The 121969-nt window shown below is 40.9% G+C and overlaps 3 protein-coding genes and 2 pseudogenes across 4 annotated transcripts; 2 read left to right on the forward strand and 3 right to left on the reverse strand.

Annotated features, from left to right (window-relative positions):
- Positions 1-13761: 13761 nt before the first annotated feature.
- Exosc9 (exosome component 9) lies at positions 13762-27676 on the forward strand. The gene is made up of 12 exons (XM_012950806.2): positions 13762-13891; positions 14361-14455; positions 15818-15937; positions 16019-16121; positions 16438-16575; positions 18617-18699; positions 21150-21282; positions 22826-22914; positions 23672-23818; positions 24353-24537; positions 27261-27339; positions 27541-27676. The coding sequence occupies exons 1-12, from the start codon at positions 13826-13828 to the stop codon at positions 27623-27625; spliced, it is 1323 nt and encodes a 440-aa protein (XP_012806260.2). The 5' UTR covers positions 13762-13825; the 3' UTR covers positions 27626-27676.
- Positions 26562-35209, reverse strand: Ccna2 (cyclin A2). Its single transcript, XM_045131031.1, has 8 exons — positions 34844-35209; positions 33862-34108; positions 31766-31878; positions 31393-31616; positions 30184-30391; positions 29064-29177; positions 28640-28773; positions 26562-28378 (listed from the first exon to the last, which is right to left on the reverse strand). The coding sequence occupies exons 1-8, from the start codon at positions 35024-35026 to the stop codon at positions 28330-28332; spliced, it is 1272 nt and encodes a 423-aa protein (XP_044986966.1). The 5' UTR covers positions 35027-35209; the 3' UTR covers positions 26562-28329.
- Positions 35210-36559: 1350 nt separating this feature from the next.
- On the reverse strand, positions 36560-112188 carry Bbs7 (Bardet-Biedl syndrome 7). Of its 2 annotated transcripts, none has more exons than XM_045131284.1 (20): positions 112017-112188; positions 99951-100016; positions 95865-95927; positions 95309-95484; positions 88511-88697; positions 81888-81960; positions 81459-81575; positions 79794-79924; positions 73478-73562; positions 72231-72333; positions 64614-64806; positions 58588-58662; positions 55882-55947; positions 49610-49749; positions 44755-44919; positions 41230-41339; positions 41016-41119; positions 40761-40884; positions 37920-38080; positions 36560-36953 (listed from the first exon to the last, which is right to left on the reverse strand). In XM_045131284.1, the coding sequence occupies exons 1-19, from the start codon at positions 112050-112052 to the stop codon at positions 37947-37949; spliced, it is 2148 nt and encodes a 715-aa protein (XP_044987219.1). In that variant the 5' UTR covers positions 112053-112188; the 3' UTR covers positions 36560-36953; positions 37920-37946. The 2 variants fall into 2 exon arrangements, with proteins under 2 accessions (XP_044987219.1, XP_044987218.1); XM_045131283.1 differs by having other exon boundaries at positions 36561-36953; positions 37935-38080.
- On the reverse strand, positions 98238-98833 carry LOC123453673 (annotated as a pseudogene).
- A 1249-nt stretch (positions 112189-113437) lies between the features above and the next one.
- On the forward strand, positions 113438-115076 carry LOC101598319 (annotated as a pseudogene).
- Positions 115077-121969: the final 6893 nt, after the last annotated feature.

The raw sequence follows: 121969 nt of genomic DNA on the forward strand, positions 1-121969 counted from the left end.
CCTGGTCTTGCAATTCCTAACCTTTCTCTGTCATGGGTAACATTGCCTCCCACCAAAATATATATATAGATATATATCTCAGATCCATGGAATAAGAGCTCTTCTGAAAGTTAAGGGAATTAGCTCTCCCAGAGGAAGGCAGGCTCCTTTTGGGTAGAAATCCTCCAGGTCATTTCTGGGCATCCACGTGGACCTGCATAGCTCATCTGGCTAGGAAATGAAAAGCTCCGGAAGGAAATTTGCCCTCGCTCCCTTTAAGCAGCAAAATTACAAACCAGCTTTGCAAGCACTCCAAAGCGGCTTGGGTCAGAGTCAGGTGGCAGACAAACAATGGAACCTCTGTCCATGCAGGTGCCATGTCTCTGCCTCCTATCCCAGTGGCCTCTGAGCGGGCCCACTCCTTCTTCAGTGGCCTCCCAGTGGGCTGCCTTCTTCAGAGGCCTCCTGCCAGTCCTGGACCCCCCACCACCACCCTTTTCCTCTTCAGGTAGTCAGAATCCTTGGCCTCCTAGCAGTTTTCTTGGCCATTTCCTCCACATGTACTAGACCGGACCCCTGGAGAGTGCTGGGAGTAGGGCAGGGCTGATCTAAGGTGTATGCAAGCACCGCCCAGCCACCACAGCACACCAAAAAGCAGCAAGAAAGAAAGAAAGAAAAAAAGTCATGTTTAACTACAACCTATAAAGAACTAAAGTTTTATGTAAAACAAAATGTGTCAACTTTGTTACATGACATCATAAATATAATTACTGAATTTATATTCTAGGTCAACTTCAACTTTCTTAGAGGATTATTAAAAGCAACAGAATTCTCTCTAAAGTGGTAACTTATAATTTGTCAGGTATTAAAAAAAATTGTAAAGTACTTAAAAGGAGGAGGCAACTGACCTGACTTCTAGGCCAGCCTGCCTCAAGATAGCAATAATATTTGCCTTAGTTTAGTGTCTTATTGGCATTAATGACATAAAATTGTCTTTAGACTACTCACTTGTTAGTGAGTAATAGGATGAATTAATTTGGAGTAGTTATCTAATAGCCTTAAAACAAAGGTGGTTAATAATGGGATGAGATGAATTGAGTGAAGGAACTGGGAAGGAATTTTTCAATGTTGGGACATAGAATGCTCGTTAAAAATGCCTTTTGAGTGGTACTTAGATGAAATGTTAAAGTATGTGGACAAAGATGTGTGTATGTAGGAAAGAATTTTCAGGCTAAACCTAAATGCCATCCAGGCCTAAAGTTAGAGATTTTTCAACTGTTTACAGACTCTTAAGGATACTCTAAAAGTTTTATATAGGGACACAGTCTTAATCTAAATTCATCTTACATTAGACACAGGTGATGCCTATGTTAGGTGGGTCACAAAGTCATAAGTACGATGTAATTGGAGGTTTAACCAGGTTAAACATAGACAAGAGTCTATCATCTTGGGTTTTACAAATGGGTAAATTTGCTATGTAAAAACAAACAACTTCGGAATAGGAAAGGAATGTCAGGATGTTTATCTCTCTGTTCTGTAATTTCATTTTGCTCTTGCTTTCCAACATATTCTGCTTAAATTCATGGAAAGCTGGGCTCTGAAAAAAATAGATAGAACCCCCTTTATCTCAGACCCCATGCAAATTTAAGCCATGTGTCCCCCAGACTCTGACTAGAGACAAAATGGCCAATTGTCTCTGACAAGGAAAAAGGAGTACAGCATATAACTGTGGTTCTCTTTAGTTCTTCTCTTTTGAACACCTAAAGTCACATCTGTTAGATAAAATGTTAAATGGGTCAACTGAGTCAAGGTATTTGATCAGGTTACAAACTCCTTACATAAGATAAGCATCAGGCTTACATAATGTGTATATCAGGGGAAGGGCCCCTTCATTGAAACATTTAATTGGATTAAATCTAATGTTTACTTGATGCCAAAGTTTTAATCAGTGGAGAAACTGAGTCTTATGATAAGGCCTCACTCATTAACAGGTCATCGATGCTAATTTGTTATGATTTAAGGGTTATAAAACTGGCTTTAAGACTCTCTCAGTAAAGTAAATTAGGTTCCTCTTTTCATCAAGGTTTTAACTATTTTTAAGATAAAGGCTCACATAGAAATGGTTAATTTCCAAAGGTAAAGTACTCATACCTAAAGACATTGTGACTTTAAATGTAGCTTCTGTCTTATGCTAATTCTATTGAATTGTCATAACTAGGCTTAATCACTTAGGTTTAAGTGACTTAATTTCAGTAATGATAACTTTCATCTTCTTGGGATTTGTTGGGATAGCTTGCTTAAGCTTTATCAAATTTAAGTCATGGGTAAAACATAAAATTGTTTGATGTTAATAAAAATTTCTGTGGAACATAACATCAATAGCTATCAAGTTTAAGCCAAAATCATTGGTTGTCAAATAATGGTTTTTTTTTTTTCTTTCAAAAAGATTTATAAGGGTTGGTTATATTTGAATTTAGCTAGCTGTTTAGGTTTTTAAAAAAATTCAAGCTCTGTGGTTCTGTTTTCAATGTTTTCTGGGTAGTTTGTACCCACAAAGGTATCTGAACTAATCAAAGATGTTTTCAAACACAGATGCTAAGACTTTATACTGCCTTACTTGTCCTTTTCTGACAATTTCTAGGTTAAATTAGTTAGTTTTTAAATCAATTGGTACTGTTTTCAAGACTCGTAACAGGTTCTGCCTATATTTATAAATGTTAGATATTTAAAATATGAGATGTGTGTACTTCCTATACTTTGTATATAAGGCTTATGCTGCCACAGTACAACTAAAATTTTAAAGATAGGACAAAATGATTTTAGAATCCTTGTGCCATTCTTTAACTAAGTCTATTTCAGTAATCAAATGTACTCTATATGTACATACATCCAGGCTGGTGTAACTTCCTTTCTAAGTGTATTAATTACCTATGTAGAAGCCAAAGCCAATTGGAATCATCAGAGCAAGAGGTGCCAATATTTTGGCCTATGCTCCCAGGTCATGAGGCCACTGGAGATGATGGGACACTTCTACACTGGCCCCCTGGTAAGTCACCTGTCTTCCTGAGCAGAGAGCATATGGAGACCCAAACAAAATTGGTGTACAGTATGAAACAGGAGAGTCACAATTGAGGAGCAATCAGTCCTCCTGACTTCCCAAAGAAGGGAAAACTACTTGGCCAGCATGGCCCTGGCTCATTCTAACAGATAATAGACACCAGCAAGCTATGGGGCTACTTCTGTGTCCCTAAAGTCTCTTTGGAGAGCCATTAGTGACCTCCAAAACTAATCCTTAATCAAATGTGGCTATCTGCATGATCTTAAACACTCAGAGAGAAATGTATAACCAAAGATTAAAAATACCTTACACATATGAATGGCCTATAAAGTAACAAGAGCTTTCCAAGAGGGGAAACAAACATTAAGACATCTTTTCCCCATAGTTTTAACTCTATAATAAAGAAAAACAAGTGTTGGGCTGGAGAGATGGCTTAGAGGTTAAGCGCTTGCCTGTGAAGCCTAAGGACCCCGGTTCGAGGCTCGGTTCCCCAGGTCCCACGTTAGCCAGATGCACAAGGGGGCACACGCGTCTGGAGTTCGTTTGCAGAGGCTGGAAGCCCTGGCGCGCCCATTCTCTCTCTCTCCCTCTATCTGTCTTTCTCTCTGTGTCTGTCGCTCTCAAATAAATAAATAAATAATTTAAAAAATAAATAAAATAAAATAAACTATTAAAAAAAAAAAGAAAAACAAGTGTAGATGTTCAAAGGGTTATTTTCAAATCTAAAATATGTAAATAATCTGGGAGACTGAGTGTTGCCATCACTGCAAGACACTGGAACCCTGCTGGAAGGGACCCTACGTCTTCATCCTGATCACACCTACTGCTGTGAAGATAGATGGAATTGCCACTTGGATTCATCACAACCACCCACATCTGACCGTCAGATCCACTGGCTGAACCTGAGGACTATTGGTCACAATGGAAATGCAGCACCCCACTCAAGCTTCAATTCAAATGCTCCTGATCCTGACTGTGCTCCTAACTGTATGTATTGTGGCAGCTACTCCTCACCAAGTTTATAATCTGACCTGGATAATAATCAACACTGTCATGGGGAAATTCTTGCCCCACAGGGAATCTGGTTTCCTGATTTGATCTTCGACCTCCATCAACTTGTGGGTGACTCATGGGACTCTGTGGTGAATCAGGAAATTTCTTATTTCTATGGATGCCCTGGGCACTTAGGGAAAGCAAGAATCAAAGGAGGCTGTGGGGGATCTGAAGCCTTCTACTGTGCTGGCTGGCAATGTGTGTCTACTGGAAGGTATATTGGACCCCACCTACTAAAGGGGACCTTATCACCATGACACTGAACCAGACCAGGGACCAAAATGGACCATGTTACCTCCCTCCCTTGAAAGGAAATGAGACCTGTAATTTCTTTCCTCTCAAGTTTACAGAATAAGGGAGACATGTGTCCTGGGATAATGGAAAGACCTGGGAAATAAGACTGTATGTTAGTGGGTATGATCCTGGTGCCTTATTTGCTGTCCAGTTGGTGACAACATTTCCCAATGCAGGCCTGGTAGGGGTAAGAACAGGCATTGCAGCACTCACCCTTCAAGGAAAACATCAAGTATAGACTTAGTCATTCAGAGGCTGAAAACGTCCATTATTCACTTAGAGAAAAATGTAGAATCCTTAGCTGAGGTTGTATTATGGAATAGACAGGGTTTATTACTCCAGCAAGGGGGACTATGTGTGGCCTTAAGGGAAGAATGTTGTTTTTATATCAACCATTCAGGTATAATTAGAGACTCAATGGTGAAGGTAGGAGAGAATTTGGAAAAGAAGGAAAAGCTGATAGAGGATGGTTTGAGTCATGGCTCAATCATTCCCCATGGTTAACTCTGCTGTCTGCTTTAGCAGGACTATTACTTTTATTTTTGTTGCTAATCACAATAAGACCTTCCATTATTAATAGATAGTTGCTTTTGTTAGGGAACACATTAATACAGTACAGCTTATGGTTTTAAGATCACAGTATAATTCAACTGGGAGCCAAGATTGGCTCCTCATGGTACAAAGAGAAGGGGGAATGAAGGACTCAGGAAAACCAGATGGATGCCATGACAGGCTTCAGAGTCCTCAGTAGGCCTAAGTTTCTGTTTCCAGGCAAGAGCTAAGTTTTTTTATCTTCTGGTGAGGGTGGGTTTAACAGTTACTGGAAACTGATTATGCCATACATTCCTGTAGTCATAGATAAGTTCAATTCCCCTAGACCCAGCCCACCAACTTTGGCCGCCAAAATCCTAAGCCAACCAGAAGAGTATAAGTGCAGTTACTGTTTAAATCAACCAATCACATACTCATCCCCTCTTCGATGTTCAAATCCCTATAAAGACTCTACTCTCCCACTACTCGGGGCTCTTGTATGGATCCACTGAGTTGGTGAAGTCAAGAGACCAAGCTTAAGCCCGAAATAAAGCTCCTTGCCCTTGCAAAAAAAATAAAAATAAATAAATAAAAAGAACTCATACAGGATGACACTGTCCCATTATAAAATCAAAGAGGGAGTTGTTGGGTACTGCTAGGCACAGGCTGGAGCCTTCAGGAGAGGGGCCTGAGCTGCCAGGCATGGCTAAGGACCCCCAAGCTACAGGAGGTCACTCCCTCTCCAAGCCAGGCACACCTGAACTTATACTTTGCCCATGGCCCTGTGACCTTTGGCCAGTTGCCTAGGAAACTCCTTATCAGCCAGCACCTTGTACATTCAATCCCCTTAGGACCCTCTTCCCACCCTCAGATGCGTATAAATCCATTTCCCTGACAATAAACTGACAACTGTTCACCAAAACTATCTCCCAAAAGTCTTTACTTTCATGTGCTCAGCACCATGGTTGCCTGGGATGCCTTGGGGGACCACAGCTGACCTACAGACCCAGGAACCCACATCGGGATAACCCACACATCTCAAAATCTTGCTTTTAATTACAGCTACAAGAGACTTGCCACGCAAGGTAATACAGTCACAATTTCTAGAGATTAGCATCTGAGCTTTGGGAAAAAATCATTTTGCCTACTTTTTAACTCTCTAACATTGGAATAAGTTAAACTATAACAAAATTTTAATATATGATTATATTAGTAAACTATAACAGACACAGATATTAAAATTTAATAATAGGATGGGTCTGGACTTATACTAAGTGAGGTAACCCAAGCCCAGAAAGTTAAATTATACATGTTTTTTCTCACATGTGGATCCTAGCTACAAATGTTTAGATTTGTATGTGAGTTGAAGTAAAAGTTACAGAGGTCAACAAGCTAGAAAGGGGCTATAAGGAAGGGAATACAGGGGAAGACTTAAGAAGAGGGTATTGTATATATGTAAGTAGATAAACAGATTACTGGGGGTACAATGACCTAAGTGAGGTCAGGGAAAGGGACTGAATAAAGGAAGTGTGGGAGAAGGGTTAACCAAAATTTAAGATATTATGAATAAGTCATATGGAAACCTACTTCTTTGAATACTGGCACACACAGAAACCATAGGTTATTACTAGGAAATTTTCAGTGCCAGGGATGGGATACCTTCCAATGAATTGTTGGCCAGGAAGGTCCCTGAGAGTCCCAAAATGTTACAGGCCATTGCCAAGGCTCTAGATGGTAAGACCCTATTGCTGAAGACGCAACATGCTTGGGCTGCAGGTCACTGAGAAACCAAGCTGGATCTGAGCTGAGAAAGCTTCTCTGTGTGGAACAGCTGACAGAAAGCTGGAAAAGTTATGTTACATATCACCCTAAGGGAAAAAGAAGTCATCAATAGTGGTAAACAATAGTGAACATTGCAATCCTTAAAATTGGCTAGCCAGGGAAAATGTGCCAACTGGTACAATAGGGGCATATCTGTTATGGAGGTGTGGTGGTTTGATTCAGGTATCCTCCATAAATTTAGGTGTTCTGAATACCAGTTTCCTAGCTGATGGAGATTTGGGAATTAACACCTCCTGGAGGCAGTGTATTGTTGGGGCCAGGCTCAGGGGTATGATAGCCAGTCTATTTTTGCCATTGTTTGGTACAGTCTCCTATTGTCCATCTGACATTGGCCAGGAGGTGATGTCTACCTTCTGTTCATGCTGCTGTTTTCCCTGACTTCATGGAGCTTCCCCTCATGCCTGTAAGCCAAAATAAACCTTTGTTTCCCCACAAGCTGCTCTTGGTTGGGTGTTTCCTGCCAGCAACACAAACATGACTTCAACAGAATTGGTGCCAGGAGTGGGGTTGCTTCTAGACACCTGACTGTGTGGCTTTGGCCTTTTGGAGCTGGTTTGTCAAGAGGAATGCAGAAGGATTTGAAATCTTGACCTAGGAGACACTTTGCAGTGCTGTAAGTACAGCTTGATGGACTATTCTGGTCAGAGTTGAAAGACCTGAATGAAGTAAGAACTATGGACTGTGAGGTTTGGCTTGTAAGGGTGAGAAAGAGCTTTGCCTATACTGGGCTTGAAGCAGTTTGTGTGAGAGGCTTGCTGGTATACTCGTGTCCTGAGAATTTGTGCAGGGTTGCTTTGCATAGAAACAGACTGATGTGAGCAGAGGGATATGGCACACACAAAAAGTGAAATCTTTGGGCTAAATCTGTTGCCTGTTCAGGTGCAGTTGTATGAGAGATTACTACCCTTGAGATTGGACCAGCGGACCTGCATTGGGACAACAGAAAGAATGCAGTCTTTTGAAGGGGCTAGAATGCCGAAGGAGTGTCCTGTTCTTCAAAGTCTGCTTCCCCTGCCCTCGGATTAACAAATTGACACCCCACCTGGTATTATGGAGTATAGAAATGCAGGAAAGAGGGTAACTGAATTTCCAACATACTCTTGTGTTTTGGAAACAGCCATGGGCAGAGTGAAGCAGGTTTGTTGGATGCCTTCATGGAAACCCAGTGGAGTTATGAGGATGGACCGAGGGTTGCAGTGGAGACCCAGTGGAGATGCCAGGACCACAAGATGGCTGCTAAGGACAGCTGCTGGCCCCAGATGAAGTTTTCCAGGACTGTGAATAGCTTAGCTGGAGGGGCAAAATTAGAACTCCAGAGACTTGTTGCTGTTTAGAATTATTGGACTTAGAGACTTGTCACTGGCTAAAGTTGTTGGACTAGGAGTTAGAGTTTGATTTTTGCTCTGGTTGTTTTAAATCTTGTATTGGTTAAATATGTCTTTGCTATACCCAATGCTATCTTTTGCAGTGTGAAAGTTTATTCTGTGTCATTATTATTATTTTGTTGTTGTTTTGGTATTACAGCTCAGTTAAAAGACTTTGGACTATGGAGATGTTTGAGCATCATTGAGATTGATAAAATTGCAGGTACTTTTAATGTTGGACTGAGTGCATTGCATTTTAAATCATGTATGGTTATCAGCTTATGGGGGCCAGGGGCAGAATGTGGTGGTTTGATTCAGGTGTCCCTCATAAAGTTAGATGATCTGAATGCTAGGTTCCCAGATGATGGAGATTTGGGAATTAACACCTCCTGGAAACAGTCTGCTGTTGGGGGTAGGCTTATGGGTATTATAGCCAGTTTCCCCTTGCCAGTATTTGGTATACTCTCCTGTTGCTGCTGTTCACCTGATGTTGGTGAGCATGTGATGTCCGCCTTCTGCTCATGCCATCGGTTACCCCTGACATCATGGAGCTTCCCTTTCAGTTTATAAGCCAAAATAAACTGGTTTTCCCCACAAGCTGCTCTTGGTCAGGTGTTTCCTGCTAGCAATATGAACCTGACTGCAACAGGGGAAAATCAACAGCTCTCTAACTGGTCTGGAGGCCCGTTCCACAGGAAAGAATGCAGGCCTGGTATTGAAAACTTAGTCAAAAGCCTATGGCAGGATGGAAGAGGGGGTCATGAGCCCTAGCTGGAATAATGCTTGCTTCTGTCTGGCTAAATGCATTTACTATACTCACCAAACTGCCCTGTAAGCACTTTTCTTAATATTCATACCCATATATAAATGCTACTCTCTCTTTGCAGATAGCAGTGACCTCTGGGATGACCCCCAAGGCACCACAGTGCTGAGAAGAAGTGACAGAGGAGTGTTCAGTTCTTAAATATCTTTATCATACCTTCCAAGGTCCAGAGTCTATTGCAGAAGAGGGAGTAGAAAGAAAGTAAGAGCCAAAGGAAGAGTAGAACTGCTTATAATGCAATCTTCCAGACACAAAATAGCCTGGATATCCATGACCTTGTAGTGACTGACACTACCTACACAAGATTTTCATAATAGGAGGAAAAGAGTATGACATCAAAATAAAAGAGACTAATTTTGGGGGGGTAGATTTGTGAGGGGGTGGGGATGGAGTTATCATGATTTATTGTCTATAGTTATGAAAGCTGTCAATAAAGTTTAAAAGAAAGAAATAATAGTTAACACTTTATAAAAGTTCTTTCTCTTAGATGGGTATTACAGGCTCATGACTGTAATCCCAGCACCTGGAAGGCGAAGGCAGGACTGCCATAAATTGAGGCCATCTTCCAGGCCAGCTGGAGACACAATGTGATATTCTATACCTTAGGGAAAAAAACATCCTTCCAGACGTGGTGACATGCACTTTTAATCCCAACACTTGAGAGGCAGAGGTAGGAGGATTTCTGTGAGTTCAAGGCTACCCTGAGAGCACATAGTGAATTCCAGGTTAGCCTGGGCTAGAGCAAGATCCTACCTCAAAAAAAAAAAAAAAATCCAGGGGTTGAAGAGATATATTAATGGTTAATGTGCTTAGCTATGCAGCATAATGACCCATGTTTGATTCCCCAGGAACCACATAAGCCAAATGCACAAGGTGCATGGATCTAAAGTTCATTTGCAGGGCTAGAGATCCTGGCACACCTGTTCTCTTTTCTATCCCACTCAAATACATAATTCTTGAAAATACATTCTACTCCACTACCAAGTTGCTTTGCAAGAAAGAATTGACTATCCAATATTGGCAAAAGTTTAACCAGGAGTTCTATATAGTACTGTAAATATGAACTTATGTCACAAAGAATTTGAATGGCATGGTCCCTGTAATCTGGCATTTTAAAAGTTAATGAAGTGTATTCCTGAGTATGTGGACAAAATTTCTGTCCAAGACACACATAAGAAACAGCTTAACAACCAAGAACACTATTTGGCTTGAATGGTAGACACACCCCCACCTCTTTCCTAACAATGCACCTAGCACCTTGGGACCCCCCACGTGCATCAAGCTGCATGTACACCCCATTTCAGTCAATGGAATAAGTGTCTCCTCCCCTAGAAACCTTTAGTAGGACTCTTTTGTGGCAAATTTCTATTCAAATATGCTCCAGAATATACCCAGAATTGAGAGACATGGGACCATCTGGGTGTGTTACAATAAGGCAAACTGTGTCCTCTATGTGAGCTTTCAGGGAGAAGCCCATTATTTAACTATCTTATGCCAATACATAATTGGGCATACATGTGACTAAAATCAGGTGCATCATGGGAAGGAACATGAAGAGTAAATAACCGAAACTTGTCAATCAAACCAGAGAACCACCTGAACTATACCACAACCAGCTTTTCTTGCCCATAAGGCCCCATAAAGAAAAGCCCCAAGCAACAGCTACTTGGGACCTTTGAATACTTTTTCCACTCAGGTGGCCAACAACCTGAATACACCCAAAGACCACCAATAAAATGCCCACTTTCTTCCTTTCTTATAATTCCTTTCCCCTGGCTATATGATCTCATTCTGCCTCAGCATGTGCATGCTCTCCAGGTGAAACACTTTAAGTCATATTTTCCTACTAGTCCTACTAAATGAATGTCCTGTTCCCAGATGGCATGATGGTAGGTTAAAATTATTTATTTTAAACATTTTATATATTTACAAGGGGAGAAAGAGAGAGAGTGGGAGGGCGCAAACAGGTATTCCAGGGCCCCTAGCCATTGCAGATGAACTCCAGATGCATGTGCCACTTTGTGCATCTGGCTTTATGTGGGCACTGGGAATTGAACATGGGTCATTAGGCTTTGCAGCCAAGTGCCTTTACTCTTGAGCCATCTCTCCAGTCCTAAATTTAAATTTATTTATCTAGGTTTTTCTTGTCTGTTGCAAAGAGAATATAAGTTCTTTGAGAGGAAGGGTTTTGTCTACCAGGCTCCCAGAAATAGCAGTGTTCTCGGGACACAGTAGCAATTATTTAAATATTTATTGAGTACAGGAATTGGAGGAGGTACAGACTAAAATATATCACTGGTACTTAAAAAAAAAAAAAAAAACAGGTGAGAAGAGACTAAGAAACCCATAGGAGTCGATAGCCATGCCTATCTATTCTAAAGCAAAAGGAGGCATGACCAGCAAGCATCTTGATGCTTTCTCACCACCAGGGTCTGTTCTCAGTATTCTGTGTGCATTAGCCTATCCCTATTCCTAATAGAAGGTTATCACCCCCATTATGCTGGCAAGAGGTGTGAAACACACAGGCTAAGTAACTTACCCAGAATCAGAAGCAATCAATGTTGGAGTCTGAGATTTGAACCCAGGCAATTCCTACTTGTAACTACTACTTCACATATCCTCTCCAAAAAAGTTGACCCTTAGGCATCATAATGTCACTAAAACAGATGAGGTGACTCATCTCTGCCTAGCACTGGACAGGTTTTGAACTCATGTGAACGATGAGTTCTTACAGTGTGTTCATTTTAAGGTTGACTTCCCTGTAAATAAGCACAGACAGTGGAGATGGGCAATGTGACTTCCTGAGCAGAAGCTGGACCAGCCTTCTTGAACACTCTGCCCATACTTTGAGAAAACTACACAATGATCATAACTGCTTCCCTTAGCTCCTTAAGATAGCCATAGCCAGCGCTGACTGAAGTAGTTTATGAGAGATATTTGATATCACAAGCTCAGTGAACTCTAGGTCAAAGATTTTTTTAAAGTTTTTTTTTTATTTTTAAATTTTTATTAACATTTTCCATGATTATAAAAAAATATCCCATGGTAATTCCCTCCCTCCCCACCCCCACACTTTCCCCTTTGAAATTCCATTCTCCATCATTACCTCCCCATTACAATCATTGTAATTACATATATACAATATCAACCTATTAAGTATCCTCCTCCCTTCCTTTCTCTTGTCTCCTTTTTAACTTACTGGCCTCTGCTACCAAGTATTTTCCTTCTCATGCAGAAGCCCGATCATCTGTAGCTAGGATCCACATATGAGAGAGAACATGTGGCGCTTGGCTTTCTGGGCCTGGGTTACCTCACTTAGTATAATCCTTTCCAGGTCCATCCATTTTTCTGCAAATTTCATAACTTCACTTTTCTTTTCTCTTTTCTTTTTAATTTTTTTTGTCTATTTTTTATTTATTTATTTGAGATCGACAGACACAGAGAGAAAGACAGATAGAGGGAGAGAGAATGGGCACGCCAGGGCTCCCAGCCACTGCAAACAAACTCCAGATGCGTGCGCCCCCTTGTGCATCTGGCTAACGTGGGACCTGGGGAACCGAGCCTCTAACCGGGGTCCTTAGGCTTCACACGCAAGCGCTTAACCGCTAAGCCATCTTTCCAGCCCAACTTCAATTTTCTTTACCGCTGAATAGAACTCCATTGTATAAATGTGCCACATCTTCATTATCCACTCATCAGTTGAGGGACATCTAGGCTGGTTCCATTTCCCAGCTATTATAAATTGAGCAGCAATAAACATGGTTGAGCATGTACTTCTAAGGAAATGAGATGAGTCCTTTGGATATATGCCTAGGAGTGCTATAGCTGGGTCATATGGTAGATGAATCTTTAGCTGTTTTAGGAACCTCCACACTGATTTCCACAATGGCTGGACCAGATTGCATTCCCACCAGCAGTTTATAGGTCAAAGATTTTTAATGTTGTTCCCCCATGACCCACTGTCACCTGAAAACTTTTTATGCAAACTTTTTATGTGCAAGTAATAAGCATACAAATTAAGCATTTACTGATAAAAATCATAAACTTCTCTTAAAATAATTATTGATACTGCAGGCCCAGGTCACTGGAAAGTTGCAAAGCTGTCAAGTCTTTGGAACTAAGGGACTCAGACCCTTTATCAGTTGCTGTGAAAGGCTCAGGAATCCCAAAACACAAGACTGCCTAGAAGGTGCTATGCTGGTCCTGATACCAGGAGGCCTGTTATACTGGTGCGCCACCTAGTGACACTGCTCCCATTTGCCAAAACTTGGTTCCTAGCTGCTACACCAAAAGAAACTAAAACTACCGAATACATGAACTTGAACAATTTCTTTGGGCCAGCAGATTGGCAACATCTTTCCGCCTGAGAAAATAAGCCCACCAACATAAAACAAGTAGAAATTTTAAAAAATAACTCAAATTTCAGTTCAGGGTAGTAACCTCCTGTTACGTCGTCTTAATTCTTCAAAATCCTCAGCCAGCAACCATATCCCAGCGTACGGGCCACCGACCCTTCCAGCGTTTCACTATGAACCTGCCCCGACCTCTCTTCAAGGGGATCAACTTGCTCCCCTGGCAGAAACACCTGTGTAGCCCCAACCCAACCAGGACTGCGGAAAGGCGAGACGTGAAAGTGGCCTTCGGCCGCACTACAGCGGTGCCCAGGCGGGTCCAGCCCGCTTCTCCGCGTGCAACGTGACAAACGCCCCCACCGCTTCCCACCTCACCGCCCGGCCGCCTCAGGGCCTGCGCACCAGCGGCCGCCCGGCGCCCCGCCCTCCGCCCGCCGCGGCGCCTGATGACGTGATTCTCCGCGCCCTGAGCGAGCCCGCGGCGGCCGTTCTTCCGGCGGATTCCTGTGCGGCCCGGGGCCCCTTCACCATGAAGGAAACGCCTCTGTCCAACTGCGAGCGCCGCTTCCTGCTTCGCGCCATCGAGGAGAAGAAGGTGAGAGGCCCGTGGACTCGGGTGGCCCGCGGTGTGGACAGCGCGAGCACATGGGTAGCCTGCGGTGTAGACTCGGGCGGCCCGCGATTTGGACGTGGCGTGGACCGAGTGTGGGCGCGGATGACCTGTGGGGTAGGGGCCGTGTGCGCTCGGGTGCCCGAGAGTGTCTGTGCGTAGCCTACGGTGTAGACTCAGTGTAGACTCGGGGAGCCTGCGCTGTGGACCCGGGGAGCTCACGGGGAGGACAAGACGTGCCCATGGTTAGTCCTTGGTGTGCACGCATTGTGGCCTCAGGTGGACCGCGGTGAGGAAGCAGCGTGGACTGTGGGGGCTCACCCTGTGGACTCGTGATCCTTCTTAGCCGCGGGCACCCAGGACTGTGGTGATGGCTGGCCAGTTCCTTTCGAGCCTCAAGCAGGTATTGCCCTGTAAAAGTTGAAGGAATAAGTGAACGAATGTTTGCTTTCAGAGGCTGGATGGCAGACAAACGTATGATTATAGGAGTATCAAGATCTCATTTGGAACAGATTATGGATGCTGCATTGTGGAACTTGGGAAAACAAGGTAATGTAATGTATGCATCAGAGACGAGTGTGAGAATAATCTATTGACTATTGTTTAAAGCATCCCAGAAGTCTAGACAATACTTTGTTTAACTGCTAAAAAATAAGTGTATTTGCTTTAACACAAAACTTGTTCTTGGTTATACTTTCAAATTAGTGTTTTGGGTCTGGAGAGATGGCTCTGGTTAGACGCTTGCCTGAAAAACCTACCGGACTGGGTTTGATTCCCCAGTACCCACGCCAGATGCACAAAGTGGTGCATGCATTTAGAGTTCGTTGCAGTGGCTGGAGACCCTGGTGTGCCCATTCTTTCTTCTCACAAATAAATACAAATATATATTTTTTAAAATAAGGTTATTTTCTGGGGCTGGAGAAGATGGCTTAGCCATTAAGGCTCTCCCTGCAAAATCAAAGGACCCTGGTTCGATTCCCCAGGACAAGGAGGTGCATACATTTGGAGTTTGTTTATAGTGACGGGAGGCCCTGGCACATTAATATTCTCTCTCTCCCTCCCCCCTCTCTCCCCCTCCCTCCCTCCCTCTTCTCCCCTCCCTCCCTCTGTCTCTCAAATAAATCAATAAAATATTTTTTTAAAAAATTAGTGTTTTCTACTGTAAATCATATAAACAACAATTGATTACACTGAACTTATTGCTTGTAAATCTTACATTCTCATCTTGGACATCTTATCATTAATGAATCCTAGTTTCCTGTTTTTCTTGAATCATACAAGAATTAGGTTTTTAATATTCATCTGAAATTTTTGAATAGTTGGTCAGATAATATTGGCAAACTGTACCCTAAGGGGGGCTGGAGAGATGGCTTAGCAATTAAGGCACTTGCCTGTGAAGCCAAAGGACCCATGTTCAACTCCCCAGGTCCCATGTAAGATGAACTGGGTGACACATGGACAAGGTAGCACAGTGTCTGGAGTTCCAATTATAGTAGTTAGAGGCCCTGGTGCGCCAATGACCACCCCACACTTTAAAAAAAGGGCCAGTTTGTTGGGCTCACCTCAAAAAAACTTATGAAAGTTCAAGCTTTCTGGAATTTCTATCTGTATTTCTTTAGAAAGGACTTTCTGTTAAATCTGTGAAATTAGTAAGAGGTTTTCTTCTGTCATCTTTTTAGGAGTATCAATATATTTATTCCTGCATATAGTCTATTAATCTGTATGTAATTTCTGCTTGTCACATTGTGTTAATACTGTGTAATATTTAAGAGTTTTGTCTGTTTTAGGTGTCTTTACTTTTTTTTAATTGGAAAGGAAATAGATACAAAAGTCTCACACTCTAGCATCTGAGCTAGCCAGGCATCCTATGGGAATATATTTAGTTAACTGTGTGCACCTTTTCCTTTGCAGAGTTCTTGGACAAGTCTCCTGTGAACTTGTTTCACCTAAACTCAATAGGGCAACAGAAGGCATTCTGTTTTTTAACCTAGAACTCTCTCAGATGGCTGCTCCAGCTTTTGAACCGGGCAGGTATTTGAATCTTTAGACAAACCTAACAAAATGAACTGTTTTAATGCCCAGTGTTATATTAATTCACTCTGATTTTCATAGGCAATCAGATCTCTTGGTGAAGTTAAATAGACTCTTGGAAAGATGCCTGAGAAATTCAAAGTGTATAGACACTGAATCTCTCTGTGTTGTTGCTGGTGAAAAGGTGAGGAATATGCCCCAGATTCTTAATGATAATATGATTGTAGTTATGTTGTGCTAGCTGGAATAATAAAAATGTAAAAATTAGGTTCAGGTTAGGACAGTGTTGGAATGGTTCCATTAATTTATATATCTTACTTTTGTCAAGTGACTGACATAACTGAACTATTTCAGGTGTTTGTTTTTCTGCATTTTTGTTGGTAAACTAGAATTAATGGAATCTTTTATGGCAAGAAAAAGTTGTACACAGTGTTACTCTTCCTAATGAGTACACTGATTATGATAGGTTGGGATTTATTTTTATCTTAAATTCACTTTAGGTTTGGCAAATACGTGTAGATTTACACTTACTAAATCATGATGGCAACATCATTGATGCCGCCAGCATTGCTGCAGTTGTGGCCTTGTGTCACTTCCGAAGACCTGATGTCTCTGTTCAAGGAGATGAAGTAACACTGGTAAGCTCCAAGAGTTTGAACCACTTTGTTCCTGTGAATGAATGGGCATTTGAGATGTACAGATAGCTAGTCATTAGTGAAGTCATGTCATGTTGCTAGTGGCAGCTAGCTAGGTTCTTAAGGCAAAAATTATAAGTGGCCAGAATTGCCCTAGAAACCTCTTTAATTTACTTATAGAAATGTCTGTCAATAAGAACATAGCCCAGTTTGGTTTTCCAAACTAGAATGATGACTTTTTCTTTGGATTGAACATTAGAATTGGCAAGTTGGTTCCTGTTTAGGAGTTTTGTGTGAAATATGTGATCTTAGTGTGAGAATCTCCATCTTGAGAGGCCCACAGTAACTGAAAGGGACTTAGATTCATTAGATTTAGATGTTTCACCAAGACTTCGGTTTGTTAAGCAAAGTAGATGACAGAAGTCCATCAGAAATTCCTGGAGGGCTTGTTATAACTTATGAAGTTGTCCTTCCAGAGAACAAAGCTAGGCTCTAAGAATTTATACTTACAAGTCCCCACACTCAGAGTTCCCAAACAATCTTACTGCTGCTGGCCCAGGAACCACATTTTGAGAACCAGTGGTCTGTGTTATCTTTCTCTTTGCTGCCAGGTCTTGCTTTATATGAATTACATGTGAAAGTAATACAAGTACCCTGTAGTTTAAGCCCTGAAGTTACAAAAGAAAACATTAAATGCCCAAGTTGTCCAAGCAGTCAGTCATATGCTGCTTTGAGACATATATTCTGCAGCAGACTCTAATGACACATAGCTCAGCAGTTTTCATTAAAGGAAGGAATACAAAATATGGAGAATGTGGCTGGAGAGATGGCTTAGTGGTTAAGGCACTTGGCCTGCAAAGCCAAAGGACCCTGGTTCAATTCTCCAGGACCCACGCAAGCCAGAGAGATACACAGGGTGGTGCATGTACCTAAAGTTCAATTGCAGTGGCTGAAAGCCCTGGTGTGCCTATACTCTCTCTTTCTCTCTCAAATAAACATTAAAAAAAAAAAATTTAGCCAGGCATGGTGGTGCATGCCTTTAATTCCAGCACTTGAGAGGCAGAGGTAGGAGGATTGCCTTGAATTCAAGGCCACCATGAGACTACATAGTGAATTCCAGGTTAGCCTGAGCTAGAGTAAGATGCTTCCTTGAAAAACCAAAAAAAAAAAAAAAAGGAGAATGGTTCAAAAAGACTTCAAAAAGAGGGTGTGGTGGCCCTTTAATTTCAGCACTGAGGCTGATTCAGGAGTTCAAATAATCCTGGAAGGAGTGCCAGACTCAGTTAAATTGAGACCATCTCAAAAACCCTGGCTGGTGGCAATGGTTACAAACCTATAGTGGTACTAAAAATTAACAAGTATTTATGATGAATGGATTTTATAGGATGTAACTTCAGGAAAGGTTTTTGAAAAATGCATATGGTTTTAAGGAACAGACTGCTAAAGCAAACAGGTAATTCTAAGAGATGTTCATGTACTCACTGATGATTAAAGGTACTTAATTAAAATAAAGTGTTTGATTCTCAAGACTACTTTTTCTAAAAATATATTTGTATTTGTTTTGCAAGGAGAGAGAAGGGGACCAGGAGAGAATGGGCACTCCAGGGCCTCTAGCCACTGCAAAAGAACTCCAGGGCTGGAGAGGGATAGCTTAGTGGTTAAGACGTTTGTCTATGAAGCCAAAGGACCCAGGCTCAATTCCCCAAGACCCACAGAAGCCAGATGCACAAGGGGCACATGCATCTGGAATTTGTTTGCAGTGGCTACAGGCCCTGGTATGGCCATTCTTTTTCTGTCTGTCTCTTCTCTCTCTCTACTTGAATAAAAACAACAACAAAAAACTCCAGATGCATGCATAACCTTGTGCATCTGGCTTTACATGGTTACTGGGGACTCAAACCTAAGCTTTGCAGGCAAGCACCTTAACCACTTAGCTGTCTCCCCAGCTCAAGACTAGGTTTTTGAGTTTTTTGGTCTTTTTGTTTTGTTTTTTTGTATTTTCCCAGCTTACTAACTGTATAGATTTGGCTTTCTTCTCAAACAGTACACACCTGAAGAACGAGATCCTGTGCCATTGAGCATCCACCACATGCCTATCTGTGTCAGTTTTGCCTTTTTCCAGCAAGGGTAAGTGTCACTTTATATGGGTTGAAATTGTAAATACATGTAGGAGCTTCTTTTTTTGAAACAGTAGCTCTTGCATCTCAGGATGGCCTCAGATTATGTATGTAGCAAAGACTGAACTTTTTTTTTTTGAGGTAGGGCTCACTCTAGTCCAGACTGACCTGGATTACTGTGTAGTCTCAGGGTGGCCTCAAACTCATGGTGATCCTCCTACCTTCGCCTTCTAAGCGCTGGGATTAAAGGCACATAAAGGCATGTGCCACCACACCCAGCAAGACTGAGCTTTTTTATCTTCCTCCACTTCTCTAGTGCTGTATGTGTGCCAGAACACCACATTTGGTTTACACAATGCTTGGTGAACCCAGTGTCTTGCTAGACAGACACTACCAAATGAACTGTAACCCCAGCCCACCGCTAAGAGCTTAATTGCTCAACTTGAGTATGCCGTAGGTGTCAGTTTTAAGATCTGACCTCCTTACTGTTCTTTCCTGTCTTTATAAAGGTTTTGTTAGGGGAGGTGGCAAAATGTGACTATGAATAGTCAGATCTCCCCACAAAATTTCGAATTTGTGGTGGGATAGCAGTACATACACCACATACATTTTCTGCTTGCCTTTCTTGCACATAGACAGGATATTCTAAGAATTATATGCTGAGTTCTCATTAGGAAAGTAAGGTAAGAGTTACTATGGATTAATGGAAGATAGGGCATTGTGAGGCTTGTTAGATGGAGTAGTTCTGTGGCCCCATTATAAGGGAAAGTAATTCACAAACTGGAAAAATAAGTCTTCCTTCAGCTGCCCAGTATTTTCTTGATAACTCCTTGCTAAATTCACCACCACAGAAACTGGTAGTCTTCTAGGGCCATGTGATGGTGCTTTTAAGCAAAAACATGATCCTTAAGTCTTTAGAGACAAGAAGAAATATAAAGATATTTTAATAGTTTAATGTACAAGAACTAGAAAAAAAATTCAACCTTTAGTCATTGTAGTGTAAATATTATTCCAAGAAATCAAGCTAGTATTTTCCAATAGAAATAGAGTGTATAAGCCATATATGTAACTTAAAGTTTTCTAGTAAAACACAAGGCATGGTGGCTCACTGAGCATCTTGAAACCCAGCACTCAAGAGGCAGACATAAGCAGTCCTTTCCTGATGTGCCACCAGCAGAGTGTATAACTTGGTGTATGTAACCTTGGGGTAACTTTAAAATTAACCAAATTGTTACTATAAGCTTTTTTTTTTTTTTTTTTTTTTTTTTTTTTTTTTTTTTGAGGTAGGGTCTCACTCTAGTCCAGGCTGACCTGGAATTCACTGTGTTGTCCCAAGCCTGAACTCATGACAATCTTCCAACCCCTACCTTCCCAATGCTGGGATTAAAGGTGTGTGCCACTAGGCCTGGCTATCTAAGCTTTTATTAATAAGCCAGAAGTCATTTAGTCAGAGACATTGTATATTGCTTTAAAAATACCAGGCTTGGTCTGGAGAGATGGCTTAGCGATTAACGTGCTTGCCTGCGAAGCCAAAGGTCCCAAGTTAAATTCCTTAATACCTACGTAAGCCAGATACACAGGGGGTACATGTATCTGGAGTTTATTTGCAGTGGCTAGAGGCCCATCCTCTGTCTCTTCTCTCTCTCTCCAAATAAGTAAATAATAATAATAATAAATACCAGGCTGAACTTAATGTGATTTCATTTACTAGTTATTTCAGCACGTATTTGTGTTCTAAAATCAATTTTCTTGACTGTGTTTGTTAAAGTGACTGAGATCCCTTGGGTTATTCCTTCATTGTGATAACTTTACTAACACTAGCTTATGATGATGATGATGATGATGATGATGATGATGATGATGATGATGATTAGAGACAGAGAAAAAGATGGAAAGAGAGAATGGGCACGCCAGGGCCTCCGGCCACCGCAAACAAACTTCAGATGCATGCGCCACCATGTGCATCTGGCTTATATGGGACCTGGAGAATTGAATCTGGGTCCTTAGACTTCTCAGGCATGTGTCTTAACCGCTACGCTGTATCTCCAGCCCTCTAATTTATTTTTATTTATTTATTAGAGACTGAGGGGGGAGAGAGGCAGAATGGGTGTGCCATGGCCTCTAGCTGTTGCAAAGAACTCCAAACACATGCACCACCATGTGCCTCTGGCTTACATGGGACCGGGAGAATCAAACCTGGGTCCTTAGGCTTCTCAGGCATGCATCTTAGCTGCTAAGCCATATCTTCAGCTCTCTGATTTATTTTTATTTATTTAGTAGAGACAGAGAGGGGGAAAGACAGAATGGGTGTACCAGGGTCTCTAGCCACTGTAAAGAACTCCAGACGCATGTGCCCCATGCCATCTCTCCAGCCCAACACTATTTAAAAAGATCCATCCCCATAAAAATAAGAAGCATTTGGCTTCTGATTTGTTCAGGACCATTTCACATCCATTTCAGAACATACTTACTAGTGGATCCCAATGAACGAGAAGAACGTGTGATGGATGGCTTGCTGGTGATTGCCATGAATAAGCATCGAGAGATTTGTACCATTCAGTCCAGTGGTGGGATAATGTTGCTAAAAGACCAAGTGAGTACTTTAACATAAGTCCCTAAGTCCCTATAAGAACAGGGTTTTGTTTGTTGTTGTTTTGTTTTATTATTATTCGACAAATAAATTTCAGGTAGAGTCTCCTTCTAGCCCAGGTTGAGGGACTCACTCTGTAGTCCCAGGCTAGCCTTGAACTCAAAGTGATCCTCCTACTTCAGCATCCTAAAGGCTGAGATTATAAAGGCGTGTACCACCATGCCTGACAGATCTCTTCTTTTTGGAGACTTACTATTTTTTTTAATTAATTAATTAATTTGAGAGAGAAAGAGTCAGAGAGAGGGTGGGGGGAAAGAATGGGCATGCCAGAGCCTCTAGCCACTACAAACATACTCCAGATGTATGTGCCCCCTTGTGCATCTAGCTTATGTGGGTCCTGGAGAATTGAACGTGGGTTCTTTGGCTTTGTAGGCAAACACCTTACCTGTTGAGCCATCTCTCTAGCCCCAGAAACTTACTATATTTTGGATGATCAAGTCTAGGCTTGCTGGAATTTGGTTTTAGTCCATTCATTCCATACTTCTGACAGGTGTCCACGAGGTGTCCTTTCCTCCCCTGCTCTGTTGGGCACTCCAGGGTCTGACCCTTCCAAGTAGGGGAATACTTGATTTTCCAGTGAAGAGTCATATCTCTATTTTTTTAAGGCATCAAATTAGGGGAAAATAATTTTGCTTTTAGAATTTGGGTACAACCAACAGCGAGTAGTACTCAGTTTAATATAGCTAAGTTTTGAAAATTGATTGGACTCTTAATTGGATTTTGTTTCAATTTAAATATAACCTATATGGAAAAGCCACATAAAGTTTTTCTTTGAATGTTAACATTTTCTTAGGAAGAAAAGAATCTAGAAACTCAAATTAATGGAAGAACAAGGTGTTTAGAAAGGAGAGTGCCACATACAGTGTAAGCAGTTAAGAGCAAGGTAGCTGTAGTTGCAGTTCTAGCTGGACTTTAAATTGACTGCCTTTGGACAAATGATTTCCTATTGCTTTAAAGTAGAGAAGGATGTCACTGATACCTTATTAGGTGTGTTTATAAAGACAAATGTATATGTAGATGTATGGAATCTGGGTTACATATGTTCAGTGAATGACCACAGCCACTCTCCAGGTTCCTGTTCCTGTGCATAATATGTGCATTCCTGACCATATCTAAGAAAGTTGTTTTTCCTTTTTTTTTTTTTTTTTTTTAAGTGGGGTGGAGGGGTTCGAGGTCTCACTCTAGCTCAGGCTGACCTGGAATTCACTGTGTAGTCTCAGGGTGGCCTCGAACTCATGGGCATTAAAGGCATGCACCATCATGCCCAGCTTAAGAAATTTTTAAGTATGTTCCCGTAATGTGGTAGTCCTTCAGAAATTTTTAAATGACTTATATTTTGTCATAATTTGTGTTTACAGTATATTATTTTTATATTTGGGAAACAGGCTTACATTATAAAGGTAAAAAAAAATTAAGCTCATGGTTGTTTCATTAGAAAAAGACACTGGTTTGTTGTCTGTAAATAACAGTTCACATTTGTGGATAGGTTTTGAGATGCAGCAAAATAGCTGGCGTGAAAGTAGCCGAAATCACAGAGTTAATACAGAAAGCTTTGGACAATGACCAGAAAGTTAGGTAAGCTAATTCTTTTAGAACTCAATAGTCTTTAAAGCCATCTTTTCTAAGGGTCTTTCTTACACAGGGCAACCATGTAATTTCCACACTAATTCTTTTTATTTTTTTAAAGTATTTTTTAATACTTTTATTTACTTGCTTATTTGGCAGAGAAAGAGGGAGGGAAGGAAAGAATGGGCCTCCAGCCACTGCAAACGAACTCCAAACGCTAGGGAATCAAACCTTTGGCTTTGCAGGCAAACACCTTAACCGTTAAGCCATCCTCCAGCCCTAATTCTTTTCTCTTTTAATCATAGTTGAATATACTAGTGTGGTTTTTTTGAAAGTTGATTAGATTTTCTTTGATTTTATTTCCATAGCCTGCATTGAAAAGTAACATAAGACTTGTCTTTAAAAGTTAACATTTTTGTAAGGAAAAGAGAATTTAATTACTCGAATGATTGAAAAGAGCAAGCAGGTTGACTCACATCTCTACTTGTCTGAAACACTTTAGTGTCCTTTCCTGTCTGGTGGGAGGCTACTGCCTACCTGTCACAGCTGACTTGAGGATTAGAAAATACTTGAAGCACCTTTCACAGTTGTAGCATACATTTAGCAAATAATTATGGTGACTTTTACTCTTGATAGCCACAGGGCAAAGTTAAGTCAAATAAATAAGCTTTTACTCCATCACCAAAGGACAAAATAGTAATGTATCCTTCTTGTCCTTTCTTTCATTGGCCATCATCTTCCCATCACCACCAAAATCCATTTACAGGAAAGAAGGTGGGAAATTTGGTTTTGCAGAATCTATAGCAAATCAGAGGATTACAGCATTTAAGATGGAGAAGGCCTGTATTGATACCTCCGATGTTGAGGAGAGAGCAGAGGAAATCATTGCTGAAGCTGACCCTCCTTCAGAAGTGTATCCTTTTTGAAGTGGTTTTTGCAAGAACAAGTTTCAGATTATCTTGGGCTTTATTAAAACTGTCTGTATATACTGAATTTGCTTCTTGACATATGATACCATGTTAGAGTACTTAAAAGAATGTTGATAGTATCACATCCAACTTCTCAGTTATCTCTAAAATCCAGAAAATTGTCTTTTTAAGGACCAGCTTAGGGCTGGGGATGTAGCTCGGTAGTAAACGCGCTTTGCCCAGCAGGCATAAAGCCATGAGTTCTATCCCCAGCACTACAGAAGAAGCAAGCAAAAATAAAAAAACCACCAGCCTTGCATTTCTATTTGAAAAATTGAACTTTTAAAATTTGATGGAGTGACCAAATTCTTTATGAGCCTATCTCTGGATTTTTCTTGCCATTGATGGTGTTATAGCCACATTAAAATATCTTCCTAAAAATCTATGGAACTCTTGAAGCAGTCTCATAAGAAAATTTGACTTATGTCAAGTGTCATCAAATGGCAGTTTTTTCTGTTCAGTTTTCTTAACTTGCTGAGTGTTTCCAAACCTGTGCTGTGGACTCTTGGAACTGCCCAAATTGGAGAGGGAATAGAAAACTCTTGGGGAGACCTGGAGGATTCTGAGAAGGAAGATGAGAATAACTATGGCAATAATGAAGCTGTCATTCTTGATGAAACACAGGTGGATATGAGAGTAGATACTTCTGATACTGGAAGCCAAGGTAGGTGATTCTCTGGTTTCTAATTTTATATATAGGTAGACACAGATGAGAAGCATATTGGTTATAGATGCAACATACAGAGGCTGTATACATGTGGAGGTGCTAAACATTTTGTTTCAACTAATGATTGAGGCTAATGCTTATATGTGACATTGTGATACCCTTGGGCATGTAATGGAGGCAACTTTTAAAATTCTTTATTTCCTGGGTCTTTTAAGATTTTTCCTGAAAAATCTCACTCTTACTGTCTTTCTTGACTCAAACAAAAGAGCTTGTATAAGGGCTGGAGAGATGGCTTAGTGGTTAAGGAGCTTGCCATTCTCTCTATCTGCCTCTTACTGTTCTCAAATATTTTTTTAAAGCCTGTATGAATACACTAGTGTTAAATGTCCAATAGAATAGTCTGTGGTAAGATATGTTCTCTGGTATTGTACTGGCCAGAACAGCAGCCATTAGCTCCATGTAGCTATTGAGCATTTAAAATATGGCTTGTCTGGGGAACCAAATTTTATCTTAGTAACATAAAATAGCAACAGGGGACTGGAGATTGCTGTCAGGAAAGTGCTTGCTGCAGGTGTGAAGACCTGAGTTCAGATCTGTAGCACCCACATAGGTATCAGGTAGGCATGTTGTAATCCCAGCATGGGTGAGGTGGAGACAGAATCCCTCAGACAAGATGGCTAGCTAGACTAACTGAAATGTTGAGCTCTAGGCTGGTTGAGACCCTGCTTCAGTAAAATAAAGAGAACATAAAGGAAGACACCCAGTGTCAGCCATGGGCTTCCCCATGTATACTCATATGCATATGTACTCATATATATAAGCACACATGCACACCATAAATATGCAAAAATACTAAATGGTAACAAATTTCTAGAAGTGTCAAGAAAGGTCGTAATTGTTCCATGTATTCTAAAAGCTATAGAAAGTTTGATTTTTACCTATGTGTGGTGTCTATAATCTTGCACTAAGAGGCTGAGGCAAGAGGACTACTCAAGTTCAAGGTTAACCTAGGTAGAGGAGCTCTGGGCCAGTATGAGCTAGTGAGAGACTCCCCCTGAGGCAAGGGTTTCACTCTAGCCCAGGCTGTCCTGGGACTGTGTAGCTCCAAGCTGGCTTCAAACTCACAGCAGTCCTCTTACCTCTGCCTCCCAAGTGCGGTGACTAAAGGCATACACCACTATACCAGTATAAATTGCTTTTTATTTTATTTTGTTTTTTATTTATGTATTACAGAGTGACAGAGAGAGAAAGAGGCAGAAAGATAGATAGAGAATGGGCACACCAGGGTCTCTAGCCACTGCAAAGGAACTCCAGAAGCGTGTGCCCCTTGTGCATCTGGCTAACATGGGTCCTGGGGAATCGAGCCTGGAACTGGGGTCCTTAGGCTTGACAGGCAAGCACTTAACTGCCAAGCCATCTCTCCACCCCCAAATTGTTTTTTGTTTGTTTTTTTTTTTTTTGTTTTTTGAGGTAGGGTCTCACTCTAGCCTAGGCTGACCTGGAATTCACTATGTAGTCTCAGGGTGGCCTCGAACTCACGGCAATCCTCCTACCTCTGCCTCCCGAGTGCTGGGATTAAAGGCGTGTGCCACCATGCCCGGCTTCCAAATTGCTTTTTTTTCAGATCTAGTTTGTAGTGCATACACTATTTGTCCTCAGAGGAGAGTTCTTGTTTAGGAATGATACTGAAATCCTGCTGGGCTTTTGGGGTTTTAGTTTAGTTACGTAAAGAAAAAAGAAAACCCTCACTAACTGTGACTATGAAATGCTGTGTAGAAATCTTTGCTATTTGCTATTGAATGTACCTAGTTGATGTCACCATTCCTTTACCAATGGATAGGTTTTCAATTCTTCAGTTACTTTGCTAATGTCTTCATATGCTCTTTGTCCAAGATTAGCATGAGCTTCACATTTTAATTGTGATTTAAAACATAATATTTTTAGTTGAGTAATGAAGTTGCTGAGATGATGAGGTTGGAGAAGGTACAGCCCTTAAAATACAGGAACACAAAAAACACTGATTAATTCACATCTTTTATTTACACATATAATTAATGTTTGGGAAAAGCAGTTTACAAAGAAAGTACAAATGGCTTAACTTTTTTTTTCAGTCAAGTCTGATAGTAATAAAAGAAACAGAAAAATGATAGAGCACCTTTTGGCTACTGCCCTGGGCAGTATTAAAAACACCAGCATTTTCAAGGCTATATGGAGCATAGTGTAAGTTGAAATAGTATTTGCCTACAATTGTCTTCTCTGTCTTTCCAGTCCAATTAGCTTGCTTCTTGGAGAATTTTAGTATTGTATACCTTAGTAGCACAAATGAGTGGTGTATTTATTTTAAATCATTTACTAATTAGTTCTGTAAACTTTTACACCTCAGTTTTCTTTTATGACACATATACATAATTAAGAAACTTTTAAGGTATTGTTTACAGACACTGGGCACATTAACACATGCCTGTAATCCCAGCACTTGGGTAAGGAGGCACGGAAATCAGAAGTTCAAGGTCATTGTGGGTTACAAAGCAAGTTTCAGGCCAGCTGGGCTACATGAAACCCTGTCTCAAAAAACAAGTTTACAGAAACAAAAGAATTTTTATTGAAAGGAGTTACTTTAAAGAGTGAAAAATATCTATATACATATGGGGGAGGGTTTCTAGGGGTCATGTATAAATCTCAAGAAGTGACTCTCACTACTTTCTTGACATTTTTCAAAGGTGCCCCTATAGTGCTCTCAGACAGTGAAGAAGAAGAAATGATCATTTTGGAACCAGATAAGAACCCAAAGAAAACAAGGTAACAGGTTTCTGGTTTCTTTTAAACATATACATGTATTTACATACATATACTTAGGCGTTTGGAAATCTGCCCTTTGGTTTTGCTCTGATCTTAATCCTGTTATTATCACATTAGCTATCTATTCTGTCTTTACCCTGTCCTCAGTGATCCAAAGTTTAGCAAGCATGTAGTGAGCTACTAACTTCACTTTATCCACAGAACTCAGACTACCAATGCAAAACCAGAAAAAGCACCAAGTAAAAGTCTAGTGAAAAAGAAGAAAAAGAAGAGGACTATTAATTAAGGCCAAAAGTTGTATGTTCATATATAACTATTAAAGTATATTTATTCAGTATTAACAACTCTGGGTATTTTTTATTCAAAAGTCAGTTATAATAATGGTTGAGTTTTTGAATAAGCTGCCTGGTTTTTTTTTTTTTTTTTTTAGATTTGTTGCTTTCCATTTGCTCTGTAATCTGTTAAATTTGTAAAGGTTGATGAGGAATGAAAGATTTCCATAAAAATTACTTCCATAAGCTACTGCCACATGTGTAAAAGGCTAATCGTCCCAGCAGCTTGCTCCACTGCACTAAAAACTAGCATGTTTCAGTCTTTGCTTACTTTATGACCAAGTCAACAAGTTGGTCTAGTTGTTTCCCTGAACTATTTTAACGTTAGAGGAAGGTTTCCTACTCCCCACTGAATAATACACTGAAGTCACAATTTTATCTCAAATTAACTTTGACTTAAAGATTTCCAATCAGTTTATTCTTAATTATTCTGACAGCTGGTATCATTAATACCTTAACAAAGACACTTAAAATTAGCCAATATCTAAGATACAGGTACAAAAGATACACAAATTTAAAACCACTAAAAGTAAGAGATTACCATAATTTGAGTGTGGCTGTAACATTGACATTCAGAAATAATTGTGAAATCAAAACCCAAGATAAGAACTATACAACATTGGCTTTGGATAATTTTCATTTTAGCAGTCTTTCACTCTTACACATTTAGTGTCTCTGGTGGGTTGAGGAGAGAAACACCATGATACCTATAAGTAGAAAAAGAACATATTTTTAGTAAGCATTCTATAAATTATAGAATATTAAATGTATAAGGAACTCAAATACTATTCTTATTAGATTGATGATTTTAAGATACATTGATCCTCAAGACATGTTTATCAGCTCCTCTACCCCTCTTCACCCAGATATAAAGGCAAAAAATTGCATTATTTTGTGACACATGACTTAAGTAGGCTGGCAGATGGCATCCTTTAATGAAAACTGAGTCAGCATCCATTAGTTCTTACTTTGAGTTCTTGTACTTTTCTCTTATTGACTGTTGGGCATGCTGTGGTGCTTTGAGGTAGGTCTGGTGAAGGTCCATAAGGCAAGGCTTAAGACTTTCCAGGGTATATCCAGTCTTTTGTACTAGTGATTCAGGCTACAGGGATGGGAGCAGAGATCCACTGTTAGTAACAGTGCAGGGTACTAAACATCAGGAGTTCATAGTTGGCAGAAGTTCAACATTTCTATCTTTCAGGACCTCCTTTATGGCACACCTTTAAAATACAGATTTATCACTAAGTTTTCTGCCTAACAGATAACTGTATCTGAATAGTTTTTCCAAGAACATCCAGACACCTGTCAGTTCTGTAGAACAAGCATTTAAAGTTATCAGACACCAAGATTTCAGGCAGAAAGTAGACAGGTGAAAGCAACTGGAATACATACCCAGCTTTGTCCTGTGACTGTGTAGAGTGCTAGGTGAAAGGCAGCTCCAGCAATAAGTGATGGCAAATACTTCAGGTATGGGTCAGCATCTATCAAACTTAATTCTCCCAAAAACTGGAATGAAAGAAGGTACTTTATAGTCACAAGAGCTCTAGAATTTTGAATTCAAACATTAAACACCTGACCTGATTTTTCCCCCCTGTCTTTGATACTGGCTGTTTCATTAATATTTCATCTTAATGTTTTGCTGTCTTCTTGTATCTCCTCTCCAGTAATGTTTCCAGCAACTCTCCTGACCACCATGTCCTACAATGCCATGTCCAAAATACTACTTATACTTAGTGCTTTCCTTGCAGTCACCCAAAGGTATCCATGGGGAAATGGTTGGGTACTTTACATACAGATGATGTACTATTTGCAATAATCACAGATAATTTAGACATATGAGGTGTGGTAACACCTAAGAAATATAGATGTCAAGTATAAAGCTACATTATTAGAATAAATAGTCAACATATTCAGTACATAAGCGGTTATTTTTTCTGAATATTTTATTTGTAAGCAGAGAGAGAGAGAGAAGCACACACTGGGGATCTATTTTGTTTTTTTGAGATACAGTTTAATTCTAGCCCAGACTGACCTGGAATTCATAATGATCCTCCTACCACCTTAGCATCCCAAGTAATGGGATTAAAGGCTTGTGCCACCATGGCCGGCCTCTGAATTAATGTTCTAGAATCCACAAATATAGATCAATTGTATTATCTTTACATCTTCATATTTTTGCTAGCAGTAGGCAACATTAATCTGACCTTAAAATACTAAACTAAATCAGGGCTGCAGAGATGGGTTAGCAGTTAAGATGCTAGCCTGCAAAGCTGAAGGACCCAGGTTAGATTTCTCAGAACCCATGTAAGCCAGATGAACAAGGTGGCACATGCATCTGGAATTCATTTGCAGGGCTAGAGGCCCTGGCGTACCCTTTTTCTCTCTGTCTGTCTGCTTCCCTGTCTCTCAAATAAATAATAAAATATTTTTTTAAATACTAAATCAAATTGTACAATGAAACTAAGGCTTATTCATGAATAATACAGCCCATGAAATCTACAAAAAAACTTACCAATGCTAAACTTTCAACTTTGCAGTTTGCAGGCTGCTGATGCAGAAAATATTGGGTAAGAAACTGATTTACTGTTGGTGCAGCTAAGTCAAAAGCAAGGACTTTCAAAACTAGGTGCTCCATTCTCAGCACTTGTTTCTTGGTATAGGTATCATCTGTAATGTACACGAACTCTGCTACTTCTGGGGGGTATATTTCTTCAAACTTTCTACAATGGAAAGTATTTTAAGTAAGTTCTTTGTAAACAGAAGTATGTTACTTTATCCAAATTCTGAAATCCCCTTTAGTTCATATGGACTTTCAAAACATATACTTTCTGTCAGCTACATATCCACTGATATTTGACCATCACCTCCTCTTAAGAGATTAAAAGGCCTAACTCAGTACCAGGCTCCTGAGGTACTTTCATTAGAGACAAGAGATTTAAGGATTTCCTGAGGTGAGAACAATGTATATTTTCACTTTAAAACATAATTTTCATGTCTCCATGGAGAGAATACAGTGCTCTATGCAAAAAAGCACTACTGTGGGGGCTGGAGAGATGGCTTAGCGGTTAAGCCCTTGCCTGTGAAGCCTAAGGACCCCGGTTCAAGGCTCGGTTCCCCAGGTCCCACGTTAGCTAGATGCACAAGGGGGTGCACGCGTCTGGAGTTCGCTTGCAGAGGCTGGAAGCCCTGGCACGCCCATTCTCTCTCTCTCCATCTGTCTTTCTCTCTCTGTCTGTCGCTCTCAAATAAATTAAAAATTTAAAAAAAAAAAGCACTACTCTGGAAGCTTAAAGCCTAAATTTTATAATCTTGTGGACTCAAATGTAGCTCACTAAGATACCTGGACTTCATATTTAGGAAAACCTATGTTCTATATCAGAGAACAGTGTCATCTTCCATTCCTCCACCTTCAACACACACAGACATTCCTAAAGTAGTCACTGCCATCCTTGTGTGCTAAAATGGTAGGGAGGGTTGAGGGCTGGAGAGATGGCTTAGTGGTTAAGGCATTTGCCTGCAAAGCTAAAGGATCTGGGTTCGAGTCTCTAGGACCCAGGTACGCCAGATGCACCTGGAGTTCGTCTGCAGTGGCTGGATGCCCTGGCATGCCCATTCTCTCTCCTCCCCCTTCCTCTTTCTCTCTCCCAAATAAATAAATAAAATTTTAAATGTTAGGGTTGACAATCACAAAATGTAACTAAAGGAGCCAGGTTGGACTTACGAAGCCAGCAGCATAGCAGCAGTGCCTACAAGCTGAAGCTTGCCTCTCAACACAGACATGGATGAGAGGAATCGATCAATGTAGTTCACAGCCAAATGCAGGGTCTCATTCTGGAGTTTATATTCTTCTCCCACTTCAACTAGCCAGTCCACAAGTATGGCCCGCATACTGTTAGTGATGTCTGGCTGCTTCTTCATATATCCAACTTTAGGTTTACATTTGAGCTGTGGGAGAAAATTTCCTAGTGTTAAAACCAGTTATACCATGTTACCATTAGCAGGGATGCCACATGCTATAAGCTTTAGTATTACAGTAAAAGTATTAAGCATGATTCTATTTCATTTAGCCACATTTAATGAACAGAGAGCTTTACCTCCATTTCTCTAAGGTATGTGTGAATATCCTCATGGTAGTCTGGTACTTCATTAACACTCACTGGCTTTTCATCTTCTAATACAATTGACATGTCCATAGTGTGTGGTGATTCTGTGTATATTAAAACCAAAGTATTTACTTCTTCCAAGTAAACAGCTTTTATGGCAAGATACATAGAATATTATATTCTGCCTTTAATATTTCTATTCACATAGAATAATTTAGAATAATTTAATGACCAAAAAAAAAAAGCAATACCAATAAGGCTACTAATGATATTCAGTGTTATCTTAAGTATCATTTATCTTCCATGCATGGGAGGAATAGATGGTGCAGTAAGTTTGCTACTGGAATACAGTAAAGCCCAAGTTTTGGAGTAATATTTAAAGTTTGCATTAACAGAAGATAGACCACACAGTCTGATAACATTCATAACAGGCAATAGGCATGATCAGGTAAATGGTTGCTATCAGCAAATGTTACAGAAAAGAAATCAGGGTTATTTTATTATGCACAGTTCAAATAGATAACTGTAAGTGATGCACTTTCTGTTTTGTTAAGACATGGTCTCATTCTGTAGCCCACCTGGCTTTGACCTCACAGCACTCTTAGTACCTTTGCCTCCTGAGTGTTTAATCATGTGTCTGAGCCAGTATGCTCAGCTAGTTTGTTATCTCTTGAGGCAAAACAGTCTTTCTATGTATGCCCCTCCAATCAATAGAACTAAAAGCTAAAATGGGGTCCTGGGAAACATGTAGTGACTCAGTCACCTCAGGATCAAGAAACAGAACTATCCAGAGCAGAGCACTCTGCTTTCCATTTGCATTAGAGCAAGTCATGGCACAGCTACTGACCTGCAGCACAGTGTCCTGGTGTGTCCATTCTCTCCCTCACTCAAATTTTTTTAAAAAGCCAGTGACATTCAAGCTCTTATTTAAACTGGATGTGGTGGCTCACACCTATAATCCCTGCCTTGGGGAAGCTGAGTTTGAATAATCTCTGAGTTACTTACTGTCTAGCCTGGGGCTGAGTGACACCCTATTTTGAAACAAAGGAAAAAAAAAAAGATTTAATTTAAAAAAAGTGCTGGGCTGGGGAGATAGTTCAGTGGTTGAAGGCACTTGCTTTCTGGCCTGGGTTTGATTCCCCAGAACCCACATAGAGATAAAATACGGTGCATTCAACCGGGCGTGGCAGCACACACCTAATCCCAGCACTCGGGGGGGGGGCAGAGGTAGGATCGCCATGAGTTTGAGGCCACCCTGAGAAGAATAAGTGAATTCCAGGTCAGCCTGTGCTAAAGTAAGACTTTCAGTTTTTCAAAGAAAAAAAATTGAAAAATAAAAAATGGTGCGTGCATCTGTAGTTCATTTGCAGTGGCAAGAGCCTCTGACATGCCCATTCTTTCTCCCCTTGCAATACAAATAGATAAATGAAACTTTCTTTTTTTAAAGGAGTGCCAGAGATGGATTTGGGACCTTTTGTAGGTTAGTAGATAAATTGTCAGCCATGAGATCTAAGGTATATTACATCCTTTTTTTTTTTTTTGAAGCAGTCTCACTTTAGCCCAGGCTAGCCTCAAACATGGGATTCCTATCTCATCCTCCCTCCCAAGTGCTGGGATTAAAGAAGCACCTCCACACCCAACATATCATACTCTTTCTAAGCCCACTGCTGTAAACTCATTGTGTTTTGATCAGGTAAGAGCATCTCAAAATGCAAAATATCTCTAACCCAATCAAATAACTATAATTACTTTAGTTTGACAAAAAAAATCTTTAAAATTTAATGAGCTGGGCACAGGTCTGTAATCTTGGCATTTAGAAGGCAAAGTGACAAGATTGCTTTGAGCTAGCTCCAGGATAGCCTGGGCTACAGAGTGAGACTGTTTTGCTTTAAAAAAAAAAAAGGACAAAAAGATGTGGTATGGTAGAATACACCTTTAATCCCAGCATTTAGGAGGCTAAGGTAGATTTCACTGTAAGTTGAGGCCAGCCTGGGGCTACAGAGTGAGTTCCAAGTCAGCCTGGGCTACAGTGAGACCCTGCCTGGAAAAACAAAAGCAAAAGAAAACGAAACCAAAAAAAAACTTACCAAAACTACCATCCATTGGATAATCAAGCGGTACCAATGGTTTTCTGGTTCCAGGTAAAGCGACGGCAGTATTAAAGGCCAGGACATCTTCACACTCTGTTTTTTTAGACTCTGTTGGTCTCTTTTGAGGTTCCTCTTCTGCTTCATCCACATGAATGGTAAATCTAGGCTGTCTATCGCTTGTTTTTAAAGGAGGAGCCCTAGTGACATGCTCATCATTTATGGGAAGGTCCTTAAGTGGTGCAACCTAGAGAGAAATGAATAGTGGGTTTAGCGATTATCAAATAGAATTTTTGTCTTCCTCCACGTACAGGTCTCAACCTTTTATTACCAAATATTCTTATCAAGAAAATTAAGCTTTCTGGCAAAACCCAGGCAAACAATATGACTAATACAAGATGAAAGGTTTTGTTTTTTTTTAAAAAAAATGGGTGTGAGAGTATAATTTGTCACTGCCATTCCTACAAAGATAATAGAATAAGGTTTCCAAAGTAATCAAGGCTAGAAGCAAAGTGGAATGTCAAGCCAATAGACAAGTTGAGGTGAAAGTATTGGTTCACCACTTTCGCCCCGGGGTGGAGCAAAAGAGCAAATCCATCTAAAATGGCGGAATTTACTTAAGTAATTTTTAAAAATACAATTTCCTAAAATAGAGGTGAAGGAAAGGAAACTGGGTCTTCAAATGGATTCAAAAGTAACAGGGAAAGGCAAGAAACTGGGCCAAGTTGGTCCTCTGGGCTATCGGACTTGATTTGATCCCGCTTTCCTATATAAGACCCCTCCACCGAGTGCTGATGGGCAGGTAGACAGGGTGGTAAGACTGAGAATGGAGGAGGCGATCCGCAGCATTCTGATGCCAGAGAATCAGGGACCAAGCAGAATGCAAATACGAATCCCAAAAGTGCCTTCTGAACCTTTTTGCTGCTATGCCCAAGGCAAATCCCGCCAGCCCGCGCTCGAAGGACCCCTGGCGCCCCTTTACCCGCCGCGTCTTGGGCCTCTGCTGCAGCGCGGGATACAGCGCATTCCCAGCCTTCAGCGCCCGCGGCTGCTGGGCAGACGCCACCTTCTTAGGGTTGACATTTTCCTGGTCTTCCGGCGGCAGAGAGGGCAGGGCCGAGCCCGCATCGCGCGCCGCAGGCCTGGGCGCCGAGTTGCCTAACATAGCTGCTCCCGAGGGCTGAAGGTGGGATCCGTCAGTGGCGCCAAGAGCGTGCACGAACCCGGACGAGCGCAGCCGCCGCGCCCGAACCTGCCCGCTTCCCCGGCTCGGCTGCGCGGTCCGCAGGCAGCAGAGACGCGTGGAAGCAGACGCAGCGGGGCGGGAGGAAAGAAGACCCCAGATGCCGCGAGCAGCCCGCCGGGTGGCGGCTGTTCATGCAGTTCAAGTATCCCGCGACTATTGAAATGGACCAATGAGAGTGTCTGCTGTCCATGACGTCACCCGGAGCGACAGAACGAAAGCAAGCGAAGGCCCCGACGGAAACTGGGCGAGGCGGGAAGCGCCTGCGCGGGGTTGGGCCCCGGCGGACGCCAGCTCCCGCGGTGTTAACCGAGCTGGGCAGGGGGGGTGGCGGCGAGACAGGGACGTCCTTAACCTTACTACAGTGCCCGCTCGATCCGTCCGAGAGGCCGCGCGACCTCGGGCCTCGAACCACTTAACTGGCCGCGCCCAAGTATTTCATTGTCTCCAATTCTCAGTGACTATTAGCTGTAGTAAAATTACCTACACGCCACCGAGTAAGCTACGTGACTTGGATGACACGCTGCGTAGTTAGCAGGTAACATCCTTCGATCCACGTCCAGCTTCTCCAAGTATCCGATTATTCACAGAGGGCACAACACTATGGTTTTTTTGTTGTGTTCTGACGTTTTTGGTGTTGCTGCTGATTGAATACAGGGCCTCAGAAATTTTCCTGCAGAGCTACCTCCAGCCCCGTCTTATGCTTTTTCCCTAATAAAGATGCGAAACTATTGCCAATGTGTAACCAAGTAACATATTACAAGAAATTCAAAGAGTCGTTTTTATTATTCCTGGAGGTGGTAGGCAAAAGAAAAGCACACCAGATACCCTACTGACCCAGAGAGAAGCTGCTTATCAAAAAAGGCTAGCGCCGGGCGTGGTGGTGCACGCCTTTAATCCCAGCACTAGGGAGGCAGAGAGGACCGCTGTAAATTCGAGGCCACCCTAAGACTCCATAGTGAGTTCCAGGTCAGCCTGGGCTAGAGTGAGACCTTATCTCTAAAAACAAACAAACAAACAAAACAGGCTAGGATGTAGCTCAGCAAGCAAGCACATTCTTAGCATGTGCAGAGCCCTGGATTCAATCCCCAACACCCTCCTATAAATAAATACAGTAAAAATAATATGGCCTTGAAAAATAAAACTCACCATATACCTTTAACAAATTTTTACATTTAATGTTTAAAAATTGCACATAAAAATATAATGTAATACAACTAACAGTCATTGTTTTATGAAAAAAATGAATCTACCTTTTTTAAAAACAAAGGACGGGATGGCTTAGCAGTTAAGTGTTTGCCTGTGAAGCCTAAGGACCCTGGTTGGAGGCTAGACAGGATCCACGCTAGCCAGATGCATAAGGGGACTCACACTTCTGATTCGTCTGCAGTGGCTGGAGGCCTTGGAGTGCCCATTCTTTCTATCTCCCTCTTTGTCTGTCGCTCTCAAATAAATAAGTAAGCAAAATTTAAAAAAAAAAAAACTTCTATTATCTTTAAAATGTTTTTAAACTGTCCATACTCCCCTGAAATGAGTGAGGTTGATTAATAAGCAAAAGTTCTACTATAGCTTCAAAGTCTTGTTTTCTTTCATACACAAATATAAAGGAATTTAGTGGATAGTTCAGCAAGAATGTAGGAATAGTAACTCTTCAATTGTAAACTTGTGTGGCCTGGCAGGGTGCAGCACCAGCATATCAAGTTAAGATTCCTCCAGTGAGAGCAAGTTCTGCTTATTTCCCTGACCACAATCTACAGCACTAAGCCAAGTCAATAATTTCACAGACTGAAGCAGGATCATACAATATCACCAAGCAAGGAAGAAGTCAGCTGCAATTCAATTCCAACTCCTAGAAAAAAATTAATTGGTAGGTTATTTCCACTACTGATGACATAAGAAACAAGGACACAAATATCATAACTTGAGCTCTGGTCTAAGCTTTATAAAATACTAACTACAAACTTACAGAACAGTTATGAAGATCAGATAAGCTAATATATTAAAAAGTACATTTTGAGGGCCTGGGGAAATGGCTTAGTGGTTAAAGACACTTGCTGGCCATGTCTGTAGGCCTGAGGTTCAATTCCCTAGCCACCCACATAAAGCCTGACAGGGATTTGATTACAATGGTAAGAGATGATGACTCAATCTCTCTCTCTCACACACACACATGCAAATAAATAAAAAATAAATAGTATACTTTTAAAACACAGTTTATACATGTACCTTATAAAATTTTATTTTCTTGTACAAATATTTTATTTATTTAAATATTTTATTTACGACAGAGAAAGACAGAGAGGCAGATAGAATGGGTGCACCAGGACCTCCAGCCACTATAAACGAACTCCAGATGTATGTGCGACCTTGTGCATATGGCTTAGTGGGTACTAGGGAAGTGAACCTGGGTCCTTAGCCTTCATAGGCAAGTACCATAACCCCTAAGCCATCTCTCTGGCCCTATTTTTATTTTCTAATTTTTAATTTATAAATTAAAATATCACTTGCCAAAAATTCATTAATAATCTTTTATAACCATTCCACTTATTTATTTTGGATATTTGAGACAGGGTCTCACTCTGTAGCCTACGCTCAACTGTTCTTGAACATTCAGCAGTTCTGTCTCAACCTCCGGAGTGTTGAAATTATAGGCATGAGCTACCACATCTAACTGTACTTAGATTTTAAAAATAAAATTAAAATGTAGAGTTTTAAACAGTTTCAAGAAATAAGGTCATCATACTGCAAACATTTTTATCTATGAAAAGTGACTTGTGTTCTGCTTTAACATTCTTCTGTTAAACAGACCACTCACCTGCTTGGCTCTTACCTTGCTTGTCTTTCATGCTGCATCAAAGAAAGCAATCAGTGCATTTTGATCATAGCTGTCAAGAATCTCTAGTAGAAGAGGTACTTTGGTTTTTACATTGGTGCCTTTGAACTTAAATTTATCTATGAAAAGATCAGTGATCATGCCTATAAAGAAAAATGTTACTTCCTCTCATTGATTATTTCTTTAATGTGTCATATTCTATTTATAAGTACCACAAATTCAATTATTTAACTTATAAGCCCAAAAGGGTTGCTGCTTTAAAAAATGTTGATTTGGGTCTGGGTGTGGTGGCACACACCTTTAATCCCAGCACTAGGGAGGCAGAGGTAGGAGAATCACCCTGAGTTCAAGGCCACCCTGAGATACATAGTTAGTTCCAGGACAGCCTGAGCTACAGTGAAACCTACCTTGATAAACAAAACAACAACAAAAAAAGTTGATTTGGGGAGGATTTTAAGGCAAATTTCAAGATAGAAATATTTAACAACTTTTAGTAACTTATTATAAGCCATTAATTCAGACAGTCAATGGATGGCCATTTTTAATTTATATTGGAACATATATCATCACAAGTGATTATTATTTTTGTTTGTTTTTTGGTTTTCTGAGGTAGGGTCTCACGCTAGTTCAGGCTGACCTGGAATTCACTATGTAGTTTCAGGGTGGCCTTGAACTCTCAGCGATCCTCCTACCTCTGCCTACTGAGTGCTAGGATTAAAGGCGTGTGCCACCATGCGTGGCCACAAGTGATAATTCTTATATTGAGCTGTTTTATCTAAAGCATTCTGCCAGGCATGGGTGGCACATGACTTTTTTAATCCCAGTACTCGGGAGGCAGAGGTAGGAGGATCATCATGAGTCCAAGGCCAGCCTGGGACTAAAAAGAGGTTAGCCTAGGCTAGAGTGAGACCCTAGCTTGAAAAAAAAAAAAAAAATCACACACAAAAAACCCATTCCACCCAAATATACCATTCTTAGGATGTGACTTGAAAGTCAAAAGACTTGTGGATCTGAGCACATTATTTTGCCTTTGAGTTTTAAGAATGGCAAGGTATGCCAGTGTTTGACACACTCTCCTGCTGTTGTTATCCACCTGATGTTTGCTAGGAGGTGATGTCCACCCTCTGTTCATGCCATCATTTTCCCCTGCCATTATGGAGCTTCCTCAAGACTGTAAGCCAAAATAAACTCTTTTCTCCCACAAAAAAAAAAAAAAAAAAAAGAATGGCAAGGCATATTTCAGATTTTTCCATAGTTTGGGAATAGGATATAAAAGGGATATACCCAGAGAGACTGAGTTGCAACATCAAATTTAAAAACTAGTATTTTTTTTAGATATACATTTTAAAAATATTTTCCATATTTATTTATTTAAGGGGGGGCAGATAGAAAGAAAGAGAGAATGGCTGTGCCAGAGCCTTTAGCCACTGCAAATGAACTCCAGACGCATGCACCCCCTTGTGCATCTGGCTTACGTGGGTCCTGGGGAATCGAACGAAGATCCTTAGGCTTCGCAGGCAAATGCCTTAACTGCTAAGCCATTTCATTAGCCCTCGTATTTTTTGTAGTAAAATACATGGGTGAACATTGTCTGGACTAAAAAGATTAAAAATACCCTCATGTCAGTTTACATCGGGCATTATCATCAATTCAGATTTCACTGTCAAATGATCTACAGAAAGAGCTTTGGTTCCAGGGGCTGGAGATTGCTCAGCAGTTAAGGCATTTACCTGCAAAGCCTGGGTTCGATTCTCCGATATCAACCTAACACCAGATGCTCTGTAGTGCATTTGCAGTAGCTGCGTGTCCTGGCACACTCATTCTCTCTCTCTTTCTCTCTCTCTCTCTCTGCTTACAAATAGATAAATAAAATTTTTAAAAATTTAAAAATTTAAAGAAGAATGTTGGTGTTAGAGTTACCAATAAGAGATAGTGGATCTGTCCCACCAATCCTAAGTTACTATAGGATCAATATCCTATAATTTTCATAGACTAAACACTAAGGCACTGTTATCATTGTATTTTGTGAGAAAGTTTTGGATATATAAGAAATTCAGCAGGTTAGTTCAAGGACCAGTGTGGACAGATACCAATTAACTATGGAACAGTGCAGAAAGCATACATGTCAAAGTAAGAAGGCTTTGCCACTAACTACGTATGTGACAATAAACTCTTCAGTGTTATATTTCAGTTAAAGAACATGAAAAATAAAATAAAAGCATCTATCTTACTAAGCTATTACAAAGGCTACATATCTCACCTGATCAAGAAGATGGTAGAGAGTGATGTAGACAATAGGTCTGACTGCTAATAAAACTTTCTTAAAGTATTCCTTCCTCCCTCCCTACTTCTCTCCCCTCATTTCCATTGTTCTTTCTTTTTCTTTCAAAAACACTCAACTTCTTACCACCAATGCAAAACAAATTTTAAACTATAAGTTGGTACATTTTATCACTATCCTTTATTAAATCTTGCCTAAAAATATGCTACATTACAATAGCAATTGAACCTGAAAATTATTTGTGTCAAGTACAGTGCAGACTCCTATGGTGCAGTTTTCCATGTTTCCTCGGATGTACCTATGCATATTCAAGCATAATTTCATTTTTACATTTTGCTTATATTTGATCAAGTAAAAAAATTCAACTTTAAAACTTAGCATGGCAAAATAAAGAACTATTTTGTGTTGGCTATTTAAGTTGGCTGCCATGATAGCTATAATCTTTGTCTTGTTTCTGTGCCTAGCTACTCTCACATGCTCCTCTGCAAACAGAGCACCACTGAAAAAGAATGTAGCAAGATATTCTACAATGGTCCACTCACCATAGAGTCTTTCAAGATGTGCAGGTTGCTTTTTGTATTCTTCTTGTAAGTGGTCTGCCTCTTCTAGAATACAGCGATATTCTGGAATCAGAAAGTTCGTATTTCCTTCATGAACCTGCAATTCCTTATTTAAAATTAAAAAAATAAAAGTACTTTAATGATCAAAAATCAACCCAGTGTAACATTTAAGTATTTATAATTTAGAAATCCTTGTATATGAAAGAATGATTACTAGTCCATGACACATGTACTTACTTTTAAAGCATCAATTAACTGCACCTTCTTAGCCAGAAGCAACTGGAACTCCAGCTTCGGATGAATAAGCTTTAAAGTATGTTTGACTGATATTTCATTTATCTCTGGAAGAAGTTGACCAGGCACAATTAGGTAAGTCACTTTCATTAGAAACATTACTATTTCAACAATTGCAAAAAATCAGAACGAATGATTTTCCTTTTTTTCTTTTTACCATATGATATGTTGAGGTTAATTTTCCTTTTGGTCGCTTCTTTAGAAAGCACGTCTTTTAGGATGGATATTGTAGAAATGTTGTCAGATTTAAAAATTCCTTCTCCTTTTCTATAAAAATCAACATATTTTTAAGGAAAAGCTGTAGAAGGAAGTGGCCCCATAAATACATTTCATGTGTCTATGTTATAACATAAAGCATACTTAAGGTTTTACTAGTCATTAATTCAGCTACTGAACTCATAAAACCAAAGATCCTACTAGAAATATGTATCTTTAAGACATAAATTACATGTACTTCATTTAAAATACTTGCTTATTCATTATCAATATTTCCAACAGCTAATATCATATACAAAATATGTAGAATTGCTTGGTTACTTATATAGGTGATGTATAATTTGATGTAATCACACAAAACTATAACTACAAGCTTTATTTTTAAAGGAAATCTGGTATCACACTTGAAAGAAGTACATATGTTTTTCCAGAACTGCACTCACTGCCATTACTTGTGGCAATACAACCCTCATTTTCCTTCAAGAAACATGGCTTTGGGGCTGGGCAGGTGGCTCCATGATTAAAGGCGCTTGCTTATAAAGGTGGATAGCCTGGGTTTGATTGCCCAATACCCATGTAAAGCCAGATGCACAAAGTGGCTCATGAATCTGGAGGTCATCTGCAGCGACAAGAGACCCTAGCGTACCCTTTTCCTTCTCTTCCCTCCCTTTTTTTCGAGGTAGGATCTTATTCTAGCCCAGGCTGACCTGGAATTCACTATGTAGTCTGAGGCTGGCCTGGAACTCAAGGTGATCCCCCTACTTCTGCCTCCCAAGTGCTGGGATTTGGTTTTCAAACACATACACACACACACACACACACACACACACAATTTATATTGAGTAGCTGTGGACAAATGCTGTTTTTGCTAGAAACATGAACAATACAACTTTACTATTTTGATCCCAACTGTATTTTTGAAATCATGACATTTCTATTTCTTTTTTTTTTCTTTTCCTTCCTTCTTCTCCCTTCCCTCCTTTCTTCCACCAGCCCTATTTTTAACTTCTCATTTTGAAACAAGGACACAGGCTAGATTACAGAACTGTGCCAGCAAGCCTGGATTACTCTCTAATCATAACAAATGATATTTAATAAACACGGTGGAATGACTTACATGTTTTTTGTCCCCAACATAATAATTCAATGAAACAAATGCTGCTATTTCCATTCTTCAGAAAGCTAAAGTACAGAGAGTTAAGTAACCGGCTAAGGTTCCAGAGCCAAGATTCAAACCTAACTGTGGCTAGATACAAACACATGCATCTGAACTACTGCCAAGTATACCATATTTCATTCAAGACCCTGAAAACACCAACCATGGGCAAAGCCACATGTTAAGGTATTTAAACACACACATACACACACACATACATACATACATACATACATACATACATACATACATACATACATACATATAACTAAAAACAGACTGAGCTAGCCATGGTGGGCACGTGCTTTAATCCCAGCACTTAGCAAAGGCTGAGGAAGGGAGACAGTGAGTTCTATGCTGCCTACACTACAAAGTCAGACTCTGTCTCACAAACACACACAAAAAAGGTATGGATATAGAGGAATTCTAGTAAGAAAGGTAGCTATTAATGGCTAAGGAGATAGCTCATTTAATAAAATACAATGCACATGTGCAAGCATGAGAAACTGAGTATAGATCCCCAACACCCATGTAAATGATGGTATGCACCTGTAATCCTAACACTGGGAGGCAGACGCTTGTTAGCCCAGTTGACAAGCTCCAGGTTCAGTGAAGAAAATTTCTCAAAATACAAGGTGAGGGGCTGGTGAGATGGCCTAGTGGTTAAGTGCTTGCCTGTGAAGCCTAAGAACTCTAGCTCAAGGCTTGATTCCCCAGGACCCTCGTAAGCCAGATGCACAAGGTGATGCATGCATCTGGAGTTTGTTTGCAGTGGCTGGAGGCCCTGGCATGCCCATTCTCTCTCTCTCTCTGCACCTTTCTCTATCTGTCGCTCTCAAACAAATAAATAAAAATAAACAAAAAAATTAAAAAATATGTAAGGCGAACTGGGCATGGTGGAACACACCTTTAATCCTAGTACTTGGGAGGCACAGGTAGTAGGATCACTGTGAGTTTAAGTACAGCCTGAGACTACATAGTGAATTCCAGGTCAGCCTGGACTAGAGTGAGACCCTACCTCAAAAATCAAAAACAAAAACAAAATATATATATATATATATATATATATATATATATATATATATATATATATACACATACATACACACACACACACACACATATGGTGAATAGTTACTGAGGAAGATATTCAAGGTTAACCCCTGCCCTCCACACACACACATATACACATGTACATGCATACTACTCACATTTAATTAAAAAGAAAAAAAAGGGGTGAACAGTTAAGGTGCTTGCCTACAAAGCCAAAGAATCTAGGTTTGATTCCCCAGTATCCATGTGAAGCCATATGCACAAGGTGGTACATGTGTCTGGAGTTCATTTGCAGTGGCTAGAGGCTCTGGCGTGCCCATTCTTTCTCTATCTGCTCCCCTCCACCAAATAAATACATAAAAAGAAAAAAAATGTCAGCTATTAAATTGAGCCTTGAAGGACAGAGTTTTGACTGCTAAGGAAAGAATATTTAAAGACAGAATGGCAAAGAAAAAAGTTATGTCATTAGAATTAAGATAAATATCAAAATCAGTTTGGGAAGTACTGCCACCTGTCTTCATATCAATGACTATAGACTATATTACTCCATTTAATCATTTTTAGAACATATAATACCATTATCATGAAAATCTTATATATTTCTTTTGTTAAATTCTGTTTTAAATATTTATATTGAAAGAGAGTAAGAGAATGAGCACACCAGGGCCTCCTGCTGCTGCAGATGAACTCCAGACACATACACCACTTTGTGTGTCTGGGTGCTGGGGAACTGAACCTGGGTCATAAGGCTTTGAAAGTAAGGCTTTTAACTGCTGAGCCATCTTTCCAGCCAATTTCACCTATTTCTTTTTTGTTGTTTTTGAGGTAGGGTCTTGCTAGCCCAGGCAGATCTGAAATTCACTATATAGGTTCAGGCTGGTCTTGAACTCACAGTAATTCTTCTACCTCCCAAGTGCAGGGATTAAAGGTGTTTGCTACCATGCCCAGCCAATTCCACATATTTTTTAATTAAAATATTATAAATTTTATAAATATTGTCACTCTGACATGGTATTTTAAAGTATTGTCTAACTAGTTAATATAACACATAACATGTTGGTAATTTAGGAAGGAAACTCATCTTTGCATATTTGTCTTTACTCATCACTTTCCTAATTCTATTTTTTAATAACTTCTCTTGAGCAGTATATGTTTTTAATCATTTGGAAATTATTCCTGCATTATTTGGTGTGAGATATATATATATATATATATGAGAGACAGAGTATTTATTAACCAGCATTAAGTTAGATTTACCTATAGGTACTTTCAAGCTGTGTATCCAGAAAGGTGTTCTGAAAGTAAAATGTCACACATTCTCCTGCTGGAGGCTTTTCAGGAACTTCAGGCAGACAAAACACTACCCAGGAGTGAACTTCAGCAAAACTGAACTGGCCTGTTAGAGTCAGTGTATTCATGGGTCTGTAATTCATAGACAGATGCATTTGTGTATGAATCCATGAAAGCATTACATGTACACATTTATAAGAAGAATTTTGCAATACCAACTAAATGAATACTTTATTTTAAAAAATTAATTAGAAATAGAGTCTCACTATATAGGCTAGGCTGACCTTGAACACATGGTAATTCTTCTGCCTTAGCCTCTAAGTTCTGAGATTATAGGTGTGAGCCACTATGCATAGTTTGAACACACATCTTAAAAATTAAGTTTTCTATGGGCTTGAGGTATGGCTTATCAGTTAAGCGCTTGCCTGTGAAGCCTAAGGACCCTGGTTCAAGGCTCGAGTCCCCAGGACCCATGTTAGCCAGATGCACAAGTGGGTGCACGTGTCTGGAGTCCATTTGCAGTGGCTGGAGGCCCTGGCGCACCCATTCTCTCTCTCTCTATCTGCCTCTTTCTCTCTATGTCTGTTGCTCTCAAATATAAATAAATAAACAACACCAAACAAATTTAAAAAATAAAATAAAGAAAATTAAGTTTTCTACAAAAAACTAAGTTTTCTGCTCGGCGTGGTGGCACACACTTTTAATCCCAGCACTTGGGAGGCAGAGGTAGGAGGATTACCGTGAGTTCAAGGCCACCCTGAGACTACACAGTGAATTCCAGGTCAGCCTGGGCTAAAGAAAAACCCTACCTCAAAAAAAAGAAAAAAGAGGGCTGGAGATATGGCTTAGCGGTTAAGCGCTTGCCTGTGAAGCCTAAGGACCCCAGTTCGAGGCTCGGTTCCCCAGGTCCCACGTTAGCCAGATGCACAAGGGGGTGCACGCGTCTGGAGTTCGTTTACAGTGGCTGGAAGCCCTGGCGCGCCCATTCTCTCTCTCTCCCTCTATCTGTCTTTCTCCCGATGTCTGTCGCTCTCAAATAAATAAATAAAAAATGAACAACAAAAAAATTTAAAAAAAGAAAGAAAAAAGTTCTCTTTGCTTTACCTTAAAACATAGGCTGTTGCTGGTAAATCCCAGTATCAGAACTGGGTTACCGCCCCATAGCGAGCTGTTGGTCAGAGGCCTATGAAACGATCCCCTCACCCCCACCCAAAAATGCAGGCCATTGCCAAAGCACCTGGTCACCCACCAGACCTAAATGGTAAGACCCTCTTGCTGAAGACAACACAGGCTGTAGTCAAAGGACATTGAGAGATCATGTTGCAACTGAGATGGAAACAAGCTCACTTATGACTAGCTGTCATAATGCTGGAAAGTGCTATGTGAGCTGCTAGGTAATAAAATTCCTAAACAGCACGAATAAGCAGGGAATCCTGCAAGCTATAAATCAACCAGCCTGTGAAATAGTGGTTCACAGAGTATGGGGATAATCAACTTCTCTTTGCTTGAATATGAGACCCACTCACTGGGATGGAATTCATACCAAGTCAGAAGCCTCTGGCTTGGAAGGTCATAGTCCCTAGAGGGAAGTTTTCACCATTCTTTGGCTAAATGGAGAGGTTATCCCTATTAAGTCTTCTAGCCAGATGCAGTGGCACACGCCTTTAAGGACTGCAGTAAGTTTGAGGCCACTCTGAGACTACATAGTGAATTTCAGGTCAGCATGGGCTAGAGTGACACCCTATCTCACCCTCCCCCCAAAAAAGTCTTTTAAATGTGTGTGTTCATCACCTTTTGCCCATGCTGATCTCATTCTTGGCTATAGAATCTGTTTTTTACAGATGGCAACAAATACTGGGAAGACCCAAGACCTATCAGTTTGACAAGCAAAAAAGCCTACTGCCTAGCACAATATAAGTCATCTCTATCACATCTGCCAGAGCCAAGGAAACATTACAAAAGAAGTGGTGGATTAAATATGAGTGCTGCTCTCACTGCTAACCTGAGAGCCTCCACCAGGAAGATGGCAGTAGACAGTGAAGAACCTCAAAACTCTTCAAAGCAGAAAATCAAAGGCTGCTGATAGTTTAACACTGAAGGAGGCTTATAACATGCCCTCCAAGGCTCAGGAAACATTGTGAAGAGCAGGCAGAAAGAATCTAAGAACCACAGGGTGGGAAGGTGTATTCTGAAGCACTAGCCTACCCGAAGAATGGTGTACTTATGACCCCACAGTGATTACCAATAACCCCACTAAGGAGGGCCCTCCGTAGAATGGGGGCAGAGGAATAGGGACAATAGGAATATTGACAATTTGCAATATGCTCACATATTAAAGTTATCAATAATACATTTTCTTATGATTATGATGAATTATCTTATATATCAAATAAGTGAACATTTTAATTTATGAAAAAAATGTAATGTGTGCCTAGACCTGCACTTGTACTGGGTATCTTATAACATAATTTCATTGTTTAAAAGTTCTAGGCCAGGTGTGGTGATACACGCTTTTAATCCCAGGATTTGGGAGGCCGAGGTAGGAGGATTGCTGTGAGTTCAAGACCAGTCTGAGACTACATAGTGAATTCCAGGACATCCTGGGATAGAGCAACACCCTACCTCAAAAAGCAAACAACAAAAAAAGAAAAAATAAAGTTCTAGTATTTAAAAGTATCTAGTTCCCAAATGTCACTTCTAGCACACTAAACTGCTTCTATTAATGCTAACTTTGACCTTTTCTTTCTGCATATATATGTGGTTTGTGGATATATGCATGCATATTCATATGTATGTGGGTACACAAGTGTGTACAGGTGTGCATGTGTGAGGAGAACAGAGGCTGATGTCAGGTGGCTTCCTGAGTTGTTTTCAACCATAATATTTGAGACAGGGTCTCACACTGCACCTACAGATCACAGATTTGGCTCAATTACTTAGCCCTAGGGATTCTCTTGTCTACTTCCCTACTGGTGTGATTATAGGTACATGCCAATGTGCCCACTTTTACTTGGATGGTGGAAATTCAAAATTCATGCTTACACGGTCATCTCCCCAGTCCCTTAGCCATGACTTTAATCAGGAAAATAGACCAAAAAGAATTTATTTCTCAGCCAAACCTGGTCGTCATCCCTATATCCCAGGTATTTGGGAGGCTGAAACAAAAAGATGCAAGTTTGAGGACAGCCTATATAATTTAGTAAGACCCTTTCTCAAAATAAAAAAGGGGCTGTGTATGTAGCTCAGTGATATAGAGCTTGCTTAGTATGAATGAAGTCCTGGTCCTGGGATGAATCCCCAGTGCCACAAGAAATTAAAACAAGTGATTAAACAACAAAGCCAGGAATTGATTCTCTTCAATGTTATCCAGAAATCTTCCTGGGGAGTTCTCTTCCTTATATCATGGTCAAATTCTATACAGTTATTTTATATTTATTTATTTGCAAACTGCTTTAGAAAGAATGCAAACTTTGGCTCTGGTTCTATCAGGAAATGACTTGGGTTTCTAAGCCTCCATTTCTTATTTGCAAAATTGAGACATGACCAGTCTTACTTTGAGAATTAAGTAAGAATAGGACTGGGAACATTGCTCTATCAGTAGAATACCTGCATAACATATGAATGATCTGGATTTGATCCAGAATTACATAAACTGAGTGTAATGGTATATGCCTGTCATCCCTCTATGAGATAGTGAGTTCAAGGCCCTGCCTCAAAGAGGGGTTGGGGGGGGTAGGGGGAAAGAGCAAGCACTGGGCATTATGGAGCATGTCTAAAATAATTACATTATATACATAAGTACCTGCCACAATACATACGACAAAGCACTCCATCATTATCCATCTCTTTCCTTTCCCTTTCACCCAAGCCTATGTTTTCTTGTCCAAAAAACAGGAGGATGCTTAAGTTGGAATGGAAGTTATAAATAATGGGAACTATCATAATCAACTGCTCTATCAGCATTCCTCATGGTACAACAAAAAGGAAATATTAAATGAAGGCTAATGCCATGAAGCATGTTCACAGGGAGCCACTATGTCATCTCAATGATAAACACCATCTATTCATCAAAGGTATTTGAGGAAACTTCTACTCCAATGATCTCAGAATGGAAAACAAGATGGCAGAAAAGTTCAATTCAATAAAGCTTCCAAGATAAGAATCTTGTATTAATTAGAAATATGTATTGATTAGAAATATTAAATTCATAGCTAGCTGTTATACCTGCAAGTTAAAATAATTAATTTTTAAAGTTAGAAACAACTCCCAGAATTTATACTATAAATATAAAAAGCAGAGGGCTGGGCTGGAGGGATGGATTAGCAGTTAAGATGCTTGCCTGTGAAGCCCAAGGACCAAGGTTTGATTCCCCAGTACCCATAAAAACCAGATGCATAAGGTGGTGAATATATCTGAAGCAGGTTTGCAGTGACTAGAGACCCTGGGGCTCCAATTCTCTCTTTATATATCTGCCTCTTTCTCTCTGTTTCTCAAATAAATAAGTAAACAAATTTAAAAGCAGCAACAGCAGGCTGGAGAGATAGATTAATGTTTGAGGCACTTCCCTGCAAAACCTAAGGACCCAGGTTTGAGTACCCAGGACCCATGTAAGCTAGATGTAAGGGGGTGCATGTGTCTGGAGTTTGTTTAGAGTGGCTAGAGGCCCTTGCATGCCTATTCTCTCTCTCTCCCTTCCTCCCTCCCTCCCTATCTGCCTCTGTCTCTCTCTTTCAGATAAATAACTAAAAAATAAAAAATAAAAAGCAGGCTTGAATGAACAGAATAGTAACTTTAAAATAACCCAATTGTTCTTCCATCCTACCTATCATGATCAATATAGTGAGTTCTTTGATGGAGTGAAAGAGGTTTGATGTGGTATTGGTGAACCTGGCAGGTTTTGGGTTGAATTCTTGGAGTCACATATGCTTGAAGTGTGCCATACTGGCCTTCAATTGAGCGAATCTGATACAACATAAAACAGAAAACAAAGAAAAGATTAGTAGCATAAATGTATTTTCTACATATTCAACTAGCTGTCCTAATTGCTAACATCTACTAAACACCTCATCATTAGAATTCAGGAAAATTAAAAGCGATTTTATCATAATATAGCAAAATTAATCAGCCTCTACATGATTTCTACCAGATATTCTTAGTTAACTTGTTTACATTTGCCAATCCTATGCCATTCTAAGGTAAGATACATGTTCTTAAATACTATCCTGTACATCTTAAAAGATAGGTGTAAAAGGGCTGGAGAGATGGCTTAGCAGTTAAGTGCTTGCCTGTGAAGCCTAAGGACCCCGGTTCGAGGCTCGGTTCCCCAGGTCCCACATTAGCCAGATGCACAAGGGGGCGCACGCATCTGGAGGTCGTTTGCAGTGGCTGGAGGCCCTGGTGTGCCCATTCTCTCTCTCTCTCTCTCTCTCTCTGTCTGCCTCTTTCTCTCTGTGTCTGTCGCTCTCAAAGAAATAAATAAAAATAAACCAAAAAAAAAAAAAATTAAAAAAAAAAAAAAAAAAGATAGGTGTAAAAGATTCACAAGAAAAATGGTTAAAATCTAAACATTTTTGTTAAATAGGTGAGTTTTAGACATGCCTAACACTCAAGTGGAATATTTCAGTTTCTTAGAAATGAGGATTATATCAGTGATGTTACAAAAATCTATTCCCAAAAAGAAATGTTTCCAAGAACTTAATTCCCAAATTTCTATGAAAATAGAGAAGTACACCATAAGCTAATTATGGTTTGTTAGGATTAGAAAATTCCTCAGGATTTTTTTTTAAATTTTTTATTTATTTATTTGAGAGCGACAGACACAGAGAGAAAGACAGATAGAGGGAGAGAGAGAGAGAATGGGCGTGCCAGGGCCTCCAGCCTCTGCAAACGAACTCCAGACGGTGAGCCCCCTTGTGCATCTGGCTAACGTGGGACCTGGGGAACCAAGCCTTGAACCGGGGTCCTTAGGCTTCACAGGCAAGCGCTTAACTGCTAAGCCATCTCTCCAGCCCCCTCAGGAATATTTTGAATGATTGGTTGGATCTGCTGAGAATTCAAAACACTAACAATGGTTTATTAAACTGTGATGACTTAATTTTAGAGCAATATTCAAGTTGTCAAGCTTCTCCTGCCTGCCTCTCTTCCAACTCATAAGGCAAATAATAGTACCTCTTATACTACAAAGCTAACCTCTCTAATATGAAACTTTAATTCACATCTTCTTTAGCACAAAAGGAAGACTACATATTTTACCTAAGTGGCAAATATAAATAAATGTCTAAAGCAAAAGTTTTTACAAATAGAAAGAGGAGAAAGATAATAGGATATAAAAAGATGATGAATAAAAATATAGAAAGAGACTAGGGAAATGGCTCACTTGCTTGCAGGACCTTATGGCCTGGGTTCAGTTCCCCACCACTCACCTAAAGCCAAATGCACAAAGAGGTACATGTGTCTATAGAGTTTATCTGCAGTAGTAGGAAGCCCTGGCCTATTCATGTTTTCCCTTTCTCTCATAAATAGGATGACATTGGTTGCAGAATTTTTCCATAATAAAAGCATCTTTCAAATAAGTCTAACAAGGCTGGAGAGATGGCTTAGCAGTTAAGGCATTTGCCTACAAAGCCAAAGGACCCCGGTTCAATTCCTCAGGACCTACATAGGCCAGATACTCAAGAGGGTGCATGTGTCTAAAGTTCGTTTGCAATGGATTGAGACCCTGGTGTGCCCATTTTCTCTCTCTCTCAAATAAATATTTTTTTAAAAAGAAAAAGGATTGCATTTAAAAAATAATAAGTCTAACAAACTAGAATTTGTCCAGATGCCCACCAACAGATGACTTGTTAATGAAGATGTGGTACACATATACATAGAATTCTACTCAGTGGTAAGAAAAAATGATGTAATTAAAATTTGTAGGAAAATGGAGACCTTGGGGACAAATCATACTGAATGAACTCCCTCATATGTGGTCCCTAAACTGTAACAGCTTGAGTTGCAGGTATACTTGACAGGCAACTAGAAGAACAGCTACTAGGGGGTGGAAGAATCTTGGGGGAAGGTGAAAGTAAGAGTGGGGGATTATTTACACAAAACTAAAGCAGCATGAATTAATACCATAGAAACTTTTCTCTTGGATAGAAAACTAAAAGATATAACTCTCAATAGAGGAGAGAATATCTCAGCAGAAGGGCCCCAGAGAGGGACAGAAGGAAGCTCTGGCTTGTAATTCCAAGTGCCAGAAATGGGTTATACACGACAGTGAGCTATTGGCCAGAGAGACCTAAGAGGTCTCCAAAATAAGGCTGGCTTTAGTCAAAGCACTTGATCACTCACTGCTAAAGACACCACAAGCTGCTGACACAGAACATTAAGAGATCATACCAGCTAGGGTCCAGGTGACACCATTGTCCTCACTCGTAGTCCTAGAAAGTACTACATGAGCTTCTGGGGAAACATGATACAAAATCAACCAGCTGGAGAAGATGTACACAGCTGTGCAATGGTGGCACTCAGTGTATGTGAGTAATCAATACCTCTCTGGTTAAAAGGCCTGTTCATTGTGAAGGAACTCAAAGATGGTACTAGAAACAAAGTCAGAATCCTATGGAGATGGGGGTCATGGACTCCAGTGAGAAGCTTTCCCTAGTCTTTGGCCAAAATACAGGCTACACCCATCAAAACCTCTATTAACTATGCTTATCCCCTTTAACCCATGATGCTTTCACTCCCCATTGGAGCTTTTTTATAGAAGGCAGTGAAAATTGGAGAGTACCAAAATCCATCAACACGACAAAAAAAGATAGCTGACACTCTATCATGAGATAAGCCACCACACTGTACCTCAGCCAGGGTCCAGGTGACACAACAGAGGAAATGGCAAGTTAACTATGAGTGCTGCTCTCACAGTGAGACTGACAACCTGCACTGGAGAGATGGTGATAGACACTGAGGACTTCAAAACGTATCAAAGCAGAAATCCAGAAGTTGCTGAGAACTCAACACTAAAGTAGACTTAAAACACATCTGCCAAGGTCCAGGAAACATTATTGAAGAGGGGGCAGAAAGATTTTAAGAGCCACAGGGTGGGAATATCCAGACACACTGCTCCCTCCCACTATGACTCACTGCTGCATTTGTAAACCATAATCCCATGGTTAAAACCAGTAACCCTACCAGGCTTGGTGGCCCATGACTTTAATCCCAGTACTGGGGAGGCAGAGGTAGGAGTATCACCATGAATTCAAGGCCACTCTGAGACTACATAGTGAATACAAGGTCAGCCTGAGATAGAGTGAGACCCTAACTCAAAACAAAGCAAAACAAAACCAATAACCCCACTGAGAAGGGTCCTCAGTGGAATGGGGTGGGGAGGAGGGCAATGGGACTAACACGTGATTTGCCCATACAACAAAATTTCTAATTAATAAAACAATAAAGCTGGGCATGCTGGTGCATGCCTTTAATTCCAGCACTCAGGAGGCAGAGGTAGGAGGATTACCATGAGTTTGAGGCCACCCTGAGACTACATTGTGAATTCCAGGTCAGCCCAGACTAGAGTGAAATCCTACCTTGAACCCCCCCAAAAATAAAATAAAATAATTTTATATGAAAATTATTTTGATAATGAATATAACAATTCATATTCATTAAATTCAAATTCAAGTAAAAAGGAAAAATTAAAACAAACTACAAGTTTCCTGAAATTTTGCCTTTTTTAAATGCTTTATTTTTTTCAACTTATTTATTTGAGAGAAAAAAAAACAAAAAACAAAGAGAAGGAGATAGAGAGAGAGAATGGGTATGCCAAGGCATCCAGCCACTGTAAACAAATTCCAGATGCAGGTACCACCTTGGGCATCTGGCTTACATGGATCCTGGGGAACTGAACCTGGGACCTTTGGCTTTGCAGGCAAGCACCTTAACCACTAAGCTATCTCTCCAGCCCAAATCTTTATCTTTCTTTCTCTTTCATGTGTACAGGTACACATGTGTGTTCATGTTGAGGCCAGAGGACAACCTCAGATGTGGATCTCAAGCACTATCTACTGTTTTTTTAAAGATTTATTTTTATTTATTTATTTGAGACATGGGGGGGGGGAGACAAAGAGAGAGAATGGGCACACCAGGGTCTCTTGCCACTGTAAACGAACTCCAGACGCATGAGCCACCATGTGCATCTGGCTTACTTGGGACCTGGAGAATCAAACCTGGGTCCTTAGGCTTCGCAGGCATGTGCCTTAACCACTAAGCCATCTCTCCAGCCCCTATCTACCTTTTTTGAGACAGTCTCTCACTGGTCTGTAACTCACCAACTAGGCCAGCACACCCAGGGATCTGCTTATTTCCATCTACAAGTTCTGAGATTACTAGTGAGCACCAACACAAAGGCATGAATTTTGGGGATCAAAATAAGGTCTTCATGCTTGCAAGGCAAGCACTTTACCATACCAACTGAGGTATCTCTCCAGCCCTGTCCCAGATAATCAAGATCATCTTAATTACTGCGTTAGTAGTTATCCTTTTATATGATTATGTATAAATGCACAAAAATTAAATCATATATAATTTCACATGAATGAGTTCCAATAATGTTGCAGATGCGTTTGTCATTTCCAACATTCATTTTCCCCAATCCCACTCCTATTACTATTATCTCCTTCCCACTCCTATTTCACTTATGCTTTTCCTCTGTTATGTAACATATAGTAGCCCATGAATGTTTCTTTTCGTACTTTTCTTGGGGAACTTGCCCACATAACTTCAATCTTTAGTTGTATTCAGACCATGACTGGGTCAATAAACAAACACAAAAATTAGTGGAAATTGAATGCTAAGTGTTTGATAATATTAAGAAATTATTGTTTTGTCAGGTTTAATAATAGCATTGCAGTTACATTTTTTAAAAGAGTATTCATCTTTTAGGCACATGCTAAAATATTTAAAAATGAAATCATAAATATCCTGTATTTGCTTCAACATGATTTTGGTGTTGAATGACATATAAACAAATTTGTCATCAGTTGACATTGTCAAAGCTAGTGATAAATACATGGAAACTCATCACTTTCATACATATTTGAAACTTTTCATAATAGAAAATTAGAACTAGACAGGGTGGCACACATCTGTAATCCTGGCACTTGCAAGACTAAGACAAGTTCAGAACAAGTTCTAAGCCATCCTAAATGAAACTCTGCATCATGTTCTCCTTACCCAACCCTACCAACACCTGCCCCTCCAAAAAAGCAAATTATAAAAAATTTCAGCTAGAGGAAACTTTAAGAGCAGTAATTTTAAATATTTTATTCATTTATTTGCAAGCAGAGAGAGTAAATTAAAGTATTTTATTTATCTATTAGAGAGATTAAAGAGGAAGGAAGGAAGGAAGGAAGGGAGGGAGGGAGGGAGGGAGGGAGGGAGGGAGGGAGGAAGGAAGGAAAGCAGATAGACAGATAGACAGATAGACAGATAGACAGACAGACAGACAGACAGACAGACAGACAGACAGATAGATAGATAGATAGATAGATAGATAGACAGATGAAAGAAAAGAAAGACTGAGAGGGAGGGAGGAAGGGAGGACCAGGGCCTCTAGCCACTACAAACGAACTCCAGATGCATATGCTACTTTGTGCATCTGGCTATACATGGGTACTGGAGAATCGAACCTGGGTTGTTAGGCTTTGCAGGCAAATGCCTTAACCACTGATCCATCTCTCCAGCCCCAAGAGCAATTTTTTTAATTTTTTTTATTTTTCGAGGTAGGGTCTCACTCTAGCCCTGGCTGACCTGGAATTCACTGTGTAGTCTCAGGGTGGCCTTGAACTCATAGTGATCCTCCTACCTCTGTCTCCCAAGTGCTGGGATTAAATAAAGGTGTGCGCCACCATGCCTGGCTAAGAGCAATAATTTTTAAAAAGGTAACTGAGTGCTAACAGAAGATGTAGTAGTTGGGATAAATTAAAACCCAACAAGTCAATCTGAAAACATTATTCCAAAATGATACATTTCAGAGAGAAATTCAATGCAAAGAATTGAAAAAAGGAAGTCCAAACATTCAGGAGTAAAAGCAATCTCTAACAGTTTCTTTACCTTGAGTTCCAGCCTGGTGGTATTTGCTTGGCACCGATAAGTAGCAAGAAGAAAGTTGTCATTTGACTGGAAAAAATTAAAAGTTGAGGAAAAGGATGAGTTCATATTTCAACAACAAAATCATCATCAATAATATTAATGCCTGCCCCTTACTTAAATACCTGTCATCTGTGTTAAGTGATTTCTCAAAACAGAAAAAAAAAAAAAAGTAGGAGCAGGAGAAGGTGAAGAGAGCCAACTGTTGAAAATCAGTGATAAGTGCACAGAAATGATTACAATTATTCTTCTACATTTGTAATCTCCATAATGTTTTCTGTTTTAAGCCATTTTCCTAGGAAACAAGTTTTAAAAGTAGCATAAAATAATCACTTCAAAGAATTCTGTACTGCTGTAAATAAAACAGGTTAAACTTTTATTTATTCACTGTATTATGTATGGATGGATGTATGGGAATAACAAGATCTATATCCCAAATTGACCTTGAACCCACTGCATAGCCAAGGATGATCTTTTGGTCTTCTTGTCTCCACATCCCAAGTGCTGGGATTACAGGTGTGTACCTGCCTTATATTAGGCTCATTTGGTGCTGGGGATGGAACTCGGGGCTTCCCGCATCCTAGACAAGCACTCTACCAACTGAGCTATATCCCTATCCCCCAGATAGGTTAATTTTTCATAGTAACTTGGGATTCAAAAATTTTAAGTTTCAGCCAGGCATGGTAGCACACACCTTTAATCCCAGCACTTAGGAGGCAGGGTAAGAGGACCATCATGAGTTTGAGGCCACCCTGAGACTACATAATGAATTCCAGGTCAGCATGGACCAGGGTGAGACCCTACTTTGAAAAACCAAAGGAAAAAAAAAGTTCATGCTAATTAGGTTTGTGTGTATATGTGTGTTTAAAAGGTCACATGTAACCCAGGCTAGCCTTGAATTCACTATATAGCCAAGGATGCTGTGGTGGTTTGATTTGGGTGTCCCCCATAAATTTAGGTGTTCTGAATGCTAGATTCCCAGCTGATGGAGATTTGGGAATTAATGCCTCCTGGAGGCAATGTACTGTTGGGGGTGGGCTTATGGGTATTATAGCCAGTATCCCCTTGCCAGTGTTTGGCACACTCTCCTGCTGCTATTGTCCACCTTATGTTGGCCAGGGGTGATGTCCACCCTCTTCTGCTCATTCCATCATTTTCCCCTGTCATCATAGAGCTTTCCCCTCAAGGCTATAAGCCAAAATAAACCTCTTTTTTACCCCCACAAACTGCTCTTGGTTGGATAATTTCTACCAGCAATGCAAACCTGACTGCAACAGATATCCTAGAACTCCTGTGCTGGGATTATGAACATGGGCCATAATGCCCAAATAATTTGATGTTTTTTAACTCATCGTATAAACATAGGTTCTTTATGTTCACTCTCAAACAGGGATGATAAACCATATATTAATGATACAAATTAACATGATTATAAACTTTTAACAAAACATTTACTATGAAATTATAAGCTCCTTATAATTCATGGCATGCTCGCTCTCTCTTTCTCTCATGGTATTGGGACTGAACATAGAACTTTGTACATGTTAGTCAAATACTCTATCACTGAGCTACAACCCTCAGCTACAACCCTATCCCTCCCCCTTTAAAAAATTCCAAGAACTACCTGGAAAATCCAGTCACTACCTCTTCTGCTCTGGTTTGCCCTCTCCCAGTACATCTAATCTGGGCTTTGTTTTTTCCCTACTGTCTCTTTAGGAGTCACATCTTGCTCTGAGTCTGCTGTCTGCTAGTACTAAGCAGAAAGAGGTGATAGAACAGGTATGCCCCAAAGCAATGGCATGATTTCATAACAAGTACTTTGCACATGTTAAGTGTTCAACCAGTGTTTGCTGACTGAAGGTTAAAAGAAGCTCAGAGAAAGTAGGATATCAGAGACAGGGAAAGAGTAAATGGTATTTAAATGTAGGAAAATGTAAAAGTATAGAATTATCAGGAAATTTTAAGAATTTCACTTTGGTAGACATGTATGTGTGGGAGAGGAGATAGCAGCTGTTTAGAGGTAATTAACAGCTAAAGCATGGAAAGTTTTCTGTGTCACTGTGAAGAATCTGAACTTATGTCTAGCAAGAAAAAGAGTATTGAAAAGACTATGGGAGACCGGGCATGGTGGTGCACGCCTTTAATCCCAGCACTTGGGAGGCACAGGTAGGAGGATAGCTATGAGCTCAAGGTCACCCTGAGACTACATAGTGAATTCCAGGTCAGCCTGAGCTAGAATGAGACCCTACCTTAAAAAAATGAAACCAAAAAAGAAGAAGAAGAAAGAAAAGGCTATGGGAGATGGTAGTGATATTGTAGGAAGGAAGACCTCTTTGGTGGCATACTACAGTGGCCTGGAGATAAGTAGGAGGAGTAGAGGTGAGAAGGTGATACATAGGTTTGCATATATATGGCCACGGTAAGGACCTATACTGAGTCAGCTAAAGCAGGGGCAGGGGAAGCTGAGTACAGGGATGAGACTCACACAGCAATCTGGAAAATGTAGCCCAGGACCTGAGGTCAGGATTGTCTGAGGATAGGAAAAGACAGGAGATTTTGATGGAAAGGTTAGGAAAGCAATAATGGAAAGCACTACCAAACTGCATAGCATTTACACTCATGAAAACACACAACAGGAATGGGTATGAAGAACTTTTTATATTAACTCACCTCAGAATCACAGCTGCTAAAGCTGACAACAGCAGAATTCTTATCCACATCAAGTAAATCTATTGGAACATCACTCTACAGGCAATATTTAAAAACATAAAGGAAAAATTTAGATGGAAAAACCTAAAAATGACATAAAATGCTCTAAGATTCCCCTTAGTTCTAGTCCATCTTCATCTCTAAATCCACAAGTGTGAATGCTTTCAGCTTATATTTGATAGTTTGTGCTTCTTTCCTGTTTTTTTTCTGTTGTTTTTTTGTAATATTTTATTTTTATTTATTTGACAGATAAAGAGGGAGAGAGAAAGAATGGGTGTGCCATCAGCCACTGCAAACAGTGTGTGCATCCCCTTGTGCATCTGCCTAACGTGGGTCCTGGGGAATTGAACCTAGGTCCTTTGGCTTTGCAGGCAAATGCCTTAACTGCTAAGCCATCCCTCCAGCCCTCTTGTTCTGTTTTGAAAGAGCATGCAATACATGCTGGCATTGAATTAGATCTTTCTCCTTCAGCCTCTTGAGTATTGAGATTGTAGACATGTGCTACCACATCTAGTTAATAGTTCATGCTTTCAGAAAGTAAGTTTAGTGAAGAATAAACTTTATTTCATAACCATCTAATTTTCAAATTTTTGATCATCAGACTTTAGAACATCATCATCTCTTCTTTAGTGAATAATCTTTTCTGGCTTAATGAGTGCAAAAAAGGTGACCAAGGGCTTTAAATAATCACAGGGCCATTCTGATTGCATTAGTTCATTTTTATCAAGTTGAATTTTATCTGTAACAGAGAAGACCATTCTGCGAGAGATCTGGGCACAAGCAGTTTCTAGAGGAAAGCCACTATCCTGTGGTCTACTGTGAATGGGACTATTGGATATATTCAGTGTGGTAGCCTGGGAAGTAATGTGACTGAAGACAGTATTCTACCACTTAAAGTTAATAATCTCATCTCTCTTTTGTATCTTTCTAAGCCTTGTCTTCTTCCTCCAATTTATTATTTTCTTATGAGTTTATCATCTAATTATTTTCACCCATATGAATATCTTCCAGATAAAATAAATACGATTGATAGATGGAATTACCCCTTATTGTTTTTAAATTCACCCTTTGAGATTATATACTTTACCTGTTGACCCACCTAAAAATTACTGGGGGGCTGAAGATATGGCTCAGCAGTTAAGGTGCTTGACTGCAAAGTCTAATGACCCAGGTTCAATTCCTCAGTATCCACATAAAACCAGATGCATGGAGTGGCACATTCATCTGGAGTTTGTTTGCAGTGGCAGGAGGCCCTGGCATGGGCATTCTCTCTCCCCCCTCCCTCACTCTCTGTATGTCTATCTGTCTTTTCTCATCTCTCTCCTCTGCTTGCAAATAAGTAAATAAAAATATTTTTTAAAAAACTACTGGGTTACAGCAGCAACAGCTTCAGCAGCAGTGGTGGCTCCAGCAGTGGCAGCTCCAGCAGCAGCAGCAGAGGCAGCAGCAGCAGTGGGTCCAGCAGCAGCACCTTCAGCAGCTGTGGCTACAGACCCAGCAGCAGCAGCTTGAGCAGCAGCAGGGGTGCTGATCTGCAGGGCCACACTTGCCAGGCTCAGTTTGCCCCGCAGGAAAAGCCAGTGCCCAGCTCCAGAAATCAGAACAGCAGCCCGACAACCCAGGCAGCAACTTGACTGACACCAAAATTATCCAAGGTAACTGGGATTGCACCAGGGAAAGGTCTCACTTGGTCACAAGCTGACTTGGATCCCTCAACAGACCAGAAATCTTAACCTTTATGTTGATAGAGGATCTGGTTGTTATAATAATTACTCTTGCATACACACCTGGGGCTGTTTTTCATTGAATGTGTACAGTGTTTAGTTAAATTTTAGAATCTACCTGTATTTTGTTCCACTCAGCCTACTTGAATACTCCCATAGCAGGGAAACTCAACCCCTAGGAATACCTTTGAAGATACTCTGAGTCTTAAGAGCCACACTTAACACCTTAAGCTCCTACCCTGAAAATATATAACATCAAATCAATTGATACAGCTAAGAATACCCAGCTAGCTAGAAAATCCAAGCTTTAACTTAATCCAAGATACAAAAATATATACATTATAACACAAGAAACACTAAAAAGCAAGACGATATAAATCCACCTAAAAGTTTTAATGCATCAGAAATGTCCTCCAGTGAGAACGAGTTAGAGGAAATGCCTGAGAAAGAGTTCAAAAGAATGATTATAAATATGTTCAAAGAGGTCAAAGAACAAATCAAAGGAATCAAAGAGGAAATCAAAGGAATCAAAGAAGACGCAGGACACCAATTTAATGAAATAAAGAAGGCAATACAAGACATAAATAAGGAAATAGAAATAATAAAGAAAAACCAGTCAGAATTACTAGCAATGAAGAACACAGTTAATGAAATGAAAAACTCTGTAGAAAATCTCACCAGTAGAATGGATGAAGGAGAGGACAGAATATCTAAGCTAGAAGACAAGGTGGCAGATCTAATACAGTCCAACAAAGAGAAAGACAAACTTATAGAAAAGTATGAGTGGGAATTTCAAGATATTCGGGACACTATGCAAAGATCAAACATAAGAATTCAGGGCATAGTAGAAGGAAAAGAATTCCACTCCAAAGGCATAGTAGGCATCTTCAACAAAATCATAGAAGAAAATTTCCACCAAATTGGGAAAGAGGTGCCAATGCAGATACAGGAAGCCTTTAGAACCCCAGCCAGACAAAACCTGGAAAGAACCTCTCCTTGCCATATTATAATCAAACTTCCAAACACACACACCAAAGAAAAACTACTGAGTTAGGCCAGTCATGGTGGTGCATGCCTTTAACCCCAGCACTCAGAGGCAGAGGTAGGAGGATTTCTGAGAGTTTGAGGCTACCCCGAGACTACATAGTGAATTCCAGGTCAGACTGAGCTAGAGTAAGGCCCTACCTTGGAAAACAACCTCCTCCCGCCCCCCCAAAAAAAACACTGCTGGGTTAGGGCAGGAGAGATGGCTTAGCAGTTAAGGGACTTGCTTGCAAAGCCAAAGGACCCAGGCTTGATTCCCCAGGACCCATGTAAGCCAGATGCACAAGGTAGTGAATGGTGTACCCATTCTCTCTCTTCCTCGCTCTGACTCTTTCTCTCTCTCAAATAAATGAATAAAAATAAAAATATTTTTTATAAAAACTAATGAGCAACTAAGCTGCATTGTAAACTACCATTTTAGTATTTATATATTCAAAGTATGTTCTAGGACTGGAGAGGTAACTTAGCGGTTAAAAGTGCTTGCTTGCAAAGCCTAATGGCCTGAATTTGATTCCTCAGTACCCACATAAAGCCAAATGCACAAAATTGTGTATACATCTGGAGTCTGCATGCAGTGATAAAAGGCCCTGGCATGCCCATTTTCTTTCTCTCTGCTTGCAAATAAATTTTAAAAAAAACGTTTTTTTTTTTTTTTTGCTTTTCAAGGTAGGGTCTTGTTCTAGCCCAGGCTGACCTGGAATTAACTATTTAGTCTCAGGGTGGCCTCAAATTCATAGTTATCCTCCTACCTCTGCCTCCCAAGTGCTGGGATTAAAGGTGTGTGCCCACCACACCCAGCAATAAAAATATTTTTTCTTGGAGACTTCCGCTCAAGATGGCCACCGCCTAACTGTGCTGCAGATACGGGGGAAAGAAAGATAGATGCAGAATCTAAGGAGAAGGCTGTCCCAACATACCTCAAAAGGGGCCTGACTGAAACTAAGGACAATTGGCGAAACAAGCATGGGTGATGTTTTCCTGTGAACCAGATACCAGCACAAAGGGGAAGGAGACCAACACAGAGAAAAATCAACTCCTACCAAATCAGAGAGCCAGAGCCTCACAGGCCCCCAATACCTCAGCACTGAAGCAGAGACCAAAAATGAACCCAACATGGCTCAGGGAAATTTTGTGGAAGAGGGGGCGGAAAGAATGTCAGAGTCACATGTTGGGTCATGATTTGCAGAGACATTTATCATACCAATAACTGTGGGCTAACTCCACAATGCACGACCCATTTACATCAACAAGGAGGGTCCAATGGGAAGGGGTAGATCATAGATGAGCCTAAACAATGGTACTAAACTGCCTGTATTTGCTGAAAAGAAAACTAATAAATTAAATTTTAAAAAAATATTTTTTCTCAATTTTTATTAACAATTTCCATGATTATAAAAAGTATCCCATGGTATACCCCTCCCTTCCCCCCCTTTCCCCTTTGAAATTCCATTCTCCATCATATCCCCTCCCCATCTCAATCAGTCTCTCTTTTATTTTGATGTCACGGTCTTTTCCTCCTAAAAAAAAATATATATTTTTAAAGTTCTACAAAGGGTATTAAGTAATGATTTTTTTCTTTTCCATTCCCCCCCTCTGTTCTTTCATTTTTTGAGATAGACTCTCATTCTGTAGCCCAGGCTGGCCTGGAACTCACTATGTAGCCCAAGCTAGCTTCAAGCTATCAATCCTCCAGAGTGCTCTAATGACAGGCAAGAATCACACTCACATAAGCCAACAAATACTTTTCTAAGTTTTCTAATGTGAGACCAAATATAACCATTTTAAGTAAATAAAAAAAAAAAAAAAAAAAAAAGGCCCAGGCCTGACTTAGATAGAAAACTAGCCTGCCTATGTGCTGACCTTTTGCTTCTGTAAACTTTGCTTGCTTAATTGCTGCCTTTCCCCCTAAGGTTTCTGAGGAATCTCCACTTCAAGGTCATTACAGAAACACTGGGGGGGGGGGTGTGCAGGGCAGGGGACCTCCCACCACCTGCTTAGATAAGAAACTGAGGAATCTCCACTTCAAGGACAATGGAGATGACTTCATCTGCCTGGAGTGCCCCTACCTCCTGCCCCCAACTTTGCCTGCTGAAACCCCAAGCCAATCAGAACTGTTTAAATCAACCAATCATGTATCTATCCCCTACTTCTTTGTTCAAATTCCTATATGAACCCCTTCCCCCAAAAGAAAGGGGCTCTCTCCCTCACTACCTGGACTATGGGGACAGAGCCCAGGCCTAGGCTTGCAATCAAGAAACCTGTTGCTTTTACATTCGAGTGTCTCGGCTTCTGTGGCGGTTCTCTGGGTGACTCCTGGGTGACTGGGGGACTTGGCTCCTGGTCAGGGGTCTTGGCACAACACTAAATCATATTATGGAAAAGATTCTCCCAAAGCATGGCCAGAGGAAATTGTTACTGTCCTCTTACTCTTTTCCTAAAACTAGAGCTAATAAATCTTTTGTATGATTATCAAATATAGGAGAAATAGAAAGTAAAGATATAACATAAGTAACCTATGAGTACACTAGCAAGCTTGTAAGCTAGCAGATGATTAAGAAGCCCCAAACTTTTTAAATTACTGTCTAAAATTAAAAGGCTTTCAATCATGATAAATGTATCTGACCGAGATTCAGGAAACCGGACATGGTGGCACATGCCTTTAATCCCAGCACTTGGGAGGCAGAGGTAGAAGGATCGCTGTGAGTTCAAGGCCACCCTGAGACTACAGAGTGAATTTCAGGTCAGCCTGGGCTAGAGTGAAACCCTACCTTGAAAAACCAAAAAAAAAAAAAAAAAAAAAAAAATTTAGCCATTGTGGTAGTTTGAATAGAATAGAGGGCCCCAATATATTCAGTTGTTTATTTGTTTGTAGTTTGCATCTGCTGGCTACCTGGCTGGAGGCAATGTCACTGGGTAGATCTTTAGGTGTGGTGGTGGGTTTCAGATTTCAATCTGAAATGCAAAGTGCACCTAGCAGGAGTTCCTGAAGTGTGCTGTGGCTTTTGACCTTTTGGCTTGTGCTTCTCCTCCCCCCCCCCCTCCCCCCGATCCTGTGAAGGCAGACCAGCTTCTTCTGCCATTGATGGAACTTCCCCTGGATCTGTAGGCTTCAATAAATATCCCTTCCTTCGTAACTGTGTCTGGTCTGAAAGTTCATCTCAGTGAACCTGAAGCTGTCTGCTACAGCCATAAACCTAAGAACTTAGGCATTCTGCTTACCTGTATTAAGATATTATCTATTGCAGTCTGCACCTCTAAGATAAGGCTGTAGCTGGCATCATCTTTGTTCAGTGTGAACTTGTCATTTATACTAAATGAAGGAACAGATGATTTTGCTTTGCTGGACTGGGAAGACTGTTGATGGTTCTCTCTTTCCTGCAGCACCTTATACTGCAGATGCTCCAGCTCACTCCTATAGGAAACACACAACCTTGTCACCCATAAGCAAACATCCTTCCATTGTGCACAAAATTTTGAGACAGTTCCTTCTATAAAATGGGTTTTCATTAGTTGAGCTAGAACATCTACAACTGATCAAATGATTCCACCTCATTTATCACTGATAAATTATAACATCTACTCAGCTCCACAGCAGCAGTATTAGTATAGTGGTGTCAAGGCAAGTTTAAAATCAACTCCAATAACACTGACATGGTAACAGCTATATACAGCATTAATCACAAGAGAAATTAATACTGAAAACACAATATATTCAATGAGAAGAACTAAATGTATGAAGCCAATAAGCATATACCTTTCCATAAGACAATAGGGCAGACACACAAAATAAGGTATTAGCATTTTGGGAACTACAAAGATGATCATGAATCTGTGGCCCAGTTTATGTTCTAGCAAATGTTCTGATTCTGTATGAACATTGTGGTTCCCGCAAAGGCTACATGCAAATGAAGTAAACAGTAATTGGGATAGAAAAACATGAAGTATAGTTAGCTGAATTTAGAGGAAGCCTGGGAAGAAGCCTAGATAGGATGTATACAATAAAAAAAGGAAAACATGGGCTGGAGAGATGGCTTAGCGGTTAAGCGCTCGCCTATGGACCCCGGTTCGAGGCTAGGTTCCTCAGGTCCCACGTTAGCCAGATGCACAAGGGGGCGCACGCATCTGAAGTTCGTTTGCAGTGGCTGGAAGCCCTGGCGCACCCATTCTCTCTCTCTGTCTTTCTCTCTGTGTCTGTTGCTCTCAAATAAATAAATAAAAAATGAACAAAAAAATATTTAAAAAAAAGGAAAACATTCATTCACCCATGAAACAATTACTAATACAATACTACATATTTTACCCAGTATTGCATGTGCAGAATGAACAAAACAATGTAAACTTCCAACAGAGCTTATAAACTCAAGAAGGGGAAGACTTTGTTATAAATAAAAGGTACTGTATGGAGGACTAGAGAGTATTCATTAACTCTACTTGGTATACTTCTTTTCCAAAATTTATTATTTTGTTGGGGGAGGCATATATGGGCACTGGCATGCCAGGGTCTCTTGCTGCTGCAAATGAATGCATATGGGGCTTTCTGCAGATAGTTGAGGAACTGAATCCAGGATGATAGGCTTTGCAATCAAGAGCCTTTAACCACTGAGCCAGACCTTCTACTTAATGTTTTTTTGTTTTGGTTTTGGTTTTTTGAGGTAGGGTCTCACTCTAACCCAAGCTGACCTGGAATTTACTATGAAGTCTTAAGGTGGCCTTGAACTCACAGTGATCCTCCCACCTCTGCCTCTTGAGTGCTGGGATTAAAGGTATATGCCATCACACCTGGTTATTCAGTATTCTTATTGCATGAACTAAGGTGTCCAGAATGAATATGGCTTACAAGTGTGTGTAATCACTGCAGCTTGCACTTTTAGTGGCCTTTACAGTGAGGCCCATGCAATTAGTAATTATGGCATTTGCTACCTTAAAAGTTTTTTAGTTTTCAACTACCACCAAAAAGGACAATCCTCACTACACTCATCAAGTTAACACACATGAAGTTAACAGGAGGCTGGGAAGATGGCTCAGCTGTTAAAGTTGCTTAGTTGGCAAGCCACGCACATAAGCTGGATGCAAAGAGTGGTGCCTCTGGTGTTCTTTGCAGCAAGTGGGAAGAGGCCTTGGTGTGCACACAAGTAAATAAAATTTTTAAAAAGGGATGCAGGGCACAAGTGGTTAAGGCACTTGCCTGAGAAGCCAAAGGACCCAGGTTCGATTCCCCAGTACCAATGTAACTCAGATGCTCAGGGAAGCACATGCATTTGGAGTTTGTTTGCAGTGGCTGAAGGCCCTGGAGTGCCCATTCTCTCTCTTTGGGGAAAAAAAAAATGTTTCAGCAACCCCTGCATCTTCATTGTATAAGAAACCTTATATAAGTCTGGAATCCCTTTTCCCAGGACATGTAAATTGAGCATGCTGTGAAAGCAATCCCAGCATCTAAGGAACTTGACATTTTTCAGGACTAGTAAGAAAACAGCAGCGAAAGTTACAGATCAATAAGGATCACAGTGAACAACAGAGTCAATGAGAAATCTAGCTACTGATGTCATCTTCCTTCTTATGTCTGTGAAAAACAAAACTAAAATATTACAACTATCTACAACTAAGTAAATTATACTTTTGATCTAACAAAAAAAAAAAAGTCATCATGAATAAGGCATAGGATGGGCTAAGGAAATGACTTTCCTGAAAAGCCTGCTAGCCCAGGTTCAATTCCAGAGTACCCACATAAAGCCAGATATACAAAGTGGCACATGCATCTAGAGTTTATTTGCAAATTCATTTATTTGTAAGCAGAGAGTGATAAAAGAGAAGCAAAGATGGTGTTGCAGTCCGGTTCGCATTGCTGGTAGAAATCACCCAACCAAGAGCAGCTTGTGGGAAAAAGAGATTTATTTTGGCTTACAGGCTCGAGGGGAAGCTCCACGATGGCAAGGGAAAACCATGGCATGAGCAGAAGGTGGACATCACCCCCTGGCCAACATAAGATGGACCACAGCAACAGGAGGGTGTGCCAAACACTGGCAAGGGGAAACTGGCTATAAAGCCCATAAGCCCGCCCCCAACAATACACTCCCTCCAGGAGGCATTAATTCCCAAATCTCCATCAGCTGGGGAGCTAGCATTCAGAACACCTAAGTTTATGGGGGACAACTGAATCAAACCACCACAGATGGAGAGAAAGAATGAATGGTTACACCAGAATATTTAGCCACGGCAAATGAAGTCCAGATGCATGTGCCACTACACATCTGGCTTTATGTGGGTACTGGGGAAATGAACCAGGTGGTTAGGTTTTGCAGGCAAGAACCTTAACAGCTGAGCCATCTCTCCAGTCCTAATTTTATTTTTTTTAAGCCGGGTGTGGTGGCACACGCCTTTAATCCCAGCACTCGGGAGGCAGAGGTAGGAGGATCACCGTGAGTTCAATCAAGGCCACCCTGAGACTACAGAGTTAATTCCAGGTCAGCCTGGACCAGAGTGAGACCCTACCTCGAAAAAAAAGAAAAAAAAAACAAAACAAAACAATAAAGCTGGTAGAGAATAAAGATGTGGTACATCTACACAATGGAGTTCTATTCAGTGGTAAAGAAAGGAAATGGATGGATCTGGACAGTATTATACTAAGTGAGATGACCCAGGCCCAGAAAGCCAAATGTTGCATGTTCTCTCTCATATGTGGATTCTAGCTACAAATGTATAGACTTATGTGTGATCTGGAACCAAAAATCAGTAGCAGAGGCCCGTAAGTTAGAAAAAGGCTATAAGGAAGGAAGGAGAAGGAAGGTCTTAGGGGATGATATTGTATAAGTATAAGTAGAAGAACAGATTACAGGGAGGGCAAAGACCTAAGCAAGGTCAGGGGAAGAAACTGGATAAAATAAAGGTGGGAGGAGGGTCAATCAAGATTCAAGACATTCTACGTAAGACATATGAAAATCTACTTTCTTAAATAATAGCACATCCAGAAGCTATAGATTGTTACTAGAAAATTTTCAGTGCCAGGGATGGGATACCTTCCAGTGAGTTGTTGGCCAAGGAGATCCCTGTTGCCTCCAAAACATTATAAGCTATTGCCAAGGCCCTTGGTTTCCCATGAGAAAGAGATGGTAAGACCCTCTTGCTGAAGACTTCACATGCCTGACTGTCAAAGTCACTGAGAAATCAAGCTGGTGCTGAGCAGAAAACCTTCGCCCTGTAGCCCAGCCAACTGAAAACTGGAAAAAGGTGCACTGTATGCAGCCTTATGGGAGACAGAAGTAATCAGCAATGAAAACAGTGGACACTGGAAACCTCAAGTTTGACCAGACAGGCCGAATGACTGAACGAGTGCAATAGTGGCATGTCTGCTCTGGGGGAAACCAACTGCTCTCTAACTGGACTGAAGACCCACTCTATGGGAGGGGATACATACCTGGTACTGAAAACCTGACTGAAAGCCTATGGCAGGGGAGGTCATGAACCTTAGGGGTATAAAGCCTGCTCTTGTCTGGATAAATGCATATATTACTCTCACCAACCTTCCCTGAAAGCACTACACTTAATGTTCATACTCATATGTTAATGCTAATCTCACTTTTGGTTAGAGAAGCTTCTCTTGTCAGATGGCGATGACCACTGGGATGACCAAAAAGGAAACATAGTGTTGAGAAAAAGGGATGGAGGGGTATCCATCACTGAAACATCTCACACCCTCCAAGGCTCAGGGTCCACTGCAGAAGAGGTGGCGGAAAGAATGTAAGAGCCAAAGGAAGAGTACCACTCCTTATATACAACTGTCCCGACAGAATTTGGCCCCAATATCCAAGACCTTGCAGTGCCTAGAAATACCCACACAAGACCCTCATAATAGGAGAAAAAGATGACATCAAATTAAAAGAGAGAGTAATGGAGAGAGGGAGGGGATATGATGAAGAGCAGAGTTATGTAGGGGAAAGTGGGGGAAGGGAGGAGAGGGAAATACCATGGTTTGTTGTCTGTAAGTATAGAACTTGTCAATAAATATATCTATTTTTTAAAAAAGAATAAAGCTGGGCTTGATGACACACGCCTTTAATCCCAGGAAGGCAGAGGTAGGAGGGTTGCTGTGAGTTCAAAGCCACCTTGTGACTAATACTGAATTCCAGAGTCAGCCTGGGCTAGAGTGAAACCCTACCTCAAAAAACAAAAAAATAGATAAATAAACAAATAAAAACAATAATAATGCTTAGGCTGGACATGGAAGAACACACCTATAATCACAGCAATCTGGAAGTGAAGGCAAGATCAGGAGTTCAAGTAGTTCACACTTAACTATAGAGTGAGTTTGAAGCCAGCTTTGGCTACCTGAGACCTCACCTTATGTGGTGGTTTGATTCAGGTGTCCCCCATAAACTTAGGTGTTCTGAATGCTAGGTTCCCAGCTGATGGAGATTTGGGAATTAATGCCTCCTGCAGGGAGTGTATTGTTGGGGGCAGGCTTAAGGGCTTTATAGCCAGTTTCCCCTTGCCAGTGTTTGGCACACCCTCCTGTTGCTGTGGTCCATCTTATGTTGGCCAGGGGGTGATGTCCACCTTCTGCTCATGCCATCGTTTTCCCCTGCCATCGTGAAGCTACCCCTCGAGCCTGTAAACCAAAATAAATCTCTTTTTCCCAGAAGCTACTCTTGGTTGGGTGATTTCTACCAGCAATGTGAACCGGACTGCAACAGTAAAGTGGTACCGAGGAGTGGGATTGCTGCTAGACACCTGACTATGTGGCTTTGGCCTTTTGGAGCTGATTTTCAAGAGGAATGTGGAAGGAGTTGAAATCTTGGCTTAAGAGATGCCGTGCAGTGCTGTAAGTACAGCTTGATGGACTATTCTGGTCTGAGCTGCAAGACCTGAATGCAATAAGAACTATGGACTGTGAGGTTTGGCTTATGAGGGTGAGAAAGAGCTTTGCTTGGACTGGGCTAGCAGTTTGTGTGAGAAGCTTGCTCTTGTGCCCATGTCCTGAGAAGTTGTGCAGGGTTGCTTTGCATAGAAATGAACTGGTATGTACAGAGGGATATGGCACAGAAAGAAAAATCTTTGGGTGAACTGCTGCCCGTTCAGCTGCAACTGGGAGATTACAACCTTTGAGACTGGGCTAGCTGACCTGTGTTGGGGAACAGGAAGAATGTAGACTCTTTTGAAGGGGTATGAGTGCTCAAGGAGTCCTGTTCTTCAAAGTCTGCTTTATTCCCCACTGGATTAACAAATTGGCACCCTACCTGGTATTGTGGAGTATAAGAAATGCTGGAAAGAGGGTCATTGAGTTTGCAACACGGTCTTGTGTTTTGGAAATGGCCATGGGCAGTGTGAAGCAGGTTTGCTGGTTGCCTGCACAGAGATCCCATGGGGCCATGAGATGAACCGTGGCTTGCAGTGGAGACCCAGTGGAGATGCCGGGACCATGAGATGGCTGCCAAGGAGCTGCCGGCCCCGATGAAGTTTCCCAGGACCGTGAGTAGCCTAGCTGGAGGGGTAGAATTGGAATGCCAGAGACTTGTTGCTGGTTAGAATTATCAGATTTGGAGACTTGTCACTGGCTAGAGTTGCTGGACTTGAAGCTACATTTTGATATTTGCCCTGGTTGTTTTAAAACTTGTATTGGTTGAATGTTTCTTTGCTATGCCCAATGCCATCTTTTGCAGTGTGAATATTTATTCTGTGTCATTATGGGTTTTTTGAGGTTATACTTTGGTATTATGGCTCAGTTAAAAGATCTTGGACTATGGGGATGTATAAACATCATTAGGATTGATAAAAACTATGGGGACTTTTAAAGTGAGATGAATGCATTGCATTTTACATAATGTATGATTATCATTTTATGGGGGCCTGGGGCGGAATATGGTGGTTTGATTCAGGTGTCCCCCATAAACTTAGGTGTTCTGAATGCTAGCTCATGATGATGGAGATTTGGGAATTAATGCCTCCTGCAGGGAGTGTATTGTTGGGGGCAGGCTTAAGGGCTTTATAGCCAGTTTTCCCATGCCAGTGTTTGGCACACCCTCCTGTTGCTGTGGTCCATCTCATTTTGGCCAGGGGGTGATGTCCACCTTCTGCTCATGCCATCGTTTTCCCCTGCCATCATGAAGCTACCACTCGAGCCTGTACGCCAAAATAAATCTCTTTTTCCCAGAAGCTACTCTTGGTTGGGTGATTTCTACCAGCAATGCGAACTGGACTGCAACACCTTAAAAAACCAAAAACAGGGCTGGAGAGATGGCTTAGCGGTTAAGCGCTTGGCCTGTGAAGCCTAAGGACCCCGGTTCGAGGCTCTGTTTCCCAGGACCCACGTTAGCCAGATGCACAAGGGGGCGCACGCATCTGGAGATCGTTTGCAGTGGCTGGAAGCCCTGGTGCCCATTCTCTCTCTCCTTCTCTCTGCCTCTCTCTAATAAATAAATAAATAAATAATTTAAAAAAAAAAAAAAACAGGTGCTTTGATATATCACAGGTGGTACAGTACTTGCCTAGTATGCACAAAGCCCTACGTTCAATTCCTAGCAATACATAAAACTAGAAATGGTGGTGGGTGCATGCCTGTAATCACAAAGGCAAGAGGACCAGAGGTCAAAGGCCATCCTCATTTCCACACCAAGTTCAAGGCCAGCCAGGGATATATGAGCCTCTGTTTCAAAAATAAATAAATAAATAGAAGAATGCAGATGTGCTTCAAACTCCAAAATATGACTAAACTTTATTTTTGAAAGGTGACAAAAGTATGACTCCTGAAAAATGAATATAGCAAGTGTTTCTATGAGTAATAAAACAGACAACCAAATACTTTCATGAGATGAATAAAGTAAAGAAAAAAAAATCAGATGTTACCGTAAAGAAGCAATTTTATTCTGCATTTCCTGGCTAATTTTTAGTCCTTCTCCTGGCCCACTTTCCTTATACGTAGGCTCCGTTGTCAGACCTGTAACCCAGCCTGTAGAGAGGAATCACAATCAATCATGACTTAGTGGTTTATGTCAAAGTGTATAGCAGAAACCCCAATTATACTTCCCTTTGCCCACCAATCTCAACCTAATATCTGTCCCAGAACTTCTCTGAAAACAAAATTCAAGCTAGAAAATAATCAATACTTAAGCATTTTATGACACAATTTCTGCTTGATGTGCTGTAATGGTATGATGAAAGGTCTTTTTCAATTCTTAAAAACTTTAGTTTTCAAGTGTGGGACTAAGTCAGCACATTCTAGCAAATTCAAATGTAGCTGAAGGAGCCTGCTTCCAGATGGCTTGGGTTTGGTTCCCCAGTACCCACATAAAGCTGGAGCACAAAATGGTGCATGTATCTATGTCTTGTTAGCCATGGCAAGAAGCCTATGTATTTTCTCTCTCACACAAATAAATTAATAAAAGTAATCTTGAAAAACAGCTGAAAAATAAAAATTGCCTATAATAAATTACTTTCATGGAATTTAACTTGACTATTTTGAGAATATAAAAACCAACTGTTGGCTGGAGAGATGGCTTAGCGGTCAAGCACTTGCCTGTGAAGCCTAAGGACCCCAGTTCGAGGCTTGATTCCCCAGAACCCATGTTAGCCAGATGCACAAGGGGGCGCATGCATCTGGAGTTCGTTTGCAGTGGCTGGAAGCCCTGGTACGCCCATTCTCTCTCCCTGTCTCTCTCTCTCTCCCTTTCTCTTTCTCTTTCAAATAAATAAACATAAAACAAAATTTTAAAAATAAATAAGTAATTTATAAAAACCACCTCTTCAAAAGAAAAGTTTTCATAAAAAGTACATGTAGGCCATAATACCCTTTAAATTTCAGTAAGTACTAAACCAAAGAATGTTATTTTATGTACACAGGTACTAGAAACATCCAAAGTACTATTCAATAAGTCTTCTCCTCACACTTGCTTTCAGTATTGAGATCCAACCCAGGGCCCCACACATGTGCAAGGCAAATTTTCTACCACTGAGCTAAATCCTTATTTCTAAACCAATATACTTTATAATGATGAGGGGAAGAGTGGCTAATAATAATATTTAAAAATTAATCAACAAAATAAATTTATTAAATTTAGAGTGTTGTTATTCTTCAGCTATTGATTATCATTTACCTGAATATGTAGATAGCACAATTTCATCATAACCATCTTTCCCTACACAACCACCTTGGATTGATGTGATACTTTCAGATAACATCTAAAATAAAGACCAACCATGTCATTAGTATCTAAAAATTTTAAAGGTCTGTTAAAATAAACCATAAAACTTAACTTCCTGTCTCCAGACATTGAACACATATTTACTGAATGTTTATTCTGTGCAGACAATAAGATTAGAATAACAAAATCCAGAAAATTCCAGTATTTTTAAATACACACACACACACACACATATTTTTTGCAAGCAAAGAGAAACAGAGAGAGAATGGGCACACCAGGACATAGTGCCACTGCAAACAAACTCCAGATGTATGTACCACTTTGTACATAGGGTTTGGGTGGGTACTGGGGAATCACATCTAGGTCCTTAAGCTTTGCAGGTAAGTGCTTTAACCACTGAGATACCTCCCCAGACCAAATTCCAGTATTTTTAAATTTTGGAAAGATCTGAAGTGACTGTACAACTCAGCAGTAAAACCACATGTTAAACAAAAATAAGTTATTAATAAAAAATATCTTGCATAAGACAAAACAGCAAGTTTAGTCTGGTATATGAATTTGAAGTTTTCCCCAGAGATTTTGTTGTTGTTGTTTTGTTTTGTTTTCAGGCAAAGTGACTGGGAGCTTACTCGGAAGCCCAGACACCCTTCTATCTCTGTCTACCAATTAATGGTACTATTGGTGTGAGCCATCATAAGTAGTTTTTCAGATCAACAAACTATGCAGCTCCCTATACATTTTAACATTAACTTCTAGATTTTCACTATAACTTTAAATAGTTACAAAGAATGCATTTTCAAGTTGTAAATATTACTTTAAAATAAAATTTTTTGTTACAACTTTTAATCATACCCAATGAATCTAAATATCAGAACAAATTTAAATATATGCCACTAATTTTTAAAATGGAGAAATAGAACTGGAGAGATAGCTAAGCAGTTAAGGTACCTGCCTGCAACGCCTAAGAACCCAGATTTGACTCTCCAGAATGCACATAAGCCAGATGCACATGGTGGCACATGCATCTGGAGTTCATTTGCTATAGCTGGAGGCCCTGGAGCACCCATTCATTCTCTCCCCCCTCCCTCCCTCCCTCCCTCTCTCTCTTGCTGGAGGCCCTGGCATACCCATTTTCTCTCTCTTTCTAATAAATAAACAAATAGTTTTTTTTAATGGAGAAATAAATCCCTTTTTAATACTTGAAATATGATACTTTGTGGTGGTTTGAATTTTATGTCCCCCATAAACTCATATGTGTTGAATGCTTGGTACCCAGCTGATGGCACTTGAGGAGGTGGAGCCTTGTTGGAGGAAGTGAATTGTTGGGTGTAGGTTTAGGGGTCCTATAGCCAGCTCTCCTTTGCTAGAGCCCAGCTCACTCTCCTGCTGCTGTTGTTCATCTGCTGTGGCAGGAAGTGATATCCAGCCTCTACTCTACCATCTTTCCCCTGCCATCATGATACTGCCCCTTGAGTCTGCTAGCCAAAATAAACAACTTTCCTCCCATCAGCTATTTTTGGTTGGGTGCTTTATCCCAGCAATGAGAAGGTAACTACAACACTGTTACTTTTTCTCTTTGAACTTAAAAAAAGATTATTTATTTATTTATTTATTTGCAAGCAGAGACAGAATGAGAGGGAATGGGCATGCCAGGGACTCTTGTCATTGCAAATAAATTTCCGACACATGTGCCACTTTGTGCATCTGGCTTTATGTGGGTACTGGGAATTGAACCCTGGACATAAGGCTTTGCAAGCAAGCACCTTAACCACTGAGCCATTTTTATGTTTATTCCACTCCCCTACATGCTTTTATCCTAATGTAATGTACTTAATATGTATCTTAACAAAATGTAATATACTCATATGGAATTTGTTTATATCTCTCTATAACCAAAAACAAAAATAAATAAACTGAAATTATCTTCCATGACACAAAGTGGCCATGTCACTCATGACCTCATAGTGGCTGATGCCACCTACACATGACCTGTGCAATAGGACAAGAAAATAGAACAGGAACTAGCTTAAAAAAGATTCAATGGAGGGGGAAGAAAGGAGAGGATAAAGGAGGGTGGTGGGAGAGGCTTATTATCATGGTATAATGTATATATGTATGGAGGTTGTCAAATTCTGTCATTATAATTAAAAGAACATTCTATTATTACAATTATTAGTATTATTTCTCTTATCAAGACAAATATAAAAGTAAAATTCTTTATGGAAGCTGTCAATAAAAAGTTTTTTTAAGTAAAATTCTGTAGGATATGTGTATTGTGAGATGAATGATACTTTATTTGTTACTGAATTATTAATGAATGTACTACAAACTAATATTGATAGAATGAGATTGACTTCAACATGAGTTCTACTGATTTTCATTTTCTCAGATTTAAGCCAGAAAAGCAGTTCCTATGTTATTAGAAAACAGAAGACATATCTGTGGATATAGGATGTCTTGGGCCAGATGTGGGTAAGCATAAAAATGCTATGTTATTACTGAGGTTTAGGGTAGAAGTTGAAGAAAAGACTTGAGGAAAGATTCTCAAGGGCTAGTAAGAAAAAGCAGATCATCAACAAAGTATAATTATATACTTTGTCTGAACTAGTACTTGAATCATCAGCAAGATAGCTTTTATACTAAGATGAATAAATTTGGATTAAATCTATATCAAATAAACTCAAATGTATAACAGTTTAACTTCAATATTGTCTCTTTAGCATATTTTGTGGAGTTTTATTATTTTTTTCAAAAGTTTATTTATTTCCATGTGAATATGTGTGTGTGGTGTGCACATGGATATATAGGCCTGCCAGGGCCTCTTGCCACTGAAGATGAATGCCAGATGTTTTCTCCACTTTCTGCATTTGGCTTATGTGGAGTGGCTGGGAACTTGAACCCAGACAGCAGACTTTGCAAGCAAATACCTTTAACCACTTAGCCATCTTCCCAGCCCAACTTTCTTCTTAAAACAGCCTCACAGTATACTCTCTGAGCTAGCATGGAGAAACTCTGGAACCGAACACAGCCAGTGCCAACTTAAGTGTCCAACCCCAATACATACTTACTCACAGGAGTAGCTTATCTCCAAGGCTGTATGTTAGTGATATAAAGGGGGTGGAAACTTACTCAAACTACACTGTTTAGAGGAAAGGAACTTTGAAAAATAATAAAGTCATTAAGGTAGAGCCCCATGATTAGATCCTGGGGTCTTCATAAGAAAGTACAAACACACGCATGACATATATCTGGCCATGTGACACTCTGTAATGAGAGGACTCTGTAAGCAAGAAAACCATCACCAAATTAAGCCCATAGTTCTTCCACCTTCAGAACCATAAGCCAAACATTTCTTTATAGGTATCCTATTCTCAGTGCTCTTATGATAGTAACCCAAAATAGACTAACATACCACTTTATGAAGAAGACTCTAAGTATACAAGGGAATAGCAATACACTATTCAGTCATAACAAGAATGAGCTCCTGTCTTTTATACATGAAACTAGAAACCACTTTGTTAAATGAAATAAATCAGGCACAGAAAGACAAGTACCAATGCTCTCACTTGTACATGGAATGTACAGTGTTGATCTCATAAAAGAGTAGAATGGTAGTTACTACAGCTGGGAAGAGTAGGAAAGAATAGAGAATGGAGAAAGGCTGGTCCATGAGTATTAAGTTAAGGTTAAAGTAAGAAGTTCTGGGATTTTAATTATAACAAGAGAAAAAAGCTCTTGCAATTGAATAGTAGACTATAGGTAGCAGTTATGTACCACGTAGCTCAAAAGGCTAGATGAAAGTAGTTGGAATGTTTTTACTATAAAGAATGATAAATGAGGGCTGGAGATGGCTTAGTGGTTAAGGCATTTCCCTGCAAAGCCAAAGGATTCCAGTTCTACTCTCCAGAACCATGTAAGCCAGATGCACAAAGGGGCACATACATCTGGAGTTCATTTGCAGTGACTGGAGGCCCTGGCATGCCCATTCTCTCTCTCTGTCTCTTTCTCTCTCTCAAATAAATAAATGATAAATGAAGGCTGGTGATATGGCTCAGCAGTTAAAGGCGCTTGCTTGCATAGTCTGGTGGCTCAAATTCTATACCCCAGTACCCATGTAAAGCCAGATGCACAAAGTTGCACATGCAGCTGGAGTTCATCTGCAGCAGCAAGAGTTACTGATATACCCATCCTTTCTCTCTCTCTCTCCTCACAAATAAAAATGAAAAAAAAAAATAAAAAGTCACACACTTTTAGTCCCAGTACTGGGAGGTTCAGGTAGGAGGATTGTTATGAATTTGAGGCTAGCCTGGGCTACAGATTGAGATCCTGCCTCAAAAAACAAAAAAATGAGTGAAATATGTTTAACCTCATTTGAACATTGTATACTGTATACATGTATCAAACATCACATAGCTCATTCACATGTACAATTTTCTTTTTCTTTTTGCTGATTTTTTCCTTTTCTTTCTTTCCTTCCTTCTTTTTCTCTTCTTCCTTTCTTTTTTTTTTTTTTGGCTTTTTCTCACCTAGGCTGCTTTGGTGTGGTTCCTATGCTGCCATCTTTTTTTTTTTTTTTTTTTTTTTGGTTTTTTCGAGGCAGGGTCTCACTCTGGCTCAGGCTGACCTGGAATTCACTATGTAGTCTCAGGGTGGCCTCGAACTCACGGCGATCCTCCTACCTCTGCCTCCCGAGTGCTGGGATTAAAGGCGTGCGCCACCACGCCCGGCTTCTATGCTGCCATCTTAACCAAAGTCTCCATATGTACAATTTTCTGTAAGTTTTGTGTGTGTGTGTGAATGGGTGTGCCAGAGGCTCTTTCTGCTGCAAATGAATGCCAGTCTGGCCTTATGTGAGTGGCTGGAGAATTGAACCCAGGCTGGCAGGCTTCCCAAATGTCTTTAAAGCTAAGCCATTATTCCAGGCCCCTCATATGTAGTCTTCCATATATCAGAAAAATAACTTAATAACATAAAAACACAGGGCTAAAGAAATGGCTTAGTGGTTAAGGTGCTTGCCTGCAAAGCCTAAGGACCCAGTTTCGAGTCCCCAGGACCCACATAAGCCTGATGCACAAGGTAGTACATGCATCTAGAGTTCGTTTGCCCTGGCTAGAAGCCCTGGTTCATTCACTCTCTATCTGCCTTTCTCTCTCTCAAAATAAATAAAAATATTAAAAAAAAAATAAAAGACTCAATTTATGCCAGAATGCATGTTTATTGTGATGCTTTACCTTGGTTTAGAGGCTTCATTGTGTTTCTAAAGTAAAATTATTACCTAGTATGTTTTCTTTCATAGCTGGTCCTTTACTGTCTGAAACTGTTATTTATGTCTCTTGCTTAGAGGTATTTCTTATAGTGTCCTAACAATATCAAGTTTATGCATACACTCTCACTACCTTAAAATAATGATCTCACTTATAATACCCAAATGTGTAAATGCTACTTCTATAAGGTACTGTTATGCATTATAAAAACTAAGGCAAGCTGGGCATGGTGGCACACGCCTTTAAGCCTTTAATCTCAGTACTTGGGAGACAGAAGTAGGAGGATCGCTTTGAGTTCAAGGCTACCCTGAGACTACACAATGAATTCCACATTAATCTGAGCTACAGTAAGACCCTACCTCAGAAAACAAAACAAAACAAAAAAACCTAAGGCAAAATATTTAATATTTTTAAAATTTAAGAGCTATACTGCAAAAGTAATTTATTATCCACCTTATGGGCAGCCTAGATAGGATTTTGAGAACACCAGAAGAGCAATATTTAATCTATCTATCTATCTACCTGGCTAACTAACTGTTGATACTGGGGGAGGGAGAGGGTGAACCTAGGGCTTAATGCCATACTATAGAAAAGCACTCTATACCCCAGTCCTCAGTCCTCTTTTGCTTTTAGTTTTGATATAGGGTTCTACTAAATTACCCAGGCTGCCCTAGAACTGTATCATAAGCAAACCTTGGATTTGTGATCCCTTTGCCTCAGCCACTTGAGTGGAACCTGGAGGCCTCACCACCAGGTCTGGATACAATTGCAATATTTAAAAAGCACAAAGACTTTTACTATATTTTCATTTACTAAAATTCAAACCATCAGCCATCTCTATAATAACTTGACAAACATTAGGTCTTGTGTTTTGTTTTTTTGGTTTTTGTTTTCTTTGTTTGTTGTGCTGGGGATGGAACCTAGTGCCTTATACATGCTTGGCAAATGAACCACCACGGAGCTGCCATCCTGAGCCCAAACAAAGTTTTTCTAAATTAACTTACCTGATCAAATCGTATGACAGGCTCATTTGCATTATCAAAACTATATACCTCCACCATTCCATCATCTCTTCCAACAAGGAAATCTTTAACCCCATCACCCACAATATCAAAGCTGTCCATGCACAGGATACCTGGGCCGGGTGGGGAGAAGTAATAAGTGAGAAAACTGATAGCTGCAGTTAAGTACATATTATATACAAAAGAAAACGTTACACAGTAGCTTAGAATCAGGAGGAAAAAAGAGCAACTTTGTATGCAAGCAGATGCTTTTCTCTTTTCCATCCACATTCATCTCTATCCACCACTTGGTTTTGCCTTCTACGTGACAATGACCCCACATTTAAAACTCTTCAGCTTTGGTTGAACATAGAGCTCCAGACTCGTATGTTCAATTTGGTGTCTTCCTGTATACATCAGAACCTCAAACTTCTCATAACCCAAACAAAATTCCTTATTATCTTTATACCATACTCCATCAATACCACTCCATTGCATTATCCTCTATTGTAAGTTTATACCAACAACTTGCACAGGTGAAAAAGTCTAGATTTCATCTTTGATTCCTTTCTTCTCACTACCCATATCAAATTTACTAGTAAAATGTATCTGTCCTGCCTCCACAATATATACTGAATTGCTTTCCAGCTAGAACTAGGCTGGAATAGGATAGTTTGGACTATGACAAATCTTATTAACTATGACTACAGATTCTAAGTGGGCTCCATGTTTCCAATTTTGACTTCCTTGATCCAAAATCCATTTACCAAACAACATATTTTGCTCTTTTTAGTGAATTAGAGCATGTCCCCTGATACAATTCTCCAAAGACTTCCCATTGCACTTTAGTTAAAATTAAAGCTCTTCTAAGGACCTACACAGCTTGGCTCTACCACACTTCTCTGACTTCACCTCACTCAATCACATTGGTCCTCCTACCATTCCTCAATGTATCAAGTTACTCAAATCCTCAAATCCTGCATTCTTTTCTACTCCTGGAACACTGTTTTTCCCTAAATTTTCATATCTCTTTTTTCTTGCCAGGCCTCAGCTACCCAGTGAATCCCAGGTCAGCTTAAAATAGAGAGAAAGACTCTACCTTAAAAAAAAAAAAAAAAAACTTGTTCAGGAAATAAATGACTATATGAATAAATATTCTATATATATAAATAGCTATCTCACTACCTACTAAGTAGGGTATAAATTCTAAACAATGGAATGTTCAACTATAAAATTCTATCCCAAATTAGTAGTAACATTTCTTCAAGTAATGTCTACAGTATAATACACCTTATAAATAAGTAGTTGATAAATCAGAAGTGGTTCTATGAATTGTTAAGTCTGATATACAACATAAGTGAAAAACGAGGGGCTGGATAAATGGCTCAGTGGTTAAAGGCACTTGCTTTCAAAGCCTGATAGCCTCAGTTTGATTCCCCACTATTCACATAAAATCAGATGCACAAAGTATCATGTGTGATTGCAGGTCGTTTGCAGTAGTAGGAGGCCCTGGCACAACCATACTTACTTTCTCTGTGTCTCATTCTGTTTCTCTCATATATTTATATGATAAAAATATTGAGAAAAAGGACTATCTTTTAAAAATGTATTACATAATCTATGTTACTAAATACTGAAATTTTAGAATGTTAGCTGCATCAAGCATACCTCCCCTTTTTCTGTCATTTCGAATTTCCCATTTATGTACTGGTTTAGATGTTGTAATCTGAATAAGCCCAAGCTTCCCATCTGATGTTCCAAACAAAAGGTCTTCTCCCGAGTCACCTAGTTAAAATTAAAGTGAACATATGAACAGTATCTGTTTAAAATATTTTCATGTAAAAATCTCACTTGCTGTTACACAAATATAAAAAATTCAATTTTGGGAAATTGTTACATAGTCACAAATTTGTACAGCCATCAGAGGAAAGCCTATGTCTCCCCACCACTTAAGTCTCAAGATGAAGAAGTTCAGTAGCTCATAACTGTGAGCATGCAAGCATCTCAATTTGAGTATGTTCTGTTGACAAGCTCCTTTTTATCACTTAATATTTTTTGTAGATACACAGTTGACAGTGAAAACTGAAGTCTGATTACCACCATCTCCATTGTGTAGGGCCAAGATAGTAGGTGGACCAGGGACTTCAATTTCATACATCACATCAGATCCCTAAAGGAGAATAAGAATTTAAGAGCTGAAACAAAACAAAAAATTTAAGATGACATTCACAGATAACATCAATATTAAAATATAGCACTCTTAGCATTTAGAATAATACTGCTGAAACAATAGGTCAGAAATATCAACTTGTACTTGTTAATAATTTTGAACATATTAACACATTTAAAAACAAATATGTAAGAATATAAAAATGTAAATGTCGCCGGGTTTAGTGGCACACACCTTTAATCTCAGCACTCAGGAGGCAGAGGTAGGAGGATCACCATAAATTCAAGGCCATCCTAAGACTACATAGTGAATTCCAGGTCAGCCTAGGCTACAGTGAGACCCTACCATGAAAAACTAAACTATATACAAATGTCAAGGAGTTTTAATTTCTTTATATGTTTATTTGAGAGAGAGAGAAAGAGAAAATGGATGGGCACACCAGGGCTTCTTACCACTACAAATGAACTCCAAACACATGTGCCATTTTGTGTATTTGGCTTCACATGGGTACTGGGGAATTGAACCTAGGCCAACAGGTTTTGCAAGCAAGCACCTTTAACCACTGAGCCATCTTTCCAGCCTGAGTTCTAATTTTTATTAAAATTAAAATTTTATTAAAATTTAAGATGTTGTTTGCTTAAAAACTTGGCATTGGTAAATTCCTTTCAAAATGCCCCAGGAACAAGTTGTTCTGTTCTCTAGTGCTAACTAGAGGGTTTCATTTAGAATACATTCAAAAATTTGAGTAAATTCGAAGTTACTTCCTAATGAAAATTCTAGCTTTTCTTTTTGGCAATCCCCAAACACACTCCAGTTAGAAGCAGAATCACCTATTTACACAGGAAAACAAAGGTTGGGGGGATGGCTCAATGGTCACAGAAAGTTGCTTGCAAAGACTGTCTGCCAGGGTTCAATTCCTCAGTGCCCAGAGAAAACCAGATGCACAAAGTGGCAAATGTGTCTGGAGTACACAGGGGCAAGAAGCCCTGGTGTACTCATCTTTCCCCTACCCCCACTCTCTCTCTCAAATAAATTTAAATTTTTTTTTAAAAAGTCAAGATCTTTTACTTGTTATTTTTTATCCATTTTGCTACTTATAGCACAACTTAAAATAGTCATAGCAGGGTTGAAGATATAGCTCAGCGGTTAAAGGTACTGTTTACAAAACCTTCCAGCCTGGATTCAATACCCCAGTATCTCACATAGCCAGATGCACAAAGGGGCAAATGCATCTAGAGGTTGTTTGCAGTGGCAAGAGACCCTGGCAATCCCACTCCTCCCACCCCACCTCTCCTCACAAATAAATATATTTTAGAAAATCACTAGAAAGTATATCACATCAATTTTGTTTAAAAAAATTTAACATATTTTTACCTCTTATTGGTCATTTTACAGGTATCATATTAAAAAAAAAAAACAACTAAATTGTCCAAGAGGCATGCCCATGGAAATGGACTGCCCTTAAAGGCAGATGGGAATAAAGGACCAGTGACAATGGAAGGAGAGTTCATCAGCTCCTTACTCTCCACAAATCCCTTGTGATACTTTATAAAATTTTTATTTATTTGTTTATTTGAGAGAGAGTGAGAGAGAGAATGGGTGCACCAGGGCCTCCAGCCACTGCAAAAGAAATCCAGATGTGTGCACCCCCTTATGCATCTGGTAATGTGGGTCCTGGGGAATCAAGCCTGGGTCCTTTGGCTTTGCAGGCAAACACCCTAACCACTAGGCCATCCCTCCAGCCCTAATACATTTAAAAAAAATTTTACTTTAGTTATTTGAGAGAGGCAAGGGGGCTAGAGAGAATGGGCACACCAGGGCCTCAAGCCACTGCAAATGAACTCTAGATGCAAAGCGCCTCCTTGTGCATCTGGCTTTACATGGATACTGGGGAATTGAACCTGAGTCCTTTGGCTTTGCAGGCAAGTGCCTTAACCACTCATCCATCTCCAGCCCCTTTGTGATACTTTTTAACCGTAAGATAATGGATCTTGGGGGGAGATGAATCAGAGGTTAAAGGCACTTGTCTGCAAAGCCACATGGCCTGGGTTCAATTCTCCAGTACCCATCTAGAGCCAGGTATACAAAGTTGTGTATGCATCTGAAGTTCTTTTGCAGGGACAAAGATGCCCTGGTACACCCATTCTCTCTCATTCTCCCTGTGCAAATAAAATTTTAAAAAATTAATAAAGATTACAGGGCTGGAGAGATGGTTTAGTAGTTAAGATACTTGCCTTCAAAGCCCAAGGACCCAGGTTTGACTCCCCAGAACCCATGTAAGCCAGATGTACCAGGTGAGACACAACAATGCAAGGCTGCACATGTGCACAAGGTGACACATGTGTCTGGAGTACATCTGCAGTGGCTATGTCTCTGGTGCACCAATTCTCTCTCTCTCACACACTCTCACTTTCTTTTATAAATTTTTTTTTAAAAAGATTATGGATCTTTTCTTATAAAACAGAGAATCATAGCATTCAAGTGGCTCAATGTCTAGTTGCCTAGCCTACCACTGGTAAAGTTTATTTCCTAGAACATTCAATACTAGAAAATACAGGCTAAGAGAAAAATTAATCAATCATAACTCTAAAATAAACTGTAGGGTAATGAGAAGGAAGGAGCCACCAAATTAGTGGGTTTTTCCTGCAGTAGAGGAGCTAACATCAAGAATGGCTATCTGGCTATGGAATTCCAGGGTGAGATTACCTGTGGAAGCAGGGAATTCATAGCTCAACCTCATCAACTGAACCACATATTATCAGTCTAACTTCCCAATCCCATTAATCTACCAGTTACTTGCTATTTAACCTTCAAGGGTCCTAGAGTGTGCGTGAGAGAGACAGTTTTACTAAAAGCCATTCTCAAGAAGACATTGTGGTAACTATGGTCATTAATAATAGTGATCTGAACTAGCTGTTCTTGCCAGCCATGTGTTTTTTTTAACTTGAAATATAAGGATAACAAGATGGTTTTACCCTCTATTGCTCATTTATTTAACCAACAAATATTTACTGAGGTACTTTATGTCATAAATACTAAACACTAACCACTTTAGCCTATCTAATTTCTTCCCTTAGTTTGAATTGTTAAACCAGGCATGGTGGTGCATGTCATTAATCCCAGCACTGGGGTGGTGGGGGGGGAGCCAGAGATAAGAGAATCCCTTGAGTTAGAGGCCACCCTGAGGCTACATGGTGAATTCCAGGTCAGCCTGGACTAGAGTGAGACCCTACCTTATAAAAAACAAAAACAAGCAAACAAAAAAAGTTTAATTTGAATTGTTGGGGAAGAGAAGAGTGAGAAGAGGAAAAAAAAAACAAAACAGGAGGAAATGCTGGCAATAGTCTTCTGTAGTAAAATACTCTCATTTCACTAGAGGCAGAAGACATCCTTTCTCCTTTATATATATATCTCTAAAAATTTTTGATCCCATGAGCATGGATAATGAATGGTGCAGAGAGAAGCCATATATTGTTATTAGAAAAATTTCACACAATAGCTAGGAAATGGAATCAGCATAGATGTCCATCAACTGATAAGCAAATAATGAAGATGTGGCACATTTACACAATGGAGTTCTACTCAGCAATAAAGAAAAATGAGGTTATGAAACTTGTAAGAAAATGGATGGATCTGGAAAGCCAAACATCACACGTTCTCTGTCATATGTGGACCCTAGCTACAAATGATTGGACTTCTTTGTGAGTAGGAATAAAATTCAGTAGCAGAGGCCAGTAAGCTAGAAAGGGGATATAAAGGGAATAGAAAGGAAGGGAGGGAGGACTTAATAGTATGGTATTATATATATGTAAGTAGAAGAACAGATTAATGGGGTTGAAAATGCCTAAATGAGGTCAGGGAAAAGATTCAGTAAAGGAAAGATAGAGGGAAGGCTAATCAAAATCTAAGGTAGCTGGGTGTGGTGGTGCACACCTTTAATCCTAGCACTTGGGAGATAGAGGTAAGAGGACTGCGGTGAGTTCGAGGCCACCCTGAGACTCCATAGTGAATTCCAGGCCATCCTGGGCTAGAGTGAAACCCTACCTTGAAAAACCAAACCAAACCAAAACAAAACAAAAACCCAAAAAACAAACAAAAAAATCTAAGAGGATATAAATAAGTCATACGGATACCTACGTTTTTGAACAAGGGAACAATCAGAAAACATAGACTGTTACTAGAAAATTGTCTGTGCCAGAGATGTGATGCCTTCCAGTGAGTTGTTGGCCAGAGAGGTCCCTCATACCCACAAAACATTACAGGCCATTGCTGAAGCCCCCAGTTTCCTACCAGGAATAGATGGTAAGACCCTATTGGTAAAGACTACATACTTGGGCTGCATGGTCACTGAGAAATCCTGCTGGAGCTAAGCTGAAAACCTCCTTCATATAGACCAGCTGACAGAAAGCTGGAAGAAGCCATTCTGCATGCAGTTCAATGGGAGAAAGAGAAATCATCAGTGAAGGTACTCAACAGTGGACACTGCAAGCCTTATATTTGACCAGCCAGGCCAAATGAGCCAACGGTTCCAATAGTGGCATGTCTGTTATGGGGAAACTAACCACTCTCTAATTGGACTACAGATCTGCTCCATGGGAGGGAATACATCCCTGATTCTGAAAACCTACAACAGGGGTAGTCATGAGCCCTAGGGGTGTAATGTCTGCTGCTGTCTGGCTAAATGTATATAGTATGCTCACCAAACTGCCCAGTAAGTACTTCTCTTAATGTTCACACTCTTATGTTAATGCTACTCTCACTTTTTGTTAGAGAACCTTCTCTTTTCAGATGGTAATGACCTTGGGATGACTCAAAAGGCACCATGGTGCTGAGATGTGACAGAGGAGTGCTCAGCACTGAAATATCTCTATGACACCTTCCAAGGCTCAGGGTCCACTGCGGAAGAGGTGGCAAGAAGAATGTAAGAGCCAAAGGAAAGGTAAAACTCCTTACAATGTGCTCCTCCATAAACAAAATGGCCTGGATATCCATGACCTCACAGGGCCTGACACAATCTACACAAGACCATCATAACAGGAGGAAAAGATCATGACATCAAAATAAAAGAGAGTCTGGTGCCAGGCGTGGTGGCGCACGCCTTTAATCCCAGCACTCAGGAGGCAGAGGTAGGAGGATCGCCGTGAGTTCAAGGCCACCCTGAGACTACAGAGTTAATTCCAGGTCAGCCTGGACCATAGTGAGACCCTACCTCGAAAAACCAAAAAAAAAAAAAAAAAAGTCTGATTGGGGGGGTATAATGAAGAATGGGGTTTCAAAGGGGAAAGTGGGGGAGGGAGGGAAAAACCATGGGAAATTATAGAAGCTGTCAGTAAAAAATAAATAAATAAACAAATGTGATTTAAAAAAATAAAAGAAAAACGAAAAATTTCAATGATGGGGTGGGATACCTTCCAGTGAATTAGTTATTGGCAAGGGAGGCTCCTGATGCTCCCAAAACCTTACAGGTTTGTCAAGGCTGTGGGTTGTCCATAAGAACTAGATGAGAGACCTTACTGCTGAAGACTCAACATGCTTGGGTTGCAGGTCACTGAGAATCAAGGCAGAGCTTAGCTAGAACTCTTGTCCATGCTGACTACTTACCAGTATGCTAGAAAGAGCTATGAGAAAAGTCATCAACAGCTTTAACCTGCAGTGGACCCTACAAGTCTTATGGCTGGCCAGCTAGGCCAAAATGTGCCAACTAGTACCATAGTCTGTTACAAAGGAAACCAACTGCTTTCTGATTTTCTGCAGGCTCACTCCATGGGAAGGAATTCATGCTTGGGACTGAAAACCTAGTGAAAAACCTACGGCTGGGTAAGTTAGAAACCCTAGTGGGGAAACTACAACTGCTGTCTGACTAAATGCATACAGTATGCATACCAAACTACCCTCTAAACATTTATGCCCACATATTAATACTACTCTCACTTTTGGCTAGAGAAGCTTTTCTTCTCAGATGGCAGTGACCACTGGAGTGACTCAAAGGTCACCACAGTGCTAAGAAATGACAGTGGAGTGTTCAGCACTGAGACATTTCTATCACACCCTCTAAGACTCAGGGTCCATTGCAGAAGAAAGGGTGGAAAGAATATAAAAGCTAAAGGAAGGGTAGTACTTCTTACAATGCTGCCTTCCAGGCACAAAATGGCCTTGATATTTATGACCTCAGTGTCTGACAATACCTACACATGACCTTCATAATAAGAGGAAACAATGATGACACCACAATAGAAGAGAGACTAATTGGAAAGAGGAATGGATTCAGTGGAGGGTGGATTTGAGAGGGGAAAAATGGAAATGACGTGTGGGAACTATCATGGTTTCTTATCTATACTTATGGAAACTGTCAACAAAAAGTTTAAAAAACCTTTCGAAAGATCTCAAGGCATTTGCTACAAGTAAAAATACTTTATCAATAAAATGTAATTTTCAGTTAAAATAGACAATTAATATAGTAATCACTATAGCAGCATTATCTCAAGTAAACAACATTTATTATTTATTTACCTAAGTTATGAAAAGTTATAAAAATGCAAAGAATAGTAACCTGCAAAACTCTGAGCACCCTGTCCTGGCAGGCCAGCACTGGTGTAATGCAAGGTATTCTTTCCACTGGAAGGCAAATAACATCATTGATTTTGTCCCCAGAAAGGTAATAATGTTGGTCTTTGCAGTCACAGTAATGATTATAGATGTAATTTGCACTGAGAAAGAGGTCAGAGCCAGATATGTGCCTGAGAACAAAAGAAAGTAATTTAAGACATCCATATTTAAAAAAAAAATAAGTATAAGTAATCTTGAATTTTTTTTCAGGGATGAAAACAAAAGTTTATTTACAGTTTATTATCACTTAATCATAGACACAGAAAACATAATTCTTTTTCGTTTCCCCTACTTTATTTCTAGCTTTAAAAAAAATGTTTTTCTTTTTTTGTTTTTTGTTTATGAGGCAGGATCTTGCTGTAGCCAGGCTGACCTGGAATTCACTGTGTAGTCTCAGGCTGGCCTCAAACTCACAGCAATCCTTCCTACCTTTGTCTCCTGAGTGCTGGGACTAAAGGCATGTGCCACAATACCTACCATAAAAAATTTATTTTTACTTACTAGGGGAGTGGTGTGCACACATGACACTGCAAACAAATGCCAGGCACTTGTGTCCCTTTTATTATCTGGCTTTATGTGGATGCCAGTGAATGAAATACAGGTTGACAGGCTTCATAAGAAAGCACCTTTAACCTTTTTAATGGCTGAGTCATCTCCCCAGCTTACCTATTTTTTTTTTTTTTGAGACTGACTCATGTAACCCAGAATGACCTTGAATTTACTATGTAGTCAAGAGATGCCCTTGAGCTTCAGATCCTCCTGTCTCCACCTCCAAGTGCAGAGATTACAGGTGTAGGCCACCATCTTTAATTTCTATTCTTCTGATAAAACACTTTTTGATTATGAAAGCAAAAATTGAAAGCAAATAAAAACTAAGCTTAGAAAAACTAAAAACAATGATGTCAATTGTGTCTATCTGAAAATATTAAACTGACCTACAATTCACTATGTAGCTCAGACTGGCCTCAAACTCAGTGATCCTCCTACCTCAGCCCCACACAAAGAAACTTTAAACGTGTACCATGTGCCAAGAACTGTCCTAAGTAACTGACATGTATGGTGCAACAAATCCTCATAGGGACTGTTATCCCTAAGAGTAGATTGCAATTCAGCTAGTTTTCAGTGCCAGAGTTAGCACCCTTATTACCATACTAAATTGCCAGGAAAAGTATCTGAAGGGAACTTAAAGTAAATGAAATAAAGAAAGATGTTTTCATTAGAAATTAATCTTGAAAGCCAGGCATGGTGGTGCACACCCTTAATCCCAGCACTCGGATGGCAGAGGTAGGAGGATCACCAAGAGTTTGAGGCCACCCTGAGACTAGATAGTGAATTCCAGGTCAGCCGGAGCTAGAATGAGACCCTACCTCAGAAAAAAAAAAAAAAAGTCTTGAAAATAAGTTCATTTCAAATTGTGATTAATAAAGTTTAGTTAATAATCTCAACAATGTTGTCATTCTTAGTTTGGATCCAGGTTGTTTTTCTTGATAGAAACTCACCTTTTTTTTTTTCAAGGTAGGGTCTCATTCTAGCCCAGCTCAGGCTGGCTCCAAACTCACAGCAATCCTCCTACTTCTGCCTCCCGAGTGCTGGAATTAAAGGCATGTGTCACCACACCTGGCGAAACTCAACTTTTTTGGTTAAAAAAAAAAAAATACAAGCCGGGCGTGGTGGCGCACGCCTTTAATCCCAGCACTCGGGAGGCAGAGGTAGGAGGATTGCCATGAGTTCAAGGCCACCCTGAGATGACAGAGTTAATTCCAGGTCAGCCTGGACCAGAGTGAGACCCTACCTCGAAAAACCAAAAAAAAACAAAAAAATACATATATTAAAAATACTGGGGCTGGAGAGATGGCTTAGCGGTGAAGCGCTTGCCTGTGAAGCCTAAGAACCCCGGTTCGAGGCTCGGTTCCCCAGGTCCCACGTTAGCCAGATGCACAAGGGGACGCACGCGTCTGGAGTTCGTTTGCAGAGGCTGGAAGCCCTGGCATGCCCATTCTCTCTCTCCTTCTATCTGTCTTTCTCTCTGTGTCTGTCACTCTCAAATAAATAAATAAATAAAAATTTTTAAAAAATGCCTTAAAAAATACTGATGGGCATGGTGGCACACGCCTTTAATCCCAGCACTTGGGAGGCAGAGGTAGGAGGATCACCGTGAGTTCGAGGCCACCCTGAGACTATATAGTGAATTACAGGTCAGCCTGAGCTAGAGTGAGACCTTACCTCAGAAAACCAAAAAAAAAAAAAAAAAACTAGTGTAGGGCTAGAAAGATGTCTTAGCAGTTAAGGTGCTTGCCTATGAAGCCTAAGGACCCAGATTTGATTTCCTAGTACCCACGTAAGCCACATGCACATGGTGGCACATGCATCTGGAGTCGTTTGCAGTGGCTAGAGGCCCTGGCACGTTTTCTGTCTGCCTCTCTCTCTCTCTCTCTCTCTCTCTCTCTCTCTCTCTCTCTCTCTCAAGTAAATTTAAAAAAAATACAATTAATTTAAAAAAAACACTAGTGTAATACAGGTTGAGCTATCTCAATATGAAAATTCAAAATGGCCAAAGACTGCAACTTCTTGAGTGCTAGCTAACATGATACTTCAAAGGCTTTCAGATTTGGGACGTCTTCAGATTCTGGGATTAAGGATACTCAACTGATAAAGCCTTTGCAAATATTCCAAAATTTTAAAAAACTCCAAACTCCAAAATATGGAACACTTCTGACCCTAAGCACTAAGAAAAAGAAATGGCTTTCCCTTCTAGATTGCTCTCTCCATATGATAAAGACAAGAATAATTTAAGGTTTCATCTATTTCTCCAACTCTAAGGTTGATTTAAATACTTTGATACTAAAAGTATTCTCTAAAGAACTTATCTTATGATGATCCTAACTTCTTTAATTATTAAGTGGTCTTGTTTTTGTGGCTCTAATTAGACAGAAAATATTTTTATCAGCTTCATGAAATTCTGTGTATTTTTCTAGATTTACAATTCCATTTTTAAAATAAATTTGCAATATATTGGCCATAGCATATATAGCAATCACTTGTTTAGAATGGAGACAGTCTGAAGCACTAAGCAGGGAAGGATACTTGAAGGCCAATGAGTTTTATAGGTAGTCTGTTAACCAAATATTTTCCTGTTATAATCTTTCACTATAAAGCCATATAAACATGGGATTTAGATAATAAACTTATAAAAACTAATGAACCTTCCCATCCCATCTCTGCCAATACAGTAAAAGAATTTAAGAAACTGCTCAGAAAAATGAGGAAACTTGCCAGGCTCACATGCCTTTAATTCCAGCACTCAGGAACTGAGGTAGGAAGATCGCTGTAAGTTCAAGACCAGCCTGCAACTACAGGCCAGCCTGGGCAGAATGAAACCTTACCTCAAAAACAAACAAACAAACAAAAAAAAAAAACAACCTGGGTGTGGTAGCACTGGGGAGGCAGAGGTAGGAGGATCACCCTGGGTTTGAGGCCACCCTGAGGCTACATAGAAAGTCAGGTCAGACTGGGCTAGAGTGAGACCCTACCTTGATAAACCAAAATATATAGGAGGAAACTCCTTATCTTCCTCATACCCTATCCAAACACTTCTCTGAATGAAGGAGTATTTAATAATAAACTATTCTGATTTAGCATTCCAGTTTTCACTGGCTGTTATCTACGATAGCACTTAAATATGCTCCATTCTTAAACCACATGAAATATTTTCTGTCTCTACAGTTCGACTCTTATTTCACCAAGCCCAACTTTTAAGGCCCACATGTCAGGAGAAATGCTATACATGACAGAGGATGACAGGTGTCATCTGTGCATTGTTTAGAAGAGGCTCCCAAACCAAGGCTGTGGCTACTTTTATAACAGCTGCACCTGTTTCAAAGGAAAAGCTTTGAAGAAAAAAAAAAAGCACTCCTGGTTACTCTGTTTCAGTGAAGTGTTAATTGGGGCATCAATTGTTTAAGCTTCCTAGGAGGTCTTCCTAAGTATCAAGTTTAAGAAACTGGATTATAGAGACCTAATTCTTCATTAGTTAATTACAAGATGTAACTTTCTTAAGTAGAGCGGGAAAGAGAGACAGTTTGGGTGGAAATACTCTGATGGGGTGGAGAAAGCTTTACCCTAAAATCATAGGCGGTTGCTGGTAAATCCCAGTACCAGAATTGGGTCTCCCCGCCACAGTGAGATGTTGGTCAAAGCCTCCCCAGAAATGCAGGCCACTGCCAACAAGTTATAGTCACAGGATATTGGGAAATCAAGCTGGAACTGAGATGGAACCCATTGCCTTGCTGGCTAGCTGTCATAATGCTAGAAAGCACTTTGTGAGGTGCTATGGCATAAGTCATCAGCAATGTGAACAAACAGTAGATACTGCAAGCTAGATAATAAACTAGCCAGGTAAAATGTACCTACCAATGCAATAGTGGCACATCAGTTATAGGGGTAATCAAGTGCACTCTGATTGGACATGAGACCCATTCAGTGGAAAGGAATTCATGCCTGGTACTGACAACCAAGTCAAAAACCTATGGCTTGGAAGGTAATCGTCCTTAGAGGGAAACTTCCACTGTTCTTTGGCCAAAAAAAAGAGGTTATACCCATCAAAAAGTTTTCTAAATATGTATGTTTATCCCCTTTGATCCATGCTACTCTCACTCTTGATTAGAGAGTCTCCTTTGTACAGGTGGTGGTGAATACCAAGGGAGACTCAGGACCCATCAAAATGACAAGAGAAATCTGAGTGCCTAGCACTGGACAAGTCATCTCTATCATATTCGCAGGGCCCAGGAAACATTACTGAGGAAGTGGCTGAGTTATAAATAAGAGTACTGCTCTGATAGCTAGAGAACCTTCTCCATGGAGATGGCAGTACACAATGAGGAGGCTCAAAATTCACCAAAGCAGATGAGAGGCTGCTGAGAACTCAAGACTAAAGGAAAGAGGTCCCTATATATCTGGAGAGTGTTTTTTTTTTTTTTTTTTAACTCCACAAACTTCTAATACACCCTCCAAGGTTCAGGCAATCTTGTGGAAAAGGAGGCAGAAATAATTTAAGACTTATAGGGTGGGAGGGAACTTCCAACTCATGACAATCATCCTGTCTCAACCCCACAAGTGCTAGGATTATAGGCTAACCATGAACTACCACACTCTGCTGATGGCCAGACTTTTTTTTTTTTCTTCCAAATTTTTATTAACAACTTCAATGATTATAAAAAATACTCCATGGTAATAACCTCCCTCCCCACCCCACTTTTCCCTTTGAAACTCCATTCTCCATCATAGCCCCTCCCCATCTCAATCAGTCTCTTTTAATTTTGATGTCATGGTCTTTTCCTCCTCTTATGATGGTCTTGTGCAAGTAGTGTCAGGCACTGTGAGGCGATGGATATCCAGGCCAGATCAGACTTTTAACATAGTGTTGCTACCTCAAAATCACAACTGCCAAAGACAGCTAAGGAAGGAACAGGAACCTATGTATATGGAGTTTTTCTTTTTTTTTTTTTTTTTTTTTTTTTGGTTTTTCGAGGTAAGGTCTCACTGTAGCCCAGGCTGCCCTGGAATTCATTATGGAGTCTCAGGGTGGCCTCAAACTCACAGCAATCCTCCTACCTCTGCCTCCCGAGTGCTGGGATTAAAGGCATGCGCCACCACGCCCAGCTGAGTTTTTCACTTTTAAAAAGCTATATTGATTTATTAATTTGAGAGAGAGAGAAAAAGAGGTAGAGAGAGAGAATGGGTATGCCAGGGTCTCTAGCCATTGCAAACAAACTCCAGACACATGTGTCACCTTGTGCATCTGGCTTATATGGGTAATGGGAACTTGAATCTGGGTCCTTAGGCTTTGTAGGCAAGCACCTTAATCACTAAGCGATCTCTCCAGCCCAGTTTTTCACATTTTTTTCTTACTATACATTGACCATGGATCATGAATCACAACTAAACCAGGCAGTCAAAACTGAATGTATACTACAACTGTATACTTCAAAATAGCTAATAGGACTTAGACTGTTCACAGCATAAAGAAATGATTAGTCTGAGGTGACAGATATGCTAATTAATTACTCTCATCTGGTCACTATACATGTATTGAAATGTCACTCTTGTATACTCAAATAAAATACTGTGCTAATGGGCTGGAGAGATGGCTTAGTAGTTAAGGTACTTGCCCATGAACCCTAAGGACCCACATTCAACTCTCTAGGTCCCACATAAGCCAGTTGCACAAGGTGATGAGAGCGCACAAGGTCACACATGCGGACAAGGTGGCACATGCATCTAGAATTTGACTGCAGTGGTTGGAGACCCTGGCATGCCAATTCTCTTTGTCTCTCATAAAAAGCAAAAACCAATGTGTGTATGTGTGCATGCATACCTATATATGTGTATATCCGCTATACAAAATGTGTCCTTTTTTTTTTTTAAGGTTTAGAAAGACTTTAGTAGATTAAGAAAAGGAAAGAGAAGAAAGTACACAGAATTCCTGTCATGAGGGAGGCGAGGGGGTTAAAGCATACCTGTGACCCAAATTGGGGTTATTTATACATTCTACATGCGATATTTTAAAAAAACATTTTAACAGCCAATCAATTTTGTATTGATTCTATGTTAAATTTAGTTTATGACTAATAAAATAGCTTTAGCTAATTTTATTTTCCAGAAATGTAGGATTTAATCAGATGTTCTATACAGGCCCAAAACATTTTATTTGTAATATTTATTAAAAAAAGAACAATTAACATACATAGCTTTAATGCTTTCCGTGAGGTTTGTTTCAAAAGAAAGAAACTGCTTTCCTCTCTTTGTGAAGCCTCTAATCTCAGATCCTGCAGCAATAAAAATTTTCTCCTGAGGTGTGTTAAGAACCCCTCCTAGCTCCAACCTCGCAATCTTTTGCCCTGGTAAAGTCTTGAACACAGCCTGGAAAACCAATCAGGGAGAAAGTGTACAAGTTATTTTATTGCAAGCATTTTCCCTTTACCACAAACATTCAAAATATTAACAATTTAGTTTCTATTGTCTGTATTTTAGGAAAACTTTAATTAGGAATATTCAATAAGCAGTTCATCTGTCTTTCAGAAAACTTCTCTTTCTTAAAAAACAAACTCTTAATAGGTTGATATTGTATATATGTAATTACAATGATTGTAATGGGGAGGTAATATGATGGAGAGTGGAATTTCAAATGGGAAAGTGTGGGGGTGGGGAGGGAGGGAATTACCATGGGATATATTTTATAATCATGGAAAATGTTAATAAAAACTTTAAAAAAAAAAAAAAAGCAAACAAACTGCACTCACCACTGCTTCTCCTTTCTTCATGGCAAAACATGTAACAACCCCATCTTGATCTCCAACAACCACCTATAATAAATGGATGAGTCTAAGTTTACTATTTCTGAAAAAAAGTTTATCACTATGGCTTTAGATTCCACAACGCACTGATCTCTAAGAGGCTATATCAAGTTTAAGGGTAGTATTGAATAGGAAGAAAAGAATTGTAATTATTTGAAAAAGCGACCTAAACATCTTTCCCTATTTTCAACTACAGATCTGTGTAAGGTGGATTTTTTTTCCCACATATTTCAAGCAAACCAACAGATCACAACAGACTGAATTCAAAAAACAGATACAAGAATTCATTTCCCTTTGCTTATGCCAGACATTAAGTAATTTGTAAAAATGTAACAATATCAGCATTATTTAATTTTTTTTCTCCTTTGGGGGCTGAAGAGATAAATGACAATCAGAAATCTGTTGATCTCTTGGAATTCTTAAGATGTCAGACTTCCCTCATATACTTAAATACCCTATTTGTAAGAATTGCCTTTCTTGGGCTGGAAAGATTGCACAGTGGTTAAGGCACTTGCCTGTAAAGCCTAAGGACCCAGGTTGAATTCCCTAGTACCCACGCAAAGCCAGATACACAAAGTGACTCATGTGTCTAGAATTTATTTGTAGGTGCTGGATGCCCTGGCATGCCCATTCTCTCTCTCTTTCTCTCTCTTTCTCTCTTCTCTCTCTTTCTCTTTCTCTCTCTCTCTCTCTCTCTCTCTCTCTCTCGCTTGCTCGCTTACTTTCTCATTCTGTATCTCTCTGCTTACAAATAAATAAAAGTAAATAAATGAATAAAAATATTTTTTTTGATAATGACATATTTAATACATCTTGCTTTTAACAGCAATTTTCAAAGTAAACACATCATAGACCTTATAACTTATTAAAGATTTTATAGTGCTTACAAATTTGATTCTAAAAATATACCTTATTTGTTCTAAATGAGCAACATCTGGACGATGGGGTAATAAATTACAGCAGGATGCTTGCCACCATTCTAGTTAGGCTTGCATACACATACTCAACATGAAATCCTCTTAGCGTGTTCACACTTTCAGCAGGAAAACATAAAAGCACATGGAAGTCTGACATACAAGATCCAGTCTGATAGCAACATCTTTCAAAACCAAACTTTAGAAACATCTGCTTAGCATTCTAGAAAAACATGAGCACATGCACACACAGACATATGAACATTTCACACACACGTACAATCAGCAAAAACTTCAGAAGATCTTGCCCAAATTTCAGGTAATTTTCAATGTCAGAAAAGAAAATTGGTTGGGGGTGGGAGGATCCTACTAACATACTTAACCAGACTTAAATAGCTGAAGTTAATAAAAGATATGACTACAACTGATTCCAAGTTCTTTAGTATGCACAGAATGTATTTTCAATGCCTTCTTCAAGACTGGACTATTCACCCTCACACACAAGTCCAGAGGAGGTTACAGACCCATCCATATCCCAGGCTGTACTTGACAAGACTGCAAATTCGGACATTTCACGGACAGTCAGTCACATGGCCAAACCCAGCTGTATGGGTAGCTCCATGAAACCCAACAGAATCAGAAACTTCATGATGCCTGATCTGATGTTTCTTCGTGTCCCATGTGCAAAAAAGAATGAGAGTCTGTATAGCAAATGACAGCTACTATCACTTTGGACTCTGTGGCACTACAGAAGGTCACACTGTATTCTCCAAACATATTTAATCTAAACAAGTTCTCTAATTTTTAATTATCTGTACTTCTCCAAATTTGGACTCAAAACAATTAAACAGTGATAATCTCCCCTCCTTATCACATGTACCTCCAGTAACATCTGTCAAAACAGAAAATTATTCTTTGGGCTTCTTCCAGTAAGGAAGGTTTAAAATCATTCCATGGAAGTTCATTTCAGCATATATTAAAATACTCAATCTTTCTGAAATAACAGAATAGACACATACCACATGCTGGGGCCCTCATGACTCACTGCTGTGATTAGACAAAGAAAAGACACAACAGTGAGCAAGAGAAAGGACCAGCCACCCATTTGCTGTTTGTTTGGTTTTTGGCTTTCCTTTCATTTTATTTCACTAACCTTATAAATTGTTCAAAGCACTCTTATATTCATGACAGTAGTAGAGTATTTTGGCACATCAACATTGTGATACAATGCATGGTACATTTAAAAAATTAATGTAAAAATTTCATGTATTAGTCAACATATTTTTCATGTAGTGCATATATATGTCTTACATTTATTGAAGTCAAATACCTAAAGGTTTATAACTGGTTTACATGTGGAGCAATCACAGATTGCAGTAACAAAGAGTGTGCATCTATACTCGCCATCACACAGAAAACTGCATCTTCGCAAGTTTACAGTCCAAAGTTTGTTGGTACATCCATTATACATATACTTGCCATTTTTTTCTGCCCTTTTATATAAAAGATATAGTCTTGTCTTCTTCATTCTTGATGAGATTTTTCTGCAATAACTTTACATTCATACATTGCTAGCTGTCGGCCAATGTTTCCCATTGTTATGCCTCCAGCAAAAAATATACATGGCAACCAAGAACGAACATAGAGGAAATCTGGAGATGTATACTGATAGACACCATTGTAGACTAGCAGTTGAGTGACTAAGGTAGCTAAGAAAGCAAATTCCAACTCCAAGGCCAAAACCACTTCTAGATCTATCAAAAGTCCACCACAGTCCAATGGATAGTGCGGCCAGGGTAAGAGACAGCTGTATGTTGTTATCAAAATCCACTTTAGCGCTGGCGTGATTTATGCCAACAAAGACGGCTACGCAGCGCATTACACTGGACCACTCTCTCTTAAATTTATGTGGTTCTCCTAGATGCTTGTCAATGCAGGGGTACAATAACCCAATCACAGCTGGGCTCTGCGGGCAGACCCCTCGCTCACCCCCGCCTCCGCCATCTTCCGGGCCCAGCCCCCGTCCGAATAAAAATATTTTTTAAATGACTGCCTTTCTTAAAAATACAGAAAATGTAGTCAAGGTTTTTTTTTTTAAGTTTTTAAAAGTTAATTTATTGAGAAAAAAATAAATCTATTCATCTTGATAAAATATTAACATATCAGGACAATATATTGATTTTGCTACTATTAAAATACTATGCTTATCTGCTAAGACATTATAATTGGTTTATCAAGATCATAGGATCATAATTTATCTTACAAGTCTTAAAAGTGATGCATGCATTTGGAGTTCATGTGCAGTGGCAAAAGGCCCATCATTCTCTCTCTCTCTCTCTCTCTCAAATAAATAGATAAAAATACTTCATTATGTAATTAAAATATAGATATAAACATAAAAATCAATGCCTTAAAGATGTGACATTGTTTAAGTTAGGCATGGTGGTACATGCCTATACCCCTTTGGGAGGCTGAAATAGGAGGATCAGGAGTTCAAAGCCAGTCTTGATTATGAGCATGAGAGAAAATTATTACCAGAATGGAGCGTGAGTCTTTGATTATCTGCATGACTGTTCTGTTTCTGTAGTTCTAGGGATCAATTCCAAGGTCTTATATGCATAGCCCACAAATGTTTTACCAGTAAGCTACATCCCCAGCCCAAGACACAGGGTTTCCAACATTTGCTTACATGATTTACTAACACATAATAATTTTAATGTCAGGCTGGAGAGACGGCTTAGTGGTTAAGTGCTTGCCTGTGAAGCCTAAAGACCCTGGTTCGAGGCTCTCGTCGCCAGGACCCACGTTAGCCAGATGCACAAGGGGCGCACACATCTGGAGTTCGTTTGCAGTGGCTGGAGGCCCTGGCACACCCATTCTCTCTCTCTCTGTCTGTCGCTCTCAAATAAATAAAAATAAACAAAAAATTAAAAAATAATTTTAATGTCCAAGAAAATAACTATCTATAAATGCCCATTAATATTCCAACTCTGTTCAAATACAAAGAAATTTATTACTATTTTAATATATTAGCATTTTTAATAGGCTCATAAAGGTGGAAATGTAAGCCTCTTCTGCCAGAGCAAGGGGAAAATGGAGAAATCATTGTGTACAGCACCTTTTGTGTACCTCTTTGTCTTGAGGCAGGAAGCAGCTTCAAAGTCTTCTGAGAGGTCACTCCCACCTAAGGAAACAGACCGGCCAACTGAGAATATTTTCTAACACATTGGAATTTGAAGTTACAAAAATAATAAACAACAAATAAAAACACCTGGCTGGAGATATAGCTCAGCAATTAAAGGTACATGTTTGCAAAGCCTGCTAGCCTGAGGTTCAATTCCCCAGAACCCACTTAAAGCCAGATGCACAATGTGGTACATACATCTGGAGTTCATTTGTACTGCAGCCTGATGAGCAGGAGGCTCTAGCAAGCCCATTTTCATTCTCTCTCTAATGAGTAAATATTCTTTTTGTTGTGGGGGGGGGGGGTTGAGGTAGGGTATTGCTCTAGTCCAGGCTAACCTGGAATTCACTCGGTAGTCTCAGGGTGGCCTCGAACTTATGGTGATCCTCCTACCTCTGCTTCCCAAGAGCTGGGATTAAAGGCATGTGCCACCACAGCCAGCTAATGAGAAAATATTCTTAAAAGAACAAATTTTAAAAAACAGTTCAGAGCCGGGCATGGTGGCGCACGCCTTTAATCCCAGCACTCGGGAGGCAGAGGTAGGAGGATCGCCGAGAGTTCGAGGCTACCCTGAGACTACATAGTGAATTCCAGGTCAGCCTGAGCCACAGTGAGACCCTACCTCGAAAAATAAAAAATAAAAATAAAAATAAAAATAAAAAACAGTTCAGGGCTAGAAAGACAGCTCACCAGTTAAAACTGCTTTCATGAAAAGCCTAATGGCCTAAATGTGGTTCCCTAGATCCCACATAAAGCAAAATGCACAAAGTAGCTTATGAATATGGAATTCATCTGCAGTGGCAAAAGGCCCATGTGTGCCTGTTCTCTATCATTCCCTTTTTCTCTGTGTGTGTGTGTCTGTCTGTCTGCTTGCTAATAATAAAAAATGTATTTTTTAGAAGTTCAAATCATTGTGAGCCATTTTTAGAGTGATGTAACTATCAATGATGAACTTACTTTCTGATGAAATGTCGCAAAAGTCAGAATATAGCAATCAACCCAAAATAATAAAATTTATCATATCAACTTAAGTTGGGAAGCCCATTCCTGATAAGGTATTTTAGAAGTCTTTCCCAATTTCATATGACTTAAGTAATTTTTAAAAATATTTTATTTATTTATTTGAACAAGAGAAGGAGAGCAAGTGCAAATGGGCATGCCAGGACCTCCAGTTACTATAAACGAACTCCAGATGCATGCATCACCTTGTGGATCTGGCTTACATGGGTACTGGGGAATCAAACCTGGGTCCTTAGGCTTCGCAGGCAAGAGCCTTAACTGCTAAGCCATCTCTCCAGCCCCATTTTTTTTTTTTTAATGATTAAAAATCTTTGAAAGCAGATTAGCTACTGAAAATACAGTGTAGGAATTCCTGTTAAGATGGTGGTGTAATAGCCATGCCAAAGCAGCCCAGGGGGAGAAATAGGCATAAAAATACCACAATACACTCTTCTACTAAAACGTGAAGGTATATAAAGAATTATTGCCAGGCGTGGTGACGCACGCCTTTAATCCCAGCACTCGGGAGGCAGAGGTAGGAGGATTGCCATGAGTTCAAGGCCACCCTGAGATGACAGAGTTAATTCCAGGTCAGCCTGGACCAGAGTGAGACCCTACCTCAAAAAAAAAAAAATTATTAACCACAGCAGAGAAGCATAAGAAACCTAGAGCTTCTAGCAGCAATAGAAGCAGGCAGAATTGGCTCCCTGACTGTAGTGCCAGGCCCAGTCACTGTCCTGGTGTGTGGGAAAAGCTATGTTGCACCAGCTCTGGCCTCAGTAAAAGGAGCAGAACCCAGATAGGGGGACTCTCCAATCATACCAGTCTCCTTGCAAAGTCAAAACCTGAAGAAGAAGACAGCAGGGACCAGCTGAGTGGCTCCTGAGGAAAAGGAAGAGGACCGCAGGGATTAGCTACACAGCTCCAGCACAACTTTAGGCACCCTCCACAGCCTCCCCTTCTCCAACATGGCAATCACTGGAGACCTGAGAAAAGGAGATCAGCCGCATAGTACCAAGCACAGGAGATCAGAGCAGAAGACCCACCAATTCAGCCAGACTAGCAGAGCCCACAATGCAGTAAAGAGGGCATACAGCATAGGTGAGACCAAAGTCATCCCAAAAGGTAAGGGCCTACTTACACCAGGTCAATACCTGCCCCAAAGCCTAGGATGTAGACCTGCATTGGAAGTGCTAATCACACTTGCCACACATCAGAGCAGGTTATGTGTTAGATTTGATTGATGGTTGGCTTTGCCATTCTTTATAAATATATTTTTAATATTTAATTAATTTATTTATTTGAGAGAGAGAAAGAGAATGGGGATGCCAGGGCCTCCAGCCCCTGCAGATGAACTCCAGATGCATATGCCCCCTTGTGCATCTGGCTTATGTGGGACCTGGAAAATTGAACCAGGAGCCTTAGGCTTCTCAGGCAAGCATCTTAACTGCTAAACCATTTTTCCAGCCCCTGGCTTTGCCATTCTTAAATAAGCTGTGCTTTGGGGTTGTCTTAGTTGTTAGCTGATTTATAATGTAGCCTTTGTCATCTTGGGGACAGGGTCTCACTAGGCCCAGGGTGACCTGGAACCCTTTTATCAACCAGAAATCTCAGCCTCTCAGTTGACAAGATTAAAGGTATGGGGCAAGACACATCCTTAGGGGCTCTGACTTTGTTACATTATCTGTTTTAATATCCACTTATGGTGGTTTGATTCAGGTATCCCCCATAAACGTAGGTATTCAGAATGCTAGGTTTTCAGCTGATGACAATTTTGGAATTAAATCCTCCTGGAAGCAGTGTACCATTGGGGGCAGGCTTATAGGTATTATAGCCAGCTTCTTTTTGCAAGCATTTGGCACATATTCCTGTTGCTGTTGTCCAGCTGATGTTGGCTAGGAGGTGATATCCACCCTCTACTCATATCAACACTTCTCCCTGTCTTCATGGAGTTTCCCCTTGAGTCAAAATAAATCTTTGTTCCCACAAGCTGCTCTTGGTCAGGTGTTTTCTGTCAGCAATGTGAACCTGACTATATCAGTAAAGTTGGTACCGAGAAGTGGGATCGTTATTGATAGAAACCTGACTGTTAGAAACCTAACTGCATGGCTTTTGACCTTTTGGAGCTGATTTTCAAGAGGAATGTGAAAGGATTTGAAACATTGGCCTAAGAGACACCTTGTAGTGCTATAAATACAGCTTGATGGACCATTATGGTCCTAGTCAAAAGTTAAAAGACCTGAATGTAGTAAGAACAATGGACTGTGGGATTTGACTTATGAGGGTAAGAAAGAGCTTTGCCCAGACTGGGCTAGGAACAATTTGTGTGAGAGGCTTGCTGTTATGCCCTGTCCTGAGAACTTGTGTAGGGTTGCATTGCATAGAAATGGACTGATATGAACGGAGGAATATGGCACAGAAAAAAAATGAAATTCTTGGGCCCTAACTGCTGCTTGTTTAGCTGCAATTGTATGAGAGTACAACAATGAACTTGGGCCAGCTGACCTGCAGGAAGAATGAAGACTTTTTTGAAGGGGCCCAGATGCTGAATGAGTATCCTATTCTTCAAAGTCTGTTTGGTTTCCCCCTGAATCAGCAAACTGGCACCCCACCTGGTATTATGGAGAGAAAGAAATGCAGGAGAGGGTCATTAAATTTGCAACACAGCCTTGTGTTTTGGAAACAGCCATGGGCAGTGTGAAGCAGGTTTGCTGGATGCCTACAAGGAGACCCAATCGAGACATGAGGATGGACCATGGATTGCAGTGGAGACCCAATGGAGATGCCAGATCCATGAGACAGCTGCTAAAAACAGCTGCCAGGCCCAAATTAAGTTTTCCAGGACTGTGAGTAGTTGACTTTTAGAATTTGCCTGTATTTTGCTCCACCCAGCCTGCCTACTAGAATATTTGCATAGCAGGCAAACCCAACACCTATGGTCACTTTAGTCAGCTGTTACTCTGGGAGTAATATAAGATCCACACCTGGCAACTTAAGCTCCCCATGCTAAAGATATATAATGTTAGATTTACATGTCTAAGAATACTGCAGATAATTAGAAAACCCAAGCATTAAGTTAACCCAAGGTGCAAAAATTCTCTACATTATAACACAAGAAACACAAAACATCAAGATAGTAAGTCCACCAAACATTATATATCCATCAGAAATTACCTCCAGTGAGACCGATTTAGATAAAATGCCTGATAGAAATATCAAAAGGATGACTATAATTATGTTCAAAGAAATCAAAGAAGAAAACAAAAACTCCTAAAGGAGAACACAGGAAGCAATATAATGAAATAAGGAGGTGACTACAAGACAGGAGTAAGAAAATAGAAACACTGAAGAAAGGGGCTGGAAAGATGGTTTAGTGGTTAAGGCACCTGACTGCCAAGCATAAGGACCCAGGTTCAATTTCCCAGTACCCACGTAAGCCAGAAGCACAAGGTGGCACATGTGTCTGGAGTTCTTTTGCAATGGCTGGAGGCCCTGACATGCCCATTCTTTCTATTGCCTCTTCCTCTCTCTCTCTTTCTCCCCCTCACTTAAATAAATAATTTAATTTTTTAAAATGCTAAAAAAAAAAAAAAATCAGAAATAGTAGAAATGAAAAGCACAGTAAGTCATATAAAGAAAACTCTTTAGAAAGTCTCACCAAAGAATGGAGGAAGGAACCGGGCATGGTGGTGCACATCTTTCATTCCAGCACTAGGGAAACAGAGGTAAGAGGATCACAATGAATTTGAGGCCACTCTCAGACTACATAGTGAATTCCAGGTCACCTGAATTAGAGTGAAACCCTACTTTGAAAAACCATTGGGAGAAAAAAAAAAAAAATGGAAGGAGAGAACAGAATTATCGAAACTAGAATACCAGGTGACAGATCTAATGCAGTCCAACAAAGAGAAAGACAAACTAATACGAAGGTATGAATGGGAATTTCAAGACATTCAGGACATTATGAATTCAGGATCCAGTAGGAGAAGAATTTCACTCCAAAGGGATAGTAGATGTTTTCCACAAAATCACAGAAGAAAATTTCCCCCAAACTGGCAAAGAGATGCCAATACAGACATAGGAAGCCTATAAAACACCAGACAAAACCAGGTAAGAACCTTTTCTCACCATATTATAATTAAACTGCTAAACACACAACCAAAGAAAATGTATTAAAAGCAGTTAGAATGAAACATCAAGTCACGCCATCAGAATAACAGATTACTCAACACAAATTTAAGAGCCAGAAGGGCTTGGAATGATGTATTCCAAGTTCTCAAAGATAACAACTGTCAAACAATATCCAGCAAGGCCATCCATCCAAATTAACAGAAAAATAAAGGCATTCCAAAACAAAAACAGGCTAAGGTATGTCCACTAAGCCAGCGCTACAGGAAATACATGAAGGGAACCTTCACAGTGAAGAGAAAAGAAAGCAACATACATGAAAAAACAAGAAAAAATAAACCATACTCAATTAATAGAGAGTAAAAGAAAAACATGAAGCACTACAAAACAAGAAGAATGGCAAGAATAAATATATACCTGACAGTAATGAACAGTATCAATGGCTTCAATGCCACAACCAAAAGACACAGGCTTGCAAACTAGATTAAAAGGCAGGGTCCTTCTGTTTGTTGCCTCCAAGAAACTGTCTTCTCCATAAAAGCAGACACTGTGGGCTGCAGTGATGGCTTAGCAGTTAACTGCTTGCCTGTGAAGGCTAAGGACCTGGTGCAAGGCTTGATTAGCGAGGACCCACATCAGCAAGATACACAAGGGGCGCATGCAATCTGGAGTTCATTTGCAGTGGCTGGAAGCCCTGGGGCACTCTCCCCCCCCCCCTTTCTCTCTGTCACTCTCAAATAAATTAAAATAAACATAAAGGGAAGAGAAAGGAAGGGAGGAGGGTACTTAATAGGTTGATATTGTATATATGTAAGTACAATGTTTGTGATGTGGAGGTAATATGATGGAGAATGGAATTTCAAAGGGGAAAGTGGGGGGGGAGGGAGGGAATTACCACGGGATTTTTTTTTACAATCATGGAAAATGCTAATAAAAATTAAAAAAAAGAAAAAATAATAAACAAACAAAAAAAAAAAAGCAGACACTATCTTAAGGTGAAAGGATGGAAAGGGAATTTCAAGAAAATGGGCCTATAAATCAATGTTGCTATCCTAATACCTGACAGGATAGACTTCAAACCAGCATTGTTTATGAAAAGTAAAGAAGGGCATTTAATATGATTAATGGGGAAATTTTTTAACCTTTCTACTAAAATCAGGAACAAGGCAAGGGTGTTCACTGTCCCCACTTTTTTAAAAAATTTTTTTGGTTTATTTTTATTTATTTATGTGAGAGCGACAGAGAAAGAGGCAGAGAGAGAGAATGGGCGTGACAGGGCTTCCAGCCACTGCAAACAAACTCCAGACATGTGCACCCCTTGTACATCTGGATAACATGGGTCCTGGGGAATTGAGCCTTGAACCAGGGTCCTTAGGCTTCACAGGCAAGCGCTTAACCGCTAAGCCATCTCTCCAGCCCTGTCCCCACTTTTATTTAATATAGTACCGGAAGTCTTAGCTATAGCAATAAGGTAAGAGACACATAAAAGGGATACAAATTGGAAATTATTTTTAGATAGGATTCTATACATAAAGGACCTTAAAGACTACACGAGCAAACTGTTAGAGCTGATAAGCACTTTCAGCAGTGTAGCAGGATACAAATTAAGCACACAGGAATCACTAGCCTTCCTATGTAATAACACCAAAATGCTGAGGATAAAATCAGGGAATCACTTCCATTAATAATTGCCTAAAATATAAATAAAATACCTTGGAATAAACCTAACCAAGGAAGTAAAAGATCTCTACAATGAAAGCTTTAAAACATTCAAGAGAATGGAGATAGAAAGGAGATAGAAACACATTCCATGATCTTGGATTAGAAGTATCAATATTGTGAAAACATCAATCTTACTAAAAGCAACATACACATTTAATGTAATCCCCATCAAGATATCAATGGCATTCTTCACGGAAATAAAAAATATAATCCTAAATTCATTTAGAAGGAAAAAAAAACACGTCAAATAGCCAAAACAGTTTTGAGCAATAAAAATAAAGCTGGCAATATCACTGTTCCTGACTTTAAGCTCTATTACAGAGCCATAGTAACAAAACAGCATGGTATTGTAGATAAATGGAATAGAACAGAGGGCCTTGATGTAAACCCAAGCAGCTATAGCTATCTGATTTTTGACAAAACATGGCAAAAAATATTTATTTAAGAAAAGACATCCTCTTTAACAAATGGTGCTGGGAAAACTGCATATGTATATGTAGAAGAATCAAAGTAGACCCTTATCTTTGGATCAAATACCTTAATATCAGGCCTGAAACTATGAAACTGCTAGAAAAAAAAGGAGGGGACAGGCTGGTGAGATGTCTTAGCAGTTAAGGAGCTTGCTTGTGAAGTCTAAGGACCCATGTTCTACTCTCCAGATCCCATGTTAGCCATATGCACAAAGGTAAGGTAAGTGCAAGGTCACACATGACCACTAGGTGGCCCAAGCATCTAGAGTTCAATTGCAGTGCATGCCAATTCTCTCTCTCCCTCTCTCTCTCTAAAAATAAAATAAATTTTTTAAATTTTTATTTAGTTATTTATTTGACAGAGAGAAAGAGGGGGAGAGAGAGGGCCAAAGAAAGAGAGAAAGAGGGCCTCCAGCCACTGCAAACACTCCAGATGCATCTGGGTAACGTGGGTCCTGGGAAATCAACCCTGGGTCCTTTGGCTTTACAGGCAAACACCTTAACCACTAAGCCGTCCCTTCAGCGGCCACCCCCCCCTTTTTTTTTTTTTGTTTTTTTGGTTTTTCAAGATAGGGTCTCACTCTAGTCCAGGCTGACCCGGAATTCACTATGTAGTCTCAAGGTGGCTTCACACTCACAGTGATCCTCCTACCTCTGCCTCCCAAGTGCTGAGATTAAAGGCATGTGTCACTACACCTGGCCTAAATGAAGGTTTGTTTATTAATTTATTTATTTGAGAGAGAAAGAATCAGATGGAGAGAAAAAGAGAGCTACAGAATGGGCATGCTAGGGCCTCCAGCCACTGCAAACGAACTCCAGACACATATGCCACCTTGTGCATCTGGCTTTCATGGGTCCTGGGGAAACAAACCAGGGCCCTTAGGCTATGTCTTAACCACTAAGCCATCTCTCCAGCCCTAAAATAAAATTTTTTAAAAAAGGGCTGGAGGGATGGCATAGTGATTAAAGCATTTGCCTGCAAAGCCACAGGTCCCCAGTTCAATTCTCCAGGACCCATGTTAGCCAGATGCACAAGGGAGCACATGCAACTGGAGTTAGTTTGCAGTGGCTGGAGGCCCTGGCTCACCCATTCTCTCTCTCTTTCTCTGTCAAATAAATAAATAAATAATATTTAAAAAAAAACTTAAAAAAGAAAAAAGTAGGGCAAACAATTCAGCATATTGGCATAGGCAACAACTTTCTCAATATAACCCCAATTGCTCAGGAAATAAAACCACTCATCAACCACTGGGACCTCATGAAATTACAAAGCTTTGGCATAGCAAAGGATACTGTGAATAGAGCAGCCTACATAATGGGAAAAAATCTTTGCCAGCTATACATCTGACACAGGATTAATATCCAGGATATACAAAGAACTCACAAAAATAAGAAATCAAACAACTCAATTAAAAAATAGGCTATGGAACTAGAAAGTTCTCAAAAGGAAAAAAATACAGATGGCACCCAAACATCTAAAAAAAGGTTCTACATCCTTAGCCACAAGGGAAATGCAAATTAAAACCACTTTGAGATTCCATCTCACTCTGTCAGAATGGCTATCATCAAGAAAACAAATGACAGTAAATGCTGGTGAGGATGCAGAAAAAGAGGAACCCTTCTGCACTGTTGGTGGGAATGTAAACGGGTACAGCCATTGTGGAAATCAGTGTGGAGGTTCCTGAGACAGCTAAAAATAGATTTATCATATTAACCAGCTATACCAACCACTCCTAGGCATATATCCTAAGGACTCTTCTCACTACCTTAGAGATACTTGTTCAACCATGTTCATTGCCATGTTTATTCACAATAGTTAGGAAATGGAAGCAGCCTAGATGTTCCCCAACTGATGAATGGATAACGAAGATGTGGTGCATTTATACAATGGAGTTCTATTCAGTGGCAAGGAAAAATGAAATTTGCAGGGAAATGGTGGAATCTGGAAAGTGACGTAATCCAGGCCCAGAAAGCCAAATTCTGCATGTTTTCACTCATATGTGGACCCTAGCTACAAATGTTTAGACTTGTATGTGAGTTGGAATAAAAATCAATAGCAGAGGCCAGTAAGCTAGAAAGGGGTTTTAAAGGAGGGAGGAGAGGGGAGAACTTAAAAAGATGGTACTATATATATGTAAGTAGATTAACAGATTACTGGGGTGGAATGGCCTAAGTGAGGTCAGGGGAAGAGATTGAGTGAAAGGTGGGGGAGGGTTAATTAAAATTTAAGATGTTATGAATAAGCCATATAGTAACCTACTTCTTTGGATAATGGCGTACCCAGAAGCCATAGATTGTTACTAGAAAATTTTCAGTGACAGAGAACTTCCCTTTGCCAGGGAAGTCCCTGATGTCCCCCCCCCAAAAAAAAAAAAAAACATTACAGGTCATTGCAGAGGCTCTTGGTTTCCCACCAGACATAGGTGGTAGGAAGATTCCACATACTTTGGCTGCAAGGTCACTGAGAAATCAAGCTGGAGCTGAGCTGAGCTGAAAACCTCCCTGTAGGCCAGCTGATAGAAAGCTGGAAAAAGCTATGTTACATACAGCCCTGTAGAAGATAGAGGTCATCTGCAGTGATAAACAACAGTGGACACTGTAAGCCCTAGGTTTGGCCAATCAGGCCAAATGACCCAATGGGTGCAATAGTGGTATGTCTGTTATGGGGAAACCAACTGCTTTCTACTTGAACTGGAGGCCTGCTCCACAGGAGGAAATACATACCTGGTACTAAAAACCTAGTGAAAAGCCTATAGCCGGGGAGGTCATAAGCCCTAGCTAAATGCATATATTATGCTCACCAAACAGCCCTATAAGTACTTTTCTTAATGTTCATACCCATATATGCTACTCTTATTTTTGGTTAGATAAACTTCTCTTTTCAGATGCGAGTGACCACTGGGATGACTCAAAAGGCACCACAGTGCTGAAAAGAAATGACAGAGAAGGGTTCAGCACTGAGACATCTCTATCATACCTTCCAAGGCTCAAGGTCTACTTCAGAAGAGGTGGTGGAAAGAATGTAAGAGCCAAAGGAAGGGTAGGAATGCTTACAGTGCAATCTTCCAGACACAATTTTGTCTCACTATTCATGACTTCACAGTGCCTAGTACAACCTACACAAGACCCTCATTATAAGTAAAGATGATGACATCAAAATAAAAGAGAAACTAATTGAGAGAGGGAGAGGATATGAAGAGTAGATTTGTGAAAGGGAAAATGAGGGAAAGGAGAGAAGTATCATGGTTTATTGTTTATAATTATGGAAGTTGTCAATAAAAGAAAGAAAATACAATATGGGAGGCAGAAGGGAGGCTGGAGAGACGGCTTAGCAATTAAGGCACTTGCCCGCAAAGCCCAAGGACCCAGGTCCTACTCCCCAGAACCCATGTAAGCTGGATGCACAAGGTGGTGCATACATCTGGAGTTAACTGCAATGGCTAGATGCCCTGGTGTGCCAATTCTCTCTCTCTCATAAGTATGTGTGTGTGTATGTGTGTGTATAATACAGTATAGATGATGGGGAGACAGAGGACCTGTGTTCCACTCACAGTACCCATGTAAAATGCCTGTAATCCCATAGCAGGAGAGGCAGGAGCAGAAGGAGTTCTAGAGCTCAGTGGCCAACCATTGTAGCCTAGTTGCTGAGCTTCAAGCCAATCAAAGACAGTCCCCCCTCCTAGCAAAAAAAAAAAAAGACAGAAAGAAAGAAAGTTAAAGATGGACAGCATTTCTAAGGAATGACATCTGAAATTGTTCTGGCCTCCATACATACACGTATACACACACTCACACACCCATAAAAAATACAGCATAGATTTTTGTTGAAATATCAAGCATGCTGACAGTGAAAACACACAAAGATTATTTTACAAAAGATACAGCATTATGTGGCTTGTTCAGCAGAGAACTGTCAGAAGAGGCATATGGTTGAGGAGGATGGCCCTAGTGGGAATGAAGTTGAATAAAACCTATCATGGAAGAATCTGCATATATACACATAAGATTTTATTCTGTATATTTGGGAGTAGTACTCAGATTTCAAGCAATCTTTGTCTTTTTAATATTGTCTTTTTAATAATCTGCTTTTTTAATCAATCTGTCAAATGATAGAAGAATGGCTTGGAGGAAGTTGAACTGGAGGTTGGATGTCCAGTCAGGAGACTATTTCAAATATCTCACCAACCAAGAGGTGAGAACTCAAACTGAGGGTCATGGAGATAGGGACAAATGTGACAGATGCAAGGAGACCAGGTGTAATAATTGGCTGGGAATGGAACACATTAAGGTGAAGTACCTGGAGTAATTCCTAGGCAAACTGGCTAGGCAAAGTAGCGATGGAAACTGGGATAAGGCTGAAAGAAGTCAATTCACAGAAAGAACAATGAGACTGAATCAAACAGTTACAATAGTTTTAGCTATGGAGCAAACTACCTTCTTCGAGCACCTGAACTGCATTTGCACTGGCAATGTTTTGTAAAAACCGAGTGTTCATTAGTGCTAACCTCCAGGAACACAGTGTCTGCTCAGCACAGGGATGGAACCTGGCTGGCGGATCCGGCTGACAGAAGGGCCGCTCCTGGTGGGGCCAGGCCCGTGAGCGGCAGCGCGGCCTCCGCTCAGCGGCCCGACCACACTCCAGGCGTCCCGACTCGGCACGCGCTCGCTCCGCCGGGTTTACCTGTAAATAATCAGCTCGGTTTAAGGTCAGATCCATGATGGCCGCGCGGAGGGGCCCGGGCAGGAGGCGCAGACCAGAACAACTCCAACTCTCGCCCACGTCCCCTCAAACAGCAGCCCAGCTAGCGCGTCTCCCTCAGCGAGAATCAACCGGCGTCAAGGACGCTGCGGCAGTGACGTCACGACCCACGTGACAGCCCGCGGCGCCCCCAGGTGTCGCTCCGTCCCCCCCCCCCACCCCGCGAACCGCCCCTACAGCCTGCTCCAATCAGAGACGCGGCACGGCTTGGGCTCCTCCCGGTGCCGGAGGGGCGGGAGACGAGGCACCGAACGAGTGCTAGAGTAGCTGGGGAACGGGGAAGAAAGCCTGGCCTGTGGCACTGCACAGCTCCCACAGAGGAACCGTCTTCCATTGTAGGCGGCGGCGGCATACAATTGGCCCTACTATAACTTTACAAAGCTCTTAAACTTTGAGGAACGAGACCCTACCTCGCAAAAAAAGAAGAGGGGAGGGGAGGGGAGGGGAGGGGAGGGGAGGGGAGGGGAGGGGAGGGGAGGGGAGGGGAGAGGAGGGGAGAGGAGGGGAGAGGAGGGGAGAGGAGGGGAGAGGAGGGGAGAGGAGGGGAGAGGAGGGGAGAGGAGGGGAGAGGAGGGGAGAGGAGGGGAGAGGAGAGGAGAGGAGGGGAGAGGAGAGGAGAGGAGAGGAGAGGAGAGGAGAGGAGAGGAGAGGGAGGAGAGGAGAGAAAAAAGGGTCTGGGAGATGGCTTAATGAGTTACCAAACATAAAGACCTGAGTAGTCGGATCCGTCTAGCACCCACGTGAATGCAGCACTGGAGACAAGGACCCTCCTTGTAATCCCCAGCGCTGGAGTGGGAGGCTGAGAAGGGATCCCAGGAAGCCGACTAATTAGACTAGTGAGCTATGGGTTCAAGGGTGAATTCAAATGAAGTGGAAGGCCTAGGAGGAACACATCCAACGTCAACCTCTGGCGTCCATACGCACTTGCACCAAAATTCTAGTTTATAGGCTTAAAATAGAGAATATGAAAATGGTATTTATTGTCTTCTAAAAAGAATTTCCTCTGCTGGATATGATGGCATACACCTATAATTTCAACATTGGAGAGGCTGAGGTAGGAGGACCACCATAAATTTGAGACCAGCCTAGGCTACAGAGTGAATTCCAGGTCAGCCTGGGCTAGAGTGAGCCCCTGCCTAAAAAAAATAAAATAAAATAAAAATGCGGCCGCCACCGCCCGAGCTCCATGGGCCTCCCCTGCGGGCTGGCGGTTGTCTGGCCAAGTTGGACAAGCCGCTGCGCATCGTGCCCTAGCCATGGCCACAGCTCCAGGCGGGTCGGGGTTGGGGACTGCATCAGCGGGTCCCCCGGGCTCTGGGACTGCGAGTTGCCTCTGGCTTCAGGATGCCAGTATGGACAAAATAGCTTATGATGCTTATCCCCACCCACCACTTCCGAGATATTGAGCGGAAACCAGAATACCTCCAGCCAGAAAAGTGCATCCCACCTCCCTACCCCTGCCGTTTATCCAGGATGGCTGTGGCATTGCCTGTGCTGTTGTCACCTGGCTTTGAAAGGCCCAAGAATCCAGAAGCCCAGAAATACTATCAGGCTCCAAAGGGAGCTTAAGCGGGCCCCTGCATACCTCAAATTCCAGGCTTTACTCTCTGTTAGAAATAAGTAAAGAATCCCTCTTCTCATTATATCAGAGCCCGCTCCTAATATAAAACTAGGTAAAAAGGGCGTGAGATAGCTCTCAAGGATAGGAAATGAGTAATGAAGTAAACCACTTATTTGGTTTCTGTAAATAGCCTGCACCATAAGCCTTAATAGCCTGCACTGTAAGCGGTAGCAGCCTGCCTTAGACCACACTTTGCTACCCCCACCCAAGGACCCCCGCAAATGCTGACCACCGAGGTCATAGGAAACTGATTGGTCCACGGGGGCTTGAGTAATTTAAACTAATTGGCTTAGAAACTATGGAGTGGCAAAAACTGACTGGCTCGCACCACGCAGGCTCCTGATGTTAAAAAATGATTGGTCTAATGCACAGGCTTTGTTAGAAGTCCTATAAAAACTGTCCCATTCCTGCATTCGGGGCTCTGCAGTCCTCTACCCCTGCGTGGTATACGACTGTGGGCCCCAGGGCTCTTGGAATAAAATCCTCTTGCAGTTTGCATCAAGACTGCTTCTTGTGAGTGATTTAGGGGGTTGCCATATCCGGGCAGAGCGTGGGGTCCCCGTTTTGGGGGTCCTACAGCTTCTGGTTCTCTACGCATAGTTTGTGGTCCTCTTTGTCATGCTGATTCCATCCCAAGACTAGTGTACAGCATCATCAATGGGATTGTGTTTAACCTGCTGGCCTTCTTGGCCCTGGCCTCCCACTGCCGGGCCATGCTGATGGACCCCGGGGCAGTGCCCAAAGGAAATGCCACTAAAGAGTTCATCGAGAGCCTTCAGCTGAAGCCCAGGCAGGTGGTGTACAATAGCCCCAAGTGCTAATAGCCCACCATTGCAGTGTTTGCAAGCAGTGCATTCGCAAGATGGACCACCACTGTCCCTGGGTCAACAACTGTGTTGGTGAGAACAACCAGAAGTACTTCATCCTGTTTACAATGTACATAGCTCTCAATTCCTTGCATGCCCTCATCATGGTGGGATTCTACTTCCTGCAATGCTTTGAAGAAGACTGGACAAAATGCAGCTCTTTCTCTCCGCCTACCACAGTCATCCTGCTCATCCTGCTGTGCTTTGAGGCACTGCTCTTCCTCCTCTTCACATCAGTGATGTTCGGGACCCAGGTGCACTCCATCTGCACGGACGAGACGGGAATAGAACAATTGAAAAAGGAAGAGAGAAGATGGGCTAAAAAGACAAAGTGGATGAACATGAAAACCGTTTTTGGCCACCCCTTCTCTCTAGGCTGGGCCAGCCCCTTTGCCTCGCCTGACCAAGGAAAGGCAGACCCATACCAGTATGTGGTCTGAAGGACCCTGACCAGCATTGCCACTCAGACACCACAGCACAGCACAGCACAGCACACCACCACCCCATCCGCTCAGGAATGTTTAGACCAAAAGCAAAACAAAACAACTTTTTTATGATTCCAGTAAAGTGGCTGAACATTGCAGAGAAAAAAAAATCCCATTTTGTTTTTTAAAAATCATCCTTTCGATTCTATAATGACTGAAGCTGCTCTTTTTCCTTTTAAAAATCACTTCTCTGGTCTCTGTTTCCTCTCTGCTGTCTGTCCGGCATGACTAACGTGGAGGGTGCTGCCCAGGCCCTGCCCCTTCTATTAATCATGTGACCCCTTATGCTGTGCGTGGATGGACTGGCCCTGTAGGAAAGCCAGGAGGGCCCTTACTCCTGCCCACAAGGCAGTGACTGGCACCCCACGGGACTCAGAAACCTTGCCGAAGATGCCGCTTACCCCTTGAGGCCTGAGAAGGGCAGGATGGGGCTGGAGCCATCAGAAGGGCCCTTGGTGTGGCAGCCTCCTTCCCCAAGTGGACACGTGGTTTATCTCCTCCTCCTGACATCAATTGTCTGCCTTGTACTTGATGGGCTTGGGTGTGAAGGGTGATTTAGGGAGAGAAGTGGAGGGGTCTTTTTTGTATTCTGAATCAGCAATTACGTTGTCCCACTGGTTATTTGGAAACCTATGAGGGAAAGATGCTTTCCAGTTCAAAATGCCTTACATAGTCATGAAGGGGGGGGGGGATACACAATTTCAAGCAAGCTTCTTTTTTCTTTTGTTACAACTACTACTATGAACACCCCACCTCCTGCCCTATCCTAGCAAGATGTCAGTCAAGCTGTGTTTCTTCTGAATGAAACATAGCTATACCATCAAAAAGCAAGCTAGCCGGGCATGGTGGCACACGCCTTTAATCCCAGCACTCAGGAGGCAGAGGTAGGAGGATTGCCAAGAGTTCGAGGCCACCCTGAGACTACATAGTGAATTCCAGGTCAGCCTGAGCCAGAGTGAGACCCTACCTCAAAAAACCAAAAAAAAAAAAAAAAAAAAGCAAGCTAGTCTCATTTATATCATGGGCTTACTTTTTTGGTGTTTAAGGCCCAGAAAATGTGCACAGACCTGTGTCTTACTTAGGTTAGCCTGGGAGGCAATTGTCCTGGCCCAGGATGCCAGGACAGCATTCTTAAAGTTGCCAGGTGACTTCCACTCAGTGGTCTCTACAGCTTGCCTCACTGAGACAGACTAATTTTTCCATAAGGATGCATTTCCAGTGCTGAGTCTCACTGGAAAGACCTGATGGTCAACTGGGGAAGCCAGACTAAGTGAGGAGAAGGGAAACTCTTAAACATAAGCCAGCTGTTGGGATCCTTACCACCAGGAGCCCTCCACACAGATGAATTTTTAAGCAGTTACCACGAACCTCCCTTTTTAGCTTTTGCTTGGGGTAGGAGTGGGAGGTGAGGTTTTTTCACTCTAGTCCCAGGTAAAGAGAAAGTCAGTGTAGCCCTGTGATTTTTCAGAAGCCAGTGGGACATGCGTCCTCTTCCCAGTTTTGTCAGTGCTTCCACATGGAAACAATACAATAAACCTTTTCCACATCGGCAAAAAACAAAAACAAAACAAAACAAAAAAAAAACTGAAAGAATTTCATCTAGTCAAGGTTCTCATCAATTTATTTATTTATTTATTTTTATTTTTTTGTTTTTTCGAGGTAGGGCCTCACTCTGGTCCAGGCTGACCTGGAATTAACTATGTTGTCTCAGGGTGGCCTTGAACTCACAGCAATCCTTCTACCTCTGCCTCCAAAGTGCTGGGATTAAAGGCATGCACCACCATGCCTGGCTTTCAGCAATTTTTTTTTTAAATGATCTGATTTCTTTTTTATTTTTTTTTAATTTTTATTTATTTATTTTGAGAGTGACAGACAGAGAGAAAGACAGATAGAGGGAGAGAGAGAGAATGGGCGCGCCAGGGCTTCCAGCCTCTGCAAACGAACTCCAGATGCATGCGCCCCTTGTGCATCTGGCTAACGTGGGACCTGGGGAACCGAGCCTCAAACCGGGGTCCTTAGGCTTCACAGGCAAGCGCTTAACCGCTAAGCCATCTCTCCAGCCCAAATTTATTTATTTATTTATTTGAGAGTGACAGACACAGAGAGAAAGACAGATAGAGGGAGAGAGAGAATGGGCACGCCAGGGCTTCCAGCCTCTGCAAATGAACTCCAGACGCGTGCGCCCCCTTGTGCATCTGGCTAACGTGGGACCTGGGGAACCAAGCCTCGAACTGGGGTCCTTAGGCTTCACAGGCAAGTGCTTAACCGCTAAGCCATCTCTCCAGCCCGCTTTCAGCAATTTTTAACAACAGCTGGACTCAGGGGTACAGACTTGTAATCTTAGGTACTCAGAAAACTAAGGGAGGAAGACTGAAAGTTCAAGGTTAGTTTGGTTAAATTAGCAATATCTGTCTTAAAATAAAAAGTAAAAGGAAGGCGGAAGACATAGCTCAGACCATTTGCCAGTGTCTATGAAACCTCGGATTCAGTCTCCAATACCTCGAAAAACCTTATACATCAATCCTTTACAAAATATCAAACTTTTAAGATGATGACACCAAATTAAAAGAGAGACTAATAGAGAGAGGAAAGGGATATGACAGAGACCAGTTATGAAGGGGAAAGAGGGGTAGGGGAGGGAAATACCATGGTTTGTTGACTGTAAGTATAGAAGTTGTCAATAAATATATGTATATTTATTGTGTACTCACTCTGTATGTGTGCATGTGTGTATGTGTGTGTATGTGTATATATTCATTTATTTGAGAGAGAAAGAGGCAAATAGAGAAAGAGAGAATAGGCTCACCTGGGCCTCTGGCCACTGCAAACAAATGCCAGCCATATAAGCCATCTTGTGCATCTGGCTTACATGGGTCCTGGGGAATTGAACCTGTATCCTTTGGCTTTGCAGACAAGCACCTTAACTGCTAAGCCACCTCTACATTCCATCTCTTTATTATTATTATTATTATCATTTTTAAAATATTTTATTTTTATTTATTTATTTAACAGAGAAAGAGGGAGATACAGAGAATGGGCACACCAGGGCCTCCAGCCACTGCAAATGTACTCCAGATGTGTGTGCCCATTTGTGCATCTGGCTAACATGGGTCCTGGGGAATCGAACCTGGGTCATTTGGCTTTTCAGGCAAATGCTTTAACTGCTAAGCCATCCCTCCAGCCCTGTCATTGGGTTTTTCAAGGTGCAGTGTCACTGTAGCCCAGGCTGACCTGGATTCCCAATGTAGTCTCAGGCTGGCCTCCTACTCATAGCGATCCTCTTAGCCTCCTGAGTGCTAGGATTAAAGGTGTGTGCCATCATGCCTGGCTTCTTTCTTATTATTTTAAAAAATATTTTTTATTTATTTGTGAGAGACACAGGGGGAGAGAGAGTATGCGAATGCCAGGGCCTTTTGCCAGTGCAAATGAACTCTGGATGCATGTGCCACTTTGTGCACTGGCTTTATGTGGATACTAGTGAACTGAATCCAGGCTATCAGACTTTGCAGGAAATTGCTTTAACCATGAATCCATCTCTCCAGCTCAGGTATGCTCTACTTTGTTTGAGGCAGGGTCTTACTATAGCCTGGACTGACCTGGAACTATTCACTGTGTAGCCCAGGATGTTTTGACCTCAAGCATTGGAATGAAAGGCTGGGCACAATGCCCTGTGAAAACTGTATGCTTAAGGAGAAACTTGGATGTTGACTTCTTTTCTGTTGTCTGTAATGAGAACAGAATGAAGAACAGGAAAAAGGAAAATAAGTTAGAGATGTTGCAAAGAAAGCCATGGAACTACAACAATCTACTAATTATGTAAATTTCATTTTCAGGTCAAGGTGGTTTAGGTTCAATATAAAAACTCTGCATTGTCCTGTCCCTCCTCTCTTCTGCAGTGACCTGTCCCCATCTTTTCCTGGCACTGTGCTGTCGTCCCCTCTCCTCTGACTGTCCTGTCACATATCCTTCCATGACTGTCCTGTACCCTCTCATTCTCTGCCTGTGGTATCCCCTCTACTTCTCCGAGTGTCCTGTCTACTTATCCATCTCTGACTGTGCTGCCCCCCTCCTTCTGTGACTGTTCTGTCCCCTATGCTTCTATGACTGTCCTGTCCCCTCTCATTCTCTGTGGTATCTGCTGTCCATCTCTGACTGTCATGTGACCCAATTCTACTCTGCACTGTCCTGTCCCTCTCTCTTCTCTGCACTGCCCTGCCCCCCTCTCCTCTTCACTATTCTGTAACCTCTCCTTCTCTGATGGTCCTGCCCACCCTCATTCTCTGTCTTATTCCCCTCCTTCTCTAACAGTCCTGTCCCCCTCCTACTCTGACTATCCTGTTTCCCTGTCCTTCTACGACTGTCCTGTCCCCCTCTCCTTCTCTGACTATGCAGGCCCTCTTCTTCTCTGACTGTCCTGTCCAGCTTTCCTTCTCTGAATATCCTGCCCCACCTCCTTCCTTCACTGTCCTTTCCCCTCTCCTATATCACTGTCCTATCCCCCGTCCTTCTCCAAGTAACCTGTCACCCTGTACTCTCTACACTGTCCTGTATAACAAACATCTGACTGTCCTGTCCCCTCTCCTTCTCTGACTGTCCTTCTCTCCTCTGCACTGTCCTCTCTGCCTCTCCTTCTCTGACTGTCCTGACCCCAAGTCCTTCTCTAACTGTGCTGTCCCCTCTCCTTCTCTGACTCACCTGTCCCTCTCTCCTACTCTACACTGTCCTGTCCCATTCTCTTGTCTGCACTGTCCTGTACCCCTCTCCTTCTTGCACTATCCTGTATTCTCTCCTTCTGTGACTGTTCTGTCCCCTTTCCTTCTCTGACTGTACTATAATTTCTCCTTCTCTGATGGTCTTGTCCCCCTCTCCTTCTATGTCCGTCCTGTGACCCTCTCCTACTGTACACTGCCCTGTGGCCCGCTCCTTCTCTGACTGTTCTGTCCCCTTTCCTTCTCTGACTGTCCTGTCCCCTCTCCTTCTCTGCACTGTTCTGTCCCCCTCCCCTTCTCTGATTGTCCTGTCCCCTCTCCTCCTCTGCACTGTCCTCTCTGCCTCTCCTCTGACTGTCCTGTGACCCTCTCTTACTGTACCCTGCCCTGTGCCCCTCTCCTTCTCTGACTGTCCTGTCTCATTCTCCTTCTCTGACTGGACTGTCCTCTCTCCTACCCTGACTGCCCAGGCCCTCACCTTTTCTGACTGTCCTGTCCCCTCTCCTTCTCTGACTATCCTGCGGCCCTCTCCTACTCTACACTGTCCTGTATCTTTCTCTTCTCCGCACTTCCCTGTCCCCTCTCCTCAGTACATCCTGTACCCTCCACTTCTGTGACTGTCCTGTCACCCTCTTTTAATTTGAATGTAACCTCTCCTACACTACAATGTCCTGTCCCTCTCTCTTCTCTGCACTGCCCTGTCGCCTTTTCCTTCTCTGACCGTCCTGTCCCCTCTCCATATCTGACTGTCCTGTCCCCTCTCCATATCTGACTGTCCTGTCATGCTCTATTTCTTTGACTATCTTGTCCCCTCTCCTACCCTGACTGCCCAGGCCCTCTCCTTTTCTGATTGTCCTGTCCTCTCTCCTTATCTGACTGTTCTGGCCCTCTCCTTCTGACTATCCTGTACCCTCTCCATAACTGACTGTCTTGTCATGCTCTATTTCTTTGACTGTCCTGTCCCCCTCTCCTTCTGACTGCCCTGTCTCATTCTGATCTGACTGGAATGTCCCCTCTCCTTCCCTGACTGCCCAGGCGCTCTTCTTTTCTGACTGTCTTGTCCCCTTCTCCTTCTTTGACTGTCCTGCCTCCCTGTCCTTCTGACTGTCTTGTCTCCCTCTTCTTCTCTGTCTGTCCTCCTCTCCTTCTCTAACTGTCCTGTCCTCTTTTCCTTCTCTGCACTTTCTGTCCCCCTCTCCTTCTGACTGCCCTGGCCCCCTCTTCTTCTCTGACTGTCCTGACCCCCCTCCTTCTCTGCACTGTCTGTACCCTTCTCCTTCTCTGACTGTCCTGTCCCACTCTCCTTCTCTGACTTTCTTGTCCCCTCTCCTTCCCTGCACTGTCTTGTCTCCTCTCTCCTTTTCTGCAGTCCTGTCCTTCTCTTCTTCTCTGTCCTGTCCTCTCTTCTTCTCTGACTGTCCTGCCCCCCTTTTACTCTGACTGTCCTGTCTTACTCTCTTTCTCTGTACTGTTCTGATCCCCCTTTCCTTCTCTGACTGCTCTGCCGCCTCTTTTACTGTGACTCTCCTTCTCTGTACTGTTCTGTCCCTTTTTAAATCTTCTTTAAATATTGTTATTTATTTACTTATTTGAGAGTGAGGGAGAGAGAGAGCAAGAAGCAGAGAGAAAGAGAGGCAGAGAAAGAATGGGCATGCCAGGGCCTTCAGCCACTGCAAATGGAACTCCAGATGCATGTGTTACCTTGTGCATCTGGCTTATGTGGGTCCTGGGAAATAGCACCTAGGTCCTTAGGCTTTACAAGAAGTGCCTTAACCACTAAGCCATTTCTCCAGCCCAGAATATAGAATTCCATGCCAGATGTGTGGTGGATTGTGCCTGGAATTCCAAAACTTGGGAGACTGAGGCAGGAGGACTATGAGGCATCTGAGGCCAGTGTGGGCTACACAGGGAGTTCTATGCTAGCCTGGGCTACAAAGTAAGACCTTGACTCAAAAAGGTAAAACAACAAAATCACCAGCCACAAGGATGTGCAGAACACAGAAGACTGTTAGGACAATGGGAGTGTTCTGTATGTTACTACAAAGATGGACTTATGTTACTATGTTTATTGGTAAAATCTCCACTGAATGTGCAGTAAAAGTGAGTCCTACTGTAAACTATGGACTCTGGGGGATGATGAAATGTCAGTGGAGGGCCATCAGTAATAGCAAATACACTGCCACTGTAGTGTAGG

This window comes from Jaculus jaculus, chromosome 12 (assembly GCF_020740685.1).
Source record: "Jaculus jaculus isolate mJacJac1 chromosome 12, mJacJac1.mat.Y.cur, whole genome shotgun sequence".
NCBI lineage: Eukaryota > Metazoa > Chordata > Mammalia > Rodentia > Dipodidae > Jaculus > Jaculus jaculus.

What these genes read in the sequence shown, in the direction of transcription:
- Bbs7 (XM_045131284.1), bottom strand. Translation starts at nt 112,052, where the DNA reads ATGGATCTGACCTTAAACCGAGCTGATTATTTACAG. An exon ending in CCTACACAATGGAGATGGTG is followed by an intron (nt 81,576 to 81,887) that starts GTAATCAGACTT and finishes AATTTTAACTAG; the next exon opens with GTGACTCGGGAGAAGACCTT. An exon ending in AGTTAATTGATGCTTTAAAA is followed by an intron (nt 40,885 to 41,015) that starts GTAAGTACATGT and finishes ATTTTAAATAAG; the next exon opens with GAATTGCAGGTTCATGAAGG.
- Ccna2 (XM_045131031.1), bottom strand. Translation starts at nt 35,026, where the DNA reads ATGTTAGGCAACTCGGCGCCCAGGCCTGCGGCGCGCGATGCGGGCTCG. An exon ending in TCCAATGGATGGTAGTTTTG is followed by an intron (nt 31,879 to 33,861) that starts GTAAGTTTTTTT and finishes TAATATACACAG; the next exon opens with AATCACCACACACTATGGAC. An exon ending in AAGTTGAAAGTTTAGCATTG is followed by an intron (nt 29,178 to 30,183) that starts GTAAGTTTTTTT and finishes CTTTCATTCCAG; the next exon opens with TTTTTGGGAGAATTAAGTTT.
- Exosc9 (XM_012950806.2), top strand. Translation starts at nt 13,826, where the DNA reads ATGAAGGAAACGCCTCTGTCCAACTGCGAGCGCCGCTTCCTGCTTCGC. An exon ending in AAGGAGATGAAGTAACACTG is followed by an intron (nt 16,576 to 18,616) that starts GTAAGCTCCAAG and finishes CTTCTCAAACAG; the next exon opens with TACACACCTGAAGAACGAGA. An exon ending in TAATGTTGCTAAAAGACCAA is followed by an intron (nt 21,283 to 22,825) that starts GTGAGTACTTTA and finishes ATTTGTGGATAG; the next exon opens with GTTTTGAGATGCAGCAAAAT.